At 42.2% G+C, this 121,896-nt stretch overlaps 1 protein-coding gene across 1 annotated transcript; it reads right to left on the reverse strand.

Annotated features, from left to right (window-relative positions):
- Positions 1 to 45,639: 45,639 nt before the first annotated feature.
- On the reverse strand, positions 45,640 to 121,146 carry CYRIB (CYFIP related Rac1 interactor B). Its single transcript, XM_063299690.1, has 13 exons — positions 120,986 to 121,146; positions 78,616 to 78,688; positions 71,743 to 71,776; positions 61,446 to 61,528; positions 59,786 to 59,907; positions 58,879 to 58,984; positions 58,121 to 58,257; positions 57,056 to 57,133; positions 56,832 to 56,948; positions 55,747 to 55,826; positions 53,394 to 53,520; positions 49,522 to 49,596; positions 45,640 to 46,471 (listed from the first exon to the last, which is right to left on the reverse strand). Exons 4-13 carry the CDS (start codon positions 61,516 to 61,518, stop codon positions 46,412 to 46,414), a joined length of 975 nt encoding a protein of 324 aa, XP_063155760.1. The 5' UTR covers positions 61,519 to 61,528; positions 71,743 to 71,776; positions 78,616 to 78,688; positions 120,986 to 121,146; the 3' UTR covers positions 45,640 to 46,411.
- Positions 121,147 to 121,896: the final 750 nt, after the last annotated feature.

The following is a 121,896-nucleotide window of genomic DNA, read 5'->3' on the forward strand; positions in this document are numbered from 1 at the left end:
CTGTGCCATTCCTGCAAAGTTTGCTCAATTTTTTCAGAATCTGAAATCTCTGCAAAAGGAAGTGGGTGAGTGCTGATTCTTGTTTTCTAAAGGTGAGCTGATTTCTCCAGTCTTCAAGAAAACAGTTATAGCAGTTAATACGATGATTAGCAAATGATTTATCTGATTGAATCCAGACTCCCAGGCAACAGCTGGGAATTGAACACTTCACACACCAGAGTCTCTCTAGAGAATGCAGAATGGATTGAATAGAAGGGTTACAGGCAGTCCTCATTTAGCAACTGCCTCATTTAGTGACCGTTCACAGTTACGACGGTGATGCAAAAGTGACTTTGCAACCAATGCCCTCATTTATGACCTTCACAGCATCTCTCTCTCAGTCACATGTTTGCCATTACAGTCAGTCAGTACACATTGTCCTGTGTAAAATCGTAAGCACAGTGGCAGTCACGTGATTTTTCACTTAGCAACCACTTCGCTTAATTACCAAGTTGCCAGTCCCAATTGGGGCCACTAAACAAGTACTACCTGCATGTGTATTCAAACTCATGTACATGAGCAGGGCAAAAATGCATTGGAGGCAAGGAGAAAACATGAAATGCCCCCAGTGAGTAACGTTTATCACCTTTGTACTTTGAGAGATCATTAGAGGTCAAAACAACCCTGGGCGATCTGGGTTTTGCAGCCTTATGTGATATGAGAAATTCACAGAAGATAATTTGCAGTCTAAAATTCCAAAAATGGTTTGTGGTGGAATATGCACACAACATATTTAAACTTGTCTATTGTGTTCCTAAATTCTGTGTTCTTCTTTGGTTCTGACCCTCAACTTGATGGCCTTCAGCCCAAACTTGTCCTCAGCTCACACTCCATAGATTTTGCTAACTTCATGGCTTTTGCAGGAAATCAAGTATCTCTGCCAATCCTCATTTATTAATCTGAAGGGAAGACCGAAAATGATTGGATCTTGTATGTATAACATAATATTAGGCTTCCCCCCATTATATTAAATATTTTTTAAAAAGTCAAATTTCAATTGCAATCAAACACGAAACCTTAAGAGAGATTCGGGGTTTGGAATCCTATAAATATTCATTGAGGGGCTTCAGAAACTTAACTGAGTCCTATCCCAACTGGAGAAAAATTACTTCTGCCCCTGGAGATACCCTGGTATTCTTACATGCATTCTGCTACTGTGTTAGAAGTAGATAAAAAATCCAACTACTCAGCAAATGCTGGAAGAGAGTAACAATTAAAAGAGCAAGTGCTGATTGAATATTCAGTTTTCTCTACAGTGCCTGTACTTAGGGTGGAACATATGTAAATATATATATCTTTAAAAATCCCCTCTCACTCCTATGGGTGGTATGTGCCTTCCTCAACCTCAGGTCCTCTGCCAGAGTTTGAGGGTTCTGCTCAGGATCTCAGCTGTTCCCAGCACTGCACTCTTCTGGACAGAGAGCTCTGATGCTGCTCATGGGATCTGCTGTAGCCCCTCTCCCAGCTTGGGGGTCACAGCCCTGAGTGCTCCTACCACCACTGGGACCTCTGATACTTCTCCAGCTTCTCATACTCATTCTTCCTGAAAACAAACAAATAAACAAATAAATAAATTTGTTCTATTTGACAGTGGAAAGAGAATCCAATAGCCTTTGTCTTTTCAGAGCTGGAAAAATCATACTGTTTTCTTTATCCCTAGACAGGGGACACTTCCATACCACCACTATTTCCTCCCCTCAAGCAGTTTCAAATCAACTTGATTTTGGCACAAGCAAATATCTTGAAAGAGAAGGAACATAACGAGCCCATCTCTCTTTCCCTCAAACTCACCAACAAGAGAGTGCAAAGAACATCATCCAATTAGTATCATACTCCCTGGGTTATACGAATCGTAGAGTAACAAAAATCTCATTGCTTCTACTCCAAACAAAATATAAAATAAAACACCCTTCCCTATACATGTTTTTCAGTACTGTACCTGAATTTTAGTGCATATATGGTACCCACAAAAAATATTTTTTAAAGAAGTTGCTATGGTGGGAAGCTATGCAAGAGAAGGTGAATGGTAAAACTGCAAACAAAATGCTGAACTCTTCTGAAGGTTTCCGACTTGCCTTGTTATCATTCCTCCCTAACATTTTAAAACTCCTGTGAGTTGAGAAGGTGACATGCTGACAATTTTGCAACCAGGTACCTTTCTCAATAGCTGTGATCATATTGGTGAGCTGCTACAGTGAGTGGCTTGGGAGAAGGGGAGATAAATCTAAAACAATGCGTGGAAGAAAAGATAAACTCCAGGAACAGGAGGCTGAATTTTGGGGAAAAGGGAGAGAGAAGATAGTGGCCGGCTTGAGTCTAGCTGCCGGGGAACAGGGCAGGGGGAAAACGGACTACCCGGATATTCTACAGAACCACAATGATTCAAAGGAAAATACCAGCTTTGTTGGATTTCTAATAAAGTGGGGTAAGGTCTGAAATAAATTGACCAAAATATTAAAAGTAGGTGACAACATGAATTCAATCAGGTCCAGAGTGAATCATCTAGTAGAACAAAGCAATGGTGTGAAAACATCTACCCATCAACAATCTCCAACATTAATGCTGCCTTGAACCTGAAACTTCCAGCTTGGAACCGATTTTGAAGTGTATACTTCATAATTGGCCTATGTTTTGTATTATCTTGCTTCTTCCCTAACCTGGTTTTTGTAAAATCTCGACTGGTGAAGAGTTTTGAAGACCATGAAAGCTTCTTAGTGCTTTTGTGCTGGTTAGGTTGGCCCTAATAAGTTTCTTCCCCATATATGGTATCTCATGGCTCTGACTGCTTTTCATTTTTCCTTTTGCCAGTTTGCTTCTGCTACAATCCCTTTTAATCTTGAAGACACCAAAGGGTGGGTGGGACCTTGTGTGTGTGTCAGTATCTTGATGGATGTATCACATCATAAGCTGATACATAACTGAAAATGATAGTGCTCTTGCAAACTCTGGCCAGTACAAAATGTCAAACCTGAACAAAATACTAAATCATGTTTCAATATAGAAGTTTTCTGAAACAATAGTGACCCCTGGTGTTTCTGCTTTCATTCTGTTTTCTCTTTTGCTGTGCAAAGCTTTCAAATGAGGTGTTTCGCAATGCACAAAAGACCTAATGAACCCCTCTGTTCAAACCTACATCTTTTGTGAGCCTCAGTTGGCTACTTCAAAAGCTCTTCCTGGATGCCTTTACATGAGTGTGCAAGCACAGCCACTTTAGTTCCACCATGCTGGGCCTTACCTTCTCACAATGTGTGATGCAGTTGACTGATTAATGGGGGGCTTAGTTCATTCCCCAAGCCATGTCTGTTAACACTCTTACTTTGCCTTGAGCTGTGACAGATTAAAAAATTGCTTCTGGTGGTTTGCAAGCTAGTAGAATGAAAGTACTGTACTTAGAGCAGAGTCACTGAAAACTTTGGGTCATAATTGTAACTAATTTCAGTGGGTCTTCTGAAAATATGAGGAAGCCAATGATGCTTATTTGTCTATCCATCTGTGATACTACCATGTTTCAAACCATCATGCAAATGATGAGATACAAAGAGATGTACAGTACATTCCTCCAGATCTCCCTGAGAATAATAGTTTAAGGAGGATGCTAGCATTTTTTTTTCCTTTTTCCTCCTTAGGGCATTCCTACATAAGAGAAATGACTCTGAAAGGAGTTAGGGTTTTCCCAAGTACCAAGCTGAAATGCTCTCTGTCCATCCTTGAGTTGGTGGAAAATTAGACTGGTATGAAATCTGCTGTCCCCATTGCTGATCCCTATTCTACATTTATTGCCTGTTTCTGGTAACTGAAGTCCCTTGATTTTTCCCCAAAGGTGACAAAGCCTTACAGATTATACCCACCCAGAGGCTGTCCTTGAACAGTGTTGGAATAAGAGAGGATTCAGCAACTTTAATAGAGCTGAAGTTGACTTGTAGGCTGGGAGCATGGGAGAAAGGAAGTGGTAGCTGGGATATGTTTGTATTTTGGGTTCATGGCCTTAAGTCTCCTTAATATTTGGGTGTAATCTTAGCCACCAAACACTTAATCCATTCTGGAAACCATGCAGTTGTCAACTTCTATAAATGAAATATACATATGGGTGTAATCAGTAGTTTTCTCATCTCTGGTCATTGGATGACTGTGACGGAGTTCACTATTCATATAATGGATTACAAACCACAGCTTCTGGATTTGCTCAACATGCCCAATTCAAACCAAACAAACCAAACCACATTATGGCTTAAAGGATTCTGTGGAATCAGGATGATAACTCATGGCTCTGTGGAATCACATTAATAACTCAAGTGGATTCATCACTGGTGTCTTCCAAGAAAAAATGGAAGAGCTACTGAAGACCAAGCTAAATCTGAAGTTGCTTTCCTCCATCTTTCAATGTAATGCTGCCTGGCCCTTCCAATCATGTGAAAAAGTAGTGGGGGAAGATGCCTTTTGTCCTTTCAGCAGCAACAGAAGCTACGGAGGGCAAAACTTTCATTATTCCTCCTTGGCAGCAATTTTTGCCCAAGTGCTAAATCTGATTGCTAATAGTGGACCTCAGCAAAAGTCAAAAAAAGTCCTGACAGAAGGTAAGCCATGACTAGGGAAGGATTCTGCACTTCTCACTCTTGTATTTCTTTTACAGGTAAAATACTGTTTTCAAAAACTTAACCTGAAAAAAGAAGTGACAAGAAGTCGGCTTTTTTGCTCTCCCATAATTTTCCCATCACAATGAACTTTTCCTAGATGCCTTGGACTTTTCAGAAGAATAAAGATACATAATTCCTCCTGATGATCAGAAAACAACCTGGGAGTGTTCTGAGCAGAAAAAGAGCAGGGAAGGGAAGGACTAAGCAGTCTCTTTGTAACTCCATCTTTGGCCATCCTTAATTTAAGACTGCAACCTCAAGGCTGCTTTTCAGTTGTTAAACATTCTGGAGAGAGTTTGCTTTCAAAAGTTTCGATCTAATTTGGTGGAGATTACATTGCATCTCTGTAAGGTCCTTGCAGACTGGTCTTCTCTGGCCCATGTGACTTTAAACATGCACAGAGTGCAGCTGGAATTTATTGCACGCTCACTGCACGCTTCTTATGTTCAAACAAAAATACTGTGAAAGATCACTTAGGGAGTGGCTGTGAAATGACCAGCTCAAAAGTCAAAAGCACTCCAGACAGGAAAATCCCCAAAGCATATTGGATTGTTCAAACCAGCCATGAAACTCAAGCCTGCCTTATCAAATGACATGGGAAGGAAGGCCCCCTCCTCTTAGAGATGACTCCACTCTCAAAGGTTGCAGGCCCCCAAGTTAGGGAACAGAGGTCTTAAAACAAGGAAAGAGGAATGTGAGAATCAACAAAGAAATGTCCCTTTAAGCCCAGCCAAATGGTAGGCCACATAATAAAGCAGTGGGCCGTGGTTTTTACTCTTTTGTCACATCTCTCTTTCAGCTGGCACAATTCTAATTACAACCTGGCTTCCACTGTTAAAAGGAGAGGTTTATCAGTAAGGATTAACCTCAGTTATGAGATGAAATTCCATAAATAAGATGAGAGAAGTAAAATCCCCTTTTAGCTAAGCTTCAGTCCTTCATGAATGCAGCCATGCAGTTTTCTTGGACACAGTTCAGAACTCTCCTTCTCCTTCTCTTCCCAATCTAATTTAGAGCCCTGACATTTCCTGGTAATATCCAACCCAAGTGCTAACTAGGTCCAACTTGCTTTCTTTTCTTTTCTTTTTTAGATTAGCCAAGATCAGTACACTACTTAATATCATGGAAGCATACCATGCAAGAGTTGGGAAAAGTATCTAATCCAACTCTAATGCCTCATGTAGGAATCCACTACTAGTTTGGATGTATAGTAAAGGTAAAGGTTTCCCTTGACATTAAGTCCAGTCATGTCCGACTCTAGGGGGCGGTGCTCATCTCCGTTTCAAAGCTGAAGAGCCGGCATTTGTCCATAGACACTTCCGTGGTCATGTGGCCGGCATGACTAAACAGAACGCCGTTACCTGCCCGCCGAAGCGGTACCTATTCATCTACTCACATTTGCATGTTTTCCAACTGCTAGGTTGGCAGGAGCTGGGACTAGCAACAGGCGCTCACCCCGTCACGCGGATTCGAACCGCCGACCCTCTGGTTGGCAAGCTCAGCAGCTCAGAGGTTTAACCCACAGCGCCACCATGTCCCTCTAGTTTGGATGTATAACACTTGTAATTTTTGTCCTTGCTGTTGGTTTCCCAGAGTTTATGTGGAAACCACGCAGACCTTCAGAGTGATACTGGATTTCTTATACAACCCTTAAAACGGTGGTGAGAAACCTGTGGCAAGAGGCATCCGCAGAATCCAATGATTTTGTCCAAGTGACAAAATTAGCAGTGCAATGGTGGTGCCACACAAGCATCACCCCTTTTGTAGGTGCATGCGATGTCAGATATGCACAAAAAGGGTGGAGTTTGTGTTGCAATAGCACAATGCTTATTTTCTTACCGTCTCCCCCCAGGATCCTCTGCCTGTTGTCCTTCAGAGGTTGGATTTACAAATGTGTTTATCACTGATCCCTGGCTATACTGGATAGTTTTGATGGGAACTGGAGCCTAAGAACATATGGAATGGCTTCTCCACCCATTTTTAAATATTTCCATATTGTTCTTAATTGGATTTAAAACAATAGATGATTCTTTAGCCATTTGCCAGAAGAAAACAGGGAGAGTTTCCTTGAGATCCTATTAATTCCCCACTTGACTGAGAAAAGTCTGTGGAGGGGTTGGCTCTGTTCATACAGAGATAAAAAGTGTGGTTAAAGCTGTCTGCTGCCATATTACTTCCTGCCCACATTGCATGAGACTAATTTTTCTGGCTTGTTCTGTTGTCCAAGCCCTAAATGGCTTTCATTCTGGGTTTCTGGAAAACAAGACTATGCTTGTGAAAAATCCTTGTGGCCAGTCTGAGTTCGGACAACGTTGTAAGCCGCAAGGTTTAGTTAATGCACCAGGTAAAACGGGGTTAGAATGGCAATACGTGTTCACTACATGCATGGAGTTGCAGTATTGCAGCCGTGTTTGGCTGAACGTATTCAGAACCCTGGGCAAAGTTCCTGATCTTACAGAAACTGTAACCTTGTTAATGGGAATAGCGATACAGCCTTCCTTGTCTACCTGCACAGATGATGGATCCAAGAGTAGGGTCAGAGCAGGCATCTCTGACTTCCCTCCATCCATTTTTGGTTTTGAAAAAAGCCTCCAAGTAACACCATATTCTGACACCTAAGGAGACAACCAAAAGTTGCCAATATTAACAGCTTTGTTCGCTTTTCAAAGGTGCATTGTTTTATTGATTTCTCCTCCCATCTCAGTCATTTTCTCCTCTTTTTTGGATGGAAATATGACTCAAAGGTGTTATATGCATAACCAGGCCTGGCACTAGCAGGTCATACCCAAATGTAGCTGCAAGAACATCCTACCGCCCTGGATCCCCTGAGGAGTGCCAAGCAACAGGTACCTTAATGTCAAGGTAGTCCACCTTCCATTCATCTGCTCAGTCCTCCATAAAAAGCCACCCAATATAGTTGTCAATCCCACATCTGGTGGTAAAGAATTCCATAGGTAAATTACACCCTGGGTGAAGAGGTGATGACTTTTGACTACAGGTAGTCTTCACTTACCAACCAGTCATTCAGCAACTGTTCGAAGTCATGTCGGTACTGAAAAATGAGACTTACAACCTGTCCTCGAAGTTGCAGCCATCACAGCATCCCTGCAGTCACATGATTGCAATTGAGGCACTTGGCAACTGGCATGCATTTACAACAGTCACAGCATCCTGCAGTTGCATGATCACCATTTGCGACCTTCCCAGCCAGCTTCCGACAAGCAAAGTCAACTGGAAAGCGGGCAGGAGATCACAAGTCATGGTCCTGTGACATTGCGCTTAATCACAATTGATTCACTTAATGACTGCAGACAGAACTGTCAAACTGATGTCATAAGTCAGGCACAGTCATGCGACTTTTTACTTTATGGCTGTGTCACTTAGCAACAGAGTTGCCAGTCCCAATTGCAGTCGGTAAGTGAGGACTACCGGTATTCTAAATCTCCTTCCACTCAGCATTTTTAGATGGAGTCTGGTTCTAATACTCTGAGAGAGGGAGAAGATCTGCTTTCTCCAAGCCACACATGATTTTATAGGGTTCAAGCATGTCCTCCCTCAGTCACCCTTTCTCCCAGCTAAAGAGGCCATATGTTCTAACTTTATCTCATAGGGAAGATATTAAAACTCCCTGAGCATTTAGGTTGTCCTCTTCTACACTTTTTTCCACTCTATGATTTATTTGTTCAGATGTCATGGTCAGAACCCTCTTTGTAGTATTTCAGAAAAGAATACCCTCTACATCTGCATAAAGTCATGTTAATGTTGGCATTTTTGTTTCTAACCCCTTTCTGATGATCCCTAGTATGGAATTTGCTCTCCTCTCAGTTGACATCACTTAATTATCCATTATGAAAATTCCCATCCCACCCTCATCTTTTTCCAGGTTAGTTACAGACATCCAAGCATAGGAGAAGTCCTTTTTTTCCCTAGAGTGTTTTTAAAAAATGGAATAGAATTGCATTTGCCATTTGATTGACAATTCACCCAGTTTAAAGAATTTGTCCTGGAGTCTTTCGCATCATATGCAAACTTGGTCAGGTCACTGCTTATTCCTTAAGACTATTTATGGACAAGCCAAAAACCACTGCTCCCAAATAGATCCCTGAGGGATTCTGCTTCTTACCTCCCTCCACTAAGAAAATTACCTATTTATTCCAATTGCTTGCTTGCTTGCTTGCTTGCTTGCTTTGCAAGTTAGCAATCCATAAAAGGACATAACTGCTTAGCCATGGCTGCCAAGTTTATTCAACAGTCATTAAGGAGGAAGAACTTTGTCAAAAGCTTTTCAAAAATCCAAGAATAAAATGTTGAGAAGGTTAAGGTTAGGGTTCCCTCCATCAATGAGCCTGCTGACAGTTTCAAAGCACTGTAGAAGGTTGGTGAGGTGGCATTTTATTTATTAGTTCATTTCATTTATCCTACTTCAGACACATTATGCAAGGTCCTAGCTCTCTGGAGAAGGCGCTGATGCTGGGAAAGGTAGAAGGAAAGAGAAGAAGAGGTTGACCAGGAGCAAGGGGGTGGACTCAGTTAAAGCAGCAATGGGTGCACCAATGGAAGACCAGGTTAGGGACAGATTGCCATGGAGACAATCTATTAATGTGGTCACTAAGAGTTGACATCAACTTGATGGCACATAATCAATCAATCGATCAATCAAGACATTCATTCGAGAGGCTGCCCAACTCTAAAAATTTAAACCTTTGCAAAATGCATGATGGTTCCCCACCCCTGGCAAGACTTCTTCCTCTATGTGCTACTTTATTCTCCTCCTCCTCCTCCTCCTCCTCCTCCTCGATACTGTTTCTACCATTTTGTTTGGACAAATGTTAAGCTGGTTGGCCAAGGATTACTGAAATCTCATGTGCATCTCTTTTTAAAAACTAATGTCCCTCTTGGTTCATATTCAATATGTAAAGTTCGGGTGAATCACCAGAAATGCAAGGACATTGGACATTGGAACCTGGCTTGTTTGTATGTTCTTGCCACAATGGTTTTTACTGAACATGGATAAATGTTGAATCAGTTCAGAATTCTTAGTTATTTGGTATTCACACCAACAATTCAGTATAAGCAGGGGATGAGAGAACTCACAATACTTAAATGAATGTATTGCTTCTTTTTTGTAGCTAGGATATCCTGTTCCTGCTACTGATTTGCCTTCCTGGGCCTTTGAGTCTCATCTGCATCTTTCCTAGAGGAACAGCACAGAATGAAAAGGGGTGCTAGATCTTCTCCTTGCTCCTTAATTATTCCTTGGAAGTTCAGAAACTAAAAGGAGATAGAACAGCAGCAATCTCTAGCTAGGTTCACGCAACATGCTAAACTAGGCTAAACTAGAGTCCAGTAGTTTATGGGTCATCATGTTGTAGGAGCCCAGCATTGCCTTACCCTGTTGTGAGAACCTGGCCATCACATTATGGAATATTATGTGGGAGGGGGATTCAGATGTGGGGTTTAGTTCCCTGGGTAAATGCAAATCATGGGTTGCATTTCAGAAAATATGTGGTTACATTTCAGGTTACTTTCAGTTAGGTTCAGTAACTGCTAAATTATTAGTGTTTGTCTTTTTTTTACTGTGTTTGAATATCACTGTGTACAAGTTTGTAAACTACTCTGTGTATTTCCCAAGTGGGATTTTTGTGCTATCCTATTGTAAATTACTCTGCAGAAGATAACTAGCAAGGAGACATAGGTGCACGTATTTTTAAATGAATGAGTAATTAAATTTTGAGTACTGTAGAAGTACTTTTAATTCAGCTGCAAAGAAGCTTTTTTAAAATAATTTCTCAAAAAATTATTATGCCCAGGTGCATTTTTTTTATTAAGACTTTCCTTCCTTTTTCTGGTTTTCTGTCTCAATACCTACAGAATTTCCCATCAAAATTATACGCACCATGCAGGAAGTCTTCATCCCAGTGATGACTTTGAAAAATTACTATCCAAGAAGCTCTTGTAGCCTTTCATTCACAAAACTGCGATGTGTAAAGATGTGGTTACTGAATGTCTTGGATAAGCCTATTACAGTAATTCTTACCACAATGGACAAGGTGTGCCGGCTGATTGGAAGGAACTTGTTTCTTTCTGTTGGTAACCACAAGACTTTCTCTCAGCCTTTTTTGTTAATGATTCCTAGAAGAGGAGATTGAAGGGGTGTTTGTGTGTGTGTGTGTGTGGGTAGAACACCCATTTATCTAGATTCCAGCTGATTTTCAAATTCTCAGGCCGCAACCATTTGTTGCAAAGATTCTGGCCCATGGATTACGAAATTGTGCCTGGGATCAACTCAAGCCATCAGCCATACCCACTGGGCCTCATGGACCTTCCACAACCATTTGGAGTGTACTGAATGCCAACAAACTGAACATTCCCTTTCAATTGTAGTTTACTTACTCCATGGAGTATGGATGGCTGAGTATATGTGTGGCTTTGTTATATGTGGAGTTTCAGAAGGGTGCTTTTCTTTGACAAAGCTTTGATTGAAGTCCCCCTTCCAAGTATTTCAACAAAGCAGAGTGGTCTCCCATACTATCCACATGATTAGAAGATGAAACAATGTTGACCAATGTTGTTTCATGCAACTGTGAACATGTGTGCTGTAAAAGCATAGCCGATTGGGATAAATACTACTAGGTTAGACTGGCTGATGTCTACCAAGCAGGATGCCTGCAACACCTTGAAGCAGTTGCATTTTGTCCCAGGATCCCACAGCTCCCTTCCACAACTTTTGTGATCCCAGGAAAAGATTGGGGTGCTCAAAGCACCTCTCAGCCTTTCATTCCTAAGTGTTACACCAGTGTTTCCAAACCTTGGCAACTTCTAGATGTGTGGACTCCAACTCCCAGAATTCTAATCCATGGCCATGTTGGCCATGGATTTCTGAGATCTGAAGTCCACACACCCAGAAATTGCCAAGTTTGGGAAACAGTGCACTACATAACCATACTTTACACCCTCTTTGGGGTAGTATGTTCTTCTGGGTGGATTCAGTATCTTTGGTTCATACCAAAGTAAGACAGCTGCTGAGCCACAAGTAAACACAGTTGAAAAATGCACTGAATAAGGCATTTAACTCTGAACCTCTGGATTGTCTGATTATGTACTTCAGAGCAGAAGATATTGGTGTTGAATCTGAGTGAAGATCAATCTAGATCACCAACCTACTTTTCATAAGAATGGAACAGAGATTTCTGGAAGCCAACAAGTGAGACAAGGGTCCTCCTTGTGATCTTCTAATACTGATAGCATTCATTCCTCAGATCATAAAGCCAACTTACAACTTACTTTAATTAGCTTTAAATAGTTTTTTTCCTCCATGAATTTGTCTGTCTAAAACAGTTTTTTCTCAACTAAAATACATGGGAAATATATGTGTCCATTCATTCATTCATTCTTCCCTCCATCCCATTGCTTTTTTCCCTTCCCTTGTTGTTTCTTGCAATTTCTATATTCAGCATTACATTCCTATATAAAACTGTGAGTGAGTGATTGTATAAAATGCCACGTTTCCCAAAGCCACAGTAATAACACAGAAGCGCACAGTGTCACATACAGGACAACCTGCTCAGGAGTAACCTCTAGTATATCTCTTCTGAATTATTAGGTTAGCTAGCTTTTACTCCAAGATAGTCCTTAATTCCAGCCTGTGTGTTGTTCCAAAAAGAATAAGAAAGCCTTCTTTGGTGAACTCTCCTTTGTCCCATTCAGAAAATCAGCAGTTTCTGAGAAATAAAGGGATCTTTCGTGTATCTCCAAGCCTGCACAAGGAGAAACCCAAATGTAGCTGATATAATCTGCCTTGGGAAGATTAAAGAAAGGAGTTTCTTCATTTCTTCATCAACAAAGAAGGCGAGCTGATCTGTCTTCAGTGGACAAGGCAGATAAGGGGACCGAATGCCCCTCTCCAGCCAGCAATGTTTGTGTCTCTTTCATACCAGGGGATCTTATCCAAGCGTCTTTCTCTGAAATTCACTGTTTGTTTGCTCTGGGGCCACAGATAGCTGTTGGGTGGGAAGCTTGCGGTGTACTCGTTCAAACAGTTCCTCCATCTCAGTGGAGTAAACAAAAAGGCCCACCAAGCAAAATAACCAAACCTAAGATGGACAAGCAGATCCCTTTGGACTGCCTTCCCTAACCTGATGCCCTCCAGATGTACCAGGAGTGCAAAATCCATCATTCCCAGCTGAAATATTGGAGAGTTGTAGGGCCCAAAGTTCAGGAAGACCCCAGGTAGGGAAGTTTGCTTTGGTAAGACAAAGTGAAGATATGCTTCAGTTTAGCCTAGAACAGATAGCGTCCCTTTGGTTTGCATTCAAAATCCGATTAATTCGTGACACTGATGTCCACAAAAAACTGCTGCTTCCGTGGGTCGTAGATTGAGATAATTGGCTTAAGACATGGCTAAAAGTCACCCTGAAAAGTGGCTGAAAGCTTCTCCATTCCCAAGGGGATAGAGGTCTAGTTGGTAAGCAAAAGAGAAGTGGTGGACTAGAGTATGGAGGGTCAAACACTTGTGTGGAATGGTGAAATGGGTGGAAGCTCATCAGAGGGAGATCCAACCTGGAAATAAGGAGGAATTTCCTGACAGTAGGAACTATTAAGCAGTGGAACAGCTTGCCTCCCAGAGTTTGGGTGCTCCATTGCTGGAGGTTTTCAAGAAAAGATAGGACAACCATTTGTCCGAGATGAGGATTCCTGCCTTGGGCAGGGGGTTGGACTAGAAGACCTCCAAAGTCCCTTCCAACCCTATGATTCTAGGGCAAAGACCTTCTTCTTTGGACAGAAATTGGTTCTTCTGCTGGAATAAGGAACATGGATTCCATGAACTATAGTTCCCACCATCCCTTATTATTGGGCATGCTAGCAAAAGTGCTGGGCATCCACATTGGGAGGACCACCATTCTCCACTAGCACCCTTACTTTATCTGCCATATCTTCTGGGGTTTATTAATGCCTGCATGAATTCTGGAGTATTTCTGAGAGTCAGTATCAACAAAGTTGGGCTAGAAGAAGCCATAGTTCGACTCAATGCACGGCTTTCCTATATTTCCACCTGCTTCAGTATCCTGTTTCTTGCAGTTCCTGCCTCTGAAAAGTTACAAGCAGAGCTTCATCTCTTGTTTTCTCCCCTTTTCAAGCAATAGGTATTTGAGGATGAACTCCTCCAGAACAAGAATTTGATAATCAAGAATTCTTCTAACCCCTTTCAGAACCATCAGAGTGTGCAGTCACCACCACACATGGTGACTGATAAATCATGCCAATTAATTATGTGTTGTATGTAAAGCTGTAGAGCTTCGTGTGGCGCTGAGTGGTAGGCGGCAGTATTGCAACCGGAACTCTCCCCATGACCCAAGTTCAATCCCAGTGGAAGCTGGATTCTCGGCCGGCTCAGGTCAACTCAGCCTTCCATCCATCCGAGCTGGTAAAATGAGCACCCAGCTTACTGGGGAAGGTGATGACTGGGGGAGGCAATGGCAAACCACCCCACTATAGTCTGCCAAGAAAACGTTGTGAAAGCAGCGCCCCCCCCAAAGGGTCAGACATGACTCGGTGCTTGCCCAGGGGACCTTTCACCTCACATCACCATGTAAAGCTACCTCATGTCTCTTTTGAACCTGGCTCAAGTCCTATAGAAGTTCATGCATGCTTCTATAAATTTTTATCTTGTCCTTTCAGTTGTCTTTCATCATATTTTCTTGACAGAGAGTTATTTTTATCTGCACTATTAACAATGGGCCAACTTTAGCTTATCTCTAATCACCTTTTGTAAGCCTAGAAATGTGAACTAATGCATGAAAATACTGAACTTGGCTAATTCATACACTTCCACGGACTTCAAGGACTTCAGCTATATTATTCCCCACCATGCCCCAAGTCCCCAGCTGGTAGGAAACCATCATCCCACCGCTGTGTTGCTGTGATTGCTGGATAGTTTTGACAAATATGGTAATTAGGCCCACAAGTTCTCTCTCAAAACTCACTCTGGGGCATGTAAACAGGAGGGTGCCTTATCAGTGTTTCCATGGTGCCGCATAAGCCTGATCAGAAAAAAACCTTGAAACGCCCCTTAAGTTGTTTGAATCCTCCACAGGTTTTGTGTCCCAGAGTTTGAGAAATCCTGGTTTAGTGCATTGTGTGAACCCAGCCCCTGAATATATACTTGTTGCTGGGCTGCATATCCCTCAGAATAGGCCTATGATACCAGCCCTGATCATTTATCACGCCCCCCCCCCGCCACAAACACATGCACACACATACAGACAGAAAAAAATCCTGCTTAGCAAGTCAGTGGATATGGCATTCATGTTCTGACACTAAGGTTTATAATTGGCTTCTCTAATTTGAAGTCTGGACCAGTATATTCTTGTGGTGCCAACAAGCTGGTGTGTGCATGCATGCGTGTGTGTGTGTGTGTGTGTGTGAGTGAGTGAGTGAGTGAGTGAAATAAAAGGGTATTTGGAGGGGGCCATGTCCTCCCAGTTCAGTTAACGCTTGCAGGAAGTGGTTTGCCAGCCCCTGCACAAGAGCTGATACCCCTTCTCAGAAACGAACAGGCAGTTCTCTAAAGATAGATTGCGCAAATTAAGAAGAAAACCCACTGGGGGCCCTCAAGACCTCCAGCTGTTAATTCCCCCAGCGTCGAGTTCCAGGAGACCATCAGAAGATCCTCTTCCCCCCTCCCCAGTTTGCCCACCCAGCACTTGACACAGCTGCCTCGTGGACTAATCCAAGCAACGCTCAGCACCACCAAAAGAGGCCTCTTGTGCAAGTTGTCTTGGGTTTCACATCCGCAGCACCCCCATTTTGTCAAGTGTGGCAGCTGCACACATCCTTTATTGCCCCCCACCCCACCCTTGGGCCTGTGTAATTGTAACTGTAATTTCAAAGGATGGCGTATTGTCCCAAATGCTGCAATGCCAGAGACACGGCTTGTGAAAATCTGGCCCTCTGAGAAAGTTCTTCACCTTGGGTTTTGAAGAAGCAGGTGTTTGAGAGACAAAGCCACACCGAGACGGAGACACAAGGTGGCTGCTAGAAGGGATCTGACAGACTCTCTCTACACATCTTTGGGGCATTCTAGTACCACACGTTCCCATCGTTGACAGGAAGTGGAGGAACCCACTTTATGGATTTACAGAGCAATTATATTCATGAAGGCTAAAAAGTAAGGGATGGATAAATCTGCCAGTTACGGCAGGCCTCAGTTCCTCATTTTGGGTCACTTGTCATGATTAGATGATTAAAAAAAAAGCTGCTAGTAAAATTGGTATGAAATTTAGTGCACACTCCTCCAAGCTCTTGCAGTTTTTGGTTTGCCATGTTACCTAATGTATACTGTTTTTCAGTTCATGTGAGCATGAATCATGCAATATGGAATGAATTGCGCTTTTTGAATACATGCACTTTTGTTTAGATATAAAGACACCTAAACAGCATAAACTTCTATCTCTATCTCTGTATCATCTCTATATCTCAGTGCTTCTCAGCCATTTTAAGATGTGTGGACTTCAACTCCCAGAAGTTGAAGTCCCCATATCTTAAAACGGCTAAGGTTGAGAAACACTGCTTATCTGTATCTCACTATATGTCTTTTTGTATGTGGATGTCTTTGAGTCAGTCTTGACTCCTGGCAACTACATGGACATGTCCAAGCAATTTTCTCGGCAAGATTTCAGAAGAGGCTTGCCCTTGCCTTCTTCCCAGAGCTAAGAGCGGATGGCTGGCCCAGGATCACCCAGCTGGCATTGTGCCTAAGGCAGTACTAGAACTCACAGTCTCCCAGTTTCTAGCCCAGTACCCTTTAACCACAACATCAGCTTGGCTCTCCTGTATATGTATGTCTCTAAACAAACGTGCATGTACCCAAAATACAAAACACTGGTATAGATTATCAACTATTCTGTTCTGGCTGGGTTCTTCTTGAGTTCTCTTCATAGGAAACTTGCTGGCACCATTCATGACTGATGGAGAGGGTGCATCCTTTGCCTACAGAAGGTGCAAGGTTCAGTCCCTTCCATATCCTAATAGAACTGAGACAGACCTCCATCTGAAACCCTGCCTAGTTCCTGACAGTAGCCTACTTAGCAAGGGACTTTTAAGGAACATAGAAAAAAGCCAATGTATGCCATTCTTAATTTCACAGAGCAGCCACTGCCATTCTTGGCAGGAATTCTTTTCAGCCATGTCTATGGGCCAAGCTGGCAGGGGATGCTGAGAATTACAGTCTAACACATCTAGAGAAATGCTCAGAAAGAGAAGGAAGTCCAAAGGTGTAACTCTCACCTGGGGTTGCTGGTGAATGAAACTTATTAGCTGGCATACCAGGCAGAAAAGCCATAATCACCTGTTTCAATGGCCTGTACATCCCTTCCCTCCCTTGAGCTAGCAAGGGACTTGCATTCCTCCTTTGCTCAATATATTCCCACACTGGAATTGGATTCTGTAATCCAGCAAGCGAGAAACGCTTCTCTCCCCTCCAGTACAACAAAGAGTTGGCCACACAGCAACAGAGGAAATGAGAAACAGCTGGTCAGCTTCCTTCTCTCGGCTAAGCATCGCAAAGGAACAGCTGTGTCTGGCATTTCATCCAGTGCAGAAATCCATCAGGCTTTATCCCCCCACCCCGACTTTTTTTTTTTTACTTCACACCCCTCAGCACTGGCATCTGGGCTCACAGCAGACAAAAAGACTGTAGTGTTTAGATGTCTTCTGAGATGCATGGACACAGGCGTTCTTGCTCACCTGTTTGCACACTGATGGAGAGATGTGAAGGGCTAGCCATCCCATTTCCAGAGCAATTTTGTTTTAGACTAAAAGACATTGCAGGCCGTTCATTCCTTAATTAGCTTCCTTTGTAGAATACATAGGGCCGTCTTCTTAGAAAGTTATACATTTATAGGCAACCTTATATTCTCCATTCTTCTCAAGTGAAAGGGTTCTGATTTCAAGGGCTGTAGCCTCAGCCCTTTGAGGCTGGTAAATGTATGGCCAGATGAGTCCCTGTCAGCCCAACAAGGTAATCCCAGACTAAGAAACAAATGCCGCATAACTTTGGACTACTTTTATCGAAACAGCTCTAGTAACAGAATCTTGCAAGTCTGAATGTGCTTCCCCCTTCCCTCAGTTTATCTTCTTGTGAACTAGGGAGGGGCTTGTCTGAGATGTTTTCTCAAGTTACTTTCTTGGCCTGGGCTCAGGCCCCTCTTATCTGACAGTTGCCTTGGTAGTGGCTCTGCCTCCTATCTATCTATCTATCTATCTATCTATCTATCTATCTATCTATCTATCTATCTATCTAATCTAATTTCTATCACTGCCCATCTCTCCCGAAAAGGGGACTCCTGTCCTTCAAGGCCATTCCCTCTTCCCTCTACAGTCCCTCCCCTGTACCAGTTCTTCTCATGAATAGTTTAACTGTTTTTTCTGCCCATTGTAGAGGGTTGGGGTGGATGATTTTGTGGTCTCTTCCAACTCTATAACTCTATGATTCTATGCTTTGTGGTGTGGGATTGTTTCACAATTAGGATCCTCCCGGTCACCGACAATTTGCCATTTCTGAAGTTTGGCACAGGGATTCTTACATTAGACTCAAAAGTATTACATATGAATGCAGCAACTTTCCCAAGGTGGTGCCCATCCAAACCACTGGACTGCAAGTTATTTAATTCTTCATTTAATTAAAGGAGTTATAGACCAACATCTTGATGGCCCACAATCAGCAATGACTGTCCTAAAGTATTACAATAGCTTAGAGTTACAGAAGAGAAACCATGGATTCTTTAAGTTGTAAAGATGAGAATCACATGTTAGTTCTTTCCATAACACAGGGGTGGACAATCCACCAAGATTCTACTGTCAAAAACCATCAGTACAATTTTCCATTTTTTAAAACAAAAGAAAATGGGAAATAAAGACATCATGAAGATTTTGCAGTAGCCTTAATGCTTCTATTTTACTTTTTAAAAGCCTAAAATATCTCCCAATTTAAAAAGAACCCTGATCCCCTAACAGCATGATAATATCACTATTATACCTCTCCAGTTTTTGGAAGGGGAGGGGGAAAGGTAGTACAATATCCCCCCATTCCCCAAGTATGATGATTTGTTCCAGAAAAAATGCTCCTATCTTAATGGATGGATGGATGGATATGAACTGTATATATACATACATACAGGCTGAGTTCATACAAAATGGATCCATTAAGGGTTCAATTTTTTTGTATGAACCCAATAACTAAACCATTAACTGTGGCAAGAGAGTTTTCACCTAAAACTGTACAGAGACACTTGGACATCAAATCACTCTCCCTCAATCAGCTGCTTTATATGAGTTCAAAAGCTGAATGGTGGGACAATGGTCTTGGCTGTCCTAGATGGTCCTCTCAGTGAATGAAGTGGAAGCATAGAGTGGCCAGACATACAGGACCCTTCTTTACAAAACTCATTGGCCAAACCTGGCAGCATGGGAGGCAATTCCATTCACTGATTGGGTATAGCACCCAAGCCATACCCCGTGTTACTTGCCTGGCCAATGAGGAAGCAGTTAGTTTTCTCCTAATGTAGGAACTGGTAGAATATTAGACACGACTGAAGAAAGTGGGTGGGGGTTGTGTGTTCCATACAAAATGGTAGACCTTTACTCAGCTTGATTATGCTGTGCATAGCCAATACATGACTATGAATGGCCTAGTGGTTGATGGGTTCAGAGTGTTGCATGAACTCAGTTCTCAAGTAGCAGATGACCATATATGGCCCAGAATCAAAGTGGGGAATGCAGCAAATTCAGTGCCAATTTCATTGGCACAGAAGAGATTGCCCAAGTTTTCCAGTGTGTGATTTTTTTGAATGTACAAGAAGTGTTTCCAGGCCATATGTTCTGTCCAGTTTCCAACAGCAGTGTTTATGCTCTGAAGCTCAGAAGGACTTCTAGATCAGGACAGATCCCTAATGAACAGCTGCCTAGAGAAATAAGCAGCAAAAGAAAATGTGCAGATAGAAAACAGTGCAAAGAAAGAATTATAACATGTGTATGCATCGAAGACATGCAGCTTTCAAGAGTTCTTGAGGAAGAAGTGGTTCTCCATCCCACCCTACAGTTTGCAAATGTTCCAGGAAAAAGTTTTATGATGTTGTCATAATATTGCATTATTTCAGCTACTGAATTAAACATCCTTCTCATGCAGGCTTAGAGGAGTTTTACTCAATGGCTGAAGGCAGATTCATCACAAGAAAGAATGTATCTGGTTTGTGAATTTTCTAAAGAAAATATATAATCGTTGTCGTAATAAAATATTCTGCCATGCCACACAGACACTGATGACATAATCACAGATGGACTTATGGGGAGCTGGTTAATTTTTAAAATATGCTGTTCTTCCTTTTTTTCCCCTTAGATTGCAGCAGACACACATACAAAGATATATCAGAGGAGAGACAATGAAGTTGCTTTAAATTGCCCTGAAAATATTCCCTCCTATGTATTCCATGATCATCTCAAAAGACTTCCAGATGGGGGTTTTGTGTCGATCACAGGCTTGTGGCAACTAGCTTGGACTTGAGGATGTCCTAATTTTTCTATCTGAAGTAGCTGTAGGTGGAAATCTTTCTGATAGCCCAACTATTTTCCAAAGGTTTTTTTAGAAGATGTGGGCTGTTCATTCATCTCACTTTCATTGATTGATTGATCATATGTTAGCAAGTCAGTTAGCAACCTCATAGATAGACCTTCTCCAGGATGATCTGGAGAAGATCCTTCAGAACTCCTAACAGTGCACTCATTGTCACTATAACTGAGTCCAGCTATCTTGCTACCAATCATCCTTCTCTTTCCTTCCACCATTTTCAGCACAAAGAACTTCTGAAGGGAGCTGACTGATTATGTGCTATTAAGTTGGTGTTGACTCTTAGTGACCACATAGATAGATTTTCCCCAGGAGAACCTGTCCCCAACTTGGTCCTTCAAGTCTTTCCTGGGTCCATAAGGTGCATAATGTATTGAGAATATAAGCTACAAAATCTGCTGCTACTGAAACATTAACCTGTATATGAGGAAGGGAGTTAATCAAGGAAGGGAGGGATGTATTGGATCAATCTGTAGGCCCATCTACTTAAGCATTCTCTGTCACAGAGGCAAATTAAAGGCATTTGGGAAATTCACAAGCTGAACTGGAGGATGATAGCCCCTTCCACTATCACTTCCCAGCAGTCAATATGGAAGACCAGCTGCCCATGATTCAGAAGGTATTCAACAGCCATCAATATTAGTAGCCATTGATAGCCAGTCCTCCAGTCCCCTATTAAAACCATCCAGCTTGTGGCAGCCAACTCCAGAGTTTAACAATGTACTGCATGGAAAAGAATCTCCTCTTTCCCTACAGCTCCCTCAACTTTGTTTCAGTGGATGAGTTCTTACATTGCAAGAGAAGGAGATGCACTTTGGTAATGCCTGGGCAAGACTTAGAGACCTCTGCCATGTTCCTCTTCATCCCAAGATAAAGAAAGAAGGCAAACAGAAAGAAAAGAAAAAGTAAGCTTGTCTTCTTAGAAGATCAGCTAGCACATCTGCTCTTTTCATACACAGCTGGCAGCTGTAGACTGAATAAAACCATGCATGACCCAGTAAGTCATTTTTGGTCTTGAGGATGGAGTGTGCGTGCGTGCGTGTGCGTGTGTGCGTGTGCGTGCGTGTGCACGTGCACAAACCCAAGGGGAAGCTTACAACCAAAAGAAGCTGCTGAGTTGTCTTCCATTGCCTCAAAAATCTCAATTTCATGGTGACATTTTCCATTCCATAAATGGCTTCCACTCACCTACCCAGAGAAAAAAGGACTGCAATTCTGTACAACCACAGAAGGGGGGAAAAAAAACCCTTAAAAAACCTTTCAGATTCACTGCAAGAGGATGGAAAACAACTCAGGAGAGGTCTAGGTAAAGGTAAAGGTTTCTCTTGACGTAAAGTCCAGTCGAATCCGACTCTAGGGGGCGGTGCTCATCTCCGTTTCTAAGCCTTGGAGCCGGCGTTGTCATAGACACTTCCGGGTCATGTGGCCAGCATGACGACTTGGAACGCCGTTACCTTCCTGCCGAAGCGGTACCTATTAATCTACTCACATTTGCATGTTTTCGAACTGCTAGGTGAGCAGGAGCTGGGACGAGCAACGGGAGCTCACCCCGCCGCGCGGTTTCGAACCGCCGACCTTCCGATTGGCAGCTCAGCGGTTTAACCCGCAGCGCCACCGCGTCCCGCCAGGAGAGGTCTAACAGTATTAATAATAATAGTGTTTGCACTGATGGAGGAGGAGGAGGAAGAGGAGGAGGATAGTGTTAGCACTTTCCATCTGTTCAGAGTGTTTCCCATCTATTATCTCACTGATCAATGTTTGAGTCAGTGAAGTCAATTTCCAGGTTGCAAACAGAGTTGAAAAGATGGTGGGCAGTTCAGCACCTCATTCTTCCATGGGGGGTGCATTTGGACCCAGGCAGGAACTTCATCCTCACTTGCTGACCAAATATCTCCTCAACCAAGCTTCAGCCAAAGAGCTACCTCTACTGTGAATGTTTAAGCAGCACTCTTCCAGTAGCTCCTGTCTTCACCAGTGTAAGCAACGGGCCAATAGAGCATTTCGCCTTGTGCAATGAGGTGAGCAGCAGATGGGAACACACATAGGACCTGCATGAGCAGCAAGGCAAGTGGCGGAGCTGAATGGACTCGAGGCAGACAGTCACAAAACTCTCTTTCTGCAGCATTGTGGGAGGAGAGCTGTGTTAGTCTATGACAGCAAAAAATCAAGAGTCTAGTAGCACCTTTTCTGATGAACACATTTTATTAAAAAGCATAATGTTTTGTGAGCAGTATCCTGTGACTATCGTTAATGCCTACTGAAATTAGAAGATAAGCTTAAAAATCTTTCCAGGATAGGTTCCTTTAAGTGGGGATGCCTGGACCTGAACCCAAGACCATCTGCATAAAAACTCAGTGTTCTGCCTCTGAGCTACAAGCTTTTGCTTACCTAGAATGGGGAATATCTCGACATGGCCCATAGTCCTTGTGAAAAAATATTGGAATAGACTGCAAGCTAAATATGAGGCGACAGTGTGGTGTGGCTGCAAAAAAGGCAAATGAGATCTTAAGCTGCATCAATAAAAACATAATTTGCAGACCACAGGTTCCACTTTATTCTGCTTGGACCAGACCCCACCTCAAGAACTGCCTTCACTTCTGGGCACCAAATTTTAAGAATGGTTCAGAAAAAGGTGGAAGCAGGTTCCAAGGAGGACAATGAAGATGATCAGGGACTAAAAATGAAGACCCATGCAGAGCGACTGAAAGGGTTTGGTCTGTTAGCCTGGGAAAAAAAAAATACCGAGGGGGAGATTATAGCACTCTTCAAAAACTGGAAAGAATTTCATGTAACAGAAAGTCAGGACCTGTTCTTTGTTGTTCCAGAGGGCATGGAGTAATGGACTTAGTTTACAGCAAGACAGATCAGATTCCCTTTAAAAGTTAGGGGGAAAAAACTGTTTTAACAGTAACAGCAGTTGACTGTGGAGCCAAGGATCCAGAAATAATGAGGTCCCTTTAGCTGGGTGTGTACAAGTGAAATTAGACAGCTATCTGTCTGGGATGCATGAATCTGGATTCTTGCTCTGCGCGGAGGGTTGGACTTGATGGCCTCAGGGGCCCCTTTTAACTCTAGAATTCCAACCCCTCAACTCCCCAACCCCATACAGACAGTCAGCAGTGAAAAAGGAAGGACGATTTTAACCATTTAACAGCCTAAGCACCCCCTTTTAATGCTACAGTATGATCCTACAAATAATAATGTGTAATCCGACCATTAAGTGATGAATTAAAACCAGAGGCATATTAATGGGTTTTCATTAAGGCAGCCCTAAGCCACTGATCCTGAATTTTAGGGAGGGAAACGAACGAATGAACGCTCAAGGCTTGGGCAGGTCTCCCCTCCGGCTTCCTGCACAAGATGCCAGGGTGCCAGTTTGCCAGGGTTGCATAACGATGAAAAGAAGGACCAGCCCTGAGTTCACCAAGTGGGGGTTTGCCCAGCCACAGAGTGTGGCAGCACTTTCTGTTCCTCCACGGGGAGAAAGATCTACCAAGCACACCATCAGCAGTTAGGTAATCGGAAACCTTCGTTTCCGTCAATTGCCACATTGGGGCATTATATAAGGGAACACATTGTTGTGGAAATGACCAACGATCAAGCCGCAAAAAATGCAACCCTGACATGAGAATTAATGTCTCTTTCTCTCTCTCTTTCACACACACACACACATGCACACACACAAGCTTCATCTCCAGTGACAGATATTGACTTCATGGCTTTTGACCCAGGCACCTTCACACGGGGAGGGGGAAAGCACTGATCTCCAGTTGGTGCCATCCCCAACCCATGTCTCCACAATGCCATAGGGAGTTTATTTTATTTATTTATATTTATCCTGCCTTTATTATTATTTTTATAAATAACTCAAGGCAAGGAACATACCTAGTACTCCTTCCTCCACCTAATTTCCTCACAACAACAACCCTGTGAGGTGAGTTGGGCTGAGAGAGAGAGACTGGCCCAAGGTTACCCTGCCGGCTTTCATGCCTAAGGCGGGACTAGAACTCTCCTACTACGCCTGATTGGCTCTTGGGCTGAGAGAGAGAGACTGGCCCAAGGTCACCCAGCCGGCTTTCATGCCTAAGGCAGGACTAGAACTCACAGACTCCTGCTTTCTAGCCCAGCACCTTAACCACTAGACCAAACTGGCTCTCAAGTTCCCGTTCCAGAAGACAAGTGGTGAAGGCTTTTTTGGAGGGGAGGGCAGTCTTTCCTCCAGAACTGCAGAGCAGGGGTCCTCACTGGTGGAACACCTCCCTCATCCTGATTCCTGGTATTTCCGCCCCTTCTGCCACATAAAAAGGCGGCATGGCACTTTGCCACCATTCCCTATCCTTCAGGAATAATCAGGTTTGTTCTATTGTCCTTCTCTGCAGACATCGCCCTTGTTCCTCTTGATGAGAAGGCAACTGCAGCAAGGAAAGGAGGAGAGTGGGGATGCAATGCCAAGTTTGCCCCTGCCCTGTTGGCTGATGGCCTTTCAGGCCTGCCCTTCTTCACCACCCAAGCCCCAGGGAACAGAGGTGCAAAATTTCTTCACAGAGAAGGGGAATGAGGTGGATGAATTTCTGGAAGCACCAAAGCCACAGATCCAGCTAGTCTCTGTTGGGCACCGAGACCGCTGTCCTAATGCAGATTATTGCGCAATAATGAAATGCTGGCCAATGAATTGTGCACTCATTCATTGACTAGGGTATGAGCTCAGCTACCTTAACTCTGAGCAGTCATACCTGAGCAGTCTTTTTATGCTGCAGATTTTTATTTTTACTTTATTTTTATGTTCAAGGATGTGGATGTAACATTTAGACAAGTCTGAATGTCAGGGGATGAGACTTCCCAAGCTGCAAAGCATTTTTATGCGAAATGTTTATTTGTATTTAGACATTAATATTTTATGCAGACATTCTTGTTAATTAGGCAGAGGTTTTAATAATTGCTTTTAATGCTATGCCAAAAACGTGTGAGGCTTTGATCACACGGTTGCTGCCACCATCTTGACTTTTTTGACCCCCCTGCAGATACTCCTGCTCACTCTGTTGCTCTTCAACCTTGTCTGATACTTTGGTGTGGAGAGACTGAAATGCCAGAAAACAGATCTGCTCAAAATCAATCCCTATGTTTGAAGAGCACAGTAAAAATAGGTTACCTAATTAAGCCATCTTAAGAGTTCGCACAATACCACAGACTGTAAACTGCTAAAAACCTCACCAAATTTCTTACCAACCAAGTTTAGCTTTCCAGGCAGCTGCAGCTGCTAGATCTTCATGCCAGTTGGTTAACTGTGTTGTGTAAACACAACCAGTGTCTTGGGGAAATCAAACCAATATCCTTCTCATTTTGAGATAGTCCCTTTGCAGTGTATTCTGTGAGTGCTCTGTGTATTAGCAAGAATAGGGACTAAGCTGAACTTCTCCAAGTGGAGATGAACTGGTGGTGATGGTGTAAACTAGTCTGCCTCTGGCTTGTTCTCCAGACATCTGCCTCAGCAGTGAAGTAACTTGTTTGGATGGAGGCAGCAATTCAGCAAATGGAATGCAAAGGGGCACAAGGGGGTAGGGCATTGACTATCTCAGTGACCCTGTTTTCTTGAAATCAAGTTGAGCAGAAGATTCTTGAAACCACTGCAGAGAATCTATATGCTCTCTTCACCTGTTTTGAAAAGGAGGACCACCTCGCTCCCTCATGCATTATCAGCTCCTTGCTTAGTTTTGTGTATTGGCCAGGTGAATGGCACAACGACACAAAAAGGTTTAATTCACTCTCTCCACTCAAATCACCCATTAATCCAGATGAGACCTAGTGGTGAGGCAGGTTCAGAGACTAACAATAGACTGCCTTCAAATAACACGTGAGTCCATGGTTGGCTGGATCATAATTTCCTGAATCATAGTGTCAAAGGGGCCATTTAGGCTGTTGTATTCAACGCATTGGTCCATACAGGAATCCAGATTAAAGCATCTCTTACATAGCTGTCCAGTGAACCACCCTCATTGGTCTCACCCCATGCCACCTTCTCCATTTTGCATCAAAACATGAAAATCAAATTGGATCTCCCCTCCCTCCCTGCCAAATCCTGAACAGAAGTTCACTGAAAGCAGGTTGTCTCCCCACCAAGTTGGCCTGCCTTTGGCATGACCATTGGTTTACCAGTCTCACCTTCCTGAGATTATATCAGGAAACTAGGAGGTAGGAGGCCTAGGAGAAACTCCAGAGCAAAAGGCAGCCACTTTGGTGAGGCCACTGATGGCACGAGCAGGAAGATGGGACCAAAGGCATTGGAAAGCACCGAGAAACAATGCCAACTGATCACTGGGAAGCTAAATCTGCTCTGTGAATGGAAGGAAACCCATTTGGGGTGATGCCCCTATGCTCTATTGTCTGAAAAACATGATATATTAACTGAGACACATTAAACAAGGACAATAATAATACTAGCCTTCTGTCTTTACAAGAATTCTGAGGAAGAACTCAAGAGTCTACCATATTTGGGCTGCAAAATGATTTGCTGGCATCTATAATCATCTGGGGTTTTGCAGGCCAGATATAGTAGTGCGACCAACATGGACAAAACCGATAGCTCCAAGGTTGGTTCGCGAGCCAATAACCTTCCTTGAGAACTTGGGATGAACCTATAATGCATTTATAACTTGGGGCATATTTTACAGCTAAATCTGAACTGTGTCTCACTGAGAACAACTCTGTGTTGGTGCTGCCTGTGGAGCAGCAGAGAACATGGCGGTTGTGCAGAATTCTATTTTTCCAGCTCATAGATATGAAATAAATTTCCAAAGGACAGAGTTAAGAACACTTAAGGTCATAATATACTATAAACCGTTTCACTAGACTAGTAGCAAAATTGATTTTTACCTATGACCTGGGCAACTTTGGGAGAATACTGATTAGATTAGATTAGATTAGATTAGATTAGATTAGTTGGGGTTTTTTTCTGGATACTATATAGATTATACACTGAGTCTGGCTGGAAATGAAGCCTATAGAATTCCAGTCTTTGATTTCAAGATGCCACCCTCTTCTCCCCTGATACACGGATAAAAGAAGAGCCACGGTGGTCCCATCTTCACTTCCTGAAACCCCCTTCCACTGGGCCACAACTGGCAACAGCATCTGCTTCACTGAGAGCCTGGAGCAGCTCTCAGCCTGTGCTTCCTTGGGAGATGTTAAAACCAGCGCTGAAATCAATAGAGCTTTTTCAAGCTGCCACCATCTTAGCCTCTTGAATTTGCTGGCCTTTGCTGCCATCTACTGCCTCTCTTGTTTTCCAGGGGCTAATGTGAGAACACATGAAACACCCCCAATCCCTAAATAAGGATGACCATATTTGGACTGCAGAAAGGTAAACAGTCGCTAGATGGCAGCAAGGAGAAACAGGAACCTCTAGCTTGTTGTTGCCATCTATTGGACATCCGGGTTTTTGCAGCCCAGATGTATGTATGTATTTATTTAAGCAGACTTGTTGTTGTTGTTTGAATAATATTGCCAGCCGTGCCTCTTTCCCTGCTGCCCTGTGGCACTCCTGACCAAGCTGATTGACCTCATCTCCAAGTTGGCCTTGGAGATTTTTAGATTAGTGGTTTGGAAGAAGTTCAGCTTGCTGTCTTTGGGGATGGGGTCAAAGACGGCTTGGGAATTCATGGCCACCATGACAAACATGGACTTAACCCAATGAGATCAGGGGCCCAACTCTCCTGATCTAGGAATGGCTGCCATTGGTTCATCAGACTGAGTTGTGTAAAGCCTTTCCTGGCTACAGCTGCTACCTGCTCCTCAAGCAGTAGCTGTGAGTCCGGAAGAATTCTGAGCAGGGCTGCAACTAGGGGGGGCAAGCGGGGCATGTGCCCTGGACGCCACACTGGGGAGGGAGCCAAAATGAGCACTGGGGGTGTGGGCACCAAAATGGGCGTGGAATCCATGTTTGCCCCAGGTGACACAGACCCTAGTTGCGGGTCTGATTCTGAGTCATAAGAGTGGCCTTGCTCATGGTCACTCATGCCTTAGTTACCTCTCAATGGACAATTGCAATGTGTTCCACATGGCACTGCTCCTGAAGACCACTTGGAAGTGATAGATGGTCCAGAATGCAGCAGCCTGACCTGTTTATACCTAGGTGCATCGTGCTGGGATGACCCCTGCATCCTGGAAATTGCACTGGTTATCAGTTGGCTTCCAGGTGGAATTTAAGATGTCGGCTGTCCCTTTTAGAGCTCTACTGGCTCAGGATGTGGATGTCTTTAGGAAATCCTTTAAGACCTTGTTTTTCCAGGTAGCCTTTAGGATCTGGTTGAAGAGTTGGGATCCTTCCTGTGCATTAAGTGATAGTTATTCTGGTATAAATATTCCTTAATATGATATGATTTGATTAGGTAATTTTATACTGTAATATTGTGATGCCCGGTGCTGTTGTACTTTCAACCTATTTACTGGATTGGAGTGTATGCTACTTAGAGGTTCTGCAGTTGAAGCATCAGCAATACGCCTGAGTAAGAACTAATGAAAAATAGAGGCCAGATTCACACACTTCACTGAGCCTTCGCATGATTGGTCTGGTTTTGGCTTAGAGGCTGTGTGAATCTAGACCCATGTTTCAAACCTTAGCAACTTTTAAGATGTGTGGACTTCAACCCCCAGAATTCCCCAGCCAGCTAGCCGTTCTAGATTACAGCTTAAAGAGTTCCTGGAACCCAGCCTATGGGGTTTATTCAACAAACTGTGGTTAAGCAAAACTTGGTTTATTTGAGCTTGCCTGATTGCAGGGATCAAAAGAGAAGTTTCATTTCTACGTTGCACTAAGGTTGCTTCAGCAGCTTCAGAAGCAAGGTTTCTCTGTAGCCACTCCCAACCACTGGAGCTCCTGCAATGGGAATTGCCCATTGCTTTCTTTGCCACAGAGAAAGGTGGTTTCATACAACCCACTAACTCTTAATCCAGGTTAAGAAAACATAATTTATGTGTTCACCTAACATACAATGCCCCCCAAAATAAATTATACTATGTCTTAACGTAATGGGCTTAGTCACCCAGCATTCCAGGGCAATGGCTGGATTTCCCACAATGCAAGAGTGATGTTGCCTAATGTCTAGCTTAGTGTTTTGTGTGAAGCCAGTCAATGCTGCTTCATTGACAATGCCCCTGTCTCTGGTTTTCTTCTAGTTTAAGTTGAATTGTAAATGCTTGTTGTTAGTTACTTTGAGCAAATTCTTCTGCTACCCCACTACTTGTAAGATGAATTTAGTCTAAGTCAAGATCCAGCTTGCAGGACATTTTTTTTTTAAATTCCCTTTTCATGAATAGCTGCTATTTTAAACTGGTGGGAGGACTGTTGAATGTGCTCTTTTCTTAGCCAAAATGACAAGGATCTTTTCCTGTACGTGACAAGGACAGGAAGTTACGGAGAAAGCTGTTCTAAAATCCTGAAGTGTTAATTTTCTGGATGCAGTGTAAAGGAATAATAATAATAATAATAATAATAATAATAATAATAATAATAATGGAATGTGGGTTTACTTAAGCAAAATTCAAAGGGGCCCTTTAAAAACAAATGGCCCACATGACTGTCATATTTATTCTATTAACTCTGTACATGCATTGCCCTTCTCCTGTCTAAAGGCCAAAGATTCATTCCAAAATGATGAAGGAACATGGTGAGCGCCATCTACTGTCTTTATCCAGCACATTGGCAGAGTCAAGATGAGGAAGGCCACACAAACTTTTCCTTTTTTACTATTTTTAAAAGGTACTGATGGATAACACAGTCTTCTAAGAAACAATGGCACTATAAGTAAAAGAACAAGGGAAATGCATCACAGAGACTTCTGAACATTATTTCAGGTGGCATATGGACCTGAAAGTTACAGGGTTAAGGCCAAGAGTCATGATAAATATACTCAGAAGGATTCTGAAGAGTAACAGAGTTGACTATAAAGAATAACTGAAGTATATGAAGAATTCTGAAGAAGAATTCAAGAGTTGACTATGATTTTCATACTCAGCTTCTGAGATCCAGAAAAGCATCTACAGAAGCTGGCTTAGAAGGGAGGAACTTTAACCAAAATGGTCCCAATATGGACCTCAATCTCCAACCAGATTCTGAACCCCGTCTATTTAGTAACACATTTCCACTTTGGCCCCACACAATACTAGAAAGATGCAATCCCCTTCCCCAAGGAAAAGTCTAAGATGATGTGGGCTTTAGTATGGAAAAAAAAGACTTTCCACTCCTGGACAAAATGTTCTTTAAAAAAGAGAAAAACTATTCAGAATTACAAGGATCTTCCACTCCCTTCATTTTCTTCCCCTGCTTTATAAGACTGAGCTATGCATTCTAATACAAAGAGGTCCTATATACATACTTACGTACCCATCATACTATTCCCTTTCGAGGTAAAGCGGCATTGGGCAAAATGATTAATTAACAGTGAGAAAAAGAAATTAAAGACAGGAGATAAAATCAAAGGCAATCTAAATTTAGTTTACACCAACCCCATCACCATGCTTCCTCTTGCTATGTCATCAACAGATGGGCCCATAGACATTGTCCTCAGCCACCTATCAGGGTTTTGCTCAATCAAGGTTTTTACACCAAGCTTGTTTAGCAATATAGAAGAGTAGACTAGATTACCCAGTTTTACCCCAAGCCTGCTCATGCTATTCTGTGCAAACTAGGATCTCTAACCTTACAAGCCAACATAGTTGCCTACATCCCATATTCAAGGAGATATATGCCATTGACTGACAATTCAGGACATAACACTAGTCCTAACTCCTATCTCTTTCTCTTTTGCTATGTATATATTTAGCATTTCTCAGCGTGTTGCTATTTCCATTCTAGCAAACATCTGAATGGCAAAGACGATTTCTATGCCAGCATTTCGCAAGCCAAAAGTGTTCTAGATGGGTTGAGCTCATGATTCCCACAGTGCTGGGTGCTGAAATCCCACACATCTAAACAGCACCAGGTTGAGAAAAAGCTAGTTTTTAGAAACATCCCTTTGAAGCTGCTTTGAGGGGCAACACACAAACTGCTCATTCAGCTGCTTTGCTTTGCTTCTACAGGCAGTCCTTGCTTAACGACCACTCATTTAGTGACAGTTTGGACTTAAGATGGCGCTGAAAAACAACTTGCAACCTGTCCTTGCACTTACAACCATTGCAGCATCCCCACAGCCACGTGATCACAATTTGGGTGCTTGGCAACTGGTTTGCATTTACGACCATCGCAGCATCCCGCAGTCGTGTGATCACCATTTTCCACCTTCCCAGCCAGCTTCCGGAAAGCAAAATCAATAGGGAACTGCATGATTCGCTTAATGACCATGTGGTTTGCTTAAAGGCCATGTGATTCACTTAACAACTGCCACAAAATGGTCATAGAATCGGATCAGATTTGCTTAATGACCACATTGCTTAGCAACCAAAATTCTGGTCCCAATTGTAGTCATTAAGCGAGGACTACCTGTACATCCTTCTTAGCCAGGGCAAGCTTCAGTCTTGGATCCAATGTTGGAACTTCCCAGATCTGACTGAAAGCTTTGGAACAGGCTTCTTTCTGTTGCAGCACCCAAATTTTTTTGACCACTGGGTGTTCCAGAGGAGCTTTGAGTGACACACAATGCCTAGCCAGAGAGTCACATCTTGACAACAATCACATTGCCTCTGCATCACTGAGTGCCTTATTGAGAGGAAGTCAGACCATCTAAGATAGCAGAGGTGTCCACAAGGAGGGTGTGGAAAAAGTCAAGACGGTAGCCACAACTATGCAATCACACATAAAAAACAATACACATCATGACACATGTAAAAAAAGGTGGAGCTTTGATCACTTGGTTGTGGACATCGTCTTGACTTTTTTCACCCCCCACCCCACCCCTCATGGCACTCCGAAGCATAGGCCTCCTGGTTTTCTCTGAAGGAAGCATCTCTAAGGATTAACAATAGATCCAACGTTGCAAAAGCATCCAATCCTGGAAAACTAGAGGTTGTAACCCAAGAGGTCACCTGCAAAGGTTTCACACCCCATCACAGAGAATGACTGGATTCAAATATCACACGGAGGCATGTTTGTTCATTAAATAATCCATAATTTGCATCTGATGTGGAAAATGCTTGTGTTAGAATGAACATATTAATCTTTAAGGTGCCACCAGACTTGGTTGTTTTTGCTGCAAATGGCTAACGCAGCCCTATTATTGAAACATTACTTCCCAGAGGAACTACCATGTTTGAATGGAATCCATCCTGGCCCAAGGATTCTCAAAAACTTGCGTTTTGATCCTGGCTTCACTGTCATCCTTCCCTCACAAGACCTCCCTCTTCCAGAGTCACGTGAATGAGCCCAAAGCATAAATAAATGAATAAATCTCCACTTTCAGCCCAAATCTCTTTCAGCTTGCTGATCGAATCCCAGGAAAACAGAATTAGTCACACTGTGGTGAGAACTGTGAAACTTCACCCCCAGCTTCCAGCAGAGATGGAATTCCAGCCTCTGATAAATGCTCTCTGAAAACTCAGTCCCTGTGGAACATCAACAATGAATGGAAATGAAGTCTGAATGTCTCAGGAGGGGGAAATGTGACAATCTACATGCTAGAGAAACCTAGCTGCCTTGATGCAACCCAGTATGTAAATGAAACGAACGACCAAACTACTGAAATGTTTGAAAAACAGCTGGGAAGAAAGTGCTCACTGTTTAAATCAGATTCTCTTCAACCAAGGTTCACGCTTGACTTTTGAAGAGCATCCTGGGTGCTACACTCAAAAAGCACATTTAATTTAAAAATTGGTTTAATTAAACAGTTAATATGATTGCTTCCTATGTATCTGAGATAACTTTAAAGGATCTCTTGGGGTTACCCTCAAAATGTATGGGACTACCTGTAGCCCCATGGTTTAAACTTTCAGGCTAACTTGGTCCTCCAGTCAGAGGTGGTTACATCTGGGACTTTGAACACACGTTCTCAACCAACATCTTGATTTTTTAACATCCCTACCTCCAGCTGGTGTGCACAAATTCTCATCACTCCCAACTGCTGGCCATGCCATCTGGAGCTGGCTTTGATGGAGGCCAATAGAGTTCTAGAAAGCCAGAAGTAGCTCATCTTCATGAGAAGTGTCTTTACTAATGTCAGCTGGGAGAAATGTTCAGATTGGTGAATGACAACCTTTCCTACTCATTTGATAAACAGCTCATGAATAATTGTTCAGGTTGGTCATTCTTTCAACGGTAATTCATAGAGTCATCTGGGCCTGAAATGAAAATCTAAAGCATAGCAGAACTGAATAACATGACTTCCATGTAGAATGCAACTGGCCCCAAACCAGATGCAAATCATCATCAAATTTAGTACTTCAATTATTGCAGTCAATACACAACTTTCTTGAGTTGTTATTTTATTATTCTTGAGACTTCATTTTGTCTGTTTTTATCCTTACTGTGGGTAATTGAGATCTCTCTATCTCTGTCTGTCTGTCTGTCTGTCTGTCTATCATGTAAGCTAACAAGAATGGACTTGATTGCAGCAAGGTATAAATGCAATCAATCAATCAATTAATCAATGAGCGTATACAAAAATTATGGTAAAATTAATAGGAATCTAAAACCAAAGGATCCAAACAATGTAAAACTAGGAGAAAGTTTACTGAAGTTGAGTACAACAAAGAGGAAGTGCCGATCAATGAACATGTCTTTGGGAATAAACTGTCAGTAGTGACATTCATCCTTAATTTCATGTTTAGATGAATGTCACCCTTAATGTTCCACTGAAAACACTCAGTGTTGCCCAAGAATAAATTATTCTATCCTGAACATGGATAACAAATAAAGTATTATGAAACTTATTATTATTATTATGAAACATTATTATTAATACACTTTTACCCCCTTTCTCTGAGACCTTAAAGCAGCAGTCTTCTCTAATTTTTATTCCCACAACAATGGGGAAGAGGGGGGAGAGAGCATAATGTGTGTGTGTCATGTGTAAGAAATAAATGAGGCTTTGATCTCATGCTTGTGGCCCCATCTCTACTTTTTTGACTCCCCCTGGACAGTCCTGACATTAACCCTTTAAGTATTATACTTTACCAGCTCTCCTGAAGTTTGCACCAACATGCTAGTCAACATGTGATTATTAATTAATCTCATTAGGCTAATCCCTCCCCTTTTGGGATTACCAACATTATGTAAAGCATAGAAAAAATATAACAAATAGCAAGCAAAGGAAATGAAATACTGTACGTGAAGTAAGAAAAAGAAATTACAACAACCTGGGTGTTTTTCAAGACTCCAAATTGGTAGGATGCAGTAGAAAGTATGTTGGCTTACAAGGAAGACTCTAGGCTAGAGATCCTAGTTTGCACTGAGTAGTATGAACATGCTTGATGTAAAATGGAGTTTTAGAGGGACAGATAGCCATGGAGACAATCTATCTATGTGGTCGCTAGGAGTCAGAAACAACTTGATGGCACACAATCAATCAATGAAATCTGGCAAATGGGCCAGAATTGACAGCACTGTCTTCACAGTTAGCAGAGAATCTGCCTGCGATATGAGCATAATTGAGGCTGATAAGCTTGTCTAGGCTTTCTTTTCTTCGTTGATTACTTAATTAATTCATTCATAGATGCGTAAGGCCACCCAACTCAAACGATGGGACTCTGGGTGGCACACAACAGAAACAAACAACAGCAAAGAAAAACAACCCTACAGTGCTAAAGAGAACAACCCACTATATACAATATAAATGGGATAATTCAACCACCAAAAGGGGACTCCCCTCAACTGAATCCGAACACCTGGAATAAAAATGAGGTCCTGACCACTTTTCTAAAGGCAAGCAGAGTTGGGGCCTGTCATATCTTCGGCTAAAGAGTGTGATGTGAATGTGTTGCTCAATATTGTATTTTAATTAATGCTTATGATTAAATGCTAATTATTACAGCCCCTGATTATAACAGAGAGTCACATGTACGTGAGACAAGGACCTTGGAGCCATCTCTGGACACACTTTAGAAAATTGCTTCCCTCCCCGCTGCCTCATTCTTGAAGTATTTCTGAAGGTGAGCAAAATGCCTCTTATCGCACCAGGGAGCCTACTGCTTCCCTAGACAACCCAGAACTGCAGCTTTGTTTCCCTAAAGACCCCTCCACAAATACCCTCCCCTGTAAATTCTGTGAATTAGCCACTTGGCTCAGTTATCAACTTCAGCCCAGAAGCTTCCTAGTTGAAGGAAAGAGGCCAAGCATTAACGTCCTTGCAAGCTTTCGTTAAGAAAGCGTTGGTGTAAGTCAGTCCTTTATCAAAGGCTTCTCAGTAAGCCTGACAGCCTTGGAATGAAAGGGCAAGTTGTCTTGTGGATAAGCAACTGGCTAAGGCAGCGTTTCTCAACCTTGGCAACTCTAAGATGTGTGGCCTTCAACTCCCAGAATTCCCCAGCCAGAGTTGAAGGCCACACATCTTAGAGTTGCCAAGGTTGAGAAACACTGGGCAAAAGAATAGAAAACAAAGAGTAGGAGTAAATGGATATTTCTCACAATGGGGGGATTTATAAAAATAATAAAGGCAGGAGAATGAATGAATGAATGAATGAATGAATGAATGAATGAATGAATGAATGAATGAAGTGAGTGAGTGAGTAGTGGGGTTCCCCCGGGTTCTGTCCTAGGACTAGTACTTTTCAACATATTCATGAATTATCTGGAACTGGGCATGACTAATGGAATAGACAAATTTGCTGATGACACTAAATTGTTCAGAGTGGTAAAAACAATAAGGGACTATAAAGAGGTTCAAAGGGAACTCGGCATATTAGGGAATGGGGGTCAAAACGGCAGATGCCATTCAACGTGAGCAGGTGTAAAGAGATGCATACTGGAGCCAAGATCCTAACTACTCATACAAACTACTGTAATGGGATCAGAGCTAGCAGTGACTGATGAGGAAAGAGACCTATGGTTCAATGAAGGTGTCTACACAGCATGCGTCCACTGTAAAAAAAATAATAAAAAATCCAACAGCATGGTAGGGATAAGAAATGTTATTGAAAATAGAGATGCCCATATCATAATGACCTTATATAAATCTACAGTGCAACTGCATCTGGTATATTGTGTGTGCAGTTTGGGTTGCAGCACCTCAAAAAGGATTTAGCAGAGCTGGGGAAGGTTCAGAAGAGGAAATAGGATGATCAAGGGGCTGGACCAGCTTCTCTGTGAGGCAAGATTGCCATATGTGGGGCTTTTTAAAAAGGAGGTGACATGATCGAAGTGTACAAAATTATGCATGGTGTGCTTAAAGTGGACAAGGAGGAGCTATTTTCCCCTTCCCAAAATACTAGAAGCAGAGGTCACCCAATGAAATTAAATCTTAGAAGAATCAGGCAGACAAAAGGATTTTTTTTTAAGCACAATGCATAATTTGGCTTTGGAATTCTCCACCATGAGAGGTGGTGCTGGCTACCAGCTTGGCTGCCTTCAAACAAGTGGTGGACCAATTCATGTAGGTCATGGGAATCAATGGTTATTAGCCTTGATGGCCCTGCCTCTGAAGGCCATCTGCTGGGAGACTAGTGGGCATCCTTGTGCAGTGGGTTGGCCACTGTGAATCCAGACAGCTGGACTAGGTGGCCAGGGGTCTGATCCAGCAGCACACTGCTTATATCATGTTCTTATCAGGAATCTTTACCAGTCTATTTCAAAGCACATAAAATCCTAGTTAGTGGATCTCAACCTACCTTCTGACCAAGTGCTGGCCAAATGTTCTAAATATTTGAAAAATAGAAGCAACTTAGTTTATTCCTGACTATTTAAACAGAGATTTTTAGCTCTCACTGTTTCAAAACCTTACTGTTTGGACCCACAGAAGTGGGGTAGGCAGATAGGCCCTTAGAACTTGGCGTGAATGGATCTGATGACCATTTCAACCATCATGGCAAAACGTTCTTGTTTAGCCTGAACACCACTTTCCTTTGGCATCTACTGCAGTGTCAACATTATAAGATTCACTTCCTGTGAGCTGGTGACAGTGATGTGCACAACAAGTATGTCTTTCAGTATTCTGCTCCTTCCTTTGGATCTCTAAAAGTTCAGTATTTTTAAATCTTTAAATGCACACCAACTGGAGTCACATAACATGCTAAGCTAAGCCTGAAACCTAAGTTAATAAAGAACAGTAGTAGTTGGGTTTACATGCAGCCAAATAAACTGGATTGTGTATAACCTAAGACTCTGGCTGGGTTCACACGCTAGCTTATAAAATACAATTGCTGTCTTCATGAAGCATTCTTCACCCAAACATAATGGCTTTTTTCACACAAGAAGGTAAAACAACCTCTTTGTTTTCTAAGAGTATCTGCAGGGAAGAAGTCAAACCATGTAATACACAAGTCACAACACACCCAAAAAAGGAGCTTTGATTTCATGGTTGTGACCTCCATCTTGACTTTTTTTACCCAGGAATTATATTTTGTAACCTGGGGTTTTGCATGTTCTGTAAATCCTGCCATCCTGATTTTTTTACCCCAACCCCATCCTTTTCCTTTCTCTTTTCTTCCTTCCCCTGAAATTTTCCAAGGTTATGGTGCTCAGGTCCGATGACCAATCACTGATTTTCAGCAGGGGAATATTTTCGCTCAGAAGACCAACACCACTAAAATACATAGGCTCCATACATCTATTTTTCTTTTTATGAAAAGACCAAAAATCCTTTGAAGGAAGCCCAGATCTGGGTGCAAAAAAGTGGCCCGTCCCTGATGTAAAGAGGTGGCACTGGGGTGGACTGAATGCTAGGCCAAAAACATATGAAAAAATCCATAGGTGTGTTGGGATAATGCAGAATTCTCAGCCATCCACAGGAACGGAAAAATATGAAAATCAAATAAATTAATTCGGTGGGGAAAGCAGGATGTTTAAGGGAACTGGGAACCCACCTTAGAAAGCCAGTGCAGTGCAGGAGTGAACGTGTTGGATTGGGACTAGAAAGATTCAGGTTCAGCTCCACTTTTAATCACCCACTTTGGGCCAATCACTGCCTCTCTGCTTTGCCTACCTCTCAGGGATGTTATTGTGAGAAGAAAACAGGAACACATAGCTCCGTACTAGAGAAATGGATGGATAAAAATCTAACAAACAAGCAAACAAAAAGAGGGAACAAACTAATATTTTAAAATTGAGTTTCCCCTGGAACTGTACCCACTGAGGGCATTTATTTATTTTTCACATTAACTGGTTCAGCTTGAGGAACACAGGGAAATTCTGCACTAATTCCATATCCACAAATGAAAGGAATAAAGGCAAAAATGTAAAGCAGTGTTTCTCAACCTTGGCTGCTTTAAACCGTGTGGACTTCAACTCCCAGAATTCCCCAGCCAGCATGGCTGGCTGGGGAATTCTGGGAGTTGAAGTCCACACGGCTTAAAGCAGCCAAGGTTGAGAAACATTGATGTAAAGCATAGAATGGGGAGCAGTAGCCCCCTAGGACTTGGGGAGCCTCACTTACCATGAGCCTCAACCACTATAGAGAAACTCAGAGAGTTGCACTCTGCAAATGAGACACCATCTTGTCCTGAATTTGGGTTGGAATATTTTGCAGTGTGGGGTTTGTATTGATCAAGCATTGTGATCTATAGTGTTACATGCATATGTTAGTAACGCTGGAACTCTTCTTGAATTCTGAACCTGCATGCAGCTTTCCTTAGCAAGCCTGCATGCCTTTGCAGTATCCTTCTGACTTTTAAACCATGTTAATGTGGTAGTAAATCAACAGCCCTGTGCCAGGTGCTCTAAAGGAAGCAGCTGACAAGGCCCAGACTTGGTACTTCCTGTGAGAGAAATATGAACAAGGTCATCCCATCATGGCTATGATAAAGGATAGACGGATGTGGATGGTTGAGATGATTGGTGTCATTGATACAATAATGTGGGCACACAGACTCATTCTATGGTGGCCTCAAGGCACCATTGTCTCCACGTTATCTCCAGGGATGTCCTCTCCTTCCAACTAGTCATAAATTAATTAATTCTCTTCTGTTGGTTGTCATAAATTAATTGTTCATGACACCAATGTATCCTCCCACCCTGATGAGATCTTGTAGCATGCTCAGGGCTCTTGGCAGTCCAGTGATCACTGCATTCTTTGAGGCTCATTAAACAAATTCCGTTTCTCCAACTGCTTTGGTTCCTTAGAGATGGGTAGAATATTTCCACAACCTGTGGCATTTTCCATATGTGCTATAATGCGACTCCCATCACTCCCAGGCCCATGACTATACCTGCAGCCCATTAGCTTGGTATAAGCTGATCAGCTTTGATTAGCTTTTGTTTCACATAATCCATAATCAGGATCTGGCTTGTTTTCAAGCAAAGCAGAATTAAAGGCCTAAACTAATACAAAGCAAAACAAATGGGCGGTTTGATATTTCTTGGAAGTGCACAACCAGGGTTTTCATTTGTGCTTGCCCCAAATCAGGGTAGGCCCACCATCAGGGTGTGCATCTGTGCTTGTCCACAACCAGGGTGTGCATTGATGGTTGTTCCTTAGCAATATAGCTGCATGTTACTTCTGCACCAAGATGCCCTGTAGCTGTTGTAACGTGAACAGCTCCATCCTCCAATAATCCCCCTTTTAAAGGCGCCTTTAAAAATGGTTTAGCTGTTGACTTTCTGCTGGGGTGTCATGTCCAAAAGATGCCACAAGTCAACCTCTTCCAAAATATTTTTCAGAAAGGAGAAAAGGGGAAAAGAGTACAGTAGCAGCAGCATATCCTTGGCCCCTAAGCAAAGATGGACAGTCCCTTCTGTCTTCCAAAGATTATGGTCGCTTCCAAGAACAACCTTCTTATCAGGGAGTATCTTGGGTTGACACAAAAGGGCTGAGGAATGACAATCCTCAGCCCAGGGCAGTGACACCAAGTTCAGCATTAGGGCAGATGTGGGGGGTTCTCAGTTTCAAGAACCCAGCCCTGGATTCCTGCCAGGAAACACTGGACCCGACTTGAAGAGCTCTGCTTTCTGCAAACAGGGACTGGCTTTGCTAGACTGTGGGCTAAAAGGCTGGGCTAGGCTTGGGGAAACCCAGTTCCAGTCCAGCCTAAGCCACAGAAGCTGGCTGGATGCTTGGGGCCAGTGTCTCTCTCTCTCTCTCTCCCAGCCTAATCTACCTTACAGAATGGTTGTTCTAGGGTGACAGAGAGATCCCCATAAAAGCCCTCTAGACCTTCAAGGAAAAGTGGGATTTTATGCTTACAGAAGCCTATATTCTGGATGCTTCCTTTGATTTTCTATTGTGTGTCAGCCACCAAGAGCCTTTCGCTTGCAGTGGGACAGAGATGTGAAATGAAATCTGTAAAGGCAAATCTCCTACATAGGAGGCATTTCAGAAACCAGGTTGCTGGCTTGAAAAGCAACTGCCTGGATTTGCAGAAGGGGTGCAGTCAGAGAGTCTTCAGGGACTAGAAGTTCATGTTCCCCCAGGTGGCTGCTTGGAGGCACTTTGTGCTGCAGACGGCAGTGAAGAAGCCAGGATCTGTGTCCACCAGGGCAGTGGCCAATAGTTATTACTTTTGTTTTTCAAATCTATGATCCTTCACTGCAACAAAATGGGGCTGCATCAGGACCCCAAAGCAAACTCCCATTTGCTTCCATGACTTAAATTGAGTTAAAATGTGAAAATGCACATCCTCAACCAGCTTGTTTTCAATTAGGTTTGGCCAAACAGGGTGTGGTTGCCATCAGCAACGGGAAGCAGCTATAAAATAGTTGTAATGGGGGTCCTGGTGGAAGAGAAGCATTAATGTTGAGCTTCATTTTATACTTAAGGGGCTTGACTACCTGGCTGGGATATGGTTGTAGATGCTTCTTGAATTTATTAGAAAAATTACTATTCTTTCCTGCAAAATAGGGCTTATTCACTTGTCTGTAAAATGCTTGTAGTTGAAATAAATACACATGGCAGTCTCAAGGCCACCCAAAGGCTATTAAGAGTCCAGAATCAAACATTATCTAGCTGCCCCAGGTTGCACACAGCTTGATTAAGAAAGACCCAAGCATCACTGCATTTAAAATTACTTAAAGCTGAGCTGCTGGTTTTTGGAAATGGCAAAGAGAGGCAGTTTAGTTATAGTCTGCTGCACAGCCATCCAAGGTTCACAATCAAGAGCTGCCTCCTTCTATGTAAGGCCTTCCAGATGTGGGACTACAGTGCCTATAATCCTTAGCCCTAGGCCCAAGCATCTTGCAAGCATGAGCTTGGGCAGTGCGTCTTCCTATCTCCAGTCCCCAGGCATAGCTGGGAAATCAAAGGGACTGACTCTTTGTCTACCCTCCTGGTACTATGATAGCGCCTTACACATCTCATTTGCACCTAGCTTCTCATTTATTCACAAGGGTAAAATCAACTCTCCAGGGGCTTTACTTAAATACAGGTAGTCCTCGCTTAATGACCATTAGTGATGGTTCAGACTTACGACGGTGCTGAAAAAAACAACTTACAACTGGTCCTCACATGACTGTCACAGTGTCCCTGCAGTCACGTGATCACGATTTAGGCACTTGGCAACAGATTCGCATTTATGACTGTCGCAGTGTCCCGGGGTCATAAGATTGCCATTTTCGATCTTCCCAGCTGGCTTCCGGCAAGCAAAATCATTGGGGAACCGAGTGATTTACTTAACAACCACATGGTTCACTTAATGCCCGTGGTGATTCGCTTAATGGCCGCCCCACAAAAGGTCGAAAAATTGGGTCGGATTCGCTTTATGACTGCTTTGCTTAGCAACTGAAATTCCAGTCCCAATTAACAATCCCTCATTAAGCGATGACTACCTGTGTTCATCCAGAGTGATTTTATCCTTTTTTCCTAATCCCATTCTTATCTTTAAGTTGGAGCAGACGAGGAAAACGTAGGTGAATGTTTCCTACCTAGGCTTCTCTGGGCCAGGAAAATGTTTGGTCTTTTCACTCTGTCTGTGTCTGTACTGTACAAGATGCTACTGAACCGAACTGCGTGCATTCCCACTCAACCATAAACTAACCCCACAGGCTGGGTCTGCGTAACACAGAGCACCAACCAATCGTTCCATACACGGTGCATGAATCCAGCCACTCGGTGGGTGCCCTGGACCACAGTTAAAGGTCTCAGCAAAAGCAGCTCTGAGCTCGTGCAGGCTCAGACGCTGAGCTGAGTCTGGCCTGGTTTTCCGGGGATTGGAGGCTTCCCAGGAATAGCAAGGCTTAGGGCTAAATGGGCTGCTGTTTAATGTCCATAACGGAAGGAGGCAATGGCAAGGGACTCCCGTATTGTTGTGAGAAAGCAGCACGGGCGTTTCCATGGGGTTGTCAAAGGCTTGACCTTTGAAAGGGAGGGCAGAAGTGCTCAGAGAGATCTGGAGGGTGGAGAGGGAAGTTGGCAACCTCAGGAACCGGGGAACGGAATTAATTCATCAAGCAAAAGTCCCAAATGCTCTCATGCACGCCTCTGAAAAGGGACGGAGGAAAGGTTGATGTGGGGAAATGCTAATGTAGAGCAAGGGGTGGGGAGGAGGGAGAACTGGGTAGGCGAAGCCCTCTTGCAATTTTGCCCTGCAACATGCTTTGCTGACACCCCCTCTCGAGGGCTGCCTTTCCAGCACTGGCAGCTTTCACTGCTTCATGTTCCAAATCTCCAGGCTATACCATTAGCCTAGTTTCAAAACTGCCACAGCTCTCAATTCCCTGGAAACAGCAGTGTCAAAGCCTTCTAGGAAAGAAGACTGGGCGGTTCATCAGCTCGGAAAGCAGGCAAGCTAGGCTGGAACTGGGTGGCTTCCATCTCAACACAAAACTTACACAGGGTTGGTTTAGGGTGGTCAGGGGCTCCCAATCCATCCGTTAAATAAAAGGTTAAGCAGCAGCCACCATCCAAATGCAAAACGCCTCTGAGCACAGCAAGGAGATCAAATGCTTATTCTAAATACAGGTAGTCCTTGACCTACGATCATTCATTTAGTGACCATTTGAAGTTACAATGGCACTGAAAAAAGTGACTGGCAATGGGTCCTCGCACTTATGACTGTTGCCATGTCCCTGCAGTCACATGATCAAAATTCAGGCACTTGGCAACCAGCTCACGCTTGTGACAGTTCAGCATTCCGGGGTCATGTGATCACCATTTGCAACCTTCCCAGCCAGCTTCTGACAAGCGAAGTCAATGGGGAAAGCCAGATTCACTTAATGACTGTGATTTGCTCAACGGCTGAGTCAAAAAGGTCATAAAATTGGGTGACTCACTTAACAACCGCTCCATTTAGCAACAGAAGTTGTCCCAATTGTGGTGGTAAGTTGAGGACTACCTGTAGCTTAAAGATTCTACCCTTTAAGACACTTTGCAGCACTGCTGAACTATGGTTAAACCATGGGTGATTGAATAGGCAACACATTAAGCCACTGGTGTAGCAACTGCAGCGGCCAGATTGCCCTAACAAGCCACCTCCTATCTCTGCTGATCCTGAAAACATCCTCAAGCATTGACATAACAGAAGTTTGATAAAACTCTTCGGCAGTCTGGATATTTTCTGGAGCTGATGGGAGTTGAACCCCGAAACTTACAAAGGGTCCCAAAGTTGCGCTGACGTCTGCTTTAGAATATAAACACTGAACAAAAGCCCACTTTTCCTGCCATGTAATTGCTGAGCAAAACCGGAGAGTTGTTCCAAGCTACAAATGCCTTATTGCATGTCTACAATGTTTTTTCCCCGAGCTGATGAATCCCAGACATGTTGGACTCCAGCAGAGATAATCCCCAGCCAGCGAAGGATGGGGCAGATTGTTCTAGAAGATTGTGCCATGCAACAAATCCAGCATCTCCTCCTGTGAACGGACTTGCAAAAACCCACCCGTTGATTTCTCTCCCATGTATCTACATTAAACTTGTTTCAGTTTAATCCCCCCCCCACACACACACACATCCTTCATCACAGGAATGCCTGTTCTTTATTTTTATCTTTTAAGGTTTCCTTGGAAAAAGCAAGTTTGCTAAGCTTACTTTCCTAGGGAGATTAATTCAAAACGCGGTTTCTTCCACCATTTGATCAACCAAAATAAATTCTTAGGGGAGGGAAGCATAACTATGCTACCACTTATGACCAGCGGGGGCACCTGTGCATGAATTGATAACCTATAGGGGACATGTTTAGTAACTTCTCGCTAGTGACTTTCCATAAAAAATTCATCGTATGAAATTGATATTAATCAAAACTGGTAATAAACTCTTGAAGGACAGATATTTCTCTCCCTTCTCAAACTTCTTTCTGGCATGCCCTGGAAATACTGCCATGTAGGAAACCTGCTGTGCTGGATCAAGGTCCTTCCTTCGCTTGTGCTTCAGACAGGTGAGACTTCATTAACTTTTTGATGACCGCTGCATTATACTGATGTTATTCTTTGGATTAGTGTGGATTAATTGGAGCAGGGGCTGCGGATGGGAGAGGTTTCTTCCTTTTTTGAATCTCCATACACACCCCAAATCTGATCCAGAAGGTTGAGGGACCACGGAGCAGATTTGGCAGGAAGGGAAGTCTTGTGGGAGAAAGCTGCTTATCCCAACCTGCAACCTTAAAAATGGGACGGCTGTTTGAAAACTGGCCGTGCATTTTAAGCCAAGGTTAGCTATTTTGTATACACAGCATGGAAACCAGAATATGTTGTCCATAAACACGGCACTTCTCCCCCAGCAAAGCAAAATAAGACAAATGTGAAAGCCACATGGTGATCCGTTTTTAAAAATTCTTCAATAACATACTTGGAGATTCTTGTGGAAAGACACCATTTGGGTAAAACTTAGTCAACATTCCATAAATTCCACTAAAGCTGGCAATGCTGTCTCTGGAATGAGAATTTTATTACATAACTGCTTCTCAGGAAGTGGATTAAGTGTCTTAATCCAATTAAGTTATGCCAATGAAGCAAACTTTTGAAGTGGCTTATTAACTCAAGAGTTAAGGCAGAGAGGTTAAGATAGGCCTTCCAACCAAGGGACCAACCTGGCTAAAATTAATCTTGCTAAAGTATCATTGAAAGAAAAAGGCCCAGTTAATTAAAATTAATTCCCTTGGTTTCAGTGGAATGAAGCTATGATTAACTTTAGCTTGATCAAAATGACTGAATGGAGGCAGTGAGATGATGCATACTGGTCTGAACGCAAGTCCAGCAGCACGCTGTTGCTCTAAGGAACTGTGTGCAGAATCTGAATCCAGCTCCACTGACATTATCACCCACAAAAGCTCTTTTTCCCCCCAACAAATATTCTACAGGCAGCTATTAATTATGGGCCCCTCTACAATTACTGAAACAAACCACACTTAGAAAAATGAAAGCTGACTTTTATTGTTGTTTCCACAGCCAATCCTTTGACACAAACATGCATACGTAATTTGGCTACGCACACACCACTTTTTTTTTTTTTTTTGAAAAACATTAGTTATTAAACATACAACATACATCCTTACAAAAATGAGTCAAAATGCAAACTTAACTTTTTTTAAAACAAACAGTTTTTACTAGTTTCTTTTTAAAAAAAAAATCTTTGTGTTGGGTACCATTTGTACAAACACAGTTAATTTAAACAAATCTGCTTTTAAGTTTCCTCCTGGTTGCACATAAAAAAGCTGCAATAGAAAATGAAGTCACTGAGGAGTTCTTTCTTTTTTAAATAGCAGAAATAGGCAGTTTTGCCATGCACAAGAAGCAATATTAAATATTAGTTTTTCAAAAACAAAAAGAAAAAAAACCACGTTTAAAAATATTTAGTTCAAGTCACAGAACTTTCTCTCATACAGAGAAAGCCAAAATGCAATGCAGAATTAGCTGCCATATACAATGGCGATTCTGAAAAGTAAAAAAATTACCTTTCAGATATGATAAATTTCATTGATTTTGGCACAGAAAAGAAGTTATCAGCTTACCCAAGAACAAGAACGTGATTTTTTTTTAATGGAAGAGAAGACATGGGGGGAAAAAAGTCAAAAGCAAGACTGAACAAGATAGTAGTTGCAATCACTTAAAAAAAAAATCTGTGCATCTCAGTCATTGCAGAATACTGTTTACAGCAGGGGCATACTTTCCAGGTAACTGTTATTGCAACATAGATTTAATTTGCTTGGAGGTAGTATCATCATTCAAATGTTTTGTTGTGTACCTATTGAGGAAAGAAGTTTTAGAACATGTAAGTTGACGCTTTGCCCTTTCTTAAAAAAGAGTCTTGAATCGAGTACAAATTGTAATGCTGAGATGCCAGAGGGCCGCAGTTGTTAGGAATATCAAACAGTTCCTTCCTTTTAATGGGGAGGGCCCGGTGCACCTTGGTGCTCTGACCTTTTCTGTACATCTTGGGAAATTTTTCAGTGGTACTTAACTACAGTAAAACTACAATTTAGTGAATGGATGGGGGGGGGGTTAGTTAAATTGCAAGTTACATCATTCATATGCAAATGATGTAAATTGACACACATGATGCAAGCTGCTGCAAATAATCTAAAATTAAGGTAAATTAAACTGCCTTGTTCAGATTACTTTGGATGCAACAGACTTGTCTATTATTTCAGGAGGATGTCTAGACTGCTATAGACCATTGCATCCAAAGTCTGCTAAATAAAATCGAGGTGCCACTGTATTGTGATTCACCTTTTTAATAGAACAGATTTTTCAGCACAGATAACTTCTACTCACAAGAGAGAGGTAAGAGCTGCCAAACTGTAGGAGAACTACAAAGTTGGCAACACTACACATTCTTTATTAGAATCCCCAGGAGGTGAGTTTTCCTACAAACAGTCCATAAAAAGCACAATGTCCTGAAGGTATTTTGAGGAGAAAAATGAAAAGCCAAGTTTGGAGGAGGGAAGGGAATAGAGAGCCTTGGAAACAGCTGACTGGGCCTCTGAACAGCAGCACTGCACCAATGCAACATTTTGCTCCACAAGTCACTGATTAAAAGCAGTAAGCCAACCCCAACATCCCTCTAAACCAGAATGTGAACTACAAATCTGCAGAAATCCAGAATAAGCCCAGATTATCACAGTGGGTGCAAGATTTGTTCTCTCTTCTTTATAAATTAAGAAAAAATAATTCCAGATTTCAGAGACCCTGGAATCAAAGGGACTTAATTATGACTACTGTAAGCCCCACTGATTTCCATGAGTCTACTCCAAAAATGTAAGTCTTGATCCAATAGCTGTATTTTGAAAGTGTACAGAAAATGCCTGAAGTTTCAAAAACCAGAGGGATGGTTGAAGTCATGTGAAGAAGTACACCCCACTGAACTCTTTGACTTTTTCAATGTATTTCAACATACATATATTTGATCTTCATCTCAAGAATACTAATAGATAAAGGGGAAATAATATAAGAAATATGCACTGTTTACATTTTGTAGCCCATTGTGTAATTTAAATAAACATAAATGCAAATTTCGCATGTGGAAAAAGTAAGCACACCCCTACATTTATCACCACCTCAAATACCTAAAATTAGAATCAGGTACACCCGATCAGGTGCCAAAACATTGTTAGAGAGGTTTCATATTGAAACCTCAGACATTTAGTTTGATTTGTTATCTGTTGTTCAAGGGAGTGGTATCACCATGCCGAGTTCGAAAGAGCTCTCTGAGGCCTTCGGAAAGGAGGTTACAAATGCCTATGAGTCTGGGAAGGGATTTAAGAAGATCACCTAACAACTGTACATCAATCATTTCACTGTCTGGAAGATCATCTACAAGTGGAGAAGATTTCAAACAACGGCCAACTTGCCCAGTCTGGGCTATCCCAGCAAGCTCAGCCTGAGAGCAGAATGCAAGATGCTGAAAGAAGTCTCTAAGAACCCCAGAATTTCATCACATGACCTACAGGGAGCTCTTGCCACAACTGAGATTAAAGTGCATGAGTCTAACATTAGAAAGAAGATGCGCAAAGTAGATCTACATGGGAGGTGTGCCAGGAGGAAACCTTTGCTGTCCAGAAAGAACATCAGAGCAAGACTAAAGTTTGCTCATGAACACCTAGTAGGCAAAGACCAGGATTCTGGAACAACGTGCTCTGGATAGAGTTATTTGACCACAGCACCAAAAGACGTGTTTGGTAAAAACCAAAGACAACATTCCACCAAAAGTATCTGACACCAACTGTGAGGCATGGTGGCGGAAATGTTATGGTTTGGGGCTGCTTTGCTGCATCAGGGCCTGGGCAGCTCCTCATCATAGAATCCACTATGAATTCTTCATTGTGCCAGAGGGTGCTTGGGGAGAATGTGAGGCCATCTGTCAAAAAACTTTAGCTCAATTAAAAGTGGACTTTGCAACATGTCGGTGACCCTAAACATTCCAGTAAATCCACCAAGGAATGGCTGGGAAAAAAAGAAAAGAAATGGAGGGTTCTGGAATGGCCAAGTCAAAGTGCAGATCTAAGGCTCATTGAGATGCTGTGCAGTGATTTAAAATAGCCTATGCACATGAGACTCCTCAAACATTGCACAGCTGAAAAAAAACACACACATGGAGGAGTGAGGGAAAAAGTCCTCTCAGTCAATGTCAGAGCCTGGCAGACAGTTGTAAGAAACACTGCCAAAGGGGGCAATACCAGGCATTAGAGCCAGGGGTGTACTTACTTTTTTCACAGAAGGACATGGCATATCTATTAATTTTTTGTTAAATGAATAATTGCAAAGTTGATTTTTCACAGGGTTTTTTTGTTCAATTATATTACCTTTATCTTTATGTACTGTTTGAAGATTAAAATATTGATCTTTACACATACGTTCAGGAAAAAAAAAACTTTCCATGGAGTGTACTTGTGGACTTACTTTTTCACATGATGGTGTGTGTGCGCATATGCCCTGCTCATGATTAAATTAGCATGCACTATGCAAAATGTTTGCATTACTTTAAAAAGCTTAATCATTCAAATCTGAACCATTTCATTTTTAACTGTACTCTGCTCCGAAACTCTGAACAGCCTCAGGCAGTGGGTTTATACCACTGCTTAACAAGTGAATTAAAGAGGTTGGAGGACTTGCTAATTTTCACAAGTCTGTTTCTCAGAAGCAAGAGAGCCATCGCTAGTAACTCCATGCAGACCTCTGGGATTCAAACAGATTGGCACTCACTCTCTGTCAAGAGGGATTTAAAAAGGTCTAAAATGCAGTGTTTGTGCTTAAGCCAGAGAGAATGGATTTTGTGACAGAGGTCTTGTTAGGTACCTGAGAGCATTTAGAAGGCCTTCTACACTGTTGGGAGGCTGGTCTTTGAGAACTTTGATGCATCCTTTCATCTAGAGCGTAAGACAAACAGAAAACCAAAATATAGTATTTCAAAGTATGTCTAGACATGATGCAATAATTCCATACCTGTAATTTCAGCTGATTTATTAAGGCAAATATTTTCAGGAAATAGCCAGTCTTTGGGTCGGTGTTAAGTCACCTAAATCCTTGGGATGACAACTTTAAAAAAATTGCTGTGGCCATCACAAAAAATCAAGGAAACTATAACATGAATGCCATCTTTTCTCAAGCTCAACCTAGCTGTGCGCCTGGAGAGACTCATACATGTAAACTGATCCTGAACTATCCCATCTATTATCTGAATTATCTATTATCTAAATTATCCCATCTGTTATCTAAAGCAGTACTTTGAATGCTACATAACCCATCTGCTGGTTCAAACACTTTTGTTAGGAGAAAAAATGGATGACAGCCAAAAAAAAGTGGTTGAACAAAAAAATTCAGTGAGGATCTAAAGCAAGAAAGAAAACACAGAGGAAACAGACACAAAAGGAGAATCCAGACAGACAGAACTGGATCAGCAGGGCTGGGATCATGAAAAGAGAAACTCAGTATGAGGCCAGCACAGAACATGAAGAATGTTAAGAAAGGGCTACTTGGGCTATGTTCAAAATAAAAGGGAAAGACTCAACCTATTAGCTGTTCAGTGATGAGGACACCATGCTAACAGATAATAAAGAAAAAGCAAAGCTATTCCTGTTCTGATTCCATCTTCTCAAACAAAATCTCCTGTTCCACCAGGGGATTGTGAAGAGAAGGATGAAGGGACAGGAATAAAACTTGAGACTGACAAAAATATGGTCATGGAACATCTTTTTTTTTTTTTTTTGAATGAGTTTAAATTTCCAGGATCAGATCAACTGCATCCCACAATACTGAAGGAACCACATGATGGGCTGGCCAAACATTTGGTTATCATCATCAGCAGCAGCAGCAGCAGCATCCTGGAGAACTGGAAATGTCCTTATCTTCAGAAAGAGGAGAAAGGAAGATCCAGAAAGCTATAGACCTGTTTGACACCAATGCCTGGGAAGATGCTAGAGCAGATAATAGATCTGTTTGCAAGCACTCTGAAAATAATGCAATAATTACTAGAAGTCAGCATGGATCTGTCAAGAACAATTCTTGCCAAATCAACTTTATCCCATTTTTGATCAAATACCTTCCCTAATAGATTGTGGGAAGGTTGCAAATAAAATACTGATTTTAGAACTGACCCTTGTGGCACCCCACTTATTATCACTCTCCAATTTGATGAGCTGAGTATGATTATTGAGCTATTTATCCACTTAATTGGCAGGCTTTCCAGCCCACACTAAACTAGCTTGCTAATCAGCACATTTATTTGTCTATCAAATTTGTCACTGCCCATCTCCTCCGACCAGAGGGACTCTGTGAAATGCTGTTCCCGATTATCCAATACTTCAGTTAATGACTTGGATTGAAGAGGTGTACAGAATGCTTCTCAGATTTGCAGCTGATACAAAATTAGGTAGGATAGTTAATAACCTCAGAAGACAGATGATGTTGTTAGTTGCCGTCGAGTCGTTTATGACTCATGGCAAAAATAATGTTCAAAATAAGTTTGATAGGTTGGAAAAGTCACCTGAAACTACAGTTCTGTGAAAAAGTATTTGCCCCCTTTCAGATTTTCTAAAAGTTCATTCAGCAGCAAAGATATGAAAAACTTCCAAAAATCTAAAAGGGAAGAAATACTTTTTCACAGAATTGTAATTTAGCAGTGTTAAGTTCTTCAACTAGGAAACAAATTTCAAAGGTACAAGTATAGGACTGGGACATTTATGAGAAAGATCTTGGAAAAGTCATGGATTGCAAACTGAATTTGAGACAGCAGCCTGATATTGCGATAAAGAACATGTATTAGGCTACATCAACAGAAGTATAATTGCCAAATCACAGGAAGTAATCATTCCCCTTTATTCTGCTTTAGTCAGATCCCACTGGGTCAATTTTTAAGGATCCAGAGAAATTGGAACAGGCTCAGAGAGGCACAGTAAGGATGATCAGGGGAGTATAAACTTCTGAGAGAGAATGAAGCAGGCAGGTATGACTGCCCTTGAGAAAAGACATCTGAAGTCATATGATAGCCCTCTTCAAATGCTGGAAAGGCCATCACATAGAAAGTCCGGATCTGACTCTCCCATTTCAGAGTGCAAGATATGGAATAACGGATTAAAGTTACAGGGAAGTGGACTGCAACTTTCCAACTGGGCCTGCTGGAGCTGGGTGCCTACCACCTTCACAACAACTTTCCCTAAAAAGGGAAGACTGGATGAAAGTTATCCAACACTGTCGGGTCCAACATTCAAGTGTTGATCCATTGCCTGGAGGCTCTGAGGGTCTGGATGGGGAGGAACTGGCTCCAACTCAACCTAGAAAGACAGAATGGCTTTGTGGTTTTGCCCCCACCCCTGAATCTAATGAAGTGTTATCTTTGATGCCTGATGAGGTAGAATTCCTCTGGACCAGGGTTTCTCAACCAGGGTTCCGTGGCAACCTCGAGTTCCACGAGAGGTCACCAGGTGTTCCCTGGGAGATCCCAATTTATTTAAAAAATTATTTCAAATTTGGGCAACTTCACATTAAAGAGGTAAGCTTCACTTTTTATTTTTAGTTTAAGGACACTGTTAATGCATATATACAGGCCTACCCATGAAACAAATATAATAATTTTGTAACTTCTGGCCTATCTTTGAGCCTGAATGAGCCGGGGTTCCCCGAGGCTGAAAAATATTTCAAGGGTTCCTCCAGGGTCAAAAGGTTGAGAAAGGCTGCTCTGAACAGAACTGGTACACAATGGCGAGAGGGTGTGTGTATTCTTAGATTCACCCTCCTGCTCGAGGAGCAGGTGGTAGCCATGGCTAGGGGGGGCCTTTGCACAGATTCATCTTGTGTGCCAATGGCATCCATTTCTGGACTGGGAGGCCTTGCTCAGTCACTCCTGCCTTGGTCACTTCCCAATTGAGTTATTGTAACACACTCTACATGAGGCTGACCTTGAAGACAATATGGAAATCATAACTGGTACAGAATGCAGTGGCACACCCTCACTTTGCTCATATCTCATCACTGCTCAGTGAGCTGCACTGGCTTCCAGTTTCTTTCCAGGTGGAATTCAAGGTACTGATTATCACCTTTAAGGTCCTGAAAGCCACAGGGCCAGAATACTAGTGGGACTGTCTCTCTCTGAGGGTATCTGCTCATTCTACCACATCAGACAGAGTGGTTATCTAGCGAGACCTAGGAAGCCCACCTTCTCCATAGCAGCCCCTGGCCTGTGGAACACCCTCCCGTGTGAGATCCAGCAGGCCCCGACCCCTCTAGCCTTCCAGAAGGCCTTGAAGAGCTGGGTCTTCCTGCAAGTGTTGGGGTTGGATAAGAATGGAGCCCAGCAAATGTGAGGGTTGATGTATCGGGGAATGTTGTTTTAGAGCTCCAGTTGTTGTTTTTGGATGCTGGTTTTACAGTTTTCTTTTCTATTTTTATTGCTGCTTTTGTGAGCTGTCCTGAGTTGTGGTATATAAGATAGGTGGCCATATAAGTTTCTTCAATGAAATAAACACAGTTTTAGAAAAGACTTCCTTATGGTAGGAGCCATTCATTAATGGAAATAATTCCTCAGGGAGGTGATGGAGTCCCCCTTCCCTGGATATGTTAAAGTGGAGGCTAAGGCCTAAATAGCAGCTTCCAACTCACTCTATACCCCCTCCGATTGCCCTCACATGCAGTCAACAATGAAAAGGAACTAACCAAACACAGAACTTACATCGATTTTTGAAGTTTTTGCAAAAGCACCCACCGGATGCACGTGGTCGTAGAGGATTATAACACCCACCATCACCCTCAGACAGAATGATACTGTCTCCTCATTTGTGAACCTGCTTCTGTATTCCCTGGAGATACAACACACAACACAGAAGAAGTTTGATTACCAAAAGCTAAAGAGAGCTCCCAATTTTAACATACTAGCAGGTTCTGCTCAGTAATTTCCCAAAATATAATCTGCATTTGTGATGAGTGATTGTACGATGGCCACTTACAGAGGGTCACAAGTTAAGCTTATCAAGTACAAAATTCAACCATCCTTGTTAGGTGAATCCAGTGGAATCTATGGCAGCCCTGATTCACCTCCCGAACTTTGCTTTGATATTATTCTCAATCGAAGAAGAAAGGCTTCAACTTTACACAGACTGTACTCTAGGCAAAATAGACAATTCTTACACTTTTTTTTTTAATTATGTAGGAGGTGAAAACATTCAGAAAACTACCAGAGATCTTGGAACGCATCTCCAGTGTTGAAATATTTAACAGTATTCCCACAAGAAATAAAATGGAGAGCTACCCTTAAACATCAGAGAATTTTAAAACTGAAAGTGCAAAGATCTCTGTAAGAATAATGTGGCTCCATCTGCTCTTTTAATGGGGCAGTAGGTCTACTGGTGCTCACTTGAGGGAACGATATTAAAAGCAAAACTGAAATACTTTGGCCACATAATGAGAAGACAGGACACCCTGAAGAAGATGCTGATACTAGGGAGAGTGGAAGGCAAAACGAAGAGGGGCCGACCAAGGGCAAGATGGATGGATGATATTCTGGAGGTGACGGACTCGACCTTGGGGGAGCTGGGGGTGTTGACGACCGACAGGAAGCTCTGGCGTGGGCTGGTCCATGAAGTCACGAAGAGTGGGAAGCGACTGAATGAATAAACAACAAAAGGTCGACTGGAAGAACTAGGGATACTGTCCTTATTTACCCTATGGTCTTTACCTGACAGGAGGGGGCAGAGGAAAAATGCATTTTATTGTTCTATCTTGTCACTGCTCAGGCCTCACCAAGGACCCACAGAATCATTTGCAGAACTGTTCCCCTTTTGCTGAGAACAGAGGCAGAGGATCAGGCGACATTTCCCTGCTCCCCTACAATTCCTGCCTCTGGCAATTCCCATGCAGAATCGCTCTCCTCTTACCATGCTGCTTGGATAAACAGATCGAGCCAAAAGAAGGAGCAACGCATTTCCTACTCATCATTTTGGAAAATATGAGGATATAAAACCACTGGAGAAAGAGACCAAAATACTAACAATGTACCAAACTCTCTCTCTTTCTGTTTATTATGGCTGGGAAAAGAACTGCCACACAACTTTCTTCCCCATTCCTACTCTGAAAACAACTTCTGGGCTGAAAGCATTCCTTTTGGGAGAAGAGAGAGCTTACTTAAGGGAAGCAGGCTTGATCCCAGCCTTTGCACTACATGATGCAACAACCTCAGCGGTTGGGTGGGGGCAGAAGATTGCCACTCTGCAATCTTCTGTCATGTTAGAAAGATTCTGGCTAGTTTAATATGACTGCAGCTTTTTTTTTTCTTTATTTGCAGAGACCAGGAAAAAATCATTGGCTAATTTTATTCTTCCTTCTTTTACCAATTTTAATTTTGTCCAATCTTTTACAATTTTACTTGTACTAATAGATTCATCATAATGATCCTTACATATTGAAACAACCTCTTTTAGGTGAATTAAAGATTTACAAAATACTTCTCAGGTTCTTTATCAGGCAAGAAGGTTAAAATGGGGAAGAAGGGAAGAAAGAGAATTTCCAAACATGGAAATTAGGCCTTAAAAGGTGCTAAACTAATGTCAACTTTCATCAAGGATTCTTCCAAAGCCTTCTGGGAATAACAGGCCAGCATATAATAGTTGCTCCCACATTGGTTAAAATCAAAACTGGTTCTATCCTTTGTGAAAATACAACTGGTATTTAACATTCTTATATGAAAAGTCTCCTTTGAGTTTTGCTGGCTATCTAGTAACTTCACCAACACATCCATGTAGCTTTCTTGGGAACAATATGGAAGTGGTCTGCCACTACATCCTTCTGTTTTTGTTTTGTTTTGTGACTTCCCAAATTAGCCTATGTCTCTGGTATTCCCCATTCAAATACCAACCAGACTTGATCCCATTTTGCTTTCTGAGTTCAGCCAGGGCCAGTTCAGCACAGCCACCTATCTGTGAAATGACTGAATACAAAAACAATTTCCACATTTTCCTCTCTGCTTGGTTTAGGCCCTGGGCATATTGGTTTTCAGCAATGATGATGTCTGAAGTAACTATTGTACTTACGGGGTTTCCAGCATGACTCTGCAAACACTGGCCATGGTGCTTAAGCAATCTGTGGTGTTTTCTATAGGTAAATTCTTGTTCTGTGAACAGGCAATAAGGGAGAAAAGTTACTGAAATGTGATAGGGAGCATAGTTTTTGCCTCAGCTTTCCTAATGAGGATCTGTAATAGTAGTAATAATGATAATGACGACACAGCAGTTAACTAAGCAACTTCTCACAATTTCAAATCATGCAAGACATTCAGGAGTATCAAGAGATTCTGCAGTCTAACAGGTTTGCGCTCTACATGGGGCTGCCCTTGAAGTGCATCCCGAAGCTTCAGCTGATCTAAAATGCAGAAGTGGGGACAGTTACACCTCTGCTCCATCAGCTGCCTTGGCTGCCAGTTTGTTTCCAGGTGCAATTAAAGGTAGTTTTTGACCTTTAAAGCCCCACATGGTATGGGGCCTGGTTATTTGAGGGACTGCCTCTTCCCGGATACATCTGCCTGTCCATCAGGACGAGAAGAGGCATGCTCCGGGTCCCATCTGCTAAGAAGCTCCATCTGGCGGGACCCAGGAGATGCGCCTTTTCTGCTGTAGCCCCACCCTTTAGAACATCATTCCCCAAGAGGAGGTTAGCCCCATCTCTGTTAGCCTTCCGGAAAGCCTTGAAAACGTGGTTCTTCCCTCAACCCTGGGGATCCCATGGCAGGCCTGCAAAGTCGTTGCATGAGGCTAAATGATGGTTGTTCTCCCACTGTCTTGGGGTTCTTTTATGTTTTTTTTATTTTTGCTGTTATTTATGTTTGATGTTGTTTTATATTGTGATATGGTTTTGTTATTCTGCTTGTAAGCCACCCAGAGTCACTTTTTGTGAGATGGGCAACTATATTTGCTAAATAAATAAATAAATTTTACCTGAACAACATTACACAGTTTTTGCTGTCCATGACAAATTACAATACTAAATTCATAATACTGACAAGGTTTGACCCTTCTCTCCCACTGAAATTCAACAATAAGCTTTATGCAAATCAGTAACATAATGTATAATTATATTATCAAAGCAATCTGTATTAACAGAAATCTATTCATAAACATACCTCTGAAACAAATTTTGTTGTGGCATCACTTAAGGTTTTCAACATTGGTGTTGCTTCAGCATAAAATAAAGACATTCTGTTGGCCAATTCATTGTTTACTTCATTTTCCCCTTCTGCCTACCAAAAGTTAAAATAAATGTTTGCATAATTGATTTTATTAAACAGGTAAAGGACAAGAGACGACAGTGAGTTGTTTTCTTCGCTTCTACTGAAAGGTTACCTACTGGGACATTGTTGATTCTCATACGACTTAAGGTTCTTCTGTAATAGCTGAAGTCATTCTGAATTGCAGGATTTGTCATCTAAAAAGAAAGACAAGATGACGATACCAGCAACCTCATGACAAAGCCACATACAAGCCTGGGCAACACAGTCTCTGTTACCCCAAAATGGCACCCACAGAACACCCATGAAACAAAATACTAAAAAAATTGATTTAATTTTTTAATTTAAATGCCAAATCTTGTGAGATTTCAGGATCCTCATGTGAGAATACATGAAATTTGGGGGGAGAATGTGCCAACTCTTGAGGCAGAGGAGTCCTGAAATCATGTTTAAGATTGGTGGTCTTGTGAGATGTTGGTTCTACTCTACTCTACTTTTAGGTATTTATACGGCTGCCCAACATGAACACTCTAACTCTTGGTGACTTACAATCAAATATTATGTGAAATGCCCCAAAGGGTTGCCAACCTCTGCCTTAGCTCATTCGAAAGAGGGCTGAGTTTCCAAGTTGTCAAAGGTGGAGAAATGAGACAATATGGCATTTCAAGCCCAAGCCACTTCAGTAGCATTGATTTGATGATAACGGTTTAGGACCTGATCATATATAAAGCTTAGTCAATTGGACTACTAGAGATGTTCCAAAAGATAAATAAGCACAGATAAAAGGTGGGTCCAGGATGTAACAATCAGGATTACCAGCTTTCTTCCTCTTCTTCTGAAGACTTTCCATAGGTTGTATTGAGGTGAGAGATAGGATGCAGAACCGGAATGGCTTTGATTTGATTCAGAAGGGCTCTTGTTTATACCCTTAATTTGGATTTTTTTATATTCTTAATGTAGATTAAGAACCTGACTTCTCTAACTAACTAGTAATATGAATGTGCTTAAAGAATCTGCTAGAGATCTGGTATTTCTGCAAAAGGCAGAAAGAGGCAGAAAGACATTTAAGTACCTCCCTATATGTTTTAAATAAAATCTGAAGGGAGACCAGACATCACAGCCAATACTGTAACTTGGTGATCAGCCAACTGTACAAGGGAATTCAAGAATTACTGGGTATTTACCTTCAGCTCATCAAACCGAAGCGTGAAATGAAGGATTTCTGCAAACTGTTTAGCAAGAGCCTGCTCTCGCTCCAGGTGCTGTGTGGGAGAATATGGAGTGCTTGTCAGGGCCCCAAGGAGACCTCGTAAAGCAGCTTCTATTTTGGGGGGGTGGAGAAAAGAAAGACAAGAATGTGTCAAACACAGGGAACATGTTGTATATCCTGGTACAATTAATGGTTACAAAAATAGGGTGCAGTTCAGGCATGACAAAATCCTAGGTGTTGGTTTGTTATCTAAACAGTCATGTTTAACCCTCCTCAAAAAAAAAAGAAAAAGAAAAGGAAAGGAAAGGAAAAAGAAGAAAAAAAAGAAAAAAAAAAGAAACAGGCTATTGCCTAATTGCAGACAACACTGAAAATTTACAACTCAGACCAACAGCAAGTTGCAAAAATTACGTATAGGTGGAATATTATTGTTATAAGTCATCTCCAATCATCTGTCATGCCAAACTTGCATTGAGGGCCTAGAGCTGCTAATCTACGTTGGTGCACAGCAGCAATATATAAATTTGCTAAAATAAAATAAAATAAAATAAAATAAAATAAAATAAAATAAAATAAAATAAAATAAAATAAAATAAAATAAAATAAAATAAAATAAAATAAAATAAAATAAAATAAAATAAAATAAAATAAAATAAAATAAAATAAAATAAAATAAAATAAAATAATAAAAACTACGAAGCATTACAGGCATCAATTAGCTAATGCTCTTACCTAACCTCTGGGAAAATTCATAGAATTTCTTTAGTTTGCCCACTAGGGGGACAACTGCACCCCATGCCTTCTCTTGCAGCCTCTCGTCGGTGGGGTGCTGAATTGCCTGAAAAAAATGAACCATAACTAAAGATATGCATTTCATAAATACGGAATTCCCCTTTACCGCCCCCTTCTTTGTATTATCTGATGACAAAATAGAGGCATCTTTCAGGGTCCCCTGTATACATTTTGGGGAGAAAGAGAGGTATCTAGAAATTTTCACTATGCACAAATCATGCTATGATGTCAACAGCAACGGTCGCAGTGTCCTGCAGTCACATGATTGTCATCGGCAACCTTCACAGCTGGCTTCTGACTAGCAAAGTTGATGAGAAAGCTAGCAGGAAGTCGCAAGTCGTGGTCACATGATGTTGCACTTAACAACCACAGGTGATTTGCTCAACAACCACAGCCAGAACTGATGAACTGCCATCATTAAACTGGACACGGTCGTGTGATTTTTCACGTTACGATTGTGTTGCTTAGCGATGGAGTTGCCAGTCCAATTGCAATCATTAAGTGAGGACTACCTGTACAGCAATCTCAATAGAACTATCCTCAACAACCATGTACTGATGGTTCAAAAAGTGGGGGAGGGATTCTGGGAGCTGGCTAGGGAATTCTGGGAGCTGAAGCCCACACAACTTAAAGCTGCCAAGTTTGAAAAACACTGATCAAGACTCTTGAAACACTGAGCACACCTGTATACGTTATGTTAAAGCTATTAAACAAACAACATTATCTAACATTTTATCACTTAAGACATCAAGAAGCCTTCAGTGATCTAAATGAAGTTCATGCACACCAAGCTGTATAACAGGATTGCTGAACCGAATATGAGATACCACATTCAATAAAGCTTTACCTCTCGTATTTCATGACCAGCTCCTCTGTATGACTGTAAATCTTCCAGGATTCCTTCTGCATCCTTTAACACTACATTTACCTGATTATAGATTTCTTTTTCTGATTCGGTAGGCTGAGCATCTACACAACAGGAGAGAATATCAGGCCGCATATGCAGTTATCCCTTTTTCAAATCCAAAAATTCTGTCCATACTTTACTCCTAATTCTATCTATCAATCGTTATAAAGAATACTTTTCCATTAAAGCATATTTGTAATCTAGATAATGTCTACATGACTTAACTTTATCTATTTCTACTTAGCAACCAGTAAATCTCTCTTAACTGATACAGTGGTGGTGGCTTTGTTTTTAGGTTTATTATACCTGTTTTCATCTGTTTACTTTCTTGTAATATAGCAAGAATCTTGCAGATTAGGGCAGGTCAACCACATTTTCCAGCAGTATGTTCTTGTGCTATGTCACCAGCACCAAAAATAAAAATGTATCACTGTTCTAAGGAAATTATGGTATATTATAGTTTCAAGATCAGCAACTTGCGGAATTTTAGCTGAAACTTTGAGTGGTTTTAACAGGTTAATAAAAGGAGATTCTACAATTGTTACAAAGCCACAGAACTGACTCTAATTCTAAAAAATTGTCATTCAAATTCAGGAACATTTAACACATTTCTCCATTCTAGCAGTGCTTTCTGAAAACTAGAAGGAGCTGGGCTATGTACTGCTTTGGACGTGAAAAGGAAAAAGTATTCTACGGCAAATGGGGACAACCATGAAGCACCTCATTAAAGTAGCTGCATCTTTTCCCAGGATCACACAGCTGCCCTCTGCAGTTGCGGTGCAATCTGATAATGATGAACCTAGTTTAAGGAGTTACCAACTCGTGACATGATTGTATCATCCTGTGCTCCAAAGAAACTTTCCCCTTTGAATCCAAAGGGCTGCCCAGCCTTAATAAGGAGACCTTCTAAATGGAAATGTTCATTATGGATTTAACCAGGGGAGTTACACACAGATGTTTCGCTGGCCCATCCAAATGCTTTGCAGCAAACTTCATTTAACAAGGAAGCCTCTTAATCTTGGCTTTTCATTTCATTCAAACTGCAAAACTGTGATTATGCATTTCAAAAGGAATAACTTTCAGAACAAGGTTTAAGGCCCTCTTTTCTTTTGAGGTTGTTTCCCGGTTCTTACAAAATAGGACACGATGGTTGGAGACTTGTTAGCTCACAAGGTATGCTCAGCTGGAGTTGTGGGCACTGGCAAAACACCTGAACATATTTAAGTTTATCAAGGCAAGATAGAAGAGTCCAAACTGGGACTCAGGTTCAAAAACCATCTGTTCATGGGTAGATGCTTTTGCAGTTAACTCTAAGAAGCTCCTAAAGCATAAAAGACATATTATGGAAATAGTAGTAGCTAACTTCAGAACGGTAATCTTTTAAATTATAACCTATAATTAATGAACATAATGGACTCTGTTTTTCCTAAATGGGTACTGCTGTCTCAGTGATTACTCCCAACACCTGCTCAGAGTTTCCACCCTTGTGGAAGCAACGCCCATATAAATTAGACAATAAAAGGCAGCTTCAGGTTCTCCTTCAGCTATGCATAAAACTAATAAACAGAGTATATGATACATAAGTCAAAACAGTTCTCACTTTCAAAATCAAGAAAAAAGTTTGGTCCCTGTTCAAGGTCTGTGCATGTCAAAACTTTAAGAAGGTTCCCCATGTTAAGATGCCTGTTGAGACAAAAAGAAGACATTCTCCTTAGGAAAGTGCTGAAAAGTTAAGAGGCAGGGGAAAATGTAGGCATGGATATCCACATACCCTTGGAGCTTTCACGTCCTGTCAACGATCAGCAGAGTGGACATATCACCTCCAAATTCCCAGCATCCTACAGACGACAATTGTTTCCCCCGTAACAAATGGAAGACAGAGGAACCCCATTTGGTATCCACTAAAGCCACATACCACACAGCTCTCCAAGCACACTTATACTGCTCTTTTCAGACTTCTAGATTTGGAAGGGGCTATTTGGACCATTGAATCCAGTCCCCTTGTCAGTGATCAAATATAGTTTCACTTCGCCCGCCCACAGTTCACAGATCTGGCAGGTCTGCAACCAGGTCCTCTTTCCTGTCCTGGTTTTACCTATGATCAACAGCAAGTTCTGATCACTCTTCCACGCTTCAAAAGAGGGGCACGCAACTTGATGCGCTCCAGTTGTTTTAGAGTACGTCTTCCATAGCAGCTGATGGGAACTGTAATCCAGAACATCCAAAAAGCAGAAAAGCTGCTCATCCACCAGTCCGTGTCGTCGTGTCCGGTGTCCAGCATAACTACAGAGTATTTTTCTTCTATACTCAGCCTTTCTCCTATCTGGCTTCTTTTTCCAGAGACGTACAGCTTCATCCTCCCACAACATACTTTCTTGAACTATCCACGGAAGGGGTATCAAGTTTATTGCTGCTTAATTATTTATATATTTATAGCCAGCATACATCTCGAGGAGGAAAAGATTTGTTTCTTTTATGCAGAGAAGGAAGTGTAACACAGTACAAAGCAACAAACATAAAATCTCCAGAGTAAAACCTCTGGAGTCACTTTAGCACCGAGTTAAGAGCTGAATGGCAACATCTCATTCACACTAACTGGCTTAGCCTTCAACAATGTTCTGCTACCCAGAAAGTATTTACAACTACTGAGGTGTGTTAAACACAATGCAGCCTTTTGTGGTCTCTACTCTGCAGCTAGTTGTACATTTCACTACTAAAACTACCTTGCTTCACCCACACAAGGTACAGTATGCATTTCTCACAGCAAGTTGTACAGGGAAAGCTATGGATTAAGATGGATGACACCCCAGAACGGCTTCCTTTTAGATCTAAGAATCTTAAGTGTTGACAATTTAACAAGATGTCAAGTCTAGGCTTTAAGGTACCATGTTGAGACAAATGATATTCTGGGAAAATCAGCAGTGTGGAACTTGGATGGTGCAGGAAATCATCTGTCGAAAAAGCAATTATTGGTGCATGAATGAAGAAAACTTGCTTCCCCCTTCCCCATACACTCGGGCAGACGGCATGCATTGAGGTTAAAAAAGCGGAAGGAAGAGTTTCTAAAGCTTTTTTTTACATAAACCCTTAGGTCAAGGCAGACTTGGGTCTTTAATAAGCCAGCTGCTATCAGAAATTAAACTCTTTCAGCATCATGGAACAAGGATATAAAATTAAAACTTGGATTCATTGTAGGACTCCTTTTCCCTGAACCAACTACCCACCAGTTCTCACAGCTTATGATGCAACCACAATAACTATAATGTGATACTGATTTAAGTGGGAAAGGGGGAGAATTCCCAGTAGAGCAAGACACTATCGCTTCTAGCATGCTTCTATGCTAATATAGTTCTCTATATTAGTAACTCTGGTCATATGTAAATGCTGAGAAAGGAAAGTACAGCCACCCATCAGCCCTACAGAGAAACTACCTTCACTGGATGGGACCTCCTACTATCATTTAGCAGCCATCCTCTCAGGCTGCAGCAGGTGTAGCAATGGAAGCAGGATGCCTTCAACAGCTCAGCTGAGAAATCAGCAATTTTCACTTCCTTCTGTCTTTCAGCTTTTACCATTCCAGCTGGCCTTGAAAGGAAGACCAACCACTTCTGACTGTTTTATAGTATTGCATCCGTATTGCAGCAAGTTGCTCTAAGAGCTAGATAACGTTAGGAGGGCATACCAGATGATTCTTGCTTCATCCCCACTCCAGCCCTCCCCTGTACTTCTTTTTAGGCTGTATTACTAACATAAAAACAACTCTGGGAGGTTTCAAGCTAACAGAACTTAAAAGGAAAGACACAGGTTGAATGCTTCAAGTACAAAAAGTATTCCACTGGACCGTAACGTAACCACAGATAAATATACATTCACTCTGGATATTACACCATCTGACATTGTCCAGTAAGTATACAATTTCAAGCTAAACCCCATGAGCAATGAAATCCACTGAAACAGATTTACATATGTTGCTGCCCTTCCAGAGTTGGGATTTTTGGTCTATATATCCAGAGATTTTAAAATGTTTTCACAGTTTAATGAAATAAACTTATGGTTCTTGGGGATCCTCACACGGAGTGCTCCAAATTACTGGTACCCTACACCTGTAGAATTTAGATGGTTGTCCCCCATCCTCTTAAAAAAGCATTGCATGCTGAATTTGGTACTAAATATCATAGGATTGGGATCTCATGGGCATGGCCTTCAGTAAAAAATCCAGACAGAAAGGGAAGCCATGGATTGTCACTATGAGATTCACCACAGCTTGGCTTGGCCTTACATACTTTCCCCCTCCTTACCAACAGCAAGGGGGGAGCTTCTCTTTTCACACTGCAAGAAAAAATGACTGGCTCGAACTGGAAGTAACAACCTGCAGTCTTCCAGAGCCCTGGAGACATTCCCAGAGCCTCCCTGCCAAGTGGCAGCAGCCAGAAACAAGTCCAACAAATAGGCCAGCCACCTATTTGCTCCGGGTGAGAACTGGAACAGGATTGCCACTGTCGCACATCCCAGCTGGCAGAAGACGACCCTCCCCATTCCCACATGAAACTCATCTTACACCTGGGGGCTGACTGGATGAGAAGGAGCACTACAATTCTCCAGCAAGCGAGTGAACAAGTCCTGTCCCAAAATCCACCCCCTGACCATTCTCGCCCTTAACTTAGAAGCTGCCAATCCAGCACTCATCCACTTTGCCAGCTGGAACCGTTCATTGCCTTCCTCCATGCTAAGAGATGGAGCTACACAGCAGGCCGCCTGGCTGTCCAGAAGGGTCCTTCTTTCACGCCAGCACAGCCAGGGCCTTCTTTCACGTGCCAAGCTTCTTTTGCAAACAATGGCCCTGGTGGGGCACAGACAGAGACTCTGGCTGGTGCTTAAACAGAGGCCCTGGTCGGGGCATGAGAGAAGCCCTGGCTGCACCGGTGCAGAAGGTGGCCCTGGCCAGTACAGTAGTGGCATGCGTTATGGTGGGCGCGGGCAAGGCTGGGTGGTGGGGGCAGCTGGTGGCAGCAAGGAGGCAGGCAGCCAAAAGGCGGTCATAAATGCGGATGGGCCCAAGTGGGACTAAATTTTGTTCACGTGACCGTGAGAGCAATACAATGGCCAGAACTTTGAGGACTGGTCATAAGTCCCTTTGTTCAGCACTGTCATAACTTCAAATGGTCACTGAATGAATGGACATTATACAAGAACTACCTGTACTCCCAAAGTAATTAATCTTCTTTATGTAGTTTAATTTTTAAATTATTCTGTTTCGTTAAAAAATATAATAATTTTCCTGTTATAAATGAGAGTGTATACCTCTATTTTAATGCTTTTGTTTTTGTCTATTCTTAGGCACAAATTTTCATTATCAGATGCTGTCTGGTGTAGGTATTACAGACTGAAATGCCAACAACCACATGATTCGTACTATTGGTCTAGCTCAACCAATACAAGATACCAAGATATCAGGAAACTGTGTTTCTGGGCCTTATAGAACTGACTTCAGGAATCAGTGGGAAATACTGTTTCAAACTTGACCTACTTTTGCCAAACTAGACATACGGAACGCTGCATTTGATTACAATGACTCGGCCCGTTACAGCCTTATGGGATTGTCTGATGCAGGGGGCGATGTCAAAATCAGACAGGCAGAAAGCTGGGGCACATTTTCAAAACAAGACTTGCACGCATGGCCTTCATGCTGGATGCATCTGACACATTTTAGTTCGGGTTTAATTCAGAAGCAGCAGCAATGGAATTACAGGATATAATACCAATTCTGTAGAGTCAGACATAACTCCCTTAGGGATAAGAGTACATTAATAACTACTTTGTTCCCAACTGATGAACAGAACACATGGCTTAGTGAGTGATAACCCTCTCCACCAATTTCAATACTTATGGAAGAAAATCCCAAGATAAAGAATTATTTGCAGGCTCAAAATGATGAACTGCAAAGCTATTCTACTTTTTCACTTGGAGAACCAGTATTGAAGGTAATATGGCAACTTTTCTATAAGCCAGGTACAAGCATATAGACCTCTCTCTTTCTTCTCAAATGAAGTTCAAGACACATAGATTAAACAGATAAAAAAACTGACTAATATGTTACACTAGGGCTGCTTAGATCTCTCCCTCTCTCACTATGATAATTAAGCTGAAGTGTAATGTGAAAGGATTTAGTATTAATGAATGAAGAAGACAGCAAAATGTTTAAATCACAGAAAACCACAGTGACCATGAGTCAGTTCCCATAATTCCTAATAATGGGTAAGCAATGCACACAACAAACTAGATATGTGCTTTGATACATCAATAGCACCCAACCTGGCAGTACAGCTCAAGTGATCTTCACTCACTATCTGTGCAAATCGCAAGCTACTCCATGTGGATCTCCCACACCCTTCAAAATGAAAGTCTCTTCACATATTTTGGCACACAATAAAACCCATTTTATTTCATGCAGCTTTTAAGTTGCTTTCAACTTAATCCATGAATGTGCTCTACCAAAACTATAAGGAGGTGACTGATTGCATTACTTTTGATTGGATAACAGAAAGCTTTGAGGATATTTCTATGATTACTTTTTCCCTTGTTTATTTCCAAATGCTGCAAGCTGTATTTTTTAACAAAACAAAAGGGAAATACAATATTATTCTAAATTTAGGAACTGGATCAGTGCAGGATTGTCCCTGATTATGAAGATTAGTTGAACCACATGCAGGGAATCTACTGAACATACAGTCAGGACCAGAAATATTGGAACAAGGATAACTGTTTTGGCATTTGGCCTCTGTATACCACCACATTGAAATTGAAGGGAAACACACCAAGATGGGAGTGAAGTCAGGACTTTCAGCTGTCATTCAAGGGGTTTGACGAAAGTGGGGCACTAACCATTTAGGAAGTACAGCCAGTGGCATACACACACACCCCTTGTTGGTGGCTCATAAGTAACAGAACAAACCAACATCATTACAAACCTAAGGATCACCTTTAATACCTGTATGAAAATCCTTTGCAGTCAATGGCTGCCTGAAGTCTGGAACCCATGGACATGACTGAATGCTGAGTTTCCTCCCTCGAGATGCTTTGCCAGGCCTTTACTGCAGCTGCCTTCAGCTGCGGCTTGTTTGTGGGTCTTTCTGCCTTCAGTCTTGTCTTCAGTTAAGTGAAAAGCATGCTTTATTGGGTTGAGATCAGGTAACTGACTTGGCCATTGAAGAACATTCCACTTCTTTGCCTTGAGAAACTCTTGGGTAGCTTTTGCTGTATGTTTTGGGTCATTATTCATCTGCAATATGAAGCGGCGTCCTATGAGTTTGGTAGCATTTGGCTGAATCTGAGCAGAAAGTATAGCCCTATGCACTTCAAAATTCATCCTGCTGCTTTTATCAGCAGTCAGCTCATCAATAAACACCAATGACCCAGGTGTTTATTGATGGCAGCCATACATGCCCATGCCATAACACTGCCTCCACCATGTGTGACAGATGATGTGGTATGCTTTGAGTCATGAGCTGTTCCTTTCCTTCCCCATACTTTTCTCTTCCCATCATTCTGGTGCAAGTTAATCTTGGTTTCATCAGTCCAAAGAATCTTATTCCAGAACTGGGCAGGCTTTTTTAGGTGTTTGCTGGCAAAGTCTAATCTGGACTTTCTGTTCTTGAGCGTTACCAGTGGTTTGCACCTTGTTGTGAAGCCTCTGTATTTACATTCATAAAGCCGTCTCTTGACTGGAGATGTTGACAATGACATGCCTACCTCCTCAAGAGCATTCTTGACCTGGCTAGATGTTATGAAAGGGTTCCCCTTCACCATGAGCAGAATTCTGCAGTCATCCACCTTAGTTGTCTTCTGTGGTCTTCCAGGCCTTTTGTTGTTGCTAAGATTGCCAGTTAATTCCTTCTTTTTCAGGATGTTCCAAACTGTTGTATTGGCCACTCCCAATGTTTTTGCTATCTCTCTGATGGGTTTATTTTGTTCTCTCAGCCTAATGATGGCCTCCTTCACTTGCATGGACACCTCTTTGGACCTCATATTGAGAGTTCCAGTGAACAGCTAGCAAATGCAAATATAACACTCAGAACCACCTCCAGCCTTTTATCTGCTTGACTGGTCATGGGGTACCCAGGAAACAGGCCACACCTGGCCATGCAGCTGCTTGTCAGCCATTCATTCCATTACTTATGAGCCACCAACGATGGGGGGGTGTGTATGCCACTGGCTGTACTTCCTGAATGGGTAGTACCCCACTTTTGTCAAACTCCTTGAATTACAGCTGAATGTCCTGATTTTGCTCCCATCTGGGTGTGTTTCCTTTCAACTTCAGTGTGGTGGTGTACAGAGGCCAAATGCAAAAACAGTTATCCTCATTCCAATATTTCTGGTCCTGACTGTATAAAATTCTTGACTGCACTATGCTGAGTGGTATATGTCCTTTAATTTAATGACTTCTTATTGTTCACAAGCTTCTTTAACACCACATTTCTAAGCTCCATGGTAACATGGAGCCTACATGGATTCCATAATTAATTGAAAAGAAGTCTGAACCCTCCAGAGACTGCATGAGAATGAAAAATAACAGTGGAGGAATACTAGACAATATTACTTCAAGACTGATACACTTACTAAGACACATTCATTTGTCAGTAGCATTAAGGTGTTTCAAGCAGATCAATAAGACACTAAGACATTTTTTATGTGAAGGACAACCTTCTATTTTCTTTATCTAAATTAAATCTAAATATGAAAGGGAGGTTAACTTCCTGATTTTCAGCTCTAATACTGGCATATATTTTGATTTCAGTTTCTTAAAAGAATGCAAGTGATCAAGCCAAAAAAAAATGTTATGGGCACAATCCAAAAACTTTTATGTCCTCTGAAGGACTTGGTTCTATTCCTAGCAACAGTTCTACTAGACACTGGGATAACTCAGTTTTGGAAATGGCAAATACATACATACATACATACATACATGCATGCATGCATACATACAAACATACATACAAACATACAAACATACATACATACATACAAACATACATACATACATACAAACATACATACATAAATATAATTTTTTTGGAAGTCATGGGTAAGCAGGAGCATTGATACTTCAGATCAGCTTAATGTTAACCAAGTGTTCAGATCATTTGAGTTACTGCGTTGCTGCAAATAATCTGGATTGCAAGCTGCGAAATGGAATTATTTTGTCCAGTTTTCTTCCTTTCTCTTCTTTGTATATTTATATTATAGGCAGGTAGGTAGGTAACATAATATAAATATACAAAGAAGAGAAAGGAAGAAAACGGGACAAAATAATTCCATTTCGCAGCTTGCAATCCAGATTACATCTGGAAACATAACGTCTGATTATGTCAGGAAATGTAAACATCGTGAAAGCGGCGTCCCCCCAAAGGGTCAGTCATGACTCAGTGCTTGCATGGGGGACCTTTCACCATCACCTGGTCGATAACTAAAAATATGCATATCTTAATCACAAAATCCCAAGCCTTGAGGGGACTCCATAGCAAACAGGACAGTGCAGGAATGCTGGACAAGAAATTCAATCTAAATATTGAAATAAGAGGAAATAGTTGCTAGTTTTTTGCTAGGGAGGGAAGATGAGAAAATAGGATTCAGCAACATTTTCTCTTTAGCAAGTTGAGCATTTTTATCTTTACCTGTCTTGGTCAGGAACTGCACAAGAAGAACATACTTTACTGTTGAAAGAGCAGCAAATGAAATCTCAGCAAAATGATGAAAGGGTGGTATCTAGTCCTAGATTAAGCTATAAAAACTCTTAGTTCTGCACACCATGGGACACTGTCTCAAGGCCAAACTTTATGACTTCTTTGCCCTACTCATGGGTAGAACAAGGCAGTGGAGGTGAAGCAACTGATCACAGGATAAGGACAATGCAGGAGAATGAAACCTGCTCCATTTCCAACCAAGTTTGCTTACTTTTAGCCAGCATTCCTCAACCCAGAATTCCCAGCCAGCCATTGTCTCCTGAAGTCTATCTGAGAAAAGCAGGCAAAACTCCCATGCTTCCATCAGCCTACTGGGACTACCTGCCATCAGAGCAACAGTCTCTGGCAACGATCATCCAAACTATCTAACAGCAGAAAAGATCTGCCAGCTGCATCGGGTTTCTTAGAGGGTAAAATCCAGCCCTGTAAAATGTAATTGAGTGATCTGGAAGAAACAAGCAGAGATGAACAGCTCAAGCCCCCAAAGAACCTTCATGCTTTCAAAATTCCTTTAAATGTTTAAAAGCAACACTTAATGCTTGCAGAGTGTTGAAGAGACGGTGCAAAGGCTGGTGCATTTCCTTTTCCCTCGCTTTTGAAACTAATAACCAACCACAAACAAAGGAAAGCATTTCCGGCTCCTCTTAGTGAACTGCAAACAAAAACCTGGCTGCCGCCCTGCAACATACAATAGTTCCTTCTTCAAAAGTCCCTTGAAGAAGTTAGTCAGTAGTCAGTTATGCCTTGTAGCATAACTCGGCAGGAATATGAATTCCAAAGCCAGTCAGGGCCAGCCCACTGCCTGCTCTGGAAGATGGACTTGCCAAATTCCTTTGTTTCCTGATTGGCAGAGACCATCTATACTGTTTCCACAGACTTTCAGGGTCAGTGCTCTTAGTTCTTTGCTACGGGGAAGTGTAACTATCAATACTGTAATATAATTTCATACACTAATATATTTAGAACACAAACTCCTATTCCCCCCCCCAATATTTCAAAAGGGTTCCAAATGGAAAAATAGACACTATTCTCTCTTCCTAAAATCAAAGTAAATAAAGGTAATGCAAGAAATACTCTTTAGGTAGTAAGTTGCAGACATATACATGGTTGAAAGGAATGCAGCAGGAACAGTCGAACAAACACGGGGGTCAAATGTAAGGTAAAACGCATCTTTTGAGTCATTTTTGTAACTTGCACCACATCCTTTCTTATTGTCTTTTCTACTGCTGACATCTAGTGGCAATTTTTAAATATGCTGCTTTAGACTAGGGCAGAAAGAACCCTATAATAGGAGCTAAAGACTATGGATAAAATAATATTCGTTAATAGGTCTATCTAAAAGATATCAAAAGCAATCATTTCAGTGTCAGGTCTCTTCAGGGTAAATAAAACATGACTGTTTTTCCAGTATTTATAGCAACAAAAGCAATCCAGGTGAAACACAAAGCAGGAACTTTAGAGATCACAGGCAACGGTTTTATTTAGAGAGGTTTAAAAATACACTATAATCACAGTCCATTTTTTGTGACTTCCAATATTCTCTAACAGAATCCAGAACCGACTAGGTACACCTATAGCATACTCTGTATTATTCCCTCATCAGTGACCCTGCATTTAGCTTCTGCTTGTCAACTGTACGATACAATGCAAACTTAAGCTGTGTCACTTTCAGGTAATAGGATCTACAGCAATTCCTAACATTTGTGAGAAATCACATTTTTTTTTGGTTATGATCACCATTTTTTGTTTCTTAAAAATACATTACAATAAATAACTAAATATTTAGTGTTATGGAGAGTTCATTACTGGGTGTTACAAGCTGGAGTGGAAGCCGTCTAAAGAGAAAATGGCATGTTAAACATGGAAGACATGTTCTTATGCAATAGGGTTGCATTAGGTTTCACTTGGAAGGAAGAGCAGTCTGCTATTTATTTTTTTCATTTATATTTCAAATTTCTATCACCGCCCATCTCTCCCAAAAAGGGGACTCTGGGTGGTTTATTATTAAATGCTCTACGATCAGCTTCCAGATACCACCCCAGACCAAATTTAGTGCTTAGGTAATAATGATCATTGGAAAAATGAAACAAAGAACAAATGTGCTTGAGCATGGGTGGCTGGGTGCAACAGGCATCTATAATAAAACAACATTCTCACCTTTAGCCAGTGCTGCTCTGTTTTTGTTCCCAATCTGAAAATACAAAAAGAAGAGGAAATGAAACCATGCCCAGTCAGTTTTCAGCTAACACTTCATTTGTTTTTTCCCCCAAACAGAATATATTTTTAGCCACACCCAAGCCCCTTTAACGAATACACATGAGTCTAGCAGAAGCCAACAGCAAATTCTAGGTATCAGATATTAGCACATTCTCTATACAGCTATCAAAATTCTAAATAATCGTAGATACAGTTAAAATATTAAGAACGGGAGAAGATTTTTGCAGATTTTTTTTTCCTCAAAAGAATACTGATTTGGTTGTGGGGGGATGAGTATGTTATAGCGTCTATCAGCCAGCAACATTCTTATTTGAAATGCATTGTGAGAAAATCTAATCCTGCAATTGCCAAGCTTAAGCAGAATGTCTTAATGCCGACACGATCAACGTTTGGCCGCGTACCAGGATGTGAAACCAGCATATGAAATAAGGATGCAAATAAAGGCTAAGTCATTTCCCCTCCTTCTCCAATCTCACTGTCTGCAAAATGATAGGGGTATTTTTGGCATTTTGTGCACCTAATATTTTTCATACAGTTCAAGTTTGGTATGCTGCATCATGGAGATTTTGAATGGGAGGAAGGTGGAAAAATATGACTGAGATGTGTAAATCAGCCCATAACATACCAAGTTTACTATTATATGGGAGTTCTAAGCACATGGAAGGCAACCATCTATAACATCCCATTGCATATGGTCTAATATATACTGTATGAAGAACCACAGAGGTAGTGTATGTCTGGGAGAATTGATGAATACCAATAGTGGGTTACAGACAAACCATCTGTACAAGCAACTGGAACATCACACAGTAAGCTCTGCACTTCAGAAGTAGACTGCCACATGGTTTATGATCTCACTATCTATCCTGCAAGAGAACTTAGGCTGAAATCTGCTTGTTGGGCCTTCATACAGGTAGTTCTCAACTTACAACCACAACTAGTACTGGAATTTCCATAAGTCATTGCAGTCATTAAGTTGAGTCACCATGTGACTGGACCCGATTCCATGACCATTTTACAGTGGTCATTAAGTGAATCACAGGTTGTTAAGTGAATCCAGCTTCCCCAATGTAAAAAAAAAAGATAAAAAACATCGCAAATTGCGATCATGTGACCACAGGACGCTGCAACCAGTTGTAAATGCAAGCCGGTTGCCATGTGACCACAGGAGGGGGCAGTGCAACTTTTGTGACACTTGGAAGTGCTTTACAGGCTGTAAAGCACCTATTCCAAAGCAGTCGTAACTTTAGACTGTCGTTAAACAAGCAGTCATAAGTCGAGGACTACCTATTCATTTCATGACAAAATAGAATTTGAATCTATTCAAATTCACCCTCAGTAGTTGCACTATATCAACACTAGAAAGAATGCTGAGGCAAAAATTAAGTATGTCAAAGGTTTAAGGAGTGCTCGAAAAAGCACTGGATGTTTCTTTAATCCAATAGGAAATACTGTTATATATTAACTGAAGCATTAAAAATCCTTAGATGATTTTAAAGGATTTAAGTTTCTATTCTAGATTAAAACACACACACATCAAATTTTAGTTCCAATTTACTATTTAAGTTTAGGACCTATATTAGATAAGGCGTTTGGAAAAGATTGGTAGATTACCTTTGTTCTGATCCTTACGTCTTGGTTCACGTATCTAACAAGAAAGAGATTGAGGAGGTGGCCCAATAAGAGATTCCTATTCCAGCTGCCCTGAAAGAGATGCTGTCCTACCTGCCTTAAGAAACTTTATTTGAAGATATCAGGATGAAATATCTATTGTTCAGTAGTCTTCCTTGGCAAATGTACAATCAAGCTGAGCTTATCTGGTTCTATACCTAACGCAATTTCAGGTCTGAAACCGACACTGGAAAAACCATGGTTATCTTGATGGATAGACCATCCTGGATGATTTCTAAGTGGCTTTGATATCATTGACCATGGTGTTAATGAAAGCTCAGCCACGACACCTTTTGCACGTGCATTTTGCTTAAAAGTTGGAAATGCTGCCTGGATCTGACGATACCAAGCAGCTGCCTTATGTCATCCAGATATAGTTATAACTCCACCACCAACTTGAAGAAGGAATATGGCCTTCATTTTCCCAGTCCAGGATTTTCAGCCCTGAGATTTCTTGATGACATTCTTCTGACACAATGAAAGGACTCTTCCTTGTCTCCCTCTACACTTCAGAAGTTATGGAGAACAACACAGTGGGGATGGGGGGGGGTGCACATTTGGTGTTGGGGCTAAATACAGAGGATTACTGCCCCTTGCATCTTATTTGTGCAAGCAATATGAATGGTGGTGTAGGCCTAAGAACATGCAGGTTCAAGTCCACCCTCAGCCCTGAAAGCTCAGAGTGACATTAGGCTAGCTACTCCACAGGATTGTTTTTGTGTGGGGGGAATATATATATATATATATATTAATATGAATTAATGGGCAAGCTACTAGCCTTCTGTGCTAAATCCTGGCACAGAAGCTTTCCAACTGGCCTCAGACTGTTTAACCTCTTCTATCCCCAAATGAAAAGCGCAAGAGATACTGCAGAGGTTTCTTCCCTACTATGCATCTCAGTTCACTTCAAAGCACTTAAGAACTCAAACATAAAAGAAAACACAAGGAACTACAATGCATTAAGCAAGAATTCAGCTAAAATCTCCACTGCTACTTGCAGCTGGGGAATGAGGGGTGGAAGAGCCATCTGACAGTCCCTTGCCCTCGTGAGAACCAGTGGAGGACATCAATGTTGCTGAGCCTTCAACCTGCCTCAGTGTGACTTATAGTCCCAATTAACTAAAATTTGTTAACTGCACACTTAGGTATCTAGGATGGCTCATTTTAGCTTGCTCAGTTTTAACTTAAAAGTCATTTATAGGCAACATATGCTCTGCCACAGATAAATGAACACATAATAAACAAAACTGCACACACCATCGTATTTCCATACTCTGTAGAGCTGGGAGCCCAATTAGAAACCCTTTATGAATTCACAAACCACTAACCTATTTGATTAGTGCACACATCAAATATACCCAAATATCCACATTTTTATTTCATCAGAACAGCTCCATTAAATACTAAATTACATTCTGCTACATCATTGTTAAACCCTTATAATAGAATCCCTTCATTGTGCCTGTGAAAATTATAAATAATAATAATAATAATACCCCTACAGAGAATCAAAAAATATATTTTGGAAACCCATGCTTTCTGGAAAAGTGAGCTTTCTCCAACATGGAAAATAAGTCATAAAGCTTACTAGCCCATAAAAGCATTAATTAGTCCAGCCTTTGATTCAGCATGTGCCTTATACCCAAAGATGTGAAAGTCCAAGAAAAAAAATCAGAAAAATATTTTTCCCCCAGGCCTTCTGGTACTAATTTTTCTTAATATTTTTTCTTTGCATCAGACACAAAATCCATTCATATTCTGCTACCCAGGTTTAATGTTCCAAATTGATTTCTTCAAAACTGTAATAGAAAGGTTTTCATATAAGAAGATTCACTGTATAAGAACATTAAATATTCTATACACAGAAAACCTATAGAGAGCAGCTCCCAAATGCAAGGACAGCAATCTATTTATAGGGTTGTTTCTCTCTGCTGACTTTTGATCCAGAAATTGGTGGTGGATCTGTTCCTTGCCTATGGAAGCAGGGCAGACATTGGCAGCAGCATCCATATAATTCTGCAGTGCAGGGCTGGGCAAGCTTTTGATGACAAAGAGCCATATTTAACATCTTTTGTGTGGCTGGAGGGCACAGTGGGTGGTTTGATGATGTCAAGTGGGTGGAAAAAAAGATTTTATGGCAGTTTGTCAGAGGAGTTTTGAAGGTTCTCTTTATTTCTTAAACTACATTAAGCCAATTCCAGGACTGACATCACAGTTTTTGAGTGGTTCTCTCCTCAGAACAGCAGGAAACTATACCATTATTTTTCAACAACTTTGGTTACAAGTATCTTCTGTGGAAAAAAGAAGTTGTGGGCTGCATGTGGCTTTGATTGCTCACATATGATATAAATGATGCTTAAAAATAAGTAGGGTAAGTATTATTTACTGTGGTTCCTATATGGCTCAATCACCAAAGTCTTCTGGTACCCAGTAAGCAAACAAGGAACCACATGCAGACATGTCAGTAGGCTGAGGGAAAGGATGAAACACTTTCTTCTATGGCCAGACTGGAGGGAGGAATTGCAGGCTTTCTACTAATACAGATGTCCCAGTGGCCATGGCTATGGGAAGTCCACTGCAAATTCTGCCTCCATTAATTCTGCTTCGGGGGGGGGGGAAACAATTTGCAAAAGATTTAGAAAAGTGTGTCACCTCTAAGAATTGGAGATGGGTTATTGCAATGTTGCTCCCTCTAGTATTGGATTTTAGTTTTTTGGTAAATTAAATGACGTTCTTGATGTTTACAGGTAGTCCTCGACTTACGATGGTAATAGGGACCGGAATTTTCGTCACAAAGAGATGTGGTCATAAAGTGCGACATCACTTAGCAACAGCAATCCTTGCAGTCGCGGTTGCCGTCGCTAACTGAATCCCACTGTCATTAGGTAAGGCAACTTCCCGCCGGCTTCCCACAACCAAAGTCAGTGGGGAAGCCAGCAGGAAGATGTAAGTCCCAGGCCGGCAGGCAGGTAAGTGGCTGCTGCCAGGTGGGGGAGGGAGCAAGGGGATGGGTGGGGATGTGGGGGAGGGTCAGGGAGGGTGCGCGAGAGGCACGGTGCGAGGAGTGTGCATGAGGGGGTGCCTGAGAGGCACCATGTGGTTCAGGGAAGGTGCGAGATGAGTGCTGCGCAGGTCGGGGAGGGTGCGGGAGTATGCAAGAAGCAGCGTGCAGGTTGGGGAGGGGATGCAGAGGTGCTCAAGTGGCCGGTGCAAGCACAGGGCAGTTGGGGGAGGGTGCGCTGGTGGGGAGACTTACCTCGGCGACTTGCAACTTCCCTACCGGCTTCCCCTTTGACTTTCTGGGGAAGCCAGCATGGAAGGTTGCAAATGGCAATCATGTGATTGCGGGGTGCCTGGCAACCAGCTGTAAGTGCGAATGGGTTGCCAAGCACCCAGACTGCAATCACATGACCGCAGGGGTGCTGGGATGGCCGGAACTCCGAGGACTGGTCGTAACCACCATTCATTCAGTGCCGTCATAACTTTGAACAGTCACTGAACAAATGGCCATAAGTCGAGAACTACCTGTGTTCCTGTTGACACGCGTCCATTTTATTTACTTACTTACTGAATTTTTACATCACCTGATTCTGAGCGAGAGCAGCAGTTCAGATTAAAAAAAGCACAAAATGAAATAACGACAAAAACAAACAAAAGATAGCACAAATCAGACAATAACCAAAGCAAACACGTTACCCAGAATGCTGAGAGGTTTTGATCTTTATTTATACAATTAAGTTTTTAATCTGATTTACAGATGTCAGGTATGTCTCCTACTCAGACGCTAGCCATTTAAGCTGCCTGTAAGACCAGTAAATAAATAAAATCCATTAAAAAATAAAGTCAAGTCAAGTCAAGTCAAGTCAAGTCCATTAAAGAAACCAAAACAGTGACTTTTACTCCATGGGCAACTAGCTTTTAAATGGTCGTTTTCAACAGTGATCACTTGATAGAAAGTAGTTTCCAAAAAGAAGAAAGAATTGTGAGAATAGAGAGTTGAGTAAATGTAAGTCTTGTTCCCACAGCTCCAATCCCCGGAGTTTCACATGAAGCATCCCAAAGGTAGGTTTGGTCCAAAAGGAAGAACCCCACTATATGGGCTTATTTATAAGGCAAGAACTGGCATGCATATCCGCAGCTGTCTATGCTAGTGCCACTTTGATGGCTGGGAGAGCTCTCCCATTCTACAAATGCTTCTTTGCTTCCCTGACAAGAGACAGTCTTGACCCACCACAGCCAAACAAGCCTACTTGGGGCCTGCTTCACATAAAACACTAAACCATAGATAAGAGTTGTTGGAGCAAATCTTACGTTTACTCATTCTCTTCCCTTTGCAGTTGCTTCCTCTTTCTGCAAACCAAACTAGCAGAGCTGAAAATTACCCTTTAAGGCAAACTTCCAGGGGCAATGTAAGCCCTAGATTTATTCTCCAGATGTAAAAATGTAATGCGGCCAATTCTGTGCGGTGGCAAACAACTGCAATCAGAAATCACAACAAGACAGAAGGGGAAATGGACATTCAAAGGACATGAGACATCTGTGGCCAGTGGGATCTTGCATTGCCATAGCTGCTTTACCTGTGGAAAAAAAATCCACTATATCCTGTACATCTCCCAGAGTGAAAGGTAATATTCTACCCAACTTTGGGGATGTGCACTTCCTGAAATATGCTCAGGTATGCATTAAGTGGCAGCACTGTACTTGGTTTGCATTATAAACAGACATTCAGATATCAGAATTGTTCTCAAGGAAGCACTAGTTATCCAATATTCCTAAGCTAGAACATAATGCAACCATTCATCCAATAATTAAACTATAATTAAAATAAAAGGAAGGCCTTCTTGATTATATGGGCAATCAACCCTAATTTAATCATACATTCTTCTCAAGAAAGGATTGCAACATGGAGTGAAGCGAGGAGGTAAGGTGGAGGAAGCTTATTGGTAAAATTGACACAAGGCAAATACAGTTTTATACAGTCAATGTAACCTGGTTTTCTTCCTCTTCAAGAAACAACGATCTTGCCTATTAATGGACTGAAAGTCTGAAGCAGGTTTAATCCATAGCTTTAATCAATATTTGAAGTCTTTCACATGGATGGATACATTTTTTTATTGATATGAACACCTCAGGAATACTTACCAGGTAACTATGTCTTGAAACTTCTGTAGACGCTTACTTCTTGCCAGAAAATGTACCAGTTTTTGTATGAAGCCTGAAAAGATGAAAAAGCAAAACAAGGTAAAACTAAAACTACTCAGCTAAAGACTTGTCTGATGTGTAAGTCCAGGAACAAATTTAGCAGTGATATCAGTAATCTTCAGGTCAACAGTTACTCTGAATAAAATATTGCAGACCTACATGCAGACTTATATGGTAAAATTGCCACAACTGGTTAGTTAGGTGGGCACTGAGCATATTCAGGGAAGTACAGTAGCCTCTTAATTTCTGTACTGCAACAGACAAGACATTATTAACCCTCAAGAGATTTACATTAGATAATATTTTGTCTATTCTGTTTAGTTTCAAAACCATAAAGATAATATGACCCTGATCCATATTTCACCCTTGAAGAGTTTATGTATTCGACTACTGTCATAATCACTCCTTTTCTGCTACCTCTTTTTATCAGAGAGAAGGACTACTTCCTCATTAGAGAAGGAAGGTAGAATTGATTCACACAAGTTCACTGAACTTGAATGCTTCTCAGGAAGGAAAGTGAACTTATCTGAACAATGAACAATATCATTCATTGTCACTGTAACTGCCTCTAATTCCAATCTTTCATGAAAAATATTTTCAGAATAATTGCATAACCCAACCACACCTAAAAGCACAGATTTAGGACAACTGATCCACACAGTATGCTGCATAATTTCACAAGTTCTACTTCTTCCTTTATAACAGGCTTTGCCAATCTACCATGATAAATGCACAAAAACATTAACTAAGGGTTAAGGAAAAAGGCCTTCCTTTTCTTTAGCTAAAGTAAAGAAAACTAGATCTTTAAGGGAAAAAATGGTATCAGCTTACCTTAAATTTATAATAGAGGATGCCAGGGAATTGCTATATAAATGGGAAACCTGTCTCTTCCGCCATGTTGCCTCTACTGCCAGTACCATACATTTAAGGCAGCCACTTAATAAAATACTTAAAGCACTAATGCCTAATACCCAAGCTTCAGAACCACACTCTGAAAGCTGCTGATATACAATGCCCATCATTCCTAGGAATCATGGCAAGGGGTCCTGGGGGTTTGTAATTTACCAGTCCCTAGAGTGCCAACCTTGCCTAAGAGTGACGTATGCTAGAATAGCCCAACTCTCTGCCTGCAGTAATGACCATCTTAGTTCTGCGGTTCTCAAACTTGGCAACTGCCAGATATATAGACTCCAATTTCCAGAATTCCCAGCTAGCATGGCCATTAGTAAGAATTCTGGAAGTTCACACATCTGGCATTGGTTCAGTTTGGGAAATATTAAATCTATTCCAACACACATCAGAAAAAGTGAAAAGCCAGCTGCTCCCAAGAGCTCTCAGAAACAAATCATGACAGAGAAAATGCATTCAACACATCGGCAGGTTAATATGATTGCTGCATTTACTAATCATCTACGAATCTAGTTAACTGGTATTTTAAAAGGACATTTAAAGATGTTTGTAATGCAGCATTTCACTGCAAAATCTCCCAATTCTAGATTTGTAAGACTCAATTCTCAATGTCATTTCAACAGGGAACAGGTAGCCCTCCAGATTTTGCTTAACTGCAACTTAACTGCAACTCTTACCAGCCCCCACCAGCATGGCCAATGTCAGTTGGTCTGAGTTTACAAATTTCTGGAGGGCCTGATATTCCCCACCCTGTACAACAAGAATCGAGTGGTTGCCATTTGTTGGTAACCCTATCCCGCACTATTCCAGCGATGTTTGAATGACTGGGACACATGGGTATTATCCAAGTCAGCAATGGCTGGGATGGTGATATACTGTATAAATAATAGCCATGCAACTGCATTACTCAGCTAAAGTTGTTAGCAATCCATGCAGATGAAAAGTAGCAACCATGTCAAGTGGAAAGATCAATTAGACCTGTTTTCACCAGTTAAGTCTGACACTGTTAAGTCTGTTGTTGTAGACTGTATTATGACATAAGCTTTCAGGAACTTGTGACCATTTTGCCAGCTGCATAGGATATTATCCTGAGAAAAGAGCTCACATGTGCTAGGGATATGTAAAAGAGTTCAGAGATCACTAGCTGTTCCTATCAGAATGCAAATGTGATAAGATCCTAGACTGGTACCAGGTTAAGCTCCATCTTCCCCAAAATCTGTTCCTTTGGAGGAGTGGACTTCAACTCCTAGAATTCCCCAGCTAGCCATGCTGGCTGGGAAATTCTGGGAGTTGAAGTCCACACCTCTTAAAGTTGCCAAGGTTGAGAAACCCTGCTTTAGAGTGTCACCAGATGGTGGAATTCCACCCACCTACTGCTCAAGTGACACTGCAGGACAAACACCTAATTATATGTCCCCACAACTCCTGGGAGTGGGCATTTATGGCCAAGGCAGTTTCTGCCCTTGAGTTGTTCTTTCCATGATGAATCTTTTAAGTGCAAAGATACTCCAGGAAAAGCAGGGCTCCAAGACCAGGCAATCTGACTTCACAGCGGAGTTACACAGCAACTGAAGCCTTTGAATTCCGAGCAAGCATTTGTGTTCATGGCCCACTCATGTGTTCATGGGCCAATCATTTGTGTTCATGGGCCAATCATCCATGCTAACAAATCCCTCCAATAGAGACCTCCTGGTTGCAAAATTGGCCTAGGTAGAAGAAGAGGAGAGGAAATTAGGCCACAGGTAGGAGGGGGGGTCATGAGGCAAAGGGTCCAAATTCCAGCATGGGATTCTCTGACAGCCCAAGCACACCAACCTCAACCTGGGGCAGCAGACTTGCTGCACCGCCAGGAAAGAGAGAGGCCCTGTTTGCTGGTTCAGCCAACCGTGCAGAATACTGTGTTCTGCATTACCTGAGTGAAGCAGAGGAAGGTAAGGGGGACAGACCTGTTCCACTCCAGACCCATCTAAATTGCATTGGGATTCACCTACCATCCTCCCATGGCTCCCCAACCTTCCTCAGCCAACTGCCATGACTTACCTACTTTCACACATAGCCAAGGATGTTGTTGTTTAGCCCCAGTCTCTGACCCAGAGAGTCAATTTTAAAGTAATCCCTATCTTCTGTCAAGATATCCTTTTGCCTTGGAGGAGGTAATTAATTTGAAATGGTTGTTTGTGTCTTGTTTGACAGATCAAACATACAGAACCAGCCTACTAGTAATCTCTCCTGGCATTCCCTTCAATTAGCATACCTCCAGGGCAAAGGACGTTTATACTCAGTGTACTTAATTCAAGAAAGGCAGCATAGGAGGAAGAGGAAACAAATTGCTTCCCATTTTTCTTTGTTGTAGTACTAAGCATGAGATACTTAGCTACCTAATACCTAGGTTGACCTATTTAGACTCGTGTTTCCGGGTGAAAAGAATGAAGCAAGAAGCTTATACTGTTTCCCATGATGGAAAAGATGTGAAATGGTTTCACGTTTTTGCTTCTAGGAAACAAAACCAGCTTGAGTTTTGGTCTGTTAAACCACAAGCAATCTGAGCTGGTATGACAGAACTTTCAGCATGCCATGTTTTGTTTTCAGCATTGTCTACTCTGAATACAGCACTGATGTACACTTAGAGGAGTCTTAGGGAAGGTGGTAATTTTGAGGTCAGCAGGATACAGAATGCAAAGATGCAAACAGTAATCCTTATCTGTTGAATAGCTGTTGACAGTGACATTCTTGCAACTGACAGCCTAATCCTTATGAGAAAACATTATCTGTGTTTGCTGAAGTTTTTAATAGCTGAACTTTGGGTAGAACCTTCACTGCATTTGTCTATCGGGAAAAAAATCCAACATCCACATTGTGTAATACCATTATTATGGTTGATCGCAGAGTCAGCCAGATGTTTAGACAGGATTTGGCATTTTTGTCCACCTATCGGGTCCTTCCCAAGTATCTGGGATAGGCAGATGTTGTTTAATAATATTAAAGGTATTGTTGCAGGATGTAAGCTGTTCCACATGAAGCTGCCTTTTGCAATTGACTGATGGTGATTTTGGTATTATTTTGGTGCCTTCGAGTTAGTCTTTTCTTGGCAAGATTTTGGAAGCAGTTTGCCATTGCCTGCTTCCTAGGGCTGAGAGAGTGACTGGCCCAAGGTCACCCAGCTGGCTTCGTGCCTAAGGTGGGACTAGAACTCCCAGTCCCCCAGTTTCTAGCCTGATGCCTTAGCCGCTACACCAAACTTGCTCTCAATACCTTTATTAAGACCAACTAAAAAGTCCTGCAGAAATCTTCATCAGGCAGAATGTTACAAATAACAGGGAATGGGAAAAACCAAGAACATTCAATAGTGAGATCAGATGTTTCAGAAACAAGGCCAGCAATTTAACATCAGTCTGAAGATGGAAATTATAGACTGAACACATTAGACCTGTACACTGTTTAGAGTCCGGGGTGGGGTCCATAGATTTTGGAAATAGTTAATAATAGATGATATTGATATCATAGAAAATAACAATGGCTTGTTATTAATCACAAAGGGAATTGGGGTCAGTGGTGCCATTTTTGGTAGACCCTAGTAAATGTAACACTTTACTATGGATGTTGTTGTTTATTCGTTTAGTCGCTTCCGACTCTTCGTGACTTCATGGACCAGCCCACGCCAGAGCTTCCTGTCGGTCGTCAACACCCCCAGCTCTCCCAGGGATGAGTCCGTCACCTCTAGAATGTCATCCATCCACCTTGCCCTTGGTCGGCCCCTCTTCCTTTTGCCTTCCACTCCCCCTTGCATCAGCATCTTCTCCAGGGTGTCCTGTCTTCTCATGATGCGGCCAAAGTATTTCAGTTTTGCCTTTAATATCATTCCCTCAAGTGAGCAGTCTGGCTTTATTTCCTGGAGGATGGACTGGTTTGATCTTCTTGCAGTCCAAGGCACTCTCAGAATTTTCCTCCAACACCACAGTTCCAAAGCATCGATCTTCCTTCTCTCAGCCTTCCTTACGGTCCAGCTCTCGCAGCCATATGTTACTATGGGAAACATCATTGCTTTAACTATGCGGACCTTTGTTGTCAGTGTGATGTTTCTGCTCTTAACTATTTTATTGAGATTTGTCATTGCTCTTCTCCCAAGGATTACTATGGATACTTGATTAAAATTAATGTGAAACAGTAGACGACATGCTTCCCATGCTCCAATGACTTCCGGTGTCAGAGATCAGAAGATACATGAGTCCTTCCATTGCACTGTGGCAAACAGGAGAAAGGGAGGTATCTTACATATAATGGGGGCTGGGTAGGTGGTAGCAAAAGCAAGATTAAGGATACATAATAATTTGTAGGGAATTTGCAGGAAAATATAAAAATGCTGTAAATATATTTTTCAAAACCTAAACAGGAGGTATTTTGTCAATAAAATGAATACTCTGCAAGTGCCTAATTTCATGTCTTTGGAAGTGCCAAGGAAAGTAACTCTCAAATAATTGAAAACATATAATGCAGTCCTGCTGTACTTTCAAACTGTAAACCATCTCAATTATTTCTTGGCACACGGATAAAGTATAAGCATCTGTCCTCTACCTCTCATACTGAGTCAGCTTCAAGCTTTTATAGGTGTGCTAAAAATGCTTCATCAGTAGAATGCAGCCTTAGCCAATTCATCCAGAAAACAAAGTGATAGCAAAATAAGAGCTTTTAAAATTAATCTTGCCATCTATGGAAATCAAAGACAATGCCCAAGGCAAGCCGATTAAAAGAATGTTAAGATCTACAGTTTTTTATATCATTATCTACCAAATAAACAAAAATCACCAAGGTAGAATTTCTCATTCTATATATAGAGAGAGAGTTTCTTATATAATATATAATGATTATATATATATATATATATATATATATATATATATATATATATAATATATTATATATGAGATATATATGTGTATATATATATATACACATATATCTCATTATATATATAATATTATATATATATAATCATTATATTATATATATTATATATATATATGTTACACAACCAGTACTTCTTTAGATGCCACTAGTAATTCTTCTGTGGCCCTCTGAGTGAGGAGCAGTAAAAATCCAATCTATTTTTCTCTCCTTTTCTGTGACATTACATTGATTTTAAGGGGCAAATGAATTCTCTAAGTCTTGTACAAACTAAAGCCACCTGTGATGCCCCCTAGTTTTTAAAAAAACCCAACTTAAACTAAAGCCACCTGTGATGTCTCCCCGCTTAGTAAACAAAAAACAAAAAACTTATCCACAAAATTGAGCCCATTTTTGTTTCGTTTTGTCTCAAGTTGCTCTTTCCAAAAGTAGATGAGACAAAAGAATTTACTCAGTCCTGCACTATGCATATTACAAAAGTATCTTTATACATAAAGATGCTTAAAATCTTTCTCACTGATTGGCTCAGAATTGATAGCGAACAGTAAGCTAACCCACAATAACGTTCAGCTTGGTTTGTTAAGCGAACCACAATGTGCTAGATTCAGACATCATACCAAGCCCTAAGCTCATGTTTTAGTGTAATGTGTGAACCCAGTCATAGAGTTATCAGAACAGTCGTGGTTATGCATAATAAAGAGTAACTTAAAAAAATTTTACAGCTGACTTTCAGCTGAGTATGGATTCCCAGGTGATGGCAGCATTGAGTGAATTTCTACAATTATGCTATTGCACTAGTTGTGAACATTCCCAAATTGGTCAAACCTGGCAAATACTTCCTACTCCATCACAACCTAATTTCTGTAATTCATACTACCTGGGGCTACCTTTGAAGACTGTGCAGAAGTTTCAACTAGTAAAATTGGGCAGCTAGTCTGTTAACCAGTGCAAGATATTGAGAGAGCATTATACCCCAGCCAATGTTGGGAGACCTGCTTTGTTGCCAGCTCTTTTTCAGACACATTTATAGAGTTGGCTTGAAGCTCTAAAGCCAAAAGTGATGGAAAGCCTATTATGTAAGGTCTATCCAACTCAATAAAGAATTTGTTCAGTCCTTCAGGAGAGGTCCTCTTAAAGATGCCTCATTTTAAGTGTCCAAAGCATTTTCTCCTGCATTGTTCCCAAAAAATCAGGAACCCAGGGCAGGGTATACAAATCATATACTGACCTTTAAGTCCACATCTTGGATGAGTTGACACTACAGATCGATGTCCATGCATACCCGTGATCACTAAGTTCTGTGCACTTTTCTCCTCAGATTGCAAACCTTTGTATTAAATCGGATGCCCTTTTAAATTTAATTAATTTTGAGTGACAAAATGAGTACTGTAGGAAGTGAGCCTTTAGATGTTCAAAAGTGTATGTGGAGTGTTGCTTGCATATCCCTTTGGATATCAGGTGACATCTGAGATTGGTTGACACTAACCATTATTGATCAATAGTGTACAATGGATTTATGCTTCTCAGCTTGGCTTCCATCAACCCACTGTTAGGTAAGAGCTAGGAATGGAGAGAGACTGAAACAACTTATGCATTTTTGTGTTAGTTACAAATCTCATGTAATCATGTGAAAAAAAATATGCAAAAGCTAAGAATGGACTCTCACATTCACAATATGAATGAGTGAATATGTGGGTATGTATGTGTGCGTGTATGTGTTTATGTATCTATATCTAAATCCCCTTTCACCCCTATGGGTAACATGTGTCTTCCTCAACCTCGGGTCCTCTGCCAGAGGCCTGGGAGTTTGAGGGTTCTGTGTAGGATCTCAGCTGTTCCCAGCACTGCACTCTTCTGGACAGAGAGCTCGGATGTTGCTCCTGGGATCTGTTGAAGCCACTCTCCCAGCTTGGGGGTCACAGCCCCAAGTGCCCTTCCACCAGTGGGACCACTTTGGCCTTCACTTTTCACATCCTCTCTAGTTCCTCCTTCAGGCCCTGGTACTTCTCCAGCTTCTCATACTCCTTCTTCCTGATGTTGCTGTCACTTGGCACTGCTATGTCTATCACCACCGCTGTCTTCTGGTCCTTGTCTATTACCATGATGTCTGGTTGATTGGCCAGTACCTGCCTGTCCATCTGGATCTGGAAGTCCCACAGGATCTTAGCCCTGTCATTCTCCACAACCTTCTGTGGAATCTCCCACCTGGACTTGGGAGGGTCTAGCTCATAACCTGTGCAGATGTTCCTGTACACAGTGCCAGCTACTTGGTTGTGTTGTTCAGTGTATGCTGTTCCTGCCTGCATCTTACACCCTGCCATTATATGTTGTACTGTCTCTGAGGCCTCTCTGAACTGTCTGCACTGTCTGCACTTGGGCCCTGTCTGGTGTGGCAAACCCTTGCTTCTATGGATCTGGTGCTTAGTGCCTGTTTTTGTGCTATGAACAGTGCCTCGGTGCTGTCTTTTAATCCAGCCCTTTCTGGCCACTGGTAGGGTTTTCCAATGTCAGCCACCTCAGCTATCTGTCAATGGTACATCCCACGCAGGGTCTTGTCTTGCCATGACACTTCCTCTGCTTGACTTCCTCCTATGTCTGCTGCTGCCTCAAGCATTCTCTCAGCAGCTCAACTTTGGGTACCATCTTACTGATGTAATCCTGGATGCTCTGAGTTTCATCAAGAACAGTGGCTTTGACACTCACCAGAACCCACCCACCCTCTTTCCGGCTGGTGTACAGTCTCTGGGTGTTGGATTTGGGGTGAAAACCTCCATACATTGTGAGGAGCTTCTGGGTCTTCACATCGCCTGTCCTCCTTTGGCCAGCTCACTATACCGGCAGGGTATCTGATGACTGGCAGGGCATACATGTTGATGGTGTGGATCTTGTTCTTTCCATTGAGCTGGCTCTTCAGGACCTGTCTTATCCTTTGGTGGTACTTGGATGCTGCTGTCTTCCTCGCCTTCTCATTGTGGGTCCCATGTGACTGTTGGATACCAAGGCATTTGTAGCTGATCTGTATGTCTGCTAGGCGGTCCATTCCACCCCATCAGTGTTGACTACCTTCCCTCTCTTTACTACCATCCAGCCACAGTTCTCCAGTCCAAATGACGTCCCAATGTCCTTACTGTAGATCTGTTCAGGTAGATCAGCAAGCTGATGTCTCGTTCACTCTTAGCATACAGCTTGATGTCATCCATGCGGAGGAGGTGGCTGATGGTTGTTCCATTCTTGAATTTGTATCTGTACCCAAGTATATACATAATTTTGTATTGGATGTAGAAAGCATCACAGTATCATTCTTTGTAAGAATATATATTATGTGAAACAGATAAGACACATTGGAATACCAGTATGGATGGCAAATCAAGATAGATTTGAAGCAAGCTAGCTATTATCTTTTTCTCTCTCATGCACACTTAGCCTCCACTTAACTGTGAAAAGATACTGGGTTGAAGAAAACTAGTCTGTGCACTCAGAAAAAAATACTACCAAGATAACCTGGAATTCTTAAGGATACCGAATACTCTGCATTCTCGCCTTTCATTATGGCAATGGCAACCCTTCCACTGCAAATAGTTTGTGTCTGCATCTCTAATAGTATGGATTTTTGCATACCTAACAGTTTGTTAAGGAAGCATTTAAGATATAAAGCTGCTGCTGTAGACACAGAACAAAAGGTTCAAAGACCTGATTCCCAAGGGGACAGTTGTACATTTTTCAGGCAAAACAAAAGAAATATAAATATAAATATATATATCAAAGCCTGACAGCTACAATGAGGGTTGAATATGTTCTATAAATACTGATCAAATATAAAGAGGAAAAATGACAACCTTACTTGGCTAGATTACAGATACATTGTTTCAATAACCAAATCTATATCTGAAGATCAGGGTATGCAAAACATTTAGTTTGGAACCATTTAAAGTGTGAAATATCAAGAAACATCCCATTTTGCATGTAAAACTGCCTTTCTGGGTACAAAATTGGCTGTTGCAAGCTTTTTGGAAATGTTCTGAGCTTAAAATGGAGTTGTTTCGGGCTTGCAACACTCTTGTTTCCAACTTGAACCCCTGCCCCAAACACTCAAAGCTGCCAATTTTTCACTTGAAATAACAGCTTTGTACTCAAAACAAGATGCTTCTCAGAGTTTCATGCTTGTTTTGAACAGTTTTGCATATTCACATTGGAAGATCTTGCAAGTTCTAACACATACGTCCAACCAAGGCACTTATTCCATATGAAATATATTTTACACCTATAGCATCAATGACCTTAATAAAACTGACATCTTAAGCTGTGTGCAAATAAAAACAAACAACTTTTAATTGAAAGAGGAGTTTGTAAAAACATGTTTCACTGTGGCTTTCATGGCTGGAAAAGGTTACCTACTGATGTCGTAAGTAATCATCTCAAATACTGCTGAAAGGTTTCAGGCGAGCAAGCAATTTCACTGAGGTACAACAGCCCACCCCAGTCAGTCTGTTACAAGCTTTGAATACATTCAGTTAGTGCTTCCTTCCTTCTACTGAGTTGAGTCATATCCTCAAGTTTAGTTTCTTTTTAGAAAAAGGGAAACAAATTACACTAAGAGGCCAGGGCCATAAACCTAGGAATGAGTTTCTTTCCACAGTAATTCAAATTCTCTCTCACACACACACACACATACACACACACTCATTCGGTAATATTTCCCCTATATCAGGGGAAGATCAATCACTTACAGAGATGACTATAGCCCCAAACATCTGGAGGATACCACACTGGGAACGGTTACAGTGACACCAAAATTACACTACAGGATGAAGTTTTGCCAGGACAAGAGCCTTCCGTAGAGTCTGTCAGCAGGTCCTCACCCCCAAATTCTGCATGCTTCTGATTATAAATTTGAGCTAGGGGAAATGAAACTTTTAATGAATGCAAGTTGCACAAGCTTTGTGCTGAACCGTCCACTCAACCCTACAAAAGATTTTATCATAATGTAAGAGGTTCAGCTAAACTTGCCAAGCAAGGACACGTTTTTAACTTAAAATTATAATACATCTTTGTGACAATGTAAAATATGAAAAGTTTTGTAATGCTCACTGTTAAGAATATATGGGTTCATATACTACACTACACCTTAATGTGATTTGCTTTGCCTTAATGTGATGTCTAATCCCAGTCACTGTGGTTTGTAAGCCACAATTTATGATCTAGCACGTGTTGAACCTAGTTATATCACAAGAAAGAATAAATGAAAGGTTTGTCAACCATTATTTTTGAAGCTAAATTGTTTCTTACTAGATTGCTGTGTATGTGGAAATGTGTCCTTATTTTTCAGACAGATATTACTGAAAATAGAAATGCATTGTACTATTAAGCTTTTATGTTACTTGTACTGTTTTTACTAAACTATCTATCTGGATACAACCTCACCTTTTTATCATATTATTGTATTACTCTTTCTTTCTTAGTAGTAGTAGTAGTGGTAGAAGAGGATTTTATTTCTACAATTAGTTAAATAGCTAGGAAGCTCTTTTACAATAAAAAGGGGAAGTAACTGTAAACTATGCAAATGTCTAGGCAAAGTCCTATTTTTCTACTGTTGCATTTTCACGACAACATGCTACAGCTGGCAAAATCCTGTTGATTTGGTAGCACTTTTGGGGTCCCTTCTGGCATTATTAGAAGAGATAAGAACCCTGCCTTTAGCTTTCCAAACAGTATTGCTCCAGAAAGGAACCTCTCTAAGCATTGGACCTTCAATGCTTCTGTATCATTCAGTTGTCTTTTTTCTGCCTCTCAAAGAACCATTTGGAATTCTGACATATAAAGAAAACAATGGGCTCACCTGGCAAGAACAGTTTAGGTTTCAAAAATTAGTGCTAAAAGGCAAAATCACTGAAACTACAATTTCATAGCTAGTAGGGCTGTAGGTATTCTGTACTTCAAAAGAAATACAAAAATCTGATTAAAATTTTTGACCAAGTATATTTACACAAATTCAGCAAGCATGCACAGATCCCAATGTTGCATAAATTATTCTGATTTTACTATTAACAGAGAGAAGCCAAATGCCACACAAGGCACTGAAATCCTATCACAGACTTACCCTCTTGAGCAAAATTTTAAAGAAAAGAAAGCACAAAGTTCCCTCACTGAGGGAGAACCCCAAAACCTATTCTGGTTGCATATACTTACCCAAATGTGGCTGTCTAAATAAGAAGAGAAAGTCCTTTTTTAGAAACAAGGATCGGCAGAATCTACAATCCTAAGATGCAGCACCAGTCATCCACACCGCATCTTCAGATAATTAGACATTTCCACTGATGGACAGAGCTATTAGAAAGCATGTACTCCTTACAGCAAAAAACACACCTGAGTATTCAATCCTTGTGATAAACAGCTTCGTGCTCCACTTGTGAGCTCCTAAAAGCAACTTCCTGGACAATACAGGTAGTCCTTGGGTTACAATGGCAATTGGGACCAGGATTGCCCATTGCTAAGTGATGCAGTCATAAAGTGCAATGTCATGTGACATCGCTCAGCAACGGCAATCCCAGCAGTTCCAGCTGCCGTCGTAACCCCAAGACTTGAGGGTCGTTAAGTGGGAAGCAGCAGGAGTCCCAGCTAAAGAGCACGGGGGTGCCACAGGAGAGTGGGGGTGCCACAAGGAGGTGGTGGGAGGCCAGGACAGATCTTGAGAGGCCTGGTGCAGGCCATGTGTGAGTTGTGGGAGGCCGGGGAGGGCTGGTGGAGGCTGTGCACTGGAGGGGGTTGTTGCAGCTGGGAGAAAAAGTGGGACTTTGTGAGAAACCGGCAGGGAAGGTTGCAAATGGCAATCATGTGATCGCAGCTCCCTGCAACACCATAATTGTGAACCAGGTACCCCAGCACACCGACCGCAGTCACATGACCGCGGGGCTGCTGCAATGGCTGGAACTTTTGGGACTGGTTGTACATCCATTTTTTCAGTGCCGCCATAAGTTTGAATAGTCGCTGAACAAACGGACATAAGCCAAGGACTTATGTCACAGAATGACATAAGTGGGACACAGAATGCTAACTTAGATGAGTTTTGTTCTTTTGAATCAAAAGGGCAGTTTTCAACACCATTAATATCTTCCCAATTTTTAAAGGTTGCATTTCCCCAAGCTAAATACGATCACATATGACCATTTATCAATGACTGAGTTATACTGTACAGCAAATGAAATCTAAACCTGCATTAACAAAACACAGCTGTGCATTTAGAACATGCTGTGTCTAAACAAACCATTTCATGGCTTGCACCGGCCTGGTTCATTCAACATGCTAAAATAATGGAAGAACTCCCACTACACAATGAAAACATAAATTACCCAATTCCATTTTAAGCTAGCCTATTGTATATTTCTATCCTGCTCTTTCTGCAAACAACTCAAACTAATTTACAACAGGTAGGATGATGATGCAGTTAAGATACAGGCCTGGGGTTAAAGAAACTTAGCTTCTATGCCCCAATATACAAGGTGTACCAAAGTCAGTCCCCAAAGGCCAATCACAATGTGTTCCCCTCAGAAAAAAATGTTACTGTACTTAGGAATGTTCACAGCTGTAATGGTTGCCACATCGTCCCATCCACAGACTGACGGTTCTACTGAGATTTTAAAGGCCACTCTTGAACAGTTTCTTAGAGCATACATTAACTACCATCAGGACGATTGGGTGGAGTTGTTATCTTTTGCTGAAGTTGCTTACAATAATGCTGTGCATCAAAGTACCGGACACACCCCTTTTCGTGTGGTTTCTGGTCACGACTTTGTCGCCATCCCTGAACTGCCACAGCCCCCTTCCCAAACATGTTCTGCGTCTGACTGGGCTGTTAAACTGTCTGATTCCTGGCCAGTCATTCAACAAGTTTTGGCTGATGCCCAGGCTGCTTACAAGTCTCAAGCTGATAAGCACTGTTCTTTACAACACGACTTCAAAGTTGGGGATCAGGTGTATCTACCTACTAAATTTATCAAATCACCTCAACCCTCTAAAATACTTGCTCCCAAATTCATTGGTCCTTTTCCTGTTGTTCATCTTGTCAATCCAGTTACTGTTAAATTGGAACTGCCTCACAATTTGAAACGCTTGCACCCTGTTTTCCACTGCAGCTTGTTTAAGCCTGTGCACCTCTCACTGCGTTGGCGCCCTCACCCTCCTCCTCCTGCTTGCTTGAGCTTGCACAGCTCAAGCAACAAACAAGTAAGGAAGTGTTTAGAAGAAAATAGCAACCAATGCAAACATTTAATATAATTTATATAATAAATTGTTTATGAGGTCTGGCTCCATATCTATTATAATACAATCAATCTTTGCTATCATCATTCCAAATAAAATAACCTTCAATATTTCTATTTGTTGTTCAACAGAGTCAGTGTTCCGTTGGGCGGCCTTATAAATCTTGATTATAAATAAATAAATATCTAGAACTAACAGTTGTTTAAATATTAACAAATGAACTACTTAGAATCAAAATGCAAACACATTAATTTCTTGTTCCTTTAAATTAAAATACTACAAAAAGAGCCTGGCTTTCTCAATTTTTTGGACTTTCACTGATCTTCCAGTTCTACTCAAAAGCATAATTCAGTACAATGTATTAAAAGATCAGTTTGACTGGAGAAGACCATTCTGAGACCTGGAACACAGGACCCCAAAGTTTGTATATACCACTTTTAAATGCTAGTTGTAAAATTCCAGAAGACTACTACTACATTTATTATTTGTTCCATTAAAACAGAATCCAGCTTTTGTTTTTACATTGATGATCAGAAAATGGTAGATGCTAACATTTATTGTGCCCCCCTTCTACTTCATTATATTAATGGTACCCTTTATAAATGTCATTCTTCTTCATTAGCAGTATCCCTATATTTAGGATGTTTTTCCTACCAATCTCATCAACAAGGCAATACAATGTCTCAGTTCCTATTTGATAAATATAGCCTTTAATGCTGCTTTTCAACTGCCAACTGCCTACGCTTGCTTAAAACCCACAGCAGAGATGTCGACTCTTTCAGAATGAAACTCCTGCCCTTACTTCACTGAATCTTCTAAGACAATAAGGGTATACAATCAGCCTGCAATAGAAATGGGTGGGAAGCTATCACTTGAGAACGTGGGAGTGCTGCCTTAATTTGCAATAGAATTTAACTTCGATTTGAAGGGAAGAAATTATGACTTTAGTGCCTTAAAGAAGCAACCCTCCAGTGATTTCCAAATCCATGCCAACCTGCACTTAGTAAGAGCTATTTCACTCTGACTCAGCAAGGCCTTGTACACAGGAAGCTCCCTCAGAAGCAGCAACTTCTCTATTTCCTAAACAAATCACTGAGCTGCCCTCACAAGCACTACAAGGAAATGCCAAAAAGTGGACCCGGCAAATTTTGCCTGCAAAAAATGTGCTGTGCTACTAAGCTCAGCCTTTCTGAAGAAGGGGCATCTTAAATATAGCATGAGCACTAACACAGATCATTGAAAAAAAAAAGAAGTCCAAGGGAGTCCATAAAAACAAGGGCTATTACCAAGTACTGTAGTGCATCCATGTGCAACATCATTAAGGAGTATACAACGGTGACATGCTTCCCCAGTAGTTACTGCTGGGGACTGTGGGTTGTACTGCTAGAATGCTGGATTAGACAGACCTTTACTCCATCTGAACAAGGTACAGCTTTAATATTTTTTACTCTTTCTTTTATAGGAATTCCATACATATATTTGAGCATCAGCTGAGTCAGGACTGGATTTATGAACCATGAGATATTCTTTGTGCTCTGAAGGTTATCCCTCTTATTCCCAAGAAATCTTTGTAGGAAAAAACATAAATACAGCATCCTCACGTGACTGACAAGTTCATAGGAAATTGATCTGTTTCTGACAAAATGTGGACCCTTAGCACAAATTCAAAGAAAGCTCAACAAAGCTGATTACAAGGCCTACAAATGGATTTAGAGACAGTAGTTGCGTATGTCTTACATTCTAGAAACAACACATTTCCCACTGACAGAAAACATGTTCCAAGGAGGAACAATGATGCAACTTAAATTTCTTATATAAGATGAATTAGACTAAGTTGGGTGATATTCAAAGGAAATTCACAACAAATTATACAGAATTTCCCCAAAGAAAAAAACCTGTGCAATTTTATGCAGGATAGGGAAAAATAAAATATGCAGAACGAATTTTAAAATTGCTAGAAGGGCTGATTCTACACATGCCAGGCATGGAAAAAATTAGAAACCTTCTGCAGAGTATTTATAAAACAATATACATTATATATAAACAATATGTTTATTTATAATGACATTTATAAAACAATATACTGCAGTTAGGTCCCCACATTATTTTACTTACCTACTAGGTCAATATAATTAAAAGAGAAAAAAGGAATTTTACTGCTATCTACTTGTCATTAAAAAAAAATTAAGCACATTACTGGGAATCATTAAAGTATAGCTACTAAAAAAGGATCACATATTAGAAAAAATGGACTATATTAATTTCCATTAGAGGAGGACTTCACATTAACAATACTTCAGTCAACTAATTTTCATGCACAAAGTGCCACAGGTCTCTGATATTTCTTGTAATGATTTCTGAAGATATCTGCCTAATGGTAATCAGAATTATAATGGCTGCTGCATTACACATTTTGGGTTTTATAAGCACAATATAATATAAAAGACTTCCAATTTTTTTAAAACAGCAAGCCTTCACTTGGTATGCTTTATACACCGAAGAGAAGAATCAGAAGGCTAAAAAGTGAATGAACATAAGCATGATGATATTAAAAATTAGAAAACAAAAATGACAGAAGTATATGATATTCATTGTGCACCAAGCAATGAAAAGTTCAAAGAAATTAGACATTTCCAAGTTGCTCATCTGGTTCTGTTGATATCTTGAAACATATCTGTGAGCTAGTAACAAATGCTTTCTCACCTGTAAAGTTAGATATTAGCATAACATATCAAGATATTATGTCACCGTATGGACATAAGAAAAGAAATCTCTTGTGGATAAAGGCACAGTTTGGACTCAAGTTACAGTCCAAAGCGCTAGATCTTTATGCTTCCCTAAGGAAGAGAAAATAAAATTAAAATCTATCTCTTTACTAAAACCTAAAAAATACATGAATAATAGCAGGGTTGTACAGACACATTTTCATTTTAATGAGCTGTTAATAAATCCAGAAATATTTCAGACTTCTAATTAACTTGCTGTTCCAATAAATTTGAATAAATTGCTGTTCCAACAAAGTTTAGTTTCTGCAAGATAATGGCAGAGATGGAAATGGACTCTACTACAAATTATTGATTGGTAATACAGTTACATGATCATCAGGAGGGATCTTAGTATATTTGTAGATTAACTATAGAATAAACTAGCACCACCAAGATCATGTTGTTGTTGTTTATTCGTTTAGCCGCTTCCCACTCTTCGTGACTTCATGGACCAGCCCACGCCAGAGCTTCCTGTCGGTCGTCAACACCCCCAGCTCCCCCAAGAACAAGTATGTCACCTCTAGAATATCATCCATCCCTCTTGCCCTTGGTCAGCCCCTCTTCCTTTTGCCCTCCACTCTTCCTAGCATCAGCATCTTCTCCAGGGTGTCCTGTCTTCTCATGATGTGGCCAAAGTATTTCAGTTTTGCCTTTAATATCATTCCCTCAAGTGAGCAGTCTGGCTTTATTTCCTGGAGGATGGACTGGTTTGATCTTCTGGCAGTCCAAGGCACTCTCAGAATTTTCCTCCAACACCACAGTTCAAAAGCATCCATCTTCCTTCGCTCAGCCTTCCTTATGGTCCAGCTCTCGCAGCCATCTGTTACTATGGGGAACACCATTGCTTTAACTATGCGGACCTTTGTTGTCAGTGTGATGTGTCTGCTCTTAACTATTTTATCGAGATTTGTCATTGCTCTTCTCCCAAGGATTAAGCGTCTTCTGATTTCCTGACTGCAGTCAGCATCTGCAGTAATCTTCGCACCTAAAAATACAAAGTCTTTCACTGCCTCTACGTTTTCTCCCTCTATTTGCCAGTTATCAATCAAACTGGTTGCCATAACCTTGGTTTTTTTGAGGTTTAGCTGCAAGCCAGCTTCTGCACTTTCTTCTTTCACCTTCATCATAAGGCTGCTCAGTTCCTCTTCGCTTTCAGACATCAAAGTGGGATCATCTGCATATCTGAGATTGTTAATGTTTCTTCCAGAGATTTTAACTCCAGCCTTGGATTCCTCAAGCCCAGCATGTCGCATGATGTGTTCTGCATACAGGTTGAATAGGTAGGGTGAGAGTATACAGCCCTGCCGTACTCCTTTCCCAATCTTAAACCAGTCGGTTGTTCCATGGTCTGTTCTTACCGTTGCTACTTGGTCATTATACAGATTCTTCAGGAGGCAGACAAGATGACTTGGTATCCCCATACCACTAAGAACTTGCCACAATTTGTTATGGTCCACACAGTCAAAGGCTTTAGAATAGTCAATAAAACAGAAATAGATGTTTTTCTGAAACTCCCTGCCTTTTTCCATTATCCAGCGGATATTGGCAATTTGGTCCCTAGTTCCTCTGCCTTTTCTAAACCCAGCTTGTGCATCTGGCAATTCTCGCTCCATGAATTGCTGAAGTCTACCTTGCAGGATCTTGAGCATTACCTTACTGGCATGTGAGATGAGTGCCACTGTTCGATAGTTTGAACATTCTTTATTGTTTCTCTTTTTTGGTATGGGGATATAAGTTGATTTTTTCCAGTCTGATGGCCATTCTTGAGTTTTCCAAATTTGCTTGCATATAGCATGCATTACCTTGACAGCATCATCTTGCAAGATTTTGAACAGTTCAGCTGGGATGCCGTCGTCTCCTGCTGCCTTGTTATTAGCAATGCTTCTTAAGGCCCATTCAACCTCACTCTTCAGCATGTCTGGCTCTAGCTCACTGACCACACCGTCAAAGCTATCCCCGATATTGTTATCCTTCCTATACAGGTCTTCTGTATATTCTTGCCACCTTTTCTTGATCTCTTCTTCTTCTGTTAGGTCCTTGCCATCTTTGTTTTTGATCATACCCATTTTGGCCTGGAATCTACCTCCGATGGTTCTAATTTTCTGGAAGAGGTCTCTTGTCCTTCCTATTCTATTGTCTTCTTCCACTTCCACGCATTGCTTGTTTAAAAATAATTCCTTATCTCTTCTGGCTAACCTCTGGAATTTTGCATTTAATTGGGCATATCTCCCCCTATCACTGTTGCCTTTTGCTTTCCTTCTTTCTTGGGCTACTTCTAGTGTCTCAGCAGACAGCCACTTTGCCTTCTTGGTTTTCTCTTTCTTTGGGATATATTTTGTTGCCGCCTCCTGAACAATGTTGCGAACTTCTCTCCATCGTTCTTCTGGGACCCTATCTACTAAGTCCAGTCCCTTAAATCTATTCTTCACCTCCACTGCATATTCCTTAGGAATATTAGTGAGCTCAAATCTAGCTGATCTGTGGGTCTTCCCTAATCTCTTTAGTCTGATCCTAAATTGTGCAATAAGAAGTTCGTGATCTGAACTACAGTCAGCTCCAGGTCTTGTTTTTACCGACTGTATAGATGTCCGCCACCTTTGGCTGCAAAGGATGTAGTCAATCTGATGTCGGTGTTGTCCATCTGGGGAAGTCCATGTATAAAGCCATCTCTTAGGTTGCTGGAAGAGAGTGTTTGTTATGCACATTGAGTTGTCTTGGCAAAATTCTATCAGCCTTTGTTCTGCTTCGTTTTGTTCTCCCAGGCCATGCTTACCTGTAATTCCAGGTGTCATTTGACTGCCCACCTTAGCATTCCAGTCTCCTGTGATGAAAATAACATCTCTTTTAGGCGTGTTGTCCAGTAGGTGCTGCAGATCCTCATAGAATTGCTCTACTTCAGCTTCTTCAGCAGCTGTGGTTGGGGTGTATATTTGGATCACTGTGATGTTAGATGGCTTGTCCTGAATTCGAATTGAGATCATTCTATCGTTTTTGGGATTGTTTCCAAGCACTGGTTTAGCCACTTCACTATTAATTATGAAGGCTACTCCGTTTCTTCTGTGGTCCTCTTGTCCACCGTAGTAGATCTGGTGGTCATTTGATGTGAAGTGGCCCATTCCAGTCCATTTCAGTTCACTGACGCCCAAAATGTCTATCTTTAATCTTGACATCTCACCAAGAACCACATCCAATGTGCCCTGGCTCATAATTCTTACATTCCAGGTGTCCTAACAGTGAGACACACGCTGAGACGAGGAGTAGTACTCTGCTACATAAACAGAATTCTAACAAACTGAATAAGCGTGGGAAAAACCCAGACATATAAACCCCAAAGGCTAAGGCGGGCCTGGTCTGTGTCTCTTGAATGGCTGCTTAATTCCTCAGTACTACGCATGCGCTTTACAGCCTGGATGGGAGCCCCCTGCTTGCCATCCTTACTCATGACACCAGGTTCCAATGGCGTGTTGATCCTTAGAACATCGGATTCGCCATTCACCACCAGCACCGTTGGCCGCTAGCCGTCCTTTCGGCTTTGAGCTAGCTGCGTCATCACGTCTGGGGCTAGTTGAACTCATCCTCTGTTCCTCCCCAGTAGCATTTTGGCCATCTTCCAACCTGGGGGTCTCATCTTCTGATGGTATACTGACATATCTCTGGTTGTACTGATCCATTTAGTTTTCACGGCAAGAATACTGGGGTGGGTTGCCATTACCTTCCCCAGGGATCGCATTTAGTCCGACCTCTCTGTCATGACCTTCCCGTCTTGGGTGGCCCTTCACGGTTTAGCTCATGGCATCATTGCGGTGCTCAAGCTCCAGCACCACAGCAAGGTAACGATCCTGTCATGAGTAAGGATGGCGAGCAGGGGGCTCCCATCCAGACTGCTAAGCGCATGCGTAGCACTGAGGAATTGGTCAGCCATTCAAAGAGACACAGATCAGGACCGCCTTAACCTTTGGGGTTTATATGGCTGGGTTTTTCCCACGCTTCTTTAATTTGTTAGGATTCCTGTTATGTACTAGCAATAAAACATTAGAGACCAGTTCCTTGTCTCAGCGTGTTTCCTGGCTGTTAGGACAGATCCTTTGCTGAAGAAGATTATGTACAATAAATCAAATAGGAAGACATCAAAGAACAAAGCATTAAAACCTCACTGATTTAAATACTGTATTACTCATGTCATTATTTGTAGATTAACTATAGAATAAACTAGCACCACCAAGATTATGTACAATAAATCAAATAGGAAGACATCAAAGAAAAAAGCATTAAAATCTCACTGATTTAAATACTGTATTACTCATGTCAGTATCCCTTTAAAAACCATCACGTTAACTATTAACATTTTGACACTTAATGAAAGAAGTATCAGAGGACTGAATGAAGCTCAGTACATTTATTTTAGGAGTAAGTTCTGTTAGTTTTACTTCCAAGTCCATGGTCTTCAGTCATAAAGCTAAAGAGAAAATTACTCTTGTAAATTCCAATTACTCTTCCCTTCCTCACAATTCCTTCCTTAAATATTCTAGGGTTTTTTTCCCCCCATTATGCATAGTTTATGCATATATAGACCACAAAATTCAACCACAAGTATTTTCAGATATAATCACAAAATCATCCCGCAAATCATTAAGGACTTTTGAGGATTATTTTTACATGTAAGACCCAGGAACATCTCTCTCAAGAACACTTGCTGCTTTAAGATGTATTTTTGATATTTGTAATTTATTGGTTTATAGTATTTATATGTTGTCCTTGGAGGTACAGTCAAGGCTGCTAATCGTAATATACACCATTCAACAGTCAAAAAAGATTAAACAGCAAGATTAGCTAAATCCGTAGAGTCTATAAAACAAGTTAAATTATGTTTAAAGGTTTAAAGATATACCTAACACCAAAGAGGCATTAGATTTGCTGCCAGAACTATGTCCAATCCTGAAACACCCAATGAAGCAGAAAAGCATAAAGTATTTAATTATTTGCCATCTCAATCACCATGGTAACTCTAGGAAGCTTACATCCTAGGGTTGAAATAATCATAAATGTAGTGAAGGTAACAAACAGATTGCATGAAGATGCTTTTGAATTTAAGCCCTGACATCTCCATGGAAAGATTCCTGACAAAAATCTTGGAGTGCTGCTGTCAGTTGACTTATGTAAACCAACCTTGTGTTTGCCAGATGTCCTGGAATGGCAACTTCCAGAATTCCTAGTCAGCAGAAACCACAAGGTATGGGAAATACAGCTGTTTTAGTCTGAGTGTGTCTACATAGAGTCTCGTTGAGAAATACTGGCACGAAGACAATGCTAACGTATCTGGACCAATGCTCTGGTTCCACATATGACAGTTTCCTATCTTTATGCCAACTGTACTGAGCATCACGTGAGGTTGGGAAGAGACTGGTCCTAATGTCAGGATTGTCATTCTGAGCCAATTGCCTGCCTGCCAACATTATTCTTGCATCTAGGAAGAAATCTGAGATTTCTTTCAAACCTTCCAGCCACTTCTTTTTATTGCCTACAAAACTCAGAATAGTTTAAAGGGAATCCTAGTAACTCACAATCATAATGATTAAGCCACTTACTGGTAATGTATGGAAAATATCGTCACAAGTCAGAAAACTGAATTACTGTAAATAGCATTTCAGTTCCTCCTGTGCCATGATTTCTCACATCATGTTAGCTTCAAATTGCAGAGGATTCATAACCTGCACTTTAGACTTAGTAATAATAATTATTATTCAAATTTGTTATAATCACCCAACTCCAATGGACTCTGAGCAGTATACAAAACCAAAAAAATCTATAAAGAAATTAGTATTATTGGTGATGAGTATAATTAAGATACCTGGAGAAAGGGTTGTATCTTGTCATGTTGGCTTGTTAAGTGGAGCTGTCTACCCCAGTATTCTTACTTACGGTGACTACCTGAACTTTTCAAGTTTTAGACGGTTTCCTCAATACCGCCTGAAAATGCCAGGCATTGGACTTAGATGGTCCACCACTAATGGTGGAGGGTCCAGTATTCAGTGGACCCTCCCTGCAGCCTTGCAAGTCTTCAGTGATTAAATTAGGTACACCATATTTAAATCCTGATCCAGCTATGAAGCTTGCTGTGTAAAATGAGCTTGTTTTCCAGACTAATATCACACTGGATTCTGGTGAAAATAAAATGGAGAAAGAAAAACTGAGTATATTAGCCTCAGGTTCTTTAAGGGAAAACTTGATAACATGAAATAAATATTATCTATGCAGTATTTTGTTCTAATATTTTAAGCAGAAAACTACTCATCAAGATGCTACAGAAATTCTTAATGAACAATATACTTTATATGAACCAAGGTCAAAGTTTATCCTCGGAAAAGAAATGTAGGGAGGCAGGAACTTATGGGTTATGTAAAAGACAGATGAGTGAAGCAACAGCCAACAATACTGTAGTTTGTCCAAAATTCTTTAATATCCTACATTGCTGGGAGGTCAGGAATATGGCATGTAAGGAAAGAAAAATTACAAAATCTTCACTGCTGCTTTACTTTATCAAGTTTTCACAAGCCAGCACTGAATTCTGCTTCTGATATAAGCAGAGTTCTACAACTGCTCCAACTGGATGTGGGTCTCCAAAATTTCACAAAAAAATAATTCCCAGCCCTGCCACTGAAATCCTTCTCATTAGAGACATGGAAAGTCAAGAGTATTGTGTGGAAGTTTCACCTGCAAGTTTAGTCTGAAGCTAAGCGCCGCCCTTTACAGAAGACTTTCCCAGAATTCACATAAGCTACTCTGAGCTGCTTGGAAGAAAGGTGAGATATAAATGAAAAAGGAAGTGTGCACTGCTTCATTTAAATGTCTGCTGTACAAGATTCTTCCACAATTGACAACAGCAGCCAACAGAAGAAACAGGAAGGCAAACATTGCAATAAAATATGTATCATGCAATTGCAGTCGAAAAATCACACTAAAGGAAATACGTTTTGGCAATTCTCATGGCAGAGGGGAAAATGCACACACACTATTTGGGAAGATCTGTACAGAAGACCCGATAATATTACATAGCCTCCAGCAAGCTGAAGTCTGATGGATGAATCACAATCCCATAATCATCAGCCAAGCCACCAGTGGCTAGGAGTTTTAGCCCAAAACATCCACACAGCACAGAGACTGAGAAGAGGACCATAATTTTATTCTACAAGCATAAGATTATTATTAGTAGTAGTAGTAGTAGTAGTACTACTACTAGTAGTATTTCCACATTTTCAGTGATGAAAAAAACATACCAGTTATAAATAAGAGGTGTTGTCTGAACAGCTGCCTAAAGGTGATCTCGCATCTTAAAATAACTTCACTCTGCAAGGTAAATGCACCTAGAACATATTAACAGATTGTGGAAGCAGAAGAATTAAAAATTGGACTTTTAATAAATGGAGAAAGAGAACAAGAGACTTGAGAAAAGGGCGGAGAGAGACAGTGATTTACATAAAAGAAGAAATCAATAAGAAGAACTAAGATTCCAAAGGTTTTCAGGAAAGTAAATTGTAAATAAGAATGAGAAACACAAAAATGAAATTCATGTGGGATAAAGTGACATTTATGCATTTTGTTTCTGAAGAATTGAAGCATATATAGACCACAGATTCAGAAGATGTCACCAAAGACTAGATGGAAAAACATTTGAAGACATCATTGAAAAAGAATTAAATTGTAGAAAAGCAACTTTCTAAACAGAACTGAAGCGCTGAGAAAGACAACTGGCATACCTGGAAAACATTACAAACAGAATATACATCTTTAAAATAAAAAAAAATAAATGTCAAATGCTTGCAAAGCATTAGGCTGAAAGTGTCATTTTTTTGAGTATAAATTTGGGAGTGAGCTAGGCACCTCACTTTTCATGAAGTTTGTTCATGACAAGATTCTCAAAATGTAGCAACTACCATTTACATGGCCTGTTATGGGCAACACAAATCTCTCCAAACTGTAGCATATAAGTGGAAAATAAAGATATTCCAAACAAAAACATAAAGACTCTCGTTCAAGAAATGGTAGGAAAAAACCTGGATTAATGCATGCTTAAATTGGACAGAAAATAAATGCCTAGAGCAGCCTTTCTCAACCTTTTGACCCTGGAGGAAACCTTGAAATATTTTTTCAGGCCTCAGGGAACCCCTGCCCATTCAGGCTCAAATATAGGCCAAAAGTTACAAAATTATTATATTTGTTCCATGAGTAGGCCTGTACATATGCATTAACAGTGTTCTTAAACTAAAAATAATGAAACATACCTCTTTAATGCAAAGTTGCCCAAATTTGAAATAATTTTTTAAATAAATCATGATCTCCCAGGGAACCCCTGGGACCTCTCATGGAACCCTAGGGTGCCACGGAACCCTGGTTGAGAAACCCTGGCCTAGAGAACTGTCATGGTGGGTGCAGACCAGGAACCCATCTTAAATTTACCATACGCTCTGCTATTCTAAAAATGTTTTTCCTTAGGGCAGTGTAGGAATAACAGGCCTCCTTTCACTATCAGTGTCTGACAAATAGAAGCATATTGTCTCTAATAGCCAATTACTGAATGTTTATTCCATGAAGCTCTTTGTTGTTTTAGAGCCTTCAAAATTAGCAAATATCACATCATGGGGTAATCATGGAGGGCACAAAGATGGAAATGGATTGAGAGATGAATTTTATATTCTAAATAACATACAACCCATTGGCATTTAATAAAGATACTTAGAATGTTCAAGGCAGAGGTTTTGGGAATACTTTTCATAGCACATTTCAGCATTCAGTATTAATACTCAATGTAGGTGCAGTATGGCGCATATGGCAGAGGAGCTGAAGTCAGACATATTTAATGTAACTGTATGAATGACAGGGCAGCAAACAAGTATGACATGAGATATAGAAAACCAACAAGCAACTTTAAGGAGATGGAGCAAATAGCCTTGAAACAAGGTCATAGATAGATACATGCAAGGAAAAGTAAAGATGTATGTGGGATACAGAGGTCAAATCTGCAGTTTAGTAGCTGATGCAAATGTACAGTACTGTCAGCTTGGTTCACATTGTGTGTTTATCCACAATGAATTCAATTCATTCTTCTGGCCACAAAGACTCAATTTACACAACACACTAGGGTAAGATGGGATTAGCTAATTTGCAGGATCTTATGGGATCACAATCATTCATGGGCCTGATTTGAAGGTACAGTAAGTAGATACAGGAGTGCCAGTACCAACAAGAAAGAGAATGATACAGAAAAGTGAAAGAAAATGAGACTGATGGATAGAAAGGGCTATATCCTGTAATACAACTTAAGGAAATCAGAACTAAAGGGCTCAACTGAAGAATGGAAAAATTATGCAAGTATTGGAAGAAACGCAAATCACAAAACACTTGTCGGCCTAGGAATTTGCAGAATGGCAACTGCTCCGATCTAAAATTTTATTTATTTATTCATTCATTCATTCAATTCATATGGCTGCCCATCTCAACAAAAGACTCTGGGTGGCGAAGAATCTAAAATAAATTAAAAACAATTCCAACTGCAGATACAAACATTAAAATACACCACAGCTGAGGATTATCACAATCCACAATCGCTAGCACAGCCAGGAGACAGACTCTTCACACAATCAGGGCCCCAGGCCTGGGCACAGAACCAGGTCTTTCGGGCCTTACAAAAGGCCAGCAGGGTGTTAGTGAAAAAAAGTCAAGGTATAATCTGGTCTTAAGTTGTTTAGGGCCATAAATGTCATTAGGAAAATCCTAAACTTGCCCAGCAGCTGACAGCAGTGCAGTTGCAAAGGTGTCTGTTCTACACAGCATCTGGCCAGTATATTCTAAGCACAGCTTCCTGGTCAACTGCAAGGGCAGCTCTACCTGGAACCCATTACAGCGGTAACAGGTGGAGAAGAGGCACGAAAAAGACACAAAGTCAGCCTGGTAACTACAGGCCAGTCCCTCTCTCTCAGCCCTAGGAAGGAGGCAATGGCAAACCACTTCTGAAAAACCTTGCCAAGAAAACTGCAGGGACTTGTCCAGGCAGGCATCAGGGCTGAGAAAAACTGACTTGAACTCACCAAAAGAAAAAAGAAGAGGAGACAGCAAGAAAGGGTCTTAACCAGGGCTCAGCGGGGAGAAATGGCACCCTCATCCAGGAGAAAGAGTTTGGAGAAGGGTAAAGAAAGAACAGTCACGGGTACCTAAAGAAGAAACGAGAAGTGGAGGAAAGGCGCAGCAAGAGCAGAGAAGGAAGAATTTGGAAGAAACTGAATCCAAGAGGGGGACTTTTTTAACCCTTGAAGAGGGGGACACAGATAGGGGAAGAGAGAGGGAGAAAGTGGGATCCTCAGGTTGGAAGCAGGCAGACACGACCCCCGGGAAGCAGCGGGCACTGGCGGCTCAGGAATCCAGTGGAATAAGCCAAGCAGAGAGAAGAGCCGGCGCGCCAGCGCCAGATACCCAGGGGGCGTCTGAAAGGGGCGCCCGGGGCAGACCGGCGAGGCACCACGAGGAGCAAGAGCAGAAACAGAACCACGTGGAAGGAAGAGGAGGGAGGGAGGGACCAGGAGCGGTTTCCAAGGGGACCGCAGAAGAGAGGCTCGCGCTGAGGGGCGGGGCCCCGAGACAGGAGAGGGGGCGGGGCCAGCCCATGTGCCGCGCGGGAGGGGCCGAGCCGCTCCGCAGACTGAGCCTGAGGAGAGAAAACGCGCGCGGGGAAGGCTTCCCCCCCCCTCTTTAAACCGGGGCCTCTCCCGCCCTCCGCCCTCGCTTTCCTCCAGCGCCTACTCACCGCACTACCCCCTCCCCCGAAGCTGAGGGGAGGGACCGAGGTGGGCAAGCGGAGCCGCCCGCAGTGACCAGGCGACGAGGAGACGAGGACGGCCACCGCCGGGCGTGCGTCACGCGCGTGCGCGCCAACGAGCCGGATACACCGGGAGGCGCAGGCCAGCTGCCGGGGGGGTGGCGTGCGGCGCGGCGGTTGCGGCGGCGGCCGTCGTCCAAGTCACTGCGCATGCGCCGGAGCCGGCAAAAGAAGAAGGGGGGGGGGGAAATCCGAGTTTCTCTGTGTCTCGACCAGGGTGAAAAGTGGAGTCGGGCGGGCGCCAAAAGGCCACGAGGCAATCTCGTGGCTTGTGGTTCCCCAGCCGGTCGTGGTTGAGGTGGCTAAGGGACAACGTGGAAAGGGACAGATAGTCCATATGGGCTGCGGGTCAGGCGGAGCGCCCCTCCCTCGAAAAGAAGTCCCTGACTAGGGGGCAGTGGTTTCATTGGGCCAATTCATAAAAACAGGCGAGTAAACCCTCCAAAATACAAGGAGAAGTGGCAAAGAGCTCCTCCAGCCCTTATACAAAGGAAGGGCTCCGGAGAATCCTGGACCTGGTTCATAGTTTATTTTAACCAGGGCTTGTCGAATAAGCCACCATTTGCTATAAATGCATAAGCATAAACCAGGGTTGGTAGGTCCGGGCGGGACTCATGCAGCAGCCAGCCAGCAGTTCTCAACCTGGAGTCCCAGGTGATAAGGGCGCAGGAAGGAAGATTAAAAGAAACATATGACCGATTGATTATGTGCTATCAAGTTGTTTTCAATTCCTAGCAAGCACATAGACTTTTCCCCATGATGATCTATCCCTAACTTGTTCTTCCAGGTCTCCCAACGGTGGCAAAAATTTCACAAGATTGCCAAATTCTGCACAATTTGAGGCAGGGCCTCAACATCACCCAAAGGGCCCACTTTTCCCAAATACTCAATGCGTAAGTACCACAGAGTGTGGCAGGTGGAGTTGGGCACTCCTGATTTACATGGTAGCTCTCCAAGGCTTTGGATGGTGGTGGAAAGTTGTGCATCAAAACGGTTGATGCTGTTATTAGCCATTGACCCCAGAAGTTTGGAGAGCTGCACCCAGCCCTAAACCAGGATTCACCAATCACAAAACCCTTGAGTCGCCCAAGGTATCCCATCATTTGATTGGTTTACTTTTGGCTTACGAATATAGACGCCCACCGTTAAAACGATGCCCAGGAGGATTTGGCTTCCGCCCTAGGCAGTAAAGTATGTTCAGCCATATCCCGTGGTGAGCAGCAGCAGCTGCAATGGCTGTTTCTTCACTGTACGAGGATGCAGCTATTTCCTCTTTAAATGCTCCTTGCCAGCACACCCTGCAACAGTTTCACGGCATTGCTCCGTATTGCTTAATCCGATTAGTAACAAACCCTGGTGGGGTTTTGTTCTTCTGAATGGCGTTGTCACAACATTGCCAGAAGCAGCAGAAGCAAGTGTCTTGGGTCAGCCCTGAAAATGCATTCATCTACCGTTCTCATCAGCCAGATGGCCACGCAGGCGGGAGAGAATTGGGGTGGCTGCCCAACGCACCAGGAGGATGTGTTTAGTTTGAAAAGAACTTAAATAGGAAAGAGGATTTCTGAATCTCGGGATTTTTTTAAATGCCAAGCTTTATAGACTCCAGTCAGCTGCTCCACTGCATTGCCAGTACATTAATTCCACCATACTGGAAGGCTTTTGTCTTGGTTTCTGACATGAGTGTAAAAAATGATCAGGGACTTGCAGGAAAATCCCAGGCCAATGGGGTCTCATTGTGGATCTCATTAAGGTGGCTGTGAGCCATGTCATTTCAAGACTGCAGGTGGGGATCTTTTAATAAAGCCCCACTGCACAAACTACTGGCAGATCAGAGAGGAAAGCATGCTTACACCTCCAGGACCATCTTCTAGATCAGTGTTTCTCAACCTCAGCAATTGTGAAATGTGTGGACTTCAACTCCTAGAATTCCCTAGCCAGCATCACTGGCTGGGGAATTCTGGGAGTTATTATTATTATTCAAATTTTGCTACTGCCCATCTCTCCCAAGAGGGGGACTCTGGGTGGTTTACAATAAAACCAAGAGTATAACAATAACAATTAACATCTATGAAAACATCTGGCAGCCTTATCTGAAAAGCCTGCCTGGCACATTCACTTTCCCACAAGACCTTGGAGTTGTAATGTTTCAGGTGACTGGGGGGGGGGGTGTTATGGGGAAAAATCAAAAGGGCAATCAGCACCAATGGGCACCGCTGAGTAGTCAAGGTGGCTAACCATTAATGAATTTTAAAATTAATGGAAAATTTGTAGTGCTAGTGGGAAATATGGGCTGCTCCAGTTTTGGATGACACACTTAGCCTTGATAAGCTCCAAATGTGGTTAAAGAGGTGGATGGAAGGTGGTGGTCGTCAAATCCCTTGGAGTTGGGTGGCTGATACATTTAAATAAAGTGGAGGGAATCTTGGTGGATAATGTGGTAATGTGTTTGCATTAACCAAGCAGAGTGGCTTAGTGTATTGTGGGGACAATGATGGCTATGGCTTAGTATAGTTTGAGTAAACCATTTGATTCTCTACTTTTTGTCCCAGTAATCTGCTAACTAGGGACGTGGTGGTGCTGCGGGTTAAACCGCTGAGCTGCTGAGCTTGCCAATCGGAAGGTCGGCGGTTCAAATCCATGTGACGGGGTGAGCTCCCATTGCTAGTCCCAGCTCCTGCCAACCTAGCAGTTCGAAAACATGCAAATGTGAGTAGATTAATAGGTACCGCTTCGGCGGGCAGGTAACGGCGTTCCGTATAGTCATGCCGGCCACATGACCACAGAAGTGTCTACGGGCAAACGCCGGCTCTTCGGCTTTGAAACTGAGATGAGCACCGCCCCCTAGAGTCAGACACGACCGGACTTAATGTCAAGGGAAACCTTTACCTTTACCTTTAATCTGCTAACTAGAAAATTCACAGTCCATAATGAGTCATTAAAAAAAGTTAAAGGGCATATACTACATGAATGCTGCTTTCGCTAAGATTTTGTTGCCATTTTCATTTATCAGAGGTCAGCAACATTATTGCTATTGTTTGATACAGTATCAGCAAAACCTCAGTGAAAGCATGTTTAACAAGAGATTGTTTGACTTGTGCATTATATTCTGGCCACGCTGCCTCTTCTCACCAATACTTGTCAGGGCCTGCAATTATTCTGACAAGCATGTACCATGCAGCACAATATAGGATATTTCAAAGCTTACACTTTCTACAGATTGGCTTCATGTGTCATATGAGACCACGGCTTGTGCACTATTTATTGAGTAAATCATAGTTGGCTGGGATCACACAATACATTAGACATAAGCCCCACTTGGTCAACCAGAGCCTGCCCCAGAGAAAGATCTGAGGGACACCATTTTTTCTTTTTTTCAAAATTAAGGCTGGAAACGGGCAACAAATTTCCCAGGGTGGTCTAGGATTGTACTGCTGAATTCAGTAATTCTAATGTCAAAATGCCTAGAATCTGGGTTGGTTATTCCCATGCATGACACACACACATACACACCCTTTGCCAAAAAATAGGCAGGGAAATTGTGCGCAGCCTCCTGGGCCAAGCCTCCCAGCCTCTCCCAACGTTGCTTTCCTGCCATAAACCATCATTCTCAAACCAGAAGGCGCTGAGGCAATAAAACACACTAAGTCAAGCCACGCAAATCACAAATGACTTTGTGAGTGATCTGAACCAGGTCAATGACTTTTATTTTTCAGCCTCTTGCCCAATTAGAAAAAGGATAGCAGTTGCATTGTTAGCATAATAGCAGCTTTATTGCCCAATTCTTTGGGTAATTACTTTCCCCATGTTGTTTCCCAGTTTAACACAGAATTAACTGCCCCATTTCAAAAGCAAAATGGACATGGGACCCAGCTGAATGGCCACAATTTGGGTGCATTGTGCTTTAGGGTTGCTTCATATGGTTCAATAATAAAATATTTATTTCTCTGATGAAGAAGGAAATTATTTCTGCACTGTGATTGTCCTCATCAGATAGAACTTGGAACCCTTCAAGGAACAATCTCTTACCAGAGACAGAGTTTAAAAGATCCTGCTGCATTCTCATGACATACTGGGCATGGCTAACTTCACCACAGTTTCCTCAGTGCGTTTTTCTGGCCTCACATGACATGCTGAACTATGAGCTAGCCATTCAGGCAGGATATATGCCATGGGTTTGGCTAGCTGGTGGGGCAGGTGTGATGGGCAAACCATCTTTAGAGATTTCCATAAATATCCACAATCGGAATGCCTTCGAGTAAATAAATTAAGCTCAGCGAAGAAGAAAGTTGAGTAGGGCAAGGGATCCAGTTTAGTAAACAGACTGCAAATTGGGTGACCGCTACATGACAGCAAAGCAAAATAAACTACAGGTAGTCCTTGTTTAGCAATCACTATTGGGACTGGCAACTTGGTCATTAAGCGAAGCAGTCGCTAAGCAAAACTACAACTGTGTTTACAATCTTACTTCACTTTCCTTTGCTTTACAAACTTGCAAAGGTCATAAATCTGAGGATTGGCTGCAAAGTTGTTTCTTCATCACCATCATAACTGCAGACAGTCACTAAATAGCAGTTGCTAAACAAGGACTACCTGTACCTGTCTCCTTGCTACCATCTAGTGGTCATCTTGATTTTTGCAGCCCTGGCCAAGCACCTACTTTCTAGCTCGGGTTAGCACCAGCACCGTAAAGTCTCAAGAGGTCAGCCCAGTTCTTCCATCCAAGGTCAACCTTTCCCAACCCAGACTCATTCAGAAGTGCTGGATTTATAATCTCTAGCCAACATAGCTGAGTTCTCAATTGGCCGGAGGTGATGGGAATTGTCCAAAGTCTAAACAGCCTTAAGTATCAGGGCTTAAGGGTGGGAACTTCTGGGTATGGACATGGAAAAGCTGGTTTGGAGAAAAAACAATGGCAAAGATTGCAATTAGTAGAGTTCCTAGGTCTCTGAATGGAATCATAAGCTTTGATGGGGCTGCTGCCAACTCTTAAAGAATTAAATGGACAGGACAGGAAAGATGAACTTCTCCCAAACAAAAAAATGGAAGGCGGGGATTCCTTTCCTTCTTTTGAAAAAGAAATCACTTGTCACTTTTTCCCCCACTAGGGCATGGACATTTTATGCAAGCTCAGGAAGTCAAATTAAGTGTGCAGTGCTTTCTAAGCAATGCACAATTGTTTTGAAAAAGCGTGCTGAAACTGCCTTCCTTCAAAGATGCAAGGTTTCGCTGCAATTTAAAATTTCCTCTATTCTCTAAGATGGGTAACATCTCAGGAGGTGCAGCACACAACTTGTCTCTTGGACAACGTAAAACAGCCACACCCTAAGCCTTCCAAATGTGCCGGATTTCAACTCCTACAACCCCTGATGGGAACTGAAAGCCATTCATCTGGAAAGTGTTGGTTTTTCAGAAGCTGCGCAGCTATTTCTCCGATGGTAGATAAGCCGAGGGGATATTGACAACATGCTGACTTGTGCCTGAAGATGGTAACACAATGCTTCAACCAAGGAAACTATCTCAGCTAGCAAGTCTTTTTCCGAGAGGGCAAAGGATAGTGTAATTAGTTAACATCAAACTGACAGTGCCATTTAGAGAAATACCTGGATCTTGTAACTTAAAAGGAAATAAGGTATACAAATTTTGTAGGTCAGCTGACAAGCTGGCAAGAAAGTAGGCAGTTCTTGGTGATTGCCCAAACTGATTTATCTTTCCCTCTTTTTTCTCATCCCAACTTCCCCCTCTGTCTTCTAATGGGAAGGTAATGAGGCTGACTCCTTGCTGTGCCACATTTATACTGCATTCCAAAAGATAAACGGAATAAAAAGGTGGTGGTAGAGCCAGGCAAATGTGATTACTGGATAAAGCTCTGTTTTAAAGCACCCTTCCCAAGCAGTGTGCCCTTTAGCTGGGCTGCAGTTACAACTCCGCAGTTACACCTCCCATCATCCCCAGCCAACTGGTGCACAGGATTAATGGGAGTTAGAGTCTAAATGTTATTTTATTCACTTCCAGAGGAGATGCCTGCCAGACCTGCAGCCAACCCACAAGATCCGATTTGGTTGGATTCACACTACATGCTAAACTAAACCTAATCAAACCACCCTGTAAGGCTTAGTCCAATGTGGGAAAGCAGGAAACTATAGTTCGCACTGAAGATGTTGCCTAGTCTGGCAATGAAACATTTGCAAAAAAACAACAAGGCTCAGAGAGCACCAAGGACTCCACAAACTATAGTTTATTCAAGAAGCTTTAATGAAATCAACAGTGACTTAGACTGATCTGTGAACAGGGAAAAGTGCAGTTAAACACGCCCTTCCCCATAATACTCCATTCCCCCTTCTTCCATTTTCCAATTTGTTCCTACCAACGGACAACAAGCTTTCTGTGTCTCACAGAGCATTCTAATATTTCTGAATATCTGCAACACTCAAGTTTCCCAGATCAGGCTCCAATCACCCTACTGTTGGTTGATAGCGACCTGAAGATCAGCATCCAGAGGTGGGCACTCATTTCAAGCTGGTGGATTTGGAATTTGGGGAGTCAACACCCAGATAAGCAGGGATTAACTCCAGATAAACAATCAAGCAGAAAACCATACCCCAATCAAGGAACTAGCAAGGAGAAAACCACACCCCCATCAACACTGACAGGGCAAACTACTGGATATAAACAGGGAACAAACCCCACACTCCCTTGCGCTGATGATGCTACCTAGTTGGGTAATGAAACGTCTGCAAGCAAACAACCAAGCTCAGAGAGCACCAAGGACTCCACAGCTCTACCCTTTATCTCCTCAGCTTGCCTTCCTTCCTTCCTGCCTTTCCTCCCTCTTCTTCCTTCCTTCCTCCTTCTCCTTCATCTCCCAGGCAGAGGAAAACCTCCCCAAATGTGCCTGCAATTAACTACATGTATCTGTTTATTTGCAAAGCATTTGTGGAAATGAAGATTATGGTGGAGGTCAGCCTTCACTTTGCACATCCCAATGTCTGTCAGGCGTGATCAAGAAAGTTGGGGCTGCCATCCTGACTTTTTTTTTTACCACACCCCGCAGACACCCCTGCACCATCCTGTTTACAATCAACAGTGTGTGTGTGTTTTATTGAAAGGCAGCCTCTTCTGCCACAGGTTGTGCAGAAAGGGAACAAGGCCGTTTCATAAAACTGGAAAGTTTCTGTTCCAGTTATTAGCACTTAGTGTCATACAGTTAAAAAAAAAAAACAGGGAACTAATGTCACAAGTGTACAGCAGGGGAAACTTCCAGTTAATGTGGTCTGGAATAATCATCTGGTTCCTGCTTTGGAGAAAGAAGAGTTAGGTCTTAAAATATAACTCTAACTGAAGTTGCTGATCTGGAATAACTAAGATGTGGTATCAAGCATACCTGGGTGGTCACAGAACAGAGCAAGGAGAGGGGGAATTCCCAAGGAAGCCAGACTAGCAGGTTGGGGATAATGGGAGTTGTAATCCAACACTTAAATTGGTGGAGACCCTGAGCATAATTAAAATACATAATCTCCCTTCTAGGTCTGTCAACTGACATTCAGAGCTATTATTCATGCCCATGCTTTGAAGTGCCCACACCCCTCATGGCCAGCCATGCTGACTGTGGCTGCTGGGAATTGTAGTTCAGCAGCATTTCAAGGGCTACAGGATCTCCATACCTGCTTTACTTGAAGCTTGCCCTGCAGAAATCCCCAGGGGAGGATATAAGCAGAGCTTGCTTCTCTACAATCGCCTTGCGTTCACCTTTCTTATTGTTTGCTTGCACAATGGGGTGGTTGGAGAAACACCATTCTGTGGCCACTCTAGCCAGGAAGAGGAACTTCAAAAGAAACACACACCCCAGGAGCAGCTGCAGAAGTGGTTGGAATACCACCACCACGGCTGTTCCCAATAAAATGAGACTGCCCTTCCTTTGCTGCATAACTGGCACCAGACCGCTCCCTGTGGGTCACCCCAGAAGTGCCTGACAGGCCTACAAAGTGCTTTGGATCTGATGCCAAGAAGGTGCTTCAGCCCATTCAAGGGAATGAAGACAGCACTTGTCCACAACTCTTTAAAGCAAGGACAGTCTTTTCCCAGGATTAGCCACAGGAGGAGACTTCGCTGCATTCATTCATTCATTCTTGATGCCCTTCAAACTGAGTCTGGGCAGTATACAAAGTAAGGAACAGCATAAAAACGACAAGTAACTAAGAATACAATGAAATCAATTTTAAAAAATTACAAAACAGTTACAAAATGGCAGCCCAGACAACACCAATCTTAAATGGGGAACCCCATCCAGCTGACCCCAAGCCTGGGAGAACAGCCAGGTTTTCAAGGCCTTCTGGAATGTCAGCAGGGTGGGAGCCATCTGGATCTCAGGGTTGACCTCATTCAGGAAGGCAGATGCCACTACAGAGAAGGCACATGTCCTGCCCCCCCCCAAAATGACACTGTTTAATTGAGGGGACCCAGAGCGCAGCCATTCTGTTGGATTGCACTGGCCGGGCAGAAATCACAGGAGACAGATGGTCCTTCAGATAACTGGGCCCTCTGCCACACAAGGCGGTAGAGGTCATAAGCAGCCCTCTGATTGCATCCAGAAGCACACTGGTCACCAGCGCAGCTCACAAAGCAGAGGTGTCATGCGGGCTGTTGAGGCAAGAACCCCACCCCTCACCCCACTGCATTCTGGACCAGCTGAAGTTTCTGAGTGGTCTGCAAAGTCTTACGACCACCTTCCCATATACCTCAAAGCACCTTTTCCAAATTATTTCCAGAGAACTGTATAGCCCTCATCCCTGAATGTCAAATGTGAAGACACTCATTGACCAGCTCTTGGGAATCCTAAGTCAAAGTCTGCAAGCTGCCTTCTATACCGCACTAAAGTATGATTTCTTGCAGTGTCCCCCAACATGGCACCTTCCACCACAACCACACAGTTGGCTGGGAAATTTGGGAGATGAAGTTCCAACACATTGCCAAGTTGAGGAAGACTCATATATTGAATAAAGCACCCTTGGTGGGTTCCTACAGTGCCCTAAACACCAACATTATAGCTTAGCACATTATGTGACTCCAGGCTGTGTTTCTTTCTAGCCAACCCCTTCTAAATCCAGCCAAGAACCAAACCGCAAAATCGCTTAGCAGCTACGTTTTAGCCTACGACAGATGCACAACTCAGATAAGCCACCAGGCGAGACAGGAAATCTTGGGCCCAGCATCTGCTCTGACATAAGAGGATAATCTGCTTTTTATTCAAATGAAATCTAACCAGCTCAGCCTACGATAAGTGGCCTGGCATGTGGCAGATGCTAACACTTGGATAATTGTAGCCAGCTTCTGAGAGATGCCTCAAACAGAAGAAATGTTTGGCTTGCAGTCTGTAACAACTGGGAAGCTACTACTTGCTAGTTGGTGCAGTTTAGTAGATTTAAGGTTAGGCTGACCATACGTCCCGTTTTGAACGGGACAGTCCCTTTTTTTAACATTTCCCGACCGTCCCGTCATTTTAATATAAATGTCAATTTTGTCCCATTTTTTAAAAAATGTTGGAGCCATTATTGGGAAAAGCGGGGAAAAAATGAAACTGAAATTGGAAAGGAGGCTGACTTACCCATTGGCAGTAGTTCCCAATCCGGCGGGAAACCAAGAGCGGAACCGCAGGAACAGCTGATTGGCAGTGAGCAAGAGGAAGAGTCGCTGCCGCCAATCAGTGCAGTGGAAGACGGCCGGAAAAGCACGCCCAGCAGAAAAGAAGCCGATTGGCTCTCAGGCCAAAACGGCGGGAAGAAAATGAAATAAAAGGGCGCCCCAGAGAGGAACAGGTTGTCGGGGACAACCGTTCACTAGACTCCTCCATTCCTGTCCTTCCATCTCAGCTCGCCGCCACCTTCAACTCTCCTGCGCTTCTCCAGCCTGCTGCCGCCTCGTTCTTCTCCTCCCGTCCCAGCTCACCGCCACCCTCAGCCCTCCTGCAACCTCTCCGCCCAGTGTCACCCCTGCATCAGCCTCTCCGGACCCAACCACTGCCACGCCTCCTCCTCCTCCTGCACCTTCCCAGCAAGGACCAGCAAATGGATCTTAAAAACTCTTTAAAACTCTTTTCTATCATCTTACTTTTTCATGAATATGGACTATTACGTAACCCCCTCCCATTTTGCCACCCCAATGTCCCGTTTTTGTCTCAAGGAAATATGGTCAGCCTATTTAAGGTCGCATGTGACATACAACTGGTAATGACTGTAGTTGACCTGGAAGAGTTCAATTAAAAATTTAGGCCATGATTCCCTTGACAAATTATGTTTTAATTTTAGGCTTCCACTTAAAAACTAGGTGAAACCTAAAAGTCTTGCTCCCAGTTTCCTCGAGCACCATCAATTTGCAAAACATTTTACAATCTTGTTCTTTCCGTTCTGCTTCATAAGAGATTATTCCAACATCAGACAGATAGGGGACATAAACCAAGAGCTAATAAACCTGGTTGCATCCCTCATTAAAACAAAAAAACCTACATTTGCTACTGTAACAGCCAAAACAGAGTGGCAGGAACCTATCAGCTAGAGATCCCAAGTGGGAGGTGATGGCCGTGTCAAGGTTGACCTTATCAGCATCAGGGCTACAACAGCTGAACGGATTTAGAAATTGAAATGGTAATTAGTTCCTAAAAATACAGATGCCTGAAGATTCAGAGCCAGCAGAGAGAGAGACAGTGGGAAAAGTTCTTTAAGAGTCCCTGCTTCCTGATGGACAGCAGTGGGTGAAAAGGCTGGAATATTAAAGTCTGAGAACAGACCAGTGTTGGGGTAACGCTAGGCCTTTGCTCAGTCTTCTTACTGGTGTTCTTGCATTCTTATAATCTTGACACTTGGGATGTGTTAAACTGTTTCTTAAACTGCATGACCCAATTACCCCCTTTCCCAGTCTTGAATAATATCATTGACCCACCCCACCCCCAGAAAAAAAGACTGTACTGTGAGATAATCACGTTTTCTGGTTGCCCATTTTGTTTCATGGTGGATCAGGAGTTTGATTTCATGTTTTAACCAGTATACAACCTTATCAGTTGAATGGATCCTCACCCAATTATTCATTTGTATCTCCAGAAAACAGCAAAAACCCCACGTTTGAAAATCACATAATTCTTACAGAACTGTTTTCCCCCCCTTCCTAGCATTTTTCGCACAGGTGCAGGGTGCTAGTAATAATAAGCTCTCTTTCTTAATTTACAAGATAATCTACCTGCAACAATTATTTTCTCCAATATACGTCCAGAAAAGAGTGGTTAAGAATTGTCAGCCAAAAACAGACTTGATCATGGCTATTCAGGTTAATCCCAAATGCCAAAACCTTTTACACTCTCATCAGATCAAGGTACTGTAGTTTAAAGAACATAGTCATGTTTCAGAGATATCTATATAAAGCAGTGTTCCTCAACCTTGGCAACTTTAAGATGTGTGGACTTCAACTCCCAGAATTCCCCAGCAAGCCATGCAATGATACAAAGAATTCTGCTGACCCTGGGCAACTGAGTAATTGGAACAGAGCCACCATCTAGGTGGAGAAAAGCCAAAGACATCAAGGTCTAAACCAAGCTCAGCATAGTAATGGTGATCAGAGATTGAGAGTAACACCGAAACCAAGATGGAGTTATTACCAAAGAAGTGCATAATCTCCATGGAAGAAATCTTTAATCATGTGCCCATGACGAGACCATGCTGGCTGGGGAATTCTGGGAGTCAAAGTCTGCACGTCTTAAAAGTTGCCAGATTTGAAAAACACTATCTTAGGGGTATGGATGTTGCAGCAGAACTGTGGGTGGAGGACCAAGGGACTCCCTCATGGAGTCAGGAGCCCAGTCCACGCTTCTCCAGGTATGCCTATGCTTGCACCATTAAAACTAGGTTCCTCTTTCACAGCACATGCAGATTGTCTGCTAATAGCAAGGACAGTCCTGGCCTGTTCTGGCCAGTATGCCACCAGAAAAGCCGAACCCTGTCCTGCTATTCTATATAAGCTATCATCTCTAACTTAGATAACAGCTTGCAAGCCAACAACTATTGCCCACACCCAGCCTACTAGAAGGTATGCACTGTGTACTGACTCAGGATGCTGCGGATACAGCTGCAATAAATGATGCATTGAAGAGAAACATCAGGAATGTTTTTCTTTAGCTGGGAGAGCACTGCTGTATGCTGTCTGTGTGTGTGACTTACACATACAGACGTGGGCATCTGCAGTAATCCGGTTTTGTCAAAATGGCAAAACATGCATTGTGACATCACGATACAAGCTCCGCCTCTTACATGCTTGTGTGCACATCCCAATGCATTACAAAAGGTGCAGAGTTTACAATGCACATTTCACTATTTGCCCCTCCTCTTATATGTATACATTGCATAAACATTGCTCCATTGCTCCAAACAGATGCAATATCTAATTTCTGGGGGTGGGGGGAGCTAGCCTTCTCCTCAAAACTAATATATTTTAGTTTATAAACTAAAATAGTTCATAGCATTGTAAGGTGTCCAGAGAGTCCCACCTTCTATGCAATCAACTCGCAGACTGTGTTCACACACATGCAAAAATCAGCCATGGATTTTCTTAACCATGCTTTAGTAAGTCATAACTGGTTTCTGTGAGAATTCCTTCTTACAATCAGAAAAAAAACATGACAGCAAAAACAAGGGGCAGATGGAAACAAGCTTTCCTGGGTAAAGGAGAGGGCCAGGCATCCCATTACTTAGTTCAGAAACATGAAAGAGGGACAAAGCAGTCATATGCTGTATGCCTTTTGTATACAGGAAGTGGCCTTGAAACCCAGCAGCCCCTAGAATTCTTTCATTACAGCTTCACTTTTTTTCCAACAAAAGATCACTTAACAGGATTTCTTGAGTTCTTAGGAACTGTTGCCTAATTGATTCCAGCCCTGAAGGGAGGAAGGTGCATATATTTAATGTCAAAAATCCAGGCACAGATCGAGGTGTAGTGCCTTAGGAACAAGGCTGACTGCACTTTGCCAAATGTATAAGCAACCATCGCCTGTGTTCACACAAAATTGTTACTACTTCTGGTTACCCAAGCAAGCAAAGCCTCACTGAGTCCAGCGCCGTGGGTATCTCCTTATTCTCAGTACTAATACAACAGCAGTTTCTCCATGTAGCATACAGTACAGCCATAGGATTCTCTTGGAGTCCTCCATCCAAATACCACCCAGGACCAATGCTGCTTAGCTTCCCAACCCAAGCAAGGTCAACTGGTAATTACAGGTACTCCTCACTTAATGACCATTTGTTTAGTGATGGTTCAGACTTACAACGGTGCTGAAAAAATGTCTTACAACCAGTGCTCACACTTACGACTGTTGCAGCATCCCGTGGTCACCATTTTCAACCTTCCCAGCCAGCTTCCAGCAAGCAAAATCAATAGGGAACCACATGATTTGCTTAACAAACATGTGGTTCACTTAATGGCTGCAGTGATTTGCTTAACAACCACTGCAAAGGAGGTCATAAAATCAGGTTGGATTCACTTAATGACCACTTCATTTAGCAGTTGAAATTCCAGTCTCAATTGTGGTCATTAAGCAATGACTACCTGTACTGAGACCAAAACACAATCCCTCCCATTTTCTTAGTTCAAGGAGTCTTTCCACCCTAAACTAACTACATGGCTTGATTCACGAAACCTCGTCTCCTGTGTGCTTGGCCATGAGGTCAAGCCAATCACGAAGTGCATCACAACCGATTCCACGCCGGACCTGATTGTGGGGGCGGGAGGGGAGAATCCCAAACCTCTGCAGATTTACCTCTAACCCCCAGATTTCCCTTCCGCGATCCGGATCCTGCGGTGCACAGCTCGTTTCCTCCCCGCTCGAGATCTAACTTGCTGCGCTCGGCGCGAGATGGGCTGCCCTGGGTGGAGTTGCGACCCCCCCAACACCTCCTGGTCTGCGTTCGCACGGAACAAGCTGCGTTTGCCGAATCCTCGCGCCGGGCTCCGAAGCTCCCTCCGGAACCCGGAGGAACTACGGACCCCGGCCGGATCCGCGCGATCTGCGGAGCCCCTCAAGCAGCCAACCCCACCGCGCGTGGAGCGGAGGCGGACGCGCTGTTTTCCCTTTTGGCTACTCCGCCCCGCAGCGGCGTGGACAGGGGCTCGCTCGGAGCCCGCGGCGGAGGCAAGCGAGCGCGCAGGAGCGTAAGGCTCCGCTTAGCGCCCGGGCGGGCGGCTGAGCCCCATTCAAAGCAGCGGGACTTCCCGCCAGAGCCGCCTGCAGGCGTCGGATTGCACACAAAGCGCAGCGGGACGGGAGGGGAGGGGAGGGGGGCTCGTCGGCGGACGACGAAGCCCCTTTCGTTCCCCGCACGCGCCTTGGCCAAAGCACTTCTGGATCTCCATCTCGTCCTTGATCCCTCGGCTTTTATGGAAGGAAATCGGGCGAAGCCGCCCTCCTCATCCCGTCTAACTCCCCCCCGCCGTAAAAGAGAGAGCTACCGATAAGCATGCCTCCTCCCTCCGCCTCCCCCCCCCCCCGCTGCAACGGGTTTCCTCGAGGGTCGCAGTCAGCCAAAGCCCTCGGAAGGAACGCGATCGCAGCCCCGGATCCAAGGCTGGGGGCACTCACGGTTCGCTGCTCGGCGCCGATTCCACGCACCAGCCCGGCGGAAGCAGGCGGCAAAGGGCAGAGCCCCCCAGCAGCAGAAAAACGAGAAAAGGGAACCAGATTGCTGCAGCCGCTTGCGAAGGCAACGAAGCTTCCGGGTTGGTCGACGACAACGTCACTGCTACAGGTTTACGAGGAAGAGGTGGCGGCAGCGCGAGTAGCAGGCGAGAGAAAGAGCGCTATAAAAGGAAGGGATCAGTGAAGGAGGGAGGGAGGGCGGAAAAAAAGGGGGGGGAGAAAGAAAAGCGGTTCACCTCGAGGGCTCAGATTCCGCTTAAGAGCCCTGAGTATCCCCTTTGCAAAAGCACGAGGTAAAGCCTTTTTAACGGGCGAGGGAGCAGAATCTGGAGCAGCCTTGGGGGGTTAGTGTCCCTGCAGACAGAAATCTAGCAGGGCGAGCTGCAGCGAAGACTTTGCAGAAGGCGCCCAATGGGTTGCGGGATGGAACCGTTTTCTGCGGTTCTACAAGACGCTGGTCCCAGGCGAAAGGGGCTTGGCTCGCCCCACGGGACAGTCGAAATACTGAACAGTGCGAAATATTGATAGAATTAGCTATCATTCGCATGTTGTACAAATGAGGCTACGAGACTTGAACTGATTTAGGTAGGGATGCTGTGTGAAGGCGGCCAAAGGGGAGACAGGGCAGCTATCAGTCCCTCCCGCGGGATGCTACAGGGATCAAGAAATGTTAACCAACTGAGAAAGTCCAGGCATTGTTCTAGACCAGTGTTATTCAACCTTGGCGGCTTTAAGATGTGTGGACTTCAACTTGCTGGCTGGGGAATTCTGGGAGTTGAAGTCCACATATCTTAAAAGTCGCCAAGGTTGAAAAACCCTGGTGTGGACCCAGAGCATCAGTGTTGGGGCTGGTT

This window comes from Candoia aspera, chromosome 3 (assembly GCF_035149785.1).
Source record: "Candoia aspera isolate rCanAsp1 chromosome 3, rCanAsp1.hap2, whole genome shotgun sequence".
Taxonomy (NCBI): domain Eukaryota; kingdom Metazoa; phylum Chordata; class Lepidosauria; order Squamata; family Boidae; genus Candoia; species Candoia aspera.

Coding starts and splice junctions, on each gene's coding strand:
- CYRIB (XM_063299690.1), bottom strand. CDS start 61,518: ATGGGGAACCTTCTTAAAGTTTTGACATGCACAGACCTTGAACAGGGA. Junction 59,908..61,445: donor CTTTTTTCTTGATTTTGAAA/GTGAGAACTGTT, acceptor CCTGTTGTGTAG/ATGCTCAGCCTACCGAATCA. Junction 49,597..53,393: donor CAAAAACTTCAAAAATCGAT/GTAAGTTCTGTG, acceptor CTTACGCTCTAG/ATGAAAGGATGCATCAAAGT.